The sequence below is a fragment of the Oncorhynchus clarkii genome, unplaced genomic scaffold, assembly GCF_045791955.1.
Source record: "Oncorhynchus clarkii lewisi isolate Uvic-CL-2024 unplaced genomic scaffold, UVic_Ocla_1.0 unplaced_contig_1070_pilon_pilon, whole genome shotgun sequence".
NCBI lineage: Eukaryota > Metazoa > Chordata > Actinopteri > Salmoniformes > Salmonidae > Oncorhynchus > Oncorhynchus clarkii.
The window spans coordinates 1-103392 of NW_027261022.1; the positions used below are offsets into that span (position 1 = coordinate 1).

At 44.2% G+C, this 103392-nt stretch overlaps 1 protein-coding gene, 207 non-coding genes and 12 pseudogenes across 208 annotated transcripts; 1 reads left to right on the forward strand and 219 right to left on the reverse strand.

The window, feature by feature from the left end:
* Positions 1 to 1081: 1081 nt before the first annotated feature.
* On the reverse strand, positions 1082 to 1198 carry LOC139403730 (5S ribosomal RNA; annotated as a pseudogene).
* A 177-nt stretch (positions 1199 to 1375) lies between these two features.
* On the reverse strand, positions 1376 to 1494 carry LOC139403586 (5S ribosomal RNA). Its single transcript, XR_011633575.1, has one exon. It is a non-coding gene; the product is annotated as a 5S ribosomal RNA (ribosomal RNA).
* Positions 1495 to 1671: 177 nt separating this feature from the next.
* Positions 1672 to 1790, reverse strand: LOC139403587 (5S ribosomal RNA). The gene has a single exon (XR_011633576.1). It is a non-coding gene; the product is annotated as a 5S ribosomal RNA (ribosomal RNA).
* Positions 1791 to 1967: 177 nt separating this feature from the next.
* LOC139403588 (5S ribosomal RNA) lies at positions 1968 to 2086 on the reverse strand. Its single transcript, XR_011633577.1, has one exon. It is a non-coding gene; the product is annotated as a 5S ribosomal RNA (ribosomal RNA).
* A 177-nt stretch (positions 2087 to 2263) lies between these two features.
* On the reverse strand, positions 2264 to 2382 carry LOC139403589 (5S ribosomal RNA). Its single transcript, XR_011633578.1, has one exon. It is a non-coding gene; the product is annotated as a 5S ribosomal RNA (ribosomal RNA).
* A 177-nt stretch (positions 2383 to 2559) lies between these two features.
* Positions 2560 to 2678, reverse strand: LOC139403590 (5S ribosomal RNA). Its single transcript, XR_011633579.1, has one exon. It is a non-coding gene; the product is annotated as a 5S ribosomal RNA (ribosomal RNA).
* A 177-nt stretch (positions 2679 to 2855) lies between these two features.
* On the reverse strand, positions 2856 to 2974 carry LOC139403591 (5S ribosomal RNA). Its single transcript, XR_011633580.1, has one exon. It is a non-coding gene; the product is annotated as a 5S ribosomal RNA (ribosomal RNA).
* A 177-nt stretch (positions 2975 to 3151) lies between these two features.
* Positions 3152 to 3270, reverse strand: LOC139403592 (5S ribosomal RNA). The gene has a single exon (XR_011633581.1). It is a non-coding gene; the product is annotated as a 5S ribosomal RNA (ribosomal RNA).
* Positions 3271 to 3447: 177 nt separating this feature from the next.
* On the reverse strand, positions 3448 to 3566 carry LOC139403593 (5S ribosomal RNA). Its single transcript, XR_011633582.1, has one exon. It is a non-coding gene; the product is annotated as a 5S ribosomal RNA (ribosomal RNA).
* Positions 3567 to 3744: 178 nt separating this feature from the next.
* Positions 3745 to 3863, reverse strand: LOC139403595 (5S ribosomal RNA). The gene has a single exon (XR_011633584.1). It is a non-coding gene; the product is annotated as a 5S ribosomal RNA (ribosomal RNA).
* Positions 3864 to 4040: 177 nt separating this feature from the next.
* Positions 4041 to 4159, reverse strand: LOC139403596 (5S ribosomal RNA). Its single transcript, XR_011633585.1, has one exon. It is a non-coding gene; the product is annotated as a 5S ribosomal RNA (ribosomal RNA).
* Positions 4160 to 4336: 177 nt separating this feature from the next.
* LOC139403597 (5S ribosomal RNA) lies at positions 4337 to 4455 on the reverse strand. The gene has a single exon (XR_011633586.1). It is a non-coding gene; the product is annotated as a 5S ribosomal RNA (ribosomal RNA).
* Positions 4456 to 4632: 177 nt separating this feature from the next.
* LOC139403598 (5S ribosomal RNA) lies at positions 4633 to 4751 on the reverse strand. Its single transcript, XR_011633587.1, has one exon. It is a non-coding gene; the product is annotated as a 5S ribosomal RNA (ribosomal RNA).
* Positions 4752 to 4928: 177 nt separating this feature from the next.
* Positions 4929 to 5047, reverse strand: LOC139403599 (5S ribosomal RNA). The gene has a single exon (XR_011633588.1). It is a non-coding gene; the product is annotated as a 5S ribosomal RNA (ribosomal RNA).
* A 177-nt stretch (positions 5048 to 5224) lies between these two features.
* LOC139403600 (5S ribosomal RNA) lies at positions 5225 to 5343 on the reverse strand. Its single transcript, XR_011633589.1, has one exon. It is a non-coding gene; the product is annotated as a 5S ribosomal RNA (ribosomal RNA).
* A 177-nt stretch (positions 5344 to 5520) lies between these two features.
* Positions 5521 to 5639, reverse strand: LOC139403601 (5S ribosomal RNA). Its single transcript, XR_011633590.1, has one exon. It is a non-coding gene; the product is annotated as a 5S ribosomal RNA (ribosomal RNA).
* Positions 5640 to 5816: 177 nt separating this feature from the next.
* LOC139403602 (5S ribosomal RNA) lies at positions 5817 to 5935 on the reverse strand. Its single transcript, XR_011633591.1, has one exon. It is a non-coding gene; the product is annotated as a 5S ribosomal RNA (ribosomal RNA).
* Positions 5936 to 6112: 177 nt separating this feature from the next.
* LOC139403603 (5S ribosomal RNA) lies at positions 6113 to 6231 on the reverse strand. Its single transcript, XR_011633592.1, has one exon. It is a non-coding gene; the product is annotated as a 5S ribosomal RNA (ribosomal RNA).
* A 177-nt stretch (positions 6232 to 6408) lies between these two features.
* LOC139403604 (5S ribosomal RNA) lies at positions 6409 to 6527 on the reverse strand. The gene has a single exon (XR_011633593.1). It is a non-coding gene; the product is annotated as a 5S ribosomal RNA (ribosomal RNA).
* Positions 6528 to 6704: 177 nt separating this feature from the next.
* Positions 6705 to 6823, reverse strand: LOC139403606 (5S ribosomal RNA). The gene has a single exon (XR_011633595.1). It is a non-coding gene; the product is annotated as a 5S ribosomal RNA (ribosomal RNA).
* Positions 6824 to 7000: 177 nt separating this feature from the next.
* On the reverse strand, positions 7001 to 7119 carry LOC139403607 (5S ribosomal RNA). The gene has a single exon (XR_011633596.1). It is a non-coding gene; the product is annotated as a 5S ribosomal RNA (ribosomal RNA).
* A 176-nt stretch (positions 7120 to 7295) lies between these two features.
* Positions 7296 to 7414, reverse strand: LOC139403608 (5S ribosomal RNA). The gene has a single exon (XR_011633597.1). It is a non-coding gene; the product is annotated as a 5S ribosomal RNA (ribosomal RNA).
* A 177-nt stretch (positions 7415 to 7591) lies between these two features.
* Positions 7592 to 7723, reverse strand: LOC139403733 (5S ribosomal RNA; annotated as a pseudogene).
* A 177-nt stretch (positions 7724 to 7900) lies between these two features.
* LOC139403609 (5S ribosomal RNA) lies at positions 7901 to 8019 on the reverse strand. The gene has a single exon (XR_011633598.1). It is a non-coding gene; the product is annotated as a 5S ribosomal RNA (ribosomal RNA).
* Positions 8020 to 8196: 177 nt separating this feature from the next.
* Positions 8197 to 8315, reverse strand: LOC139403610 (5S ribosomal RNA). Its single transcript, XR_011633599.1, has one exon. It is a non-coding gene; the product is annotated as a 5S ribosomal RNA (ribosomal RNA).
* Positions 8316 to 8492: 177 nt separating this feature from the next.
* Positions 8493 to 8611, reverse strand: LOC139403611 (5S ribosomal RNA). Its single transcript, XR_011633600.1, has one exon. It is a non-coding gene; the product is annotated as a 5S ribosomal RNA (ribosomal RNA).
* A 177-nt stretch (positions 8612 to 8788) lies between these two features.
* On the reverse strand, positions 8789 to 8907 carry LOC139403612 (5S ribosomal RNA). The gene has a single exon (XR_011633601.1). It is a non-coding gene; the product is annotated as a 5S ribosomal RNA (ribosomal RNA).
* Positions 8908 to 9084: 177 nt separating this feature from the next.
* On the reverse strand, positions 9085 to 9203 carry LOC139403613 (5S ribosomal RNA). Its single transcript, XR_011633602.1, has one exon. It is a non-coding gene; the product is annotated as a 5S ribosomal RNA (ribosomal RNA).
* Positions 9204 to 9380: 177 nt separating this feature from the next.
* LOC139403615 (5S ribosomal RNA) lies at positions 9381 to 9499 on the reverse strand. Its single transcript, XR_011633603.1, has one exon. It is a non-coding gene; the product is annotated as a 5S ribosomal RNA (ribosomal RNA).
* Positions 9500 to 9676: 177 nt separating this feature from the next.
* LOC139403616 (5S ribosomal RNA) lies at positions 9677 to 9795 on the reverse strand. The gene has a single exon (XR_011633604.1). It is a non-coding gene; the product is annotated as a 5S ribosomal RNA (ribosomal RNA).
* Positions 9796 to 9972: 177 nt separating this feature from the next.
* On the reverse strand, positions 9973 to 10091 carry LOC139403618 (5S ribosomal RNA). Its single transcript, XR_011633606.1, has one exon. It is a non-coding gene; the product is annotated as a 5S ribosomal RNA (ribosomal RNA).
* A 176-nt stretch (positions 10092 to 10267) lies between these two features.
* LOC139403619 (5S ribosomal RNA) lies at positions 10268 to 10386 on the reverse strand. Its single transcript, XR_011633607.1, has one exon. It is a non-coding gene; the product is annotated as a 5S ribosomal RNA (ribosomal RNA).
* A 177-nt stretch (positions 10387 to 10563) lies between these two features.
* On the reverse strand, positions 10564 to 10682 carry LOC139403718 (5S ribosomal RNA). The gene has a single exon (XR_011633701.1). It is a non-coding gene; the product is annotated as a 5S ribosomal RNA (ribosomal RNA).
* A 210-nt stretch (positions 10683 to 10892) lies between these two features.
* LOC139403620 (5S ribosomal RNA) lies at positions 10893 to 11011 on the reverse strand. The gene has a single exon (XR_011633608.1). It is a non-coding gene; the product is annotated as a 5S ribosomal RNA (ribosomal RNA).
* Positions 11012 to 11188: 177 nt separating this feature from the next.
* LOC139403621 (5S ribosomal RNA) lies at positions 11189 to 11307 on the reverse strand. The gene has a single exon (XR_011633609.1). It is a non-coding gene; the product is annotated as a 5S ribosomal RNA (ribosomal RNA).
* A 177-nt stretch (positions 11308 to 11484) lies between these two features.
* On the reverse strand, positions 11485 to 11603 carry LOC139403622 (5S ribosomal RNA). Its single transcript, XR_011633610.1, has one exon. It is a non-coding gene; the product is annotated as a 5S ribosomal RNA (ribosomal RNA).
* Positions 11604 to 11780: 177 nt separating this feature from the next.
* Positions 11781 to 11899, reverse strand: LOC139403623 (5S ribosomal RNA). The gene has a single exon (XR_011633611.1). It is a non-coding gene; the product is annotated as a 5S ribosomal RNA (ribosomal RNA).
* Positions 11900 to 12076: 177 nt separating this feature from the next.
* On the reverse strand, positions 12077 to 12195 carry LOC139403624 (5S ribosomal RNA). Its single transcript, XR_011633612.1, has one exon. It is a non-coding gene; the product is annotated as a 5S ribosomal RNA (ribosomal RNA).
* Positions 12196 to 12372: 177 nt separating this feature from the next.
* On the reverse strand, positions 12373 to 12491 carry LOC139403625 (5S ribosomal RNA). The gene has a single exon (XR_011633613.1). It is a non-coding gene; the product is annotated as a 5S ribosomal RNA (ribosomal RNA).
* A 177-nt stretch (positions 12492 to 12668) lies between these two features.
* LOC139403626 (5S ribosomal RNA) lies at positions 12669 to 12787 on the reverse strand. The gene has a single exon (XR_011633614.1). It is a non-coding gene; the product is annotated as a 5S ribosomal RNA (ribosomal RNA).
* Positions 12788 to 12964: 177 nt separating this feature from the next.
* On the reverse strand, positions 12965 to 13083 carry LOC139403627 (5S ribosomal RNA). The gene has a single exon (XR_011633615.1). It is a non-coding gene; the product is annotated as a 5S ribosomal RNA (ribosomal RNA).
* Positions 13084 to 13260: 177 nt separating this feature from the next.
* Positions 13261 to 13379, reverse strand: LOC139403629 (5S ribosomal RNA). The gene has a single exon (XR_011633617.1). It is a non-coding gene; the product is annotated as a 5S ribosomal RNA (ribosomal RNA).
* Positions 13380 to 13556: 177 nt separating this feature from the next.
* Positions 13557 to 13675, reverse strand: LOC139403631 (5S ribosomal RNA). The gene has a single exon (XR_011633618.1). It is a non-coding gene; the product is annotated as a 5S ribosomal RNA (ribosomal RNA).
* A 177-nt stretch (positions 13676 to 13852) lies between these two features.
* LOC139403632 (5S ribosomal RNA) lies at positions 13853 to 13971 on the reverse strand. The gene has a single exon (XR_011633619.1). It is a non-coding gene; the product is annotated as a 5S ribosomal RNA (ribosomal RNA).
* Positions 13972 to 14148: 177 nt separating this feature from the next.
* Positions 14149 to 14267, reverse strand: LOC139403633 (5S ribosomal RNA). Its single transcript, XR_011633620.1, has one exon. It is a non-coding gene; the product is annotated as a 5S ribosomal RNA (ribosomal RNA).
* A 183-nt stretch (positions 14268 to 14450) lies between these two features.
* On the reverse strand, positions 14451 to 14569 carry LOC139403634 (5S ribosomal RNA). The gene has a single exon (XR_011633621.1). It is a non-coding gene; the product is annotated as a 5S ribosomal RNA (ribosomal RNA).
* A 177-nt stretch (positions 14570 to 14746) lies between these two features.
* On the reverse strand, positions 14747 to 14865 carry LOC139403635 (5S ribosomal RNA). Its single transcript, XR_011633622.1, has one exon. It is a non-coding gene; the product is annotated as a 5S ribosomal RNA (ribosomal RNA).
* Positions 14866 to 15042: 177 nt separating this feature from the next.
* Positions 15043 to 15161, reverse strand: LOC139403636 (5S ribosomal RNA). The gene has a single exon (XR_011633623.1). It is a non-coding gene; the product is annotated as a 5S ribosomal RNA (ribosomal RNA).
* Positions 15162 to 15347: 186 nt separating this feature from the next.
* On the reverse strand, positions 15348 to 15466 carry LOC139403637 (5S ribosomal RNA). The gene has a single exon (XR_011633624.1). It is a non-coding gene; the product is annotated as a 5S ribosomal RNA (ribosomal RNA).
* Positions 15467 to 15643: 177 nt separating this feature from the next.
* On the reverse strand, positions 15644 to 15762 carry LOC139403638 (5S ribosomal RNA). The gene has a single exon (XR_011633625.1). It is a non-coding gene; the product is annotated as a 5S ribosomal RNA (ribosomal RNA).
* Positions 15763 to 15939: 177 nt separating this feature from the next.
* LOC139403543 (5S ribosomal RNA) lies at positions 15940 to 16058 on the reverse strand. The gene has a single exon (XR_011633533.1). It is a non-coding gene; the product is annotated as a 5S ribosomal RNA (ribosomal RNA).
* Positions 16059 to 16232: 174 nt separating this feature from the next.
* LOC139403639 (5S ribosomal RNA) lies at positions 16233 to 16351 on the reverse strand. The gene has a single exon (XR_011633626.1). It is a non-coding gene; the product is annotated as a 5S ribosomal RNA (ribosomal RNA).
* Positions 16352 to 16528: 177 nt separating this feature from the next.
* Positions 16529 to 16647, reverse strand: LOC139403641 (5S ribosomal RNA). The gene has a single exon (XR_011633628.1). It is a non-coding gene; the product is annotated as a 5S ribosomal RNA (ribosomal RNA).
* A 177-nt stretch (positions 16648 to 16824) lies between these two features.
* LOC139403642 (5S ribosomal RNA) lies at positions 16825 to 16943 on the reverse strand. The gene has a single exon (XR_011633629.1). It is a non-coding gene; the product is annotated as a 5S ribosomal RNA (ribosomal RNA).
* A 177-nt stretch (positions 16944 to 17120) lies between these two features.
* Positions 17121 to 17239, reverse strand: LOC139403643 (5S ribosomal RNA). Its single transcript, XR_011633630.1, has one exon. It is a non-coding gene; the product is annotated as a 5S ribosomal RNA (ribosomal RNA).
* A 177-nt stretch (positions 17240 to 17416) lies between these two features.
* LOC139403658 (5S ribosomal RNA) lies at positions 17417 to 17535 on the reverse strand. Its single transcript, XR_011633644.1, has one exon. It is a non-coding gene; the product is annotated as a 5S ribosomal RNA (ribosomal RNA).
* A 177-nt stretch (positions 17536 to 17712) lies between these two features.
* On the reverse strand, positions 17713 to 17831 carry LOC139403644 (5S ribosomal RNA). Its single transcript, XR_011633631.1, has one exon. It is a non-coding gene; the product is annotated as a 5S ribosomal RNA (ribosomal RNA).
* Positions 17832 to 18009: 178 nt separating this feature from the next.
* Positions 18010 to 18128, reverse strand: LOC139403645 (5S ribosomal RNA). The gene has a single exon (XR_011633632.1). It is a non-coding gene; the product is annotated as a 5S ribosomal RNA (ribosomal RNA).
* A 177-nt stretch (positions 18129 to 18305) lies between these two features.
* LOC139403647 (5S ribosomal RNA) lies at positions 18306 to 18424 on the reverse strand. The gene has a single exon (XR_011633633.1). It is a non-coding gene; the product is annotated as a 5S ribosomal RNA (ribosomal RNA).
* Positions 18425 to 18601: 177 nt separating this feature from the next.
* On the reverse strand, positions 18602 to 18721 carry LOC139403724 (5S ribosomal RNA; annotated as a pseudogene).
* Positions 18722 to 18898: 177 nt separating this feature from the next.
* Positions 18899 to 19017, reverse strand: LOC139403648 (5S ribosomal RNA). The gene has a single exon (XR_011633634.1). It is a non-coding gene; the product is annotated as a 5S ribosomal RNA (ribosomal RNA).
* A 176-nt stretch (positions 19018 to 19193) lies between these two features.
* LOC139403649 (5S ribosomal RNA) lies at positions 19194 to 19312 on the reverse strand. The gene has a single exon (XR_011633635.1). It is a non-coding gene; the product is annotated as a 5S ribosomal RNA (ribosomal RNA).
* A 177-nt stretch (positions 19313 to 19489) lies between these two features.
* On the reverse strand, positions 19490 to 19608 carry LOC139403737 (5S ribosomal RNA). The gene has a single exon (XR_011633709.1). It is a non-coding gene; the product is annotated as a 5S ribosomal RNA (ribosomal RNA).
* A 177-nt stretch (positions 19609 to 19785) lies between these two features.
* On the reverse strand, positions 19786 to 19904 carry LOC139403650 (5S ribosomal RNA). The gene has a single exon (XR_011633636.1). It is a non-coding gene; the product is annotated as a 5S ribosomal RNA (ribosomal RNA).
* Positions 19905 to 20081: 177 nt separating this feature from the next.
* Positions 20082 to 20200, reverse strand: LOC139403651 (5S ribosomal RNA). Its single transcript, XR_011633637.1, has one exon. It is a non-coding gene; the product is annotated as a 5S ribosomal RNA (ribosomal RNA).
* Positions 20201 to 20377: 177 nt separating this feature from the next.
* LOC139403653 (5S ribosomal RNA) lies at positions 20378 to 20496 on the reverse strand. Its single transcript, XR_011633639.1, has one exon. It is a non-coding gene; the product is annotated as a 5S ribosomal RNA (ribosomal RNA).
* A 177-nt stretch (positions 20497 to 20673) lies between these two features.
* Positions 20674 to 20792, reverse strand: LOC139403654 (5S ribosomal RNA). Its single transcript, XR_011633640.1, has one exon. It is a non-coding gene; the product is annotated as a 5S ribosomal RNA (ribosomal RNA).
* Positions 20793 to 20969: 177 nt separating this feature from the next.
* On the reverse strand, positions 20970 to 21088 carry LOC139403655 (5S ribosomal RNA). The gene has a single exon (XR_011633641.1). It is a non-coding gene; the product is annotated as a 5S ribosomal RNA (ribosomal RNA).
* Positions 21089 to 21265: 177 nt separating this feature from the next.
* On the reverse strand, positions 21266 to 21384 carry LOC139403656 (5S ribosomal RNA). The gene has a single exon (XR_011633642.1). It is a non-coding gene; the product is annotated as a 5S ribosomal RNA (ribosomal RNA).
* A 177-nt stretch (positions 21385 to 21561) lies between these two features.
* On the reverse strand, positions 21562 to 21680 carry LOC139403719 (5S ribosomal RNA). The gene has a single exon (XR_011633702.1). It is a non-coding gene; the product is annotated as a 5S ribosomal RNA (ribosomal RNA).
* Positions 21681 to 21857: 177 nt separating this feature from the next.
* Positions 21858 to 21976, reverse strand: LOC139403657 (5S ribosomal RNA). Its single transcript, XR_011633643.1, has one exon. It is a non-coding gene; the product is annotated as a 5S ribosomal RNA (ribosomal RNA).
* A 178-nt stretch (positions 21977 to 22154) lies between these two features.
* On the reverse strand, positions 22155 to 22273 carry LOC139403659 (5S ribosomal RNA). The gene has a single exon (XR_011633645.1). It is a non-coding gene; the product is annotated as a 5S ribosomal RNA (ribosomal RNA).
* A 177-nt stretch (positions 22274 to 22450) lies between these two features.
* LOC139403660 (5S ribosomal RNA) lies at positions 22451 to 22569 on the reverse strand. The gene has a single exon (XR_011633646.1). It is a non-coding gene; the product is annotated as a 5S ribosomal RNA (ribosomal RNA).
* Positions 22570 to 22746: 177 nt separating this feature from the next.
* On the reverse strand, positions 22747 to 22865 carry LOC139403661 (5S ribosomal RNA). The gene has a single exon (XR_011633647.1). It is a non-coding gene; the product is annotated as a 5S ribosomal RNA (ribosomal RNA).
* Positions 22866 to 23042: 177 nt separating this feature from the next.
* LOC139403662 (5S ribosomal RNA) lies at positions 23043 to 23161 on the reverse strand. Its single transcript, XR_011633648.1, has one exon. It is a non-coding gene; the product is annotated as a 5S ribosomal RNA (ribosomal RNA).
* Positions 23162 to 23338: 177 nt separating this feature from the next.
* Positions 23339 to 23457, reverse strand: LOC139403663 (5S ribosomal RNA). The gene has a single exon (XR_011633649.1). It is a non-coding gene; the product is annotated as a 5S ribosomal RNA (ribosomal RNA).
* A 177-nt stretch (positions 23458 to 23634) lies between these two features.
* Positions 23635 to 23759, reverse strand: LOC139403717 (5S ribosomal RNA; annotated as a pseudogene).
* Positions 23760 to 23936: 177 nt separating this feature from the next.
* On the reverse strand, positions 23937 to 24055 carry LOC139403665 (5S ribosomal RNA). Its single transcript, XR_011633651.1, has one exon. It is a non-coding gene; the product is annotated as a 5S ribosomal RNA (ribosomal RNA).
* A 177-nt stretch (positions 24056 to 24232) lies between these two features.
* LOC139403666 (5S ribosomal RNA) lies at positions 24233 to 24351 on the reverse strand. The gene has a single exon (XR_011633652.1). It is a non-coding gene; the product is annotated as a 5S ribosomal RNA (ribosomal RNA).
* Positions 24352 to 24528: 177 nt separating this feature from the next.
* Positions 24529 to 24647, reverse strand: LOC139403667 (5S ribosomal RNA). The gene has a single exon (XR_011633653.1). It is a non-coding gene; the product is annotated as a 5S ribosomal RNA (ribosomal RNA).
* A 177-nt stretch (positions 24648 to 24824) lies between these two features.
* Positions 24825 to 24943, reverse strand: LOC139403668 (5S ribosomal RNA). Its single transcript, XR_011633654.1, has one exon. It is a non-coding gene; the product is annotated as a 5S ribosomal RNA (ribosomal RNA).
* Positions 24944 to 25120: 177 nt separating this feature from the next.
* On the reverse strand, positions 25121 to 25239 carry LOC139403669 (5S ribosomal RNA). Its single transcript, XR_011633655.1, has one exon. It is a non-coding gene; the product is annotated as a 5S ribosomal RNA (ribosomal RNA).
* A 177-nt stretch (positions 25240 to 25416) lies between these two features.
* On the reverse strand, positions 25417 to 25535 carry LOC139403670 (5S ribosomal RNA). Its single transcript, XR_011633656.1, has one exon. It is a non-coding gene; the product is annotated as a 5S ribosomal RNA (ribosomal RNA).
* Positions 25536 to 25997: 462 nt separating this feature from the next.
* LOC139403671 (5S ribosomal RNA) lies at positions 25998 to 26116 on the reverse strand. Its single transcript, XR_011633657.1, has one exon. It is a non-coding gene; the product is annotated as a 5S ribosomal RNA (ribosomal RNA).
* A 177-nt stretch (positions 26117 to 26293) lies between these two features.
* Positions 26294 to 26412, reverse strand: LOC139403673 (5S ribosomal RNA). The gene has a single exon (XR_011633658.1). It is a non-coding gene; the product is annotated as a 5S ribosomal RNA (ribosomal RNA).
* Positions 26413 to 26589: 177 nt separating this feature from the next.
* Positions 26590 to 26727, reverse strand: LOC139403731 (5S ribosomal RNA; annotated as a pseudogene).
* A 177-nt stretch (positions 26728 to 26904) lies between these two features.
* On the reverse strand, positions 26905 to 27023 carry LOC139403674 (5S ribosomal RNA). Its single transcript, XR_011633659.1, has one exon. It is a non-coding gene; the product is annotated as a 5S ribosomal RNA (ribosomal RNA).
* A 177-nt stretch (positions 27024 to 27200) lies between these two features.
* LOC139403675 (5S ribosomal RNA) lies at positions 27201 to 27319 on the reverse strand. The gene has a single exon (XR_011633660.1). It is a non-coding gene; the product is annotated as a 5S ribosomal RNA (ribosomal RNA).
* Positions 27320 to 27579: 260 nt separating this feature from the next.
* Positions 27580 to 27698, reverse strand: LOC139403677 (5S ribosomal RNA). The gene has a single exon (XR_011633662.1). It is a non-coding gene; the product is annotated as a 5S ribosomal RNA (ribosomal RNA).
* Positions 27699 to 27875: 177 nt separating this feature from the next.
* LOC139403678 (5S ribosomal RNA) lies at positions 27876 to 27994 on the reverse strand. Its single transcript, XR_011633663.1, has one exon. It is a non-coding gene; the product is annotated as a 5S ribosomal RNA (ribosomal RNA).
* Positions 27995 to 28171: 177 nt separating this feature from the next.
* On the reverse strand, positions 28172 to 28290 carry LOC139403679 (5S ribosomal RNA). The gene has a single exon (XR_011633664.1). It is a non-coding gene; the product is annotated as a 5S ribosomal RNA (ribosomal RNA).
* A 177-nt stretch (positions 28291 to 28467) lies between these two features.
* On the reverse strand, positions 28468 to 28586 carry LOC139403716 (5S ribosomal RNA). Its single transcript, XR_011633700.1, has one exon. It is a non-coding gene; the product is annotated as a 5S ribosomal RNA (ribosomal RNA).
* A 259-nt stretch (positions 28587 to 28845) lies between these two features.
* Positions 28846 to 28964, reverse strand: LOC139403680 (5S ribosomal RNA). Its single transcript, XR_011633665.1, has one exon. It is a non-coding gene; the product is annotated as a 5S ribosomal RNA (ribosomal RNA).
* Positions 28965 to 29142: 178 nt separating this feature from the next.
* Positions 29143 to 29261, reverse strand: LOC139403681 (5S ribosomal RNA). The gene has a single exon (XR_011633666.1). It is a non-coding gene; the product is annotated as a 5S ribosomal RNA (ribosomal RNA).
* A 177-nt stretch (positions 29262 to 29438) lies between these two features.
* Positions 29439 to 29557, reverse strand: LOC139403682 (5S ribosomal RNA). The gene has a single exon (XR_011633667.1). It is a non-coding gene; the product is annotated as a 5S ribosomal RNA (ribosomal RNA).
* Positions 29558 to 29734: 177 nt separating this feature from the next.
* Positions 29735 to 29853, reverse strand: LOC139403683 (5S ribosomal RNA). The gene has a single exon (XR_011633668.1). It is a non-coding gene; the product is annotated as a 5S ribosomal RNA (ribosomal RNA).
* A 177-nt stretch (positions 29854 to 30030) lies between these two features.
* On the reverse strand, positions 30031 to 30149 carry LOC139403684 (5S ribosomal RNA). Its single transcript, XR_011633669.1, has one exon. It is a non-coding gene; the product is annotated as a 5S ribosomal RNA (ribosomal RNA).
* A 177-nt stretch (positions 30150 to 30326) lies between these two features.
* On the reverse strand, positions 30327 to 30445 carry LOC139403685 (5S ribosomal RNA). Its single transcript, XR_011633670.1, has one exon. It is a non-coding gene; the product is annotated as a 5S ribosomal RNA (ribosomal RNA).
* A 177-nt stretch (positions 30446 to 30622) lies between these two features.
* LOC139403749 (5S ribosomal RNA) lies at positions 30623 to 30741 on the reverse strand. The gene has a single exon (XR_011633720.1). It is a non-coding gene; the product is annotated as a 5S ribosomal RNA (ribosomal RNA).
* Positions 30742 to 30918: 177 nt separating this feature from the next.
* Positions 30919 to 31037, reverse strand: LOC139403760 (5S ribosomal RNA). The gene has a single exon (XR_011633731.1). It is a non-coding gene; the product is annotated as a 5S ribosomal RNA (ribosomal RNA).
* A 177-nt stretch (positions 31038 to 31214) lies between these two features.
* LOC139403549 (5S ribosomal RNA) lies at positions 31215 to 31333 on the reverse strand. Its single transcript, XR_011633539.1, has one exon. It is a non-coding gene; the product is annotated as a 5S ribosomal RNA (ribosomal RNA).
* Positions 31334 to 31509: 176 nt separating this feature from the next.
* Positions 31510 to 31628, reverse strand: LOC139403560 (5S ribosomal RNA). Its single transcript, XR_011633550.1, has one exon. It is a non-coding gene; the product is annotated as a 5S ribosomal RNA (ribosomal RNA).
* A 176-nt stretch (positions 31629 to 31804) lies between these two features.
* On the reverse strand, positions 31805 to 31923 carry LOC139403571 (5S ribosomal RNA). Its single transcript, XR_011633561.1, has one exon. It is a non-coding gene; the product is annotated as a 5S ribosomal RNA (ribosomal RNA).
* Positions 31924 to 32099: 176 nt separating this feature from the next.
* On the reverse strand, positions 32100 to 32218 carry LOC139403583 (5S ribosomal RNA). Its single transcript, XR_011633572.1, has one exon. It is a non-coding gene; the product is annotated as a 5S ribosomal RNA (ribosomal RNA).
* Positions 32219 to 32395: 177 nt separating this feature from the next.
* LOC139403594 (5S ribosomal RNA) lies at positions 32396 to 32514 on the reverse strand. Its single transcript, XR_011633583.1, has one exon. It is a non-coding gene; the product is annotated as a 5S ribosomal RNA (ribosomal RNA).
* Positions 32515 to 32691: 177 nt separating this feature from the next.
* LOC139403605 (5S ribosomal RNA) lies at positions 32692 to 32810 on the reverse strand. The gene has a single exon (XR_011633594.1). It is a non-coding gene; the product is annotated as a 5S ribosomal RNA (ribosomal RNA).
* A 177-nt stretch (positions 32811 to 32987) lies between these two features.
* On the reverse strand, positions 32988 to 33106 carry LOC139403617 (5S ribosomal RNA). The gene has a single exon (XR_011633605.1). It is a non-coding gene; the product is annotated as a 5S ribosomal RNA (ribosomal RNA).
* A 177-nt stretch (positions 33107 to 33283) lies between these two features.
* Positions 33284 to 33402, reverse strand: LOC139403628 (5S ribosomal RNA). Its single transcript, XR_011633616.1, has one exon. It is a non-coding gene; the product is annotated as a 5S ribosomal RNA (ribosomal RNA).
* Positions 33403 to 33578: 176 nt separating this feature from the next.
* Positions 33579 to 33697, reverse strand: LOC139403686 (5S ribosomal RNA). Its single transcript, XR_011633671.1, has one exon. It is a non-coding gene; the product is annotated as a 5S ribosomal RNA (ribosomal RNA).
* A 177-nt stretch (positions 33698 to 33874) lies between these two features.
* LOC139403640 (5S ribosomal RNA) lies at positions 33875 to 33993 on the reverse strand. Its single transcript, XR_011633627.1, has one exon. It is a non-coding gene; the product is annotated as a 5S ribosomal RNA (ribosomal RNA).
* A 177-nt stretch (positions 33994 to 34170) lies between these two features.
* On the reverse strand, positions 34171 to 34289 carry LOC139403652 (5S ribosomal RNA). The gene has a single exon (XR_011633638.1). It is a non-coding gene; the product is annotated as a 5S ribosomal RNA (ribosomal RNA).
* A 177-nt stretch (positions 34290 to 34466) lies between these two features.
* LOC139403664 (5S ribosomal RNA) lies at positions 34467 to 34585 on the reverse strand. The gene has a single exon (XR_011633650.1). It is a non-coding gene; the product is annotated as a 5S ribosomal RNA (ribosomal RNA).
* A 177-nt stretch (positions 34586 to 34762) lies between these two features.
* Positions 34763 to 34881, reverse strand: LOC139403676 (5S ribosomal RNA). Its single transcript, XR_011633661.1, has one exon. It is a non-coding gene; the product is annotated as a 5S ribosomal RNA (ribosomal RNA).
* A 177-nt stretch (positions 34882 to 35058) lies between these two features.
* LOC139403687 (5S ribosomal RNA) lies at positions 35059 to 35177 on the reverse strand. Its single transcript, XR_011633672.1, has one exon. It is a non-coding gene; the product is annotated as a 5S ribosomal RNA (ribosomal RNA).
* Positions 35178 to 35354: 177 nt separating this feature from the next.
* Positions 35355 to 35473, reverse strand: LOC139403698 (5S ribosomal RNA). Its single transcript, XR_011633683.1, has one exon. It is a non-coding gene; the product is annotated as a 5S ribosomal RNA (ribosomal RNA).
* Positions 35474 to 35650: 177 nt separating this feature from the next.
* LOC139403720 (5S ribosomal RNA) lies at positions 35651 to 35768 on the reverse strand. The gene has a single exon (XR_011633703.1). It is a non-coding gene; the product is annotated as a 5S ribosomal RNA (ribosomal RNA).
* A 178-nt stretch (positions 35769 to 35946) lies between these two features.
* LOC139403710 (5S ribosomal RNA) lies at positions 35947 to 36065 on the reverse strand. The gene has a single exon (XR_011633694.1). It is a non-coding gene; the product is annotated as a 5S ribosomal RNA (ribosomal RNA).
* Positions 36066 to 36242: 177 nt separating this feature from the next.
* Positions 36243 to 36361, reverse strand: LOC139403721 (5S ribosomal RNA). The gene has a single exon (XR_011633704.1). It is a non-coding gene; the product is annotated as a 5S ribosomal RNA (ribosomal RNA).
* A 177-nt stretch (positions 36362 to 36538) lies between these two features.
* Positions 36539 to 36657, reverse strand: LOC139403732 (5S ribosomal RNA). Its single transcript, XR_011633705.1, has one exon. It is a non-coding gene; the product is annotated as a 5S ribosomal RNA (ribosomal RNA).
* A 177-nt stretch (positions 36658 to 36834) lies between these two features.
* Positions 36835 to 36953, reverse strand: LOC139403734 (5S ribosomal RNA). Its single transcript, XR_011633706.1, has one exon. It is a non-coding gene; the product is annotated as a 5S ribosomal RNA (ribosomal RNA).
* Positions 36954 to 37130: 177 nt separating this feature from the next.
* LOC139403735 (5S ribosomal RNA) lies at positions 37131 to 37249 on the reverse strand. The gene has a single exon (XR_011633707.1). It is a non-coding gene; the product is annotated as a 5S ribosomal RNA (ribosomal RNA).
* Positions 37250 to 37426: 177 nt separating this feature from the next.
* Positions 37427 to 37545, reverse strand: LOC139403736 (5S ribosomal RNA). Its single transcript, XR_011633708.1, has one exon. It is a non-coding gene; the product is annotated as a 5S ribosomal RNA (ribosomal RNA).
* A 178-nt stretch (positions 37546 to 37723) lies between these two features.
* Positions 37724 to 37842, reverse strand: LOC139403738 (5S ribosomal RNA). The gene has a single exon (XR_011633710.1). It is a non-coding gene; the product is annotated as a 5S ribosomal RNA (ribosomal RNA).
* A 177-nt stretch (positions 37843 to 38019) lies between these two features.
* Positions 38020 to 38138, reverse strand: LOC139403740 (5S ribosomal RNA). Its single transcript, XR_011633711.1, has one exon. It is a non-coding gene; the product is annotated as a 5S ribosomal RNA (ribosomal RNA).
* Positions 38139 to 38315: 177 nt separating this feature from the next.
* Positions 38316 to 38434, reverse strand: LOC139403741 (5S ribosomal RNA). Its single transcript, XR_011633712.1, has one exon. It is a non-coding gene; the product is annotated as a 5S ribosomal RNA (ribosomal RNA).
* A 177-nt stretch (positions 38435 to 38611) lies between these two features.
* On the reverse strand, positions 38612 to 38730 carry LOC139403742 (5S ribosomal RNA). Its single transcript, XR_011633713.1, has one exon. It is a non-coding gene; the product is annotated as a 5S ribosomal RNA (ribosomal RNA).
* A 177-nt stretch (positions 38731 to 38907) lies between these two features.
* LOC139403743 (5S ribosomal RNA) lies at positions 38908 to 39026 on the reverse strand. The gene has a single exon (XR_011633714.1). It is a non-coding gene; the product is annotated as a 5S ribosomal RNA (ribosomal RNA).
* Positions 39027 to 39203: 177 nt separating this feature from the next.
* Positions 39204 to 39322, reverse strand: LOC139403744 (5S ribosomal RNA). The gene has a single exon (XR_011633715.1). It is a non-coding gene; the product is annotated as a 5S ribosomal RNA (ribosomal RNA).
* A 177-nt stretch (positions 39323 to 39499) lies between these two features.
* LOC139403745 (5S ribosomal RNA) lies at positions 39500 to 39618 on the reverse strand. The gene has a single exon (XR_011633716.1). It is a non-coding gene; the product is annotated as a 5S ribosomal RNA (ribosomal RNA).
* A 177-nt stretch (positions 39619 to 39795) lies between these two features.
* Positions 39796 to 39914, reverse strand: LOC139403746 (5S ribosomal RNA). Its single transcript, XR_011633717.1, has one exon. It is a non-coding gene; the product is annotated as a 5S ribosomal RNA (ribosomal RNA).
* Positions 39915 to 40091: 177 nt separating this feature from the next.
* Positions 40092 to 40210, reverse strand: LOC139403747 (5S ribosomal RNA). The gene has a single exon (XR_011633718.1). It is a non-coding gene; the product is annotated as a 5S ribosomal RNA (ribosomal RNA).
* A 177-nt stretch (positions 40211 to 40387) lies between these two features.
* Positions 40388 to 40506, reverse strand: LOC139403748 (5S ribosomal RNA). Its single transcript, XR_011633719.1, has one exon. It is a non-coding gene; the product is annotated as a 5S ribosomal RNA (ribosomal RNA).
* Positions 40507 to 40683: 177 nt separating this feature from the next.
* On the reverse strand, positions 40684 to 40802 carry LOC139403750 (5S ribosomal RNA). Its single transcript, XR_011633721.1, has one exon. It is a non-coding gene; the product is annotated as a 5S ribosomal RNA (ribosomal RNA).
* A 177-nt stretch (positions 40803 to 40979) lies between these two features.
* LOC139403751 (5S ribosomal RNA) lies at positions 40980 to 41098 on the reverse strand. The gene has a single exon (XR_011633722.1). It is a non-coding gene; the product is annotated as a 5S ribosomal RNA (ribosomal RNA).
* Positions 41099 to 41275: 177 nt separating this feature from the next.
* LOC139403752 (5S ribosomal RNA) lies at positions 41276 to 41394 on the reverse strand. The gene has a single exon (XR_011633723.1). It is a non-coding gene; the product is annotated as a 5S ribosomal RNA (ribosomal RNA).
* Positions 41395 to 41571: 177 nt separating this feature from the next.
* LOC139403753 (5S ribosomal RNA) lies at positions 41572 to 41690 on the reverse strand. The gene has a single exon (XR_011633724.1). It is a non-coding gene; the product is annotated as a 5S ribosomal RNA (ribosomal RNA).
* A 177-nt stretch (positions 41691 to 41867) lies between these two features.
* LOC139403754 (5S ribosomal RNA) lies at positions 41868 to 41986 on the reverse strand. Its single transcript, XR_011633725.1, has one exon. It is a non-coding gene; the product is annotated as a 5S ribosomal RNA (ribosomal RNA).
* Positions 41987 to 42163: 177 nt separating this feature from the next.
* LOC139403755 (5S ribosomal RNA) lies at positions 42164 to 42282 on the reverse strand. The gene has a single exon (XR_011633726.1). It is a non-coding gene; the product is annotated as a 5S ribosomal RNA (ribosomal RNA).
* Positions 42283 to 42459: 177 nt separating this feature from the next.
* On the reverse strand, positions 42460 to 42578 carry LOC139403714 (5S ribosomal RNA). The gene has a single exon (XR_011633698.1). It is a non-coding gene; the product is annotated as a 5S ribosomal RNA (ribosomal RNA).
* A 177-nt stretch (positions 42579 to 42755) lies between these two features.
* LOC139403756 (5S ribosomal RNA) lies at positions 42756 to 42874 on the reverse strand. Its single transcript, XR_011633727.1, has one exon. It is a non-coding gene; the product is annotated as a 5S ribosomal RNA (ribosomal RNA).
* A 177-nt stretch (positions 42875 to 43051) lies between these two features.
* LOC139403757 (5S ribosomal RNA) lies at positions 43052 to 43170 on the reverse strand. Its single transcript, XR_011633728.1, has one exon. It is a non-coding gene; the product is annotated as a 5S ribosomal RNA (ribosomal RNA).
* Positions 43171 to 43347: 177 nt separating this feature from the next.
* Positions 43348 to 43466, reverse strand: LOC139403758 (5S ribosomal RNA). Its single transcript, XR_011633729.1, has one exon. It is a non-coding gene; the product is annotated as a 5S ribosomal RNA (ribosomal RNA).
* A 177-nt stretch (positions 43467 to 43643) lies between these two features.
* On the reverse strand, positions 43644 to 43762 carry LOC139403759 (5S ribosomal RNA). The gene has a single exon (XR_011633730.1). It is a non-coding gene; the product is annotated as a 5S ribosomal RNA (ribosomal RNA).
* A 177-nt stretch (positions 43763 to 43939) lies between these two features.
* LOC139403761 (5S ribosomal RNA) lies at positions 43940 to 44058 on the reverse strand. The gene has a single exon (XR_011633732.1). It is a non-coding gene; the product is annotated as a 5S ribosomal RNA (ribosomal RNA).
* A 177-nt stretch (positions 44059 to 44235) lies between these two features.
* On the reverse strand, positions 44236 to 44354 carry LOC139403715 (5S ribosomal RNA). Its single transcript, XR_011633699.1, has one exon. It is a non-coding gene; the product is annotated as a 5S ribosomal RNA (ribosomal RNA).
* A 177-nt stretch (positions 44355 to 44531) lies between these two features.
* On the reverse strand, positions 44532 to 44650 carry LOC139403762 (5S ribosomal RNA). Its single transcript, XR_011633733.1, has one exon. It is a non-coding gene; the product is annotated as a 5S ribosomal RNA (ribosomal RNA).
* A 177-nt stretch (positions 44651 to 44827) lies between these two features.
* Positions 44828 to 44946, reverse strand: LOC139403763 (5S ribosomal RNA). Its single transcript, XR_011633734.1, has one exon. It is a non-coding gene; the product is annotated as a 5S ribosomal RNA (ribosomal RNA).
* Positions 44947 to 45123: 177 nt separating this feature from the next.
* Positions 45124 to 45242, reverse strand: LOC139403764 (5S ribosomal RNA). Its single transcript, XR_011633735.1, has one exon. It is a non-coding gene; the product is annotated as a 5S ribosomal RNA (ribosomal RNA).
* A 177-nt stretch (positions 45243 to 45419) lies between these two features.
* LOC139403766 (5S ribosomal RNA) lies at positions 45420 to 45538 on the reverse strand. Its single transcript, XR_011633736.1, has one exon. It is a non-coding gene; the product is annotated as a 5S ribosomal RNA (ribosomal RNA).
* A 177-nt stretch (positions 45539 to 45715) lies between these two features.
* On the reverse strand, positions 45716 to 45834 carry LOC139403544 (5S ribosomal RNA). The gene has a single exon (XR_011633534.1). It is a non-coding gene; the product is annotated as a 5S ribosomal RNA (ribosomal RNA).
* A 177-nt stretch (positions 45835 to 46011) lies between these two features.
* LOC139403545 (5S ribosomal RNA) lies at positions 46012 to 46130 on the reverse strand. The gene has a single exon (XR_011633535.1). It is a non-coding gene; the product is annotated as a 5S ribosomal RNA (ribosomal RNA).
* Positions 46131 to 46307: 177 nt separating this feature from the next.
* LOC139403546 (5S ribosomal RNA) lies at positions 46308 to 46426 on the reverse strand. Its single transcript, XR_011633536.1, has one exon. It is a non-coding gene; the product is annotated as a 5S ribosomal RNA (ribosomal RNA).
* Positions 46427 to 46603: 177 nt separating this feature from the next.
* On the reverse strand, positions 46604 to 46724 carry LOC139403723 (5S ribosomal RNA; annotated as a pseudogene).
* Positions 46725 to 46901: 177 nt separating this feature from the next.
* LOC139403547 (5S ribosomal RNA) lies at positions 46902 to 47020 on the reverse strand. The gene has a single exon (XR_011633537.1). It is a non-coding gene; the product is annotated as a 5S ribosomal RNA (ribosomal RNA).
* A 177-nt stretch (positions 47021 to 47197) lies between these two features.
* On the reverse strand, positions 47198 to 47316 carry LOC139403548 (5S ribosomal RNA). Its single transcript, XR_011633538.1, has one exon. It is a non-coding gene; the product is annotated as a 5S ribosomal RNA (ribosomal RNA).
* A 177-nt stretch (positions 47317 to 47493) lies between these two features.
* LOC139403550 (5S ribosomal RNA) lies at positions 47494 to 47612 on the reverse strand. The gene has a single exon (XR_011633540.1). It is a non-coding gene; the product is annotated as a 5S ribosomal RNA (ribosomal RNA).
* A 177-nt stretch (positions 47613 to 47789) lies between these two features.
* On the reverse strand, positions 47790 to 47908 carry LOC139403551 (5S ribosomal RNA). The gene has a single exon (XR_011633541.1). It is a non-coding gene; the product is annotated as a 5S ribosomal RNA (ribosomal RNA).
* A 177-nt stretch (positions 47909 to 48085) lies between these two features.
* Positions 48086 to 48204, reverse strand: LOC139403552 (5S ribosomal RNA). Its single transcript, XR_011633542.1, has one exon. It is a non-coding gene; the product is annotated as a 5S ribosomal RNA (ribosomal RNA).
* A 177-nt stretch (positions 48205 to 48381) lies between these two features.
* Positions 48382 to 48500, reverse strand: LOC139403553 (5S ribosomal RNA). The gene has a single exon (XR_011633543.1). It is a non-coding gene; the product is annotated as a 5S ribosomal RNA (ribosomal RNA).
* Positions 48501 to 48677: 177 nt separating this feature from the next.
* Positions 48678 to 48796, reverse strand: LOC139403554 (5S ribosomal RNA). Its single transcript, XR_011633544.1, has one exon. It is a non-coding gene; the product is annotated as a 5S ribosomal RNA (ribosomal RNA).
* A 177-nt stretch (positions 48797 to 48973) lies between these two features.
* Positions 48974 to 49092, reverse strand: LOC139403555 (5S ribosomal RNA). The gene has a single exon (XR_011633545.1). It is a non-coding gene; the product is annotated as a 5S ribosomal RNA (ribosomal RNA).
* Positions 49093 to 49269: 177 nt separating this feature from the next.
* LOC139403556 (5S ribosomal RNA) lies at positions 49270 to 49388 on the reverse strand. The gene has a single exon (XR_011633546.1). It is a non-coding gene; the product is annotated as a 5S ribosomal RNA (ribosomal RNA).
* Positions 49389 to 49565: 177 nt separating this feature from the next.
* On the reverse strand, positions 49566 to 49684 carry LOC139403557 (5S ribosomal RNA). Its single transcript, XR_011633547.1, has one exon. It is a non-coding gene; the product is annotated as a 5S ribosomal RNA (ribosomal RNA).
* A 177-nt stretch (positions 49685 to 49861) lies between these two features.
* On the reverse strand, positions 49862 to 49980 carry LOC139403558 (5S ribosomal RNA). The gene has a single exon (XR_011633548.1). It is a non-coding gene; the product is annotated as a 5S ribosomal RNA (ribosomal RNA).
* A 177-nt stretch (positions 49981 to 50157) lies between these two features.
* LOC139403559 (5S ribosomal RNA) lies at positions 50158 to 50276 on the reverse strand. Its single transcript, XR_011633549.1, has one exon. It is a non-coding gene; the product is annotated as a 5S ribosomal RNA (ribosomal RNA).
* Positions 50277 to 50453: 177 nt separating this feature from the next.
* On the reverse strand, positions 50454 to 50572 carry LOC139403561 (5S ribosomal RNA). Its single transcript, XR_011633551.1, has one exon. It is a non-coding gene; the product is annotated as a 5S ribosomal RNA (ribosomal RNA).
* A 177-nt stretch (positions 50573 to 50749) lies between these two features.
* On the reverse strand, positions 50750 to 50868 carry LOC139403562 (5S ribosomal RNA). Its single transcript, XR_011633552.1, has one exon. It is a non-coding gene; the product is annotated as a 5S ribosomal RNA (ribosomal RNA).
* Positions 50869 to 51045: 177 nt separating this feature from the next.
* On the reverse strand, positions 51046 to 51164 carry LOC139403563 (5S ribosomal RNA). The gene has a single exon (XR_011633553.1). It is a non-coding gene; the product is annotated as a 5S ribosomal RNA (ribosomal RNA).
* A 177-nt stretch (positions 51165 to 51341) lies between these two features.
* Positions 51342 to 51460, reverse strand: LOC139403564 (5S ribosomal RNA). Its single transcript, XR_011633554.1, has one exon. It is a non-coding gene; the product is annotated as a 5S ribosomal RNA (ribosomal RNA).
* A 177-nt stretch (positions 51461 to 51637) lies between these two features.
* Positions 51638 to 51771, reverse strand: LOC139403725 (5S ribosomal RNA; annotated as a pseudogene).
* A 177-nt stretch (positions 51772 to 51948) lies between these two features.
* LOC139403565 (5S ribosomal RNA) lies at positions 51949 to 52067 on the reverse strand. The gene has a single exon (XR_011633555.1). It is a non-coding gene; the product is annotated as a 5S ribosomal RNA (ribosomal RNA).
* A 175-nt stretch (positions 52068 to 52242) lies between these two features.
* Positions 52243 to 52361, reverse strand: LOC139403566 (5S ribosomal RNA). Its single transcript, XR_011633556.1, has one exon. It is a non-coding gene; the product is annotated as a 5S ribosomal RNA (ribosomal RNA).
* Positions 52362 to 52538: 177 nt separating this feature from the next.
* LOC139403567 (5S ribosomal RNA) lies at positions 52539 to 52657 on the reverse strand. Its single transcript, XR_011633557.1, has one exon. It is a non-coding gene; the product is annotated as a 5S ribosomal RNA (ribosomal RNA).
* A 177-nt stretch (positions 52658 to 52834) lies between these two features.
* LOC139403568 (5S ribosomal RNA) lies at positions 52835 to 52953 on the reverse strand. The gene has a single exon (XR_011633558.1). It is a non-coding gene; the product is annotated as a 5S ribosomal RNA (ribosomal RNA).
* Positions 52954 to 53130: 177 nt separating this feature from the next.
* LOC139403569 (5S ribosomal RNA) lies at positions 53131 to 53249 on the reverse strand. Its single transcript, XR_011633559.1, has one exon. It is a non-coding gene; the product is annotated as a 5S ribosomal RNA (ribosomal RNA).
* Positions 53250 to 53426: 177 nt separating this feature from the next.
* On the reverse strand, positions 53427 to 53545 carry LOC139403570 (5S ribosomal RNA). The gene has a single exon (XR_011633560.1). It is a non-coding gene; the product is annotated as a 5S ribosomal RNA (ribosomal RNA).
* A 177-nt stretch (positions 53546 to 53722) lies between these two features.
* On the reverse strand, positions 53723 to 53841 carry LOC139403572 (5S ribosomal RNA). Its single transcript, XR_011633562.1, has one exon. It is a non-coding gene; the product is annotated as a 5S ribosomal RNA (ribosomal RNA).
* Positions 53842 to 54018: 177 nt separating this feature from the next.
* On the reverse strand, positions 54019 to 54137 carry LOC139403573 (5S ribosomal RNA). Its single transcript, XR_011633563.1, has one exon. It is a non-coding gene; the product is annotated as a 5S ribosomal RNA (ribosomal RNA).
* A 177-nt stretch (positions 54138 to 54314) lies between these two features.
* LOC139403574 (5S ribosomal RNA) lies at positions 54315 to 54433 on the reverse strand. The gene has a single exon (XR_011633564.1). It is a non-coding gene; the product is annotated as a 5S ribosomal RNA (ribosomal RNA).
* Positions 54434 to 54610: 177 nt separating this feature from the next.
* LOC139403575 (5S ribosomal RNA) lies at positions 54611 to 54729 on the reverse strand. Its single transcript, XR_011633565.1, has one exon. It is a non-coding gene; the product is annotated as a 5S ribosomal RNA (ribosomal RNA).
* A 177-nt stretch (positions 54730 to 54906) lies between these two features.
* On the reverse strand, positions 54907 to 55025 carry LOC139403576 (5S ribosomal RNA). The gene has a single exon (XR_011633566.1). It is a non-coding gene; the product is annotated as a 5S ribosomal RNA (ribosomal RNA).
* A 177-nt stretch (positions 55026 to 55202) lies between these two features.
* LOC139403577 (5S ribosomal RNA) lies at positions 55203 to 55321 on the reverse strand. The gene has a single exon (XR_011633567.1). It is a non-coding gene; the product is annotated as a 5S ribosomal RNA (ribosomal RNA).
* A 177-nt stretch (positions 55322 to 55498) lies between these two features.
* On the reverse strand, positions 55499 to 55617 carry LOC139403579 (5S ribosomal RNA). Its single transcript, XR_011633568.1, has one exon. It is a non-coding gene; the product is annotated as a 5S ribosomal RNA (ribosomal RNA).
* A 177-nt stretch (positions 55618 to 55794) lies between these two features.
* On the reverse strand, positions 55795 to 55913 carry LOC139403580 (5S ribosomal RNA). The gene has a single exon (XR_011633569.1). It is a non-coding gene; the product is annotated as a 5S ribosomal RNA (ribosomal RNA).
* A 177-nt stretch (positions 55914 to 56090) lies between these two features.
* Positions 56091 to 56209, reverse strand: LOC139403581 (5S ribosomal RNA). The gene has a single exon (XR_011633570.1). It is a non-coding gene; the product is annotated as a 5S ribosomal RNA (ribosomal RNA).
* Positions 56210 to 56386: 177 nt separating this feature from the next.
* LOC139403582 (5S ribosomal RNA) lies at positions 56387 to 56505 on the reverse strand. The gene has a single exon (XR_011633571.1). It is a non-coding gene; the product is annotated as a 5S ribosomal RNA (ribosomal RNA).
* A 177-nt stretch (positions 56506 to 56682) lies between these two features.
* Positions 56683 to 56801, reverse strand: LOC139403584 (5S ribosomal RNA). The gene has a single exon (XR_011633573.1). It is a non-coding gene; the product is annotated as a 5S ribosomal RNA (ribosomal RNA).
* A 6378-nt stretch (positions 56802 to 63179) lies between these two features.
* On the reverse strand, positions 63180 to 63298 carry LOC139403726 (5S ribosomal RNA; annotated as a pseudogene).
* Positions 63299 to 63475: 177 nt separating this feature from the next.
* Positions 63476 to 63594, reverse strand: LOC139403688 (5S ribosomal RNA). Its single transcript, XR_011633673.1, has one exon. It is a non-coding gene; the product is annotated as a 5S ribosomal RNA (ribosomal RNA).
* Positions 63595 to 63770: 176 nt separating this feature from the next.
* On the reverse strand, positions 63771 to 63889 carry LOC139403689 (5S ribosomal RNA). Its single transcript, XR_011633674.1, has one exon. It is a non-coding gene; the product is annotated as a 5S ribosomal RNA (ribosomal RNA).
* Positions 63890 to 64066: 177 nt separating this feature from the next.
* Positions 64067 to 64185, reverse strand: LOC139403690 (5S ribosomal RNA). Its single transcript, XR_011633675.1, has one exon. It is a non-coding gene; the product is annotated as a 5S ribosomal RNA (ribosomal RNA).
* A 260-nt stretch (positions 64186 to 64445) lies between these two features.
* Positions 64446 to 64564, reverse strand: LOC139403585 (5S ribosomal RNA). Its single transcript, XR_011633574.1, has one exon. It is a non-coding gene; the product is annotated as a 5S ribosomal RNA (ribosomal RNA).
* A 177-nt stretch (positions 64565 to 64741) lies between these two features.
* Positions 64742 to 64860, reverse strand: LOC139403691 (5S ribosomal RNA). Its single transcript, XR_011633676.1, has one exon. It is a non-coding gene; the product is annotated as a 5S ribosomal RNA (ribosomal RNA).
* Positions 64861 to 65037: 177 nt separating this feature from the next.
* LOC139403692 (5S ribosomal RNA) lies at positions 65038 to 65156 on the reverse strand. Its single transcript, XR_011633677.1, has one exon. It is a non-coding gene; the product is annotated as a 5S ribosomal RNA (ribosomal RNA).
* A 177-nt stretch (positions 65157 to 65333) lies between these two features.
* Positions 65334 to 65452, reverse strand: LOC139403693 (5S ribosomal RNA). The gene has a single exon (XR_011633678.1). It is a non-coding gene; the product is annotated as a 5S ribosomal RNA (ribosomal RNA).
* A 177-nt stretch (positions 65453 to 65629) lies between these two features.
* Positions 65630 to 65748, reverse strand: LOC139403694 (5S ribosomal RNA). The gene has a single exon (XR_011633679.1). It is a non-coding gene; the product is annotated as a 5S ribosomal RNA (ribosomal RNA).
* Positions 65749 to 65925: 177 nt separating this feature from the next.
* Positions 65926 to 66044, reverse strand: LOC139403695 (5S ribosomal RNA). The gene has a single exon (XR_011633680.1). It is a non-coding gene; the product is annotated as a 5S ribosomal RNA (ribosomal RNA).
* Positions 66045 to 66242: 198 nt separating this feature from the next.
* Positions 66243 to 66361, reverse strand: LOC139403696 (5S ribosomal RNA). The gene has a single exon (XR_011633681.1). It is a non-coding gene; the product is annotated as a 5S ribosomal RNA (ribosomal RNA).
* A 177-nt stretch (positions 66362 to 66538) lies between these two features.
* On the reverse strand, positions 66539 to 66657 carry LOC139403697 (5S ribosomal RNA). The gene has a single exon (XR_011633682.1). It is a non-coding gene; the product is annotated as a 5S ribosomal RNA (ribosomal RNA).
* Positions 66658 to 66834: 177 nt separating this feature from the next.
* LOC139403699 (5S ribosomal RNA) lies at positions 66835 to 66953 on the reverse strand. The gene has a single exon (XR_011633684.1). It is a non-coding gene; the product is annotated as a 5S ribosomal RNA (ribosomal RNA).
* A 177-nt stretch (positions 66954 to 67130) lies between these two features.
* Positions 67131 to 67249, reverse strand: LOC139403700 (5S ribosomal RNA). Its single transcript, XR_011633685.1, has one exon. It is a non-coding gene; the product is annotated as a 5S ribosomal RNA (ribosomal RNA).
* A 177-nt stretch (positions 67250 to 67426) lies between these two features.
* Positions 67427 to 67545, reverse strand: LOC139403701 (5S ribosomal RNA). Its single transcript, XR_011633686.1, has one exon. It is a non-coding gene; the product is annotated as a 5S ribosomal RNA (ribosomal RNA).
* A 177-nt stretch (positions 67546 to 67722) lies between these two features.
* Positions 67723 to 67841, reverse strand: LOC139403702 (5S ribosomal RNA). The gene has a single exon (XR_011633687.1). It is a non-coding gene; the product is annotated as a 5S ribosomal RNA (ribosomal RNA).
* A 177-nt stretch (positions 67842 to 68018) lies between these two features.
* LOC139403704 (5S ribosomal RNA) lies at positions 68019 to 68137 on the reverse strand. Its single transcript, XR_011633688.1, has one exon. It is a non-coding gene; the product is annotated as a 5S ribosomal RNA (ribosomal RNA).
* A 260-nt stretch (positions 68138 to 68397) lies between these two features.
* LOC139403727 (5S ribosomal RNA) lies at positions 68398 to 68516 on the reverse strand (annotated as a pseudogene).
* A 177-nt stretch (positions 68517 to 68693) lies between these two features.
* LOC139403705 (5S ribosomal RNA) lies at positions 68694 to 68812 on the reverse strand. The gene has a single exon (XR_011633689.1). It is a non-coding gene; the product is annotated as a 5S ribosomal RNA (ribosomal RNA).
* A 177-nt stretch (positions 68813 to 68989) lies between these two features.
* LOC139403706 (5S ribosomal RNA) lies at positions 68990 to 69108 on the reverse strand. The gene has a single exon (XR_011633690.1). It is a non-coding gene; the product is annotated as a 5S ribosomal RNA (ribosomal RNA).
* Positions 69109 to 69285: 177 nt separating this feature from the next.
* On the reverse strand, positions 69286 to 69404 carry LOC139403707 (5S ribosomal RNA). The gene has a single exon (XR_011633691.1). It is a non-coding gene; the product is annotated as a 5S ribosomal RNA (ribosomal RNA).
* Positions 69405 to 69581: 177 nt separating this feature from the next.
* Positions 69582 to 69709, reverse strand: LOC139403729 (5S ribosomal RNA; annotated as a pseudogene).
* A 177-nt stretch (positions 69710 to 69886) lies between these two features.
* On the reverse strand, positions 69887 to 70005 carry LOC139403708 (5S ribosomal RNA). Its single transcript, XR_011633692.1, has one exon. It is a non-coding gene; the product is annotated as a 5S ribosomal RNA (ribosomal RNA).
* Positions 70006 to 70182: 177 nt separating this feature from the next.
* On the reverse strand, positions 70183 to 70301 carry LOC139403709 (5S ribosomal RNA). Its single transcript, XR_011633693.1, has one exon. It is a non-coding gene; the product is annotated as a 5S ribosomal RNA (ribosomal RNA).
* A 260-nt stretch (positions 70302 to 70561) lies between these two features.
* On the reverse strand, positions 70562 to 70680 carry LOC139403722 (5S ribosomal RNA; annotated as a pseudogene).
* A 177-nt stretch (positions 70681 to 70857) lies between these two features.
* Positions 70858 to 70976, reverse strand: LOC139403711 (5S ribosomal RNA). The gene has a single exon (XR_011633695.1). It is a non-coding gene; the product is annotated as a 5S ribosomal RNA (ribosomal RNA).
* Positions 70977 to 71153: 177 nt separating this feature from the next.
* LOC139403712 (5S ribosomal RNA) lies at positions 71154 to 71272 on the reverse strand. Its single transcript, XR_011633696.1, has one exon. It is a non-coding gene; the product is annotated as a 5S ribosomal RNA (ribosomal RNA).
* Positions 71273 to 71449: 177 nt separating this feature from the next.
* Positions 71450 to 71568, reverse strand: LOC139403713 (5S ribosomal RNA). The gene has a single exon (XR_011633697.1). It is a non-coding gene; the product is annotated as a 5S ribosomal RNA (ribosomal RNA).
* Positions 71569 to 71821: 253 nt separating this feature from the next.
* On the reverse strand, positions 71822 to 71940 carry LOC139403728 (5S ribosomal RNA; annotated as a pseudogene).
* A 5472-nt stretch (positions 71941 to 77412) lies between these two features.
* trnat-ugu (transfer RNA threonine (anticodon UGU)) lies at positions 77413 to 77484 on the reverse strand. The gene has a single exon. It is a non-coding gene; the product is annotated as a tRNA-Thr (tRNA).
* Positions 77485 to 78906: 1422 nt separating this feature from the next.
* On the reverse strand, positions 78907 to 78978 carry trnat-ugu (transfer RNA threonine (anticodon UGU)). The gene has a single exon. It is a non-coding gene; the product is annotated as a tRNA-Thr (tRNA).
* A 542-nt stretch (positions 78979 to 79520) lies between these two features.
* Positions 79521 to 79592, reverse strand: trnaa-ugc (transfer RNA alanine (anticodon UGC)). The gene has a single exon. It is a non-coding gene; the product is annotated as a tRNA-Ala (tRNA).
* An 8885-nt stretch (positions 79593 to 88477) lies between these two features.
* LOC139403542 (uncharacterized) lies at positions 88478 to 89831 on the forward strand. Its single transcript, XM_071146961.1, has 4 exons — positions 88478 to 88757; positions 88900 to 89378; positions 89487 to 89725; positions 89805 to 89831. Exons 1-4 carry the CDS (start codon positions 88687 to 88689, stop codon positions 89829 to 89831), a joined length of 816 nt encoding a protein of 271 aa, XP_071003062.1. The 5' UTR covers positions 88478 to 88686.
* Positions 89832 to 103392: the final 13561 nt, after the last annotated feature.

Consider the following 103392-nt stretch of genomic DNA (forward strand, 5'->3'; position numbering starts at 1 on the left):
CATTTGGCGTCCGAGAAAAACCCTAATTGGTGCTGAAAATCCACTATTTTCCATGCCTTCCTACGGGGTCCTTGAACGAGCTATCGGACAGAAACGTCGGGGTCCGTCTCTATGGGCCGAGCCGGTTTCAATGCACCTAGCCTTGCGTCTCTGAGACTTTTCTAAACGTCGTCATTTTCGTAATGGTCAAAATGAATTGAAGGTATTGCAAATGTACGAGGCTGTTTCTCGGTCCGAGAACCGTCTAGAGCCACATAACTCACCACGCACCATCGACCGGAGGTCTAGAACAGGTTTCTAAAGTTTCGGAACTCTAGGTCTGACGGTTCTTTTTTAGCTCCAACAAAGCTAACTATTGCAGCCACTGTCTGTCTCTACGCACCCCAATACGTCCCTCCATTCAAGTTGTGTTTTAGTGTGATTTTTTTTTCCTTTGATTTTTTTTGGGAAAAATGACTGATTTACAGTTCATGGGGGTTGCCTAATCACATATATGAAGTTTTGGACAGATCTGACTTTTTTAACCCTTCGAAACAGCCCCTGAGACACCATTTAAGGCACTTCCGGTTGGCACAGGAAGCTATAATTCACCACATATCCTCATTGGGGTATGCTTTTACAGAATCCTGAGTTTTAAGTCTTTACGTTAAGAACTGAGTTATTTACGGAGGGTTTAGTATGTGTGTGTTATTTCAGAAAATCATAGAAAATCACAGAAATCTCGCAGAGCTCCGCAGCACACTTTAAAAAGATTCGTATGAACACCCTGCAACTGGATCTGTAACCGTTGAAAAAAAAAAACGCCTATTTGTGACCATCACCAAGATGTCATTGTTCCGTTTCTCTTAAATGACGATAGATAAATGGCTGGTTCTTTTTTTATTGACACCGGAGGCTCCTTGACTTTGACCTGAAGTGGAAAAATAATTTGTCTATTTCCATTTAGGACCTTTAATCCCAGAAAAACGGCCATAACTCAAAAACCGTCGAGGCCTAGACGTATGTCAAAGCGAGGGCACATATTTCAGCCTTGTGGGAAAAAACGGACAAAGAGTTGAAATTCCACAAGGCAGTGACAAAAAGCTTACAGCACCTGGTATTCCCAGGCGGTCTCCCATCCGTACTAACCAAGCCCGACCCTGCTTAGCTTCCGAGATCGGACGAGATCAGGCGTACTCAGGCCGGTGTGGCCGTAAGCGAAAGCTAATCTCAAAAAGTGGATGAAATTGCATATACTGTAGCCATAATTTGTAGCACAGATTGTTGGATGAAATACAAACTAACCTTGCTTACTTATGTCAAAGCGAGGGCACATATTTCAGCCTTGTGGGAAAAAACGGACAAAGAGTTGAAATTCCACAAGGCAGTGACAAAAAGCTTACAGCACCTGGTATTCCCAGGCGGTCTCCCATCCAAGTACTAACCAAGCCCGACCCTGCTTAGCTTCCGAGATCGGACGAGATCAGGCGTACTCAGGCCGGTGTGGCCGTAAGCAAAAGCTAATCTCAAAAAGTGGATGAAATTGCATATACTGTAGCCATAATTTGTAGCACAGATTGTTGGATGAAATACAAACTAACCTTGCTTACTTATGTCAAAGCGAGGGCACATATTTCAGCCTTGTGGGAAAAAACGGACAAAGAGTTGAAATTCCACAAGGCAGTGACAAAAAGCTTACAGCACCTGGTATTCCCAGGCGGTCTCCCATCCAAGTACTAACCAAGCCCGACCCTGCTTAGCTTCCGAGATCGGACGAGATCAGGCGTACTCAGGCCGGTGTGGCCGTAAGCGAAAGCTAATCTCAAAAAGTGGATGAAATTGCATATACTGTAGCCATAATTTGTAGCACAGATTGTTGGATGAAATACAAACTAACCTTGCTTACTTATGTCAAAGCGAGGGCACATATTTCAGCCTTGTGGGAAAAAACGGACAAAGAGTTGAAATTCCACAAGGCAGTGACAAAAAGCTTACAGCACCTGGTATTCCCAGGCGGTCTCCCATCCAAGTACTAACCAAGCCCGACCCTGCTTAGCTTCCGAGATCGGACGAGATCAGGCGTACTCAGGCCGGTGTGGCCGTAAGCAAAAGCTAATCTCAAAAAGTGGATGAAATTGCATATACTGTAGCCATAATTTGTAGCACAGATTGTTGGATGAAATACAAACTAACCTTGCTTACTTATGTCAAAGCGAGGGCACATATTTCAGCCTTGTGGGAAAAAACGGACAAAGAGTTGAAATTCCACAAGGCAGTGACAAAAAGCTTACAGCACCTGGTATTCCCAGGCGGTCTCCCATCCAAGTACTAACCAAGCCCGACCCTGCTTAGCTTCCGAGATCGGACGAGATCAGGCGTACTCAGGCCGGTGTGGCCGTAAGCGAAAGCTAATCTCAAAAAGTGGATGAAATTGCATATACTGTAGCCATAATTTGTAGCACAGATTGTTGGATGAAATACAAACTAACCTTGCTTACTTATGTCAAAGCGAGGGCACATATTTCAGCCTTGTGGGAAAAAACGGACAAAGAGTTGAAATTCCACAAGGCAGTGACAAAAAGCTTACAGCACCTGGTATTCCCAGGCGGTCTCCCATCCAAGTACTAACCAAGCCCGACCCTGCTTAGCTTCCGAGATCGGACGAGATCAGGCGTACTCAGGCCGGTGTGGCCGTAAGCGAAAGCTAATCTCAAAAAGTGGATGAAATTGCATATACTGTAGCCATAATTTGTAGCACAGATTGTTGGATGAAATACAAACTAACCTTGCTTACTTATGTCAAAGCGAGGGCACATATTTCAGCCTTGTGGGAAAAAACGGACAAAGAGTTGAAATTCCACAAGGCAGTGACAAAAAGCTTACAGCACCTGGTATTCCCAGGCGGTCTCCCATCCAAGTACTAACCAAGCCCGACCCTGCTTAGCTTCCGAGATCGGACGAGATCAGGCGTACTCAGGCCGGTGTGGCCGTAAGCGAAAGCTAATCTCAAAAAGTGGATGAAATTGCATATACTGTAGCCATAATTTGTAGCACAGATTGTTGGATGAAATACAAACTAACCTTGCTTACTTATGTCAAAGCGAGGGCACATATTTCAGCCTTGTGGGAAAAAACGGACAAAGAGTTGAAATTCCACAAGGCAGTGACAAAAAGCTTACAGCACCTGGTATTCCCAGGCGGTCTCCCATCCAAGTACTAACCAAGCCCGACCCTGCTTAGCTTCCGAGATCGGACGAGATCAGGCGTACTCAGGCCGGTGTGGCCGTAAGCGAAAGCTAATCTCAAAAAGTGGATGAAATTGCATATACTGTAGCCATAATTTGTAGCACAGATTGTTGGATGAAATACAAACTAACCTTGCTTACTTATGTCAAAGCGAGGGCACATATTTCAGCCTTGTGGGAAAAAACGGACAAAGAGTTGAAATTCCACAAGGCAGTGACAAAAAGCTTACAGCACCTGGTATTCCCAGGCGGTCTCCCATCCAAGTACTAACCAAGCCCGACCCTGCTTAGCTTCCGAGATCGGACGAGATCAGGCGTACTCAGGCCGGTGTGGCCGTAAGCGAAAGCTAATCTCAAAAAGTGGATGAAATTGCATATACTGTAGCCATAAATTTGTAGCACAGATTGTTGGATGAAATACAAACTAACCTTGCTTACTTATGTCAAAGCGAGGGCACATATTTCAGCCTTGTGGGAAAAAACGGACAAAGAGTTGAAATTCCACAAGGCAGTGACAAAAAGCTTACAGCACCTGGTATTCCCAGGCGGTCTCCCATCCAAGTACTAACCAAGCCCGACCCTGCTTAGCTTCCGAGATCGGACGAGATCAGGCGTACTCAGGCCGGTGTGGCCGTAAGCGAAAGCTAATCTCAAAAAGTGGATGAAATTGCATATACTGTAGCCATAATTTGTAGCACAGATTGTTGGATGAAATACAAACTAACCTTGCTTACTTATGTCAAAGCGAGGGCACATATTTCAGCCTTGTGGGAAAAAACGGACAAAGAGTTGAAATTCCACAAGGCAGTGACAAAAAGCTTACAGCACCTGGTATTCCCAGGCGGTCTCCCATCCAAGTACTAACCAAGCCCGACCCTGCTTAGCTTCCGAGATCGGACGAGATCAGGCGTACTCAGGCCGGTGTGGCCGTAAGCAAAAGCTAATCTCAAAAAGTGGATGAAATTGCATATACTGTAGCCATAATTTGTAGCACAGATTGTTGGATGAAATACAAACTAACCTTGCTTACTTATGTCAAAGCGAGGGCACATATTTCAGCCTTGTGGGAAAAAACGGACAAAGAGTTGAAATTCCACAAGGCAGTGACAAAAAGCTTACAGCACCTGGTATTCCCAGGCGGTCTCCCATCCAAGTACTAACCAAGCCCGACCCTGCTTAGCTTCCGAGATCGGACGAGATCAGGCGTACTCAGGCCGGTGTGGCCGTAAGCGAAAGCTAATCTCAAAAAGTGGATGAAATTGCATATACTGTAGCCATAATTTGTAGCACAGATTGTTGGATGAAATACAAACTAACCTTGCTTACTTATGTCAAAGCGAGGGCACATATTTCAGCCTTGTGGGAAAAAACGGACAAAGAGTTGAAATTCCACAAGGCAGTGACAAAAAGCTTACAGCACCTGGTATTCCCAGGCGGTCTCCCATCCAAGTACTAACCAAGCCCGACCCTGCTTAGCTTCCGAGATCGGACGAGATCAGGCGTACTCAGGCCGGTGTGGCCGTAAGCGAAAGCTAATCTCAAAAAGTGGATGAAATTGCATATACTGTAGCCATAATTTGTAGCACAGATTGTTGGATGAAATACAAACTAACCTTGCTTACTTATGTCAAAGCGAGGGCACATATTTCAGCCTTGTGGGAAAAAACGGACAAAGAGTTGAAATTCCACAAGGCAGTGACAAAAAGCTTACAGCACCTGGTATTCCCAGGCGGTCTCCCATCCAAGTACTAACCAAGCCCGACCCTGCTTAGCTTCCGAGATCGGACGAGATCAGGCGTACTCAGGCCGGTGTGGCCGTAAGCGAAAGCTAATCTCAAAAAGTGGATGAAATTGCATATACTGTAGCCATAATTTGTAGCACAGATTGTTGGATGAAATACAAACTAACCTTGCTTACTTATGTCAAAGCGAGGGCACATATTTCAGCCTTGTGGGAAAAAACGGACAAAGAGTTGAAATTCCACAAGGCAGTGACAAAAAGCTTACAGCACCTGGTATTCCCAGGCGGTCTCCCATCCAAGTACTAACCAAGCCCGACCCTGCTTAGCTTCCGAGATCGGACGAGATCAGGCGTACTCAGGCCGGTGTGGCCGTAAGCGAAAGCTAATCTCAAAAAGTGGATGAAATTGCATATACTGTAGCCATAATTTGTAGCACAGATTGTTGGATGAAATACAAACTAACCTTGCTTACTTATGTCAAAGCGAGGGCACATATTTCAGCCTTGTGGGAAAAAACGGACAAAGAGTTGAAATTCCACAAGGCAGTGACAAAAAGCTTACAGCACCTGGTATTCCCAGGCGGTCTCCCATCCAAGTACTAACCAAGCCCGACCCTGCTTAGCTTCCGAGATCGGACGAGATCAGGCGTACTCAGGCCGGTGTGGCCGTAAGCGAAAGCTAATCTCAAAAAGTGGATGAAATTGCATATACTGTAGCCATAATTTGTAGCACAGATTGTTGGATGAAATACAAACTAACCTTGCTTACTTATGTCAAAGCGAGGGCACATATTTCAGCCTTGTGGGAAAAAACGGACAAAGAGTTGAAATTCCACAAGGCAGTGACAAAAAGCTTACAGCACCTGGTATTCCCAGGCGGTCTCCCATCCAAGTACTAACCAAGCCCGACCCTGCTTAGCTTCCGAGATCGGACGAGATCAGGCGTACTCAGGCCGGTGTGGCCGTAAGCGAAAGCTAATCTCAAAAAGTGGATGAAATTGCATATACTGTAGCCATAATTTGTAGCACAGATTGTTGGATGAAATACAAACTAACCTTGCTTACTTATGTCAAAGCGAGGGCACATATTTCAGCCTTGTGGGAAAAAACGGACAAAGAGTTGAAATTCCACAAGGCAGTGACAAAAAGCTTACAGCACCTGGTATTCCCAGGCGGTCTCCCATCCAAGTACTAACCAAGCCCGACCCTGCTTAGCTTCCGAGATCGGACGAGATCAGGCGTACTCAGGCCGGTGTGGCCGTAAGCAAAAGCTAATCTCAAAAAGTGGATGAAATTGCATATACTGTAGCCATAATTTGTAGCACAGATTGTTGGATGAAATACAAACTAACCTTGCTTACTTATGTCAAAGCGAGGGCACATATTTCAGCCTTGTGGGAAAAAACGGACAAAGAGTTGAAATTCCACAAGGCAGTGACAAAAAGCTTACAGCACCTGGTATTCCCAGGCGGTCTCCCATCCAAGTACTAACCAAGCCCGACCCTGCTTAGCTTCCGAGATCGGACGAGATCAGGCGTACTCAGGCCGGTGTGGCCGTAAGCGAAAGCTAATCTCAAAAAGTGGATGAAATTGCATATACTGTAGCCATAATTTGTAGCACAGATTGTTGGATGAAATACAAACTAACCTTGCTTACTTATGTCAAAGCGAGGGCACATATTTCAGCCTTGTGGGAAAAAACGGACAAAGAGTTGAAATTCCACAAGGCAGTGACAAAAAGCTTACAGCACCTGGTATTCCCAGGCGGTCTCCCATCCAAGTACTAACCAAGCCCGACCCTGCTTAGCTTCCGAGATCGGACGAGATCAGGCGTACTCAGGCCGGTGTGGCCGTAAGCGAAAGCTAATCTCAAAAAGTGGATGAAATTGCATATACTGTAGCCATAATTTGTAGCACAGATTGTTGGATGAAATACAAACTAACCTTGCTTACTTATGTCAAAGCGAGGGCACATATTTCAGCCTTGTGGGAAAAAACGGACAAAGAGTTGAAATTCCACAAGGCAGTGACAAAAAGCTTACAGCACCTGGTATTCCCAGGCGGTCTCCCATCCAAGTACTAACCAAGCCCGACCCTGCTTAGCTTCCGAGATCGGACGAGATCAGGCGTACTCAGGCCGGTGTGGCCGTAAGCAAAGCTAATCTCAAAAAGTGGATGAAATTGCATATACTGTAGCCATAATTTGTAGCACAGATTGTTGGATGAAATACAAACTAACCTTGCTTACTTATGTCAAAGCGAGGGCACATATTTCAGCCTTGTGGGAAAAAACGGACAAAGAGTTGAAATTCCACAAGGCAGTGACAAAAAGCTTACAGCACCTGGTATTCCCAGGCGGTCTCCCATCCAAGTACTAACCAAGCCCGACCCTGCTTAGCTTCCGAGATCGGACGAGATCAGGCGTACTCAGGCCGGTGTGGCCGTAAGCAAAAGCTAATCTCAAAAAGTGGATGAAATTGCATATACTGTAGCCATAATTTGTAGCACAGATTGTTGGATGAAATACAAACTAACCTTGCTTACTTATGTCAAAGCGAGGGCACATATTTCAGCCTTGTGGGAAAAAACGGACAAAGAGTTGAAATTCCACAAGGCAGTGACAAAAAGCTTACAGCACCTGGTATTCCCAGGCGGTCTCCCATCCAAGTCTCCCATCCAAGTACTAACCAAGCCCGACCCTGCTTAGCTTCCGAGATCGGACGAGATCAGGCGTACTCAGGCCGGTGTGGCCGTAAGCGAAAGCTAATCTCAAAAAGTGGATGAAATTGCATATACTGTAGCCATAATTTGTAGCACAGATTGTTGGATGAAATACAAACTAACCTTGCTTACTTATGTCAAAGCGAGGGCACATATTTCAGCCTTGTGGGAAAAAACGGACAAAGAGTTGAAATTCCACAAGGCAGTGACAAAAAGCTTACAGCACCTGGTATTCCCAGGCGGTCTCCCATCCAAGTACTAACCAAGCCCGACCCTGCTTAGCTTCCGAGATCGGACGAGATCAGGCGTACTCAGGCCGGTGTGGCCGTAAGCAAAAGCTAATCTCAAAAAGTGGATGAAATTGCATATACTGTAGCCATAATTTGTAGCACAGATTGTTGGATGAAATACAAACTAACCTTGCTTACTTATGTCAAAGCGAGGGCACATATTTCAGCCTTGTGGGAAAAAACGGACAAAGAGTTGAAATTCCACAAGGCAGTGACAAAAAGCTTACAGCACCTGGTATTCCCAGGCGGTCTCCCATCCAAGTACTAACCAAGCCCGACCCTGCTTAGCTTCCGAGATCGGACGAGATCAGGCGTACTCAGGCCGGTGTGGCCGTAAGCGAAAGCTAATCTCAAAAAGTGGATGAAATTGCATATACTGTAGCCATAATTTGTAGCACAGATTGTTGGATGAAATACAAACTAACCTTGCTTACTTATGTCAAAGCGAGGGCACATATTTCAGCCTTGTGGGAAAAAACGGACAAAGAGTTGAAATTCCACAAGGCAGTGACAAAAAGCTTACAGCACCTGGTATTCCCAGGCGGTCTCCCATCCAAGTACTAACCAAGCCCGACCCTGCTTAGCTTCCGAGATCGGACGAGATCAGGCGTACTCAGGCCGGTGTGGCCGTAAGCAAAAGCTAATCTCAAAAAGTGGATGAAATTGCATATACTGTAGCCATAATTTGTAGCACAGATTGTTGGATGAAATACAAACTAACCTTGCTTACTTATGTCAAAGCGAGGGCACATATTTCAGCCTTGTGGGAAAAAACGGACAAAGAGTTGAAATTCCACAAGGCAGTGACAAAAAGCTTACAGCACCTGGTATTCCCAGGCGGTCTCCCATCCAAGTACTAACCAAGCCCGACCCTGCTTAGCTTCCGAGATCGGACGAGATCAGGCGTACTCAGGCCGGTGTGGCCGTAAGCGAAAGCTAATCTCAAAAAGTGGATGAAATTGCATATACTGTAGCCATAATTTGTAGCACAGATTGTTGGATGAAATACAAACTAACCTTGCTTACTTATGTCAAAGCGAGGGCACATATTTCAGCCTTGTGGGAAAAAACGGACAAAGAGTTGAAATTCCACAAGGCAGTGACAAAAAGCTTACAGCACCTGGTATTCCCAGGCGGTCTCCCATCCAAGTACTAACCAAGCCCGACCCTGCTTAGCTTCCGAGATCGGACGAGATCAGGCGTACTCAGGCCGGTGTGGCCGTAAGCAAAAGCTAATCTCAAAAAGTGGATGAAATTGCATATACTGTAGCCATAATTTGTAGCACAGATTGTTGGATGAAATACAAACTAACCTTGCTTACTTATGTCAAAGCGAGGGCACATATTTCAGCCTTGTGGGAAAAAACGGACAAAGAGTTGAAATTCCACAAGGCAGTGACAAAAAGCTTACAGCACCTGGTATTCCCAGGCGGTCTCCCATCCAAGTACTAACCAAGCCCGACCCTGCTTAGCTTCCGAGATCGGACGAGATCAGGCGTACTCAGGCCGGTGTGGCCGTAAGCGAAAGCTAATCTCAAAAAGTGGATGAAATTGCATATACTGTAGCCATAATTTGTAGCACAGATTGTTGGATGAAATACAAACTAACCTTGCTTACTTATGTCAAAGCGAGGGCACATATTTCAGCCTTGTGGGAAAAAACGGACAAAGAGTTGAAATTCCACAAGGCAGTGACAAAAAGCTTACAGCACCTGGTATTCCCAGGCGGTCTCCCATCCAAGTACTAACCAAGCCCGACCCTGCTTAGCTTCCGAGATCGGACGAGATCAGGCGTACTCAGGCCGGTGTGGCCGTAAGCGAAAGCTAATCTCAAAAAGTGGATGAAATTGCATATACTGTAGCCATAATTTGTAGCACAGATTGTTGGATGAAATACAAACTAACCTTGCTTACTTATGTCAAAGCGAGGGCACATATTTCAGCCTTGTGGGAAAAAACGGACAAAGAGTTGAAATTCCACAAGGCAGTGACAAAAAGCTTACAGCACCTGGTATTCCCAGGCGGTCTCCCATCCAAGTACTAACCAAGCCCGACCCTGCTTAGCTTCCGAGATCGGACGAGATCAGGCGTACTCAGGCCGGTGTGGCCGTAAGCGAAAGCTAATCTCAAAAAGTGGATGAAATTGCATATACTTAGCCATAATTTGTAGCACAGATTGTTGGATGAAATACAAACTAACCTTGCTTACTTATGTCAAAGCGAGGGCACATATTTCAGCCTTGTGGGAAAAAACGGACAAAGAGTTGAAATTCCACAAGGCAGTGACAAAAAGCTTACAGCACCTGGTATTCCCAGGCGGTCTCCCATCCAAGTACTAACCAAGCCCGACCCTGCTTAGCTTCCGAGATCGGACGAGATCAGGCGTACTCAGGCCGGTGTGGCCGTAAGCGAAAGCTAATCTCAAAAAGTGGATGAAATTGCATATACTGTAGCCATAATTTGTAGCACAGATTGTTGGATGAAATACAAACTAACCTTGCTTACTTATGTCAAAGCGAGGGCACATATTTCAGCCTTGTGGGAAAAAACGGACAAAGAGTTGAAATTCCACAAGGCAGTGACAAAAAGCTTACAGCACCTGGTATTCCCAGGCGGTCTCCCATCCAAGTACTAACCAAGCCCGACCCTGCTTAGCTTCCGAGATCGGACGAGATCAGGCGTACTCAGGCCGGTGTGGCCGTAATCGAAAGGCGTACTCAGGCCGGTGTGGCCGTAAGCGAAAGCTAATCTCAAAAAGTGGATGAAATTGCATATACTGTAGCCATAATTTGTAGCACAGATTGTTGGATGAAATACAAACTAACCTTGCTTACTTATGTCAAAGCGAGGGCACATATTTCAGCCTTGTGGGAAAAAACGGACAAAGAGTTGAAATTCCACAAGGCAGTGACAAAAAGCTTACAGCACCTGGTATTCCCAGGCGGTCTCCCATCCAAGTACTAACCAAGCCCGACCCTGCTTAGCTTCCGAGATCGGACGAGATCAGGCGTACTCAGGCCGGTGTGGCCGTAAGCGAAAGCTAATCTCAAAAAGTGGATGAAATTGCATATACTGTAGCCATAATTTGTAGCACAGATTGTTGGATGAAATACAAACTAACCTTGCTTACTTATGTCAAAGCGAGGGCACATATTTCAGCCTTGTGGGAAAAAACGGACAAAGAGTTGAAATTCCACAAGGCAGTGACAAAAAGCTTACAGCACCTGGTATTCCCAGGCGGTCTCCCATCCAAGTACTAACCAAGCCCGACCCTGCTTAGCTTCCGAGATCGGACGAGATCAGGCGTACTCAGGCCGGTGTGGCCGTAAGCAAAAGCTAATCTCAAAAAGTGGATGAAATTGCATATACTGTAGCCATAATTTGTAGCACAGATTGTTGGATGAAATACAAACTAACCTTGCTTACTTATGTCAAAGCGAGGGCACATATTTCAGCCTTGTGGGAAAAAACGGACAAAGAGTTGAAATTCCACAAGGCAGTGACAAAAAGCTTACAGCACCTGGTATTCCCAGGCGGTCTCCCATCCAAGTACTAACCAAGCCCGACCCTGCTTAGCTTCCGAGATCGGACGAGATCAGGCGTACTCAGGCCGGTGTGGCCGTAAGCGAAAGCTAATCTCAAAAAGTGGATGAAATTGCATATACTGTAGCCATAATTTGTAGCACAGATTGTTGGATGAAATACAAACTAACCTTGCTTACTTATGTCAAAGCGAGGGCACATATTTCAGCCTTGTGGGAAAAAACGGACAAAGAGTTGAAATTCCACAAGGCAGTGACAAAAAGCTTACAGCACCTGGTATTCCCAGGCGGTCTCCCATCCAAGTACTAACCAAGCCCGACCCTGCTTAGCTTCCGAGATCGGACGAGATCAGGCGTACTCAGGCCGGTGTGGCCGTAAGCGAAAGCTAATCTCAAAAAGTGGATGAAATTGCATATACTGTAGCCATAATTTGTAGCACAGATTGTTGGATGAAATACAAACTAACCTTGCTTACTTATGTCAAAGCGAGGGCACATATTTCAGCCTTGTGGGAAAAAACGGACAAAGAGTTGAAATTCCACAAGGCAGTGACAAAAAGCTTACAGCACCTGGTATTCCCAGGCGGTCTCCCATCCAAGTACTAACCAAGCCCGACCCTGCTTAGCTTCCGAGATCGGACGAGATCAGGCGTACTCAGGCCGGTGTGGCCGTAAGCGAAAGCTAATCTCAAAAAGTGGATGAAATTGCATATACTGTAGCCATAATTTGTAGCACAGATTGTTGGATGAAATACAAACTAACCTTGCTTACTTATGTCAAAGCGAGGGCACATATTTCAGCCTTGTGGGAAAAAACGGACAAAGAGTTGAAATTCCACAAGGCAGTGACAAAAAGCTTACAGCACCTGGTATTCCCAGGCGGTCTCCCATCCAAGTACTAACCAAGCCCGACCCTGCTTAGCTTCCGAGATCGGACGAGATCAGGCGTACTCAGGCCGGTGTGGCCGTAAGCAAAAGCTAATCTCAAAAAGTGGATGAAATTGCATATACTGTAGCCATAATTTGTAGCACAGATTGTTGGATGAAATACAAACTAACCTTGCTTACTTATGTCAAAGCGAGGGCACATATTTCAGCCTTGTGGGAAAAAACGGACAAAGAGTTGAAATTCCACAAGGCAGTGACAAAAAGCTTACAGCACCTGGTATTCCCAGGCGGTCTCCCATCCAAGTACTAACCAAGCCCGACCCTGCTTAGCTTCCGAGATCGGACGAGATCAGGCGTACTCAGGCCGGTGTGGCCGTAAGCGAAAGCTAATCTCAAAAAGTGGATGAAATTGCATATACTGTAGCCATAATTTGTAGCACAGATTGTTGGATGAAATACAAACTAACCTTGCTTACTTATGTCAAAGCGAGGGCACATATTTCAGCCTTGTGGGAAAAAACGGACAAAGAGTTGAAATTCCACAAGGCAGTGACAAAAAGCTTACAGCACCTGGTATTCCCAGGCGGTCTCCCATCCAAGTACTAACCAAGCCCGACCCTGCTTAGCTTCCGAGATCGGACGAGATCAGGCGTACTCAGGCCGGTGTGGCCGTAAGCGAAAGCTAATCTCAAAAAGTGGATGAAATTGCATATACTGTAGCCATAATTTGTAGCACAGATTGTTGGATGAAATACAAACTAACCTTGCTTACTTATGTCAAAGCGAGGGCACATATTTCAGCCTTGTGGGAAAAAACGGACAAAGAGTTGAAATTCCACAAGGCAGTGACAAAAAGCTTACAGCACCTGGTATTCCCAGGCGGTCTCCCATCCAAGTACTAACCAAGCCCGACCCTGCTTAGCTTCCGAGATCGGACGAGATCAGGCGTACTCAGGCCGGTGTGGCCGTAAGCGAAAGCTAATCTCAAAAAGTGGATGAAATTGCATATACTGTAGCCATAATTTGTAGCACAGATTGTTGGATGAAATACAAACTAACCTTGCTTACTTATGTCAAAGCGAGGGCACATATTTCAGCCTTGTGGGAAAAAACGGACAAAGAGTTGAAATTCCACAAGGCAGTGACAAAAAGCTTACAGCACCTGGTATTCCCAGGCGGTCTCCCATCCAAGTACTAACCAAGCCCGACCCTGCTTAGCTTCCGAGATCGGACGAGATCAGGCGTACTCAGGCCGGTGTGGCCGTAAGCGAAAGCTAATCTCAAAAAGTGGATGAAATTGCATATACTGTAGCCATAATTTGTAGCACAGATTGTTGGATGAAATACAAACTAACCTTGCTTACTTATGTCAAAGCGAGGGCACATATTTCAGCCTTGTGGGAAAAAACGGACAAAGAGTTGAAATTCCACAAGGCAGTGACAAAAAGCTTACAGCACCTGGTATTCCCAGGCGGTCTCCCATCCAAGTACTAACCAAGCCCGACCCTGCTTAGCTTCCGAGATCGGACGAGATCAGGCGTACTCAGGCCGGTGTGGCCGTAAGCGAAAGCTAATCTCAAAAAGTGGATGAAATTGCATATACTGTAGCCATAATTTGTAGCACAGATTGTTGGATGAAATACAAACTAACCTTGCTTACTTATGTCAAAGCGAGGGCACATATTTCAGCCTTGTGGGAAAAAACGGACAAAGAGTTGAAATTCCACAAGGCAGTGACAAAAAGCTTACAGCACCTGGTATTCCCAGGCGGTCTCCCATCCAAGTACTAACCAAGCCCGACCCTGCTTAGCTTCCGAGATCGGACGAGATCAGGCGTACTCAGGCCGGTGTGGCCGTAAGCGTAAGCAAAAGCTAATCTCAAAAAGTGGATGAAATTGCATATACTGTAGCCATAATTTGTAGCACAGATTGTTGGATGAAATACAAACTAACCTTGCTTACTTATGTCAAAGCGAGGGCACATATTTCAGCCTTGTGGGAAAAAACGGACAAAGAGTTGAAATTCCACAAGGCAGTGACAAAAAGCTTACAGCACCTGGTATTCCCAGGCGGTCTCCCATCCAAGTACTAACCAAGCCCGACCCTGCTTAGCTTCCGAGATCGGACGAGATCAGGCGTACTCAGGCCGGTGTGGCCGTAAGCGAAAGCTAATCTCAAAAAGTGGATGAAATTGCATATACTGTAGCCATAATTTGTAGCACAGATTGTTGGATGAAATACAAACTAACCTTGCTTACTTATGTCAAAGCGAGGGCACATATTTCAGCCTTGTGGGAAAAAACGGACAAAGAGTTGAAATTCCACAAGGCAGTGACAAAAAGCTTACAGCACCTGGTATTCCCAGGCGGTCTCCCATCCAAGTACTAACCAAGCCCGACCCTGCTTAGCTTCCGAGATCGGACGAGATCAGGCGTACTCAGGCCGGTGTGGCCGTAAGCGAAAGCTAATCTCAAAAAGTGGATGAAATTGCATATACTGTAGCCATAATTTGTAGCACAGATTGTTGGATGAAATACAAACTAACCTTGCTTACTTATGTCAAAGCGAGGGCACATATTTCAGCCTTGTGGGAAAAAACGGACAAAGAGTTGAAATTCCACAAGGCAGTGACAAAAAGCTTACAGCACCTGGTATTCCCAGGCGGTCTCCCATCCAAGTACTAACCAAGCCCGACCCTGCTTAGCTTCCGAGATCGGACGAGATCAGGCGTACTCAGGCCGGTGTGGCCGTAAGCGAAAGCTAATCTCAAAAAGTGGATGAAGTGGATGAAATTGCATATACTGTAGCCATAATTTGTAGCACAGATTGTTGGATGAAATACAAACTAACCTTGCTTACTTATGTCAAAGCGAGGGCACATATTTCAGCCTTGTGGGAAAAAACGGACAAAGAGTTGAAATTCCACAAGGCAGTGACAAAAAGCTTACAGCACCTGGTATTCCCAGGCGGTCTCCCATCCAAGTACTAACCAAGCCCGACCCTGCTTAGCTTCCGAGATCGGACGAGATCAGGCGTACTCAGGCCGGTGTGGCCGTAAGCGAAAGCTAATCTCAAAAAGTGGATGAAATTGCATATACTGTAGCCATAATTTGTAGCACAGATTGTTGGATGAAATACAAACTAACCTTGCTTACTTATGTCAAAGCGAGGGCACATATTTCAGCCTTGTGGGAAAAAACGGACAAAGAGTTGAAATTCCACAAGGCAGTGACAAAAAGCTTACAGCACCTGGTATTCCCAGGCGGTCTCCCATCCAAGTACTAACCAAGCCCGACCCTGCTTAGCTTCCGAGATCGGACGAGATCAGGCGTACTCAGGCCGGTGTGGCCGTAAGCGAAAGCTAATCTCAAAAAGTGGATGAAATTGCATATACTGTAGCCATAATTTGTAGCACAGATTGTTGGATGAAATACAAACTAACCTTGCTTACTTATGTCAAAGCGAGGGCACATATTTCAGCCTTGTGGGAAAAAACGGACAAAGAGTTGAAATTCCACAAGGCAGTGACAAAAAGCTTACAGCACCTGGTATTCCCAGGCGGTCTCCCATCCAAGTACTAACCAGGCCCGACCCTGCTTAGCTTCCGAGATCGGACGAGATCAGGCGTACTCAGGCCGGTGTGGCCGTAAGCGAAAGCTAATCTCAAAAAGTGGATGAAATTGCATATACTGTAGCCATAATTTGTAGCACAGATTGTTGGATGAAATACAAACTAACCTTGCTTACTTATGTCAAAGCGAGGGCACATTCAGCCTTGTGGGAAAAAACGGACAAAGAGTTGAAATTCCACAAGGCAGTGACAAAAAGCTTACAGCACCTGGTATTCCCAGGCGGTCTCCCATCCAAGTACTAACCAAGCCCGACCCTGCTTAGCTTCCGAGATCGGACGAGATCAGGCGTACTCAGGCCGGTGTGGCCGTAAGCAAAAGCTAATCTCAAAAAGTGGATGAAATTGCATATACTGTAGCCATAATTTGTAGCACAGATTGTTGGATGAAATACAAACTAACCTTGCTTACTTATGTCAAAGCGAGGGCACATATTTCAGCCTTGTGGGAAAAAACGGACAAAGAGTTGAAATTCCACAAGGCAGTGACAAAAAGCTTACAGCACCTGGTATTCCCAGGCGGTCTCCCATCCAAGTACTAACCAAGCCCGACCCTGCTTAGCTTCCGAGATCGGACGAGATCAGGCGTACTCAGGCCGGTGTGGCCGTAAGCGAAAGCTAATCTCAAAAAGTGGATGAAATTGCATATACTGTAGCCATAATTTGTAGCACAGATTGTTGGATGAAATACAAACTAACCTTGCTTACTTATGTCAAAGCGAGGGCACATATTTCAGCCTTGTGGGAAAAAACGGACAAAGAGTTGAAATTCCACAAGGCAGTGACAAAAAGCTTACAGCACCTGGTATTCCCAGGCGGTCTCCCATCCAAGTACTAACCAAGCCCGACCCTGCTTAGCTTCCGAGATCGGACGAGATCAGGCGTACTCAGGCCGGTGTGGCCGTAAGCGAAAGCTAATCTCAAAAAGTGGATGAAATTGCATATACTGTAGCCATAATTTGTAGCACAGATTGTTGGATGAAATACAAACTAACCTTGCTTACTTATGTCAAAGCGAGGGCACATATTTCAGCCTTGTGGGAAAAAACGGACAAAGAGTTGAAATTCCACAAGGCAGTGACAAAAAGCTTACAGCACCTGGTATTCCCAGGCGGTCTCCCATCCAAGTACTAACCAAGCCCGACCCTGCTTAGCTTCCGAGATCGGACGAGATCAGGCGTACTCAGGCCGGTGTGGCCGTAAGCGAAAGCTAATCTCAAAAAGTGGATGAAATTGCATATACTGTAGCCATAATTTGTAGCACAGATTGTTGGATGAAATACAAACTAACCTTGCTTACTTATTTCAAAGCGAGGGCACATATTTCAGCCTTGTGGGAAAAAACGGACAAAGAGTTGAAATTCCACAAGGCAGTGACAAAAAGCTTACAGCACCTGGTATTCCCAGGCGGTCTCCCATCCAAGTACTAACCAGGCCCGACCCTGCTTAGCTTCCGAGATCGGACGAGATCAGGCGTACTCAGGCCGGTGTGGCCGTAAGCGAAAGCTAATCTCAAAAAGTGGATGAAATTGCATATACTGTAGCCATAATTTGTAGCACAGATTGTTGGATGAAATACAAACTAACCTTGCTTACTTATTTCAAAGCGAGGGCACATATTTCAGCCTTGTGGGAAAAAACGGACAAAGAGTTGAAATTCCACAAGGCAGTGACAAAAAGCTTACAGCACCTGGTATTCCCAGGCGGTCTCCCATCCAAGTACTAACCAAGCCCGACCCTGCTTAGCTTCCGAGATCGGACGAGATCAGGCGTACTCAGGCCGGTGTGGCCGTAAGCGAAAAGCTAATCTCAAAAAGTGGATGAAATTGCATATACTGTAGCCATAATTTGTAGCACAGATTGTTGGATGAAATACAAACTAACCTTGCTTACTTATGTCAAAGCGAGGGCACATATTTCAGCCTTGTGGGAAAAAACGGACAAAGAGTTGAAATTCCACAAGGCAGTGACAAAAAGCTTACAGCACCTGGTATTCCCAGGCGGTCTCCCATCCAAGTACTAACCAAGCCCGACCCTGCTTAGCTTCCGAGATCGGACGAGATCAGGCGTACTCAGGCCGGTGTGGCCGTAAGCGAAAGCTAATCTCAAAAAGTGGATGAAATTGCATATACTGTAGCCATAATTTGTAGCACAGATTGTTGGATGAAATACAAACTAACCTTGCTTACTTATGTCAAAGCGAGGGCACATATTTCAGCCTTGTGGGAAAAAACGGACAAAGAGTTGAAATTCCACAAGGCAGTGACAAAAAGCTTACAGCACCTGGTATTCCCAGGCGGTCTCCCATCCAAGTACTAACCAAGCCCGACCCTGCTTAGCTTCCGAGATCGGACGAGATCAGGCGTACTCAGGCCGGTGTGGCCGTAAGCGAAAGCTAATCTCAAAAAGTGGATGAAATTGCATATACTGTAGCCATAATTTGTAGCACAGATTGTTGGATGAAATACAAACTAACCTTGCTTACTTATGTCAAAGCGAGGGCACATATTTCAGCCTTGTGGGAAAAAACGGACAAAGAGTTGAAATTCCACAAGGCAGTGACAAAAAGCTTACAGCACCTGGTATTCCCAGGCGGTCTCCCATCCAAGTACTAACCAAGCCCGACCCTGCTTAGCTTCCCGAGATCGGACGAGATCAGGCGTACTCAGGCCGGTGTGGCCGTAAGCGAAAGCTAATCTCAAAAAGTGGATGAAATTGCATATACTGTAGCCATAATTTGTAGCACAGATTGTTGGATGAAATACAAACTAACCTTGCTTACTTATGTCAAAGCGAGGGCACATATTTCAGCCTTGTGGGAAAAAACGGACAAAGAGTTGAAATTCCACAAGGCAGTGACAAAAAGCTTACAGCACCTGGTATTCCCAGGCGGTCTCCCATCCAAGTACTAACCAAGCCCGACCCTGCTTAGCTTCCGAGATCGGACGAGATCAGGCGTACTCAGGCCGGTGTGGCCGTAAGCGAAAGCTAATCTCAAAAAGTGGATGAAATTGCATATACTGTAGCCATAATTTGTAGCACAGATTGTTGGATGAAATACAAACTAACCTTGCTTACTTATGTCAAAGCGAGGGCACATATTTCAGCCTTGTGGGAAAAAACGGACAAAGAGTTGAAATCCACAAGGCAGTGACAAAAAGCTTACAGCACCTGGTATTCCCAGGCGGTCTCCCATCCAAGTACTAACCAAGCCCGACCCTGCTTAGCTTCCGAGATCGGACGAGATCAGGCGTACTCAGGCCGGTGTGGCCGTAAGCGAAAGCTAATCTCAAAAAGTGGATGAAATTGCATATACTGTAGCCATAATTTGTAGCACAGATTGTTGGATGAAATACAAACTAACCTTGCTTACTTATGTCAAAGCGAGGGCACATATTTCAGCCTTGTGGGAAAAAACGGACAAAGAGTTGAAATTCCACAAGGCAGTGACAAAAAGCTTACAGCACCTGGTATTCCCAGGCGGTCTCCCATCCAAGTACTAACCAGGCCCGACCCTGCTTAGCTTCCGAGATCGGACGAGATCAGGCGTACTCAGGCCGGTGTGGCCGTAAGCGAAAGCTAATCTCAAAAAGTGGATGAAATTGCATATACTGTAGCCATAATTTGTAGCACAGATTGTTGGATGAAATACAAACTAACCTTGCTTACTTATGTCAAAGCGAGGGCACATATTTCAGCCTTGTGGGAAAAAACGGACAAAGAGTTGAAATTCCACAAGGCAGTGACAAAAAGCTTACAGCACCTGGTATTCCCAGGCGGTCTCCCATCCAAGTACTAACCAAGCCCGACCCTGCTTAGCTTCCGAGATCGGACGAGATCAGGCGTACTCAGGCCGGTGTGGCCGTAAGCGAAAGCTAATCTCAAAAAGTGGATGAAATTGCATATACTGTAGCCATAATTTGTAGCACAGATTGTTGGATGAAATACAAACTAACCTTGCTTACTTATGTCAAAGCGAGGGCACATATTTCAGCCTTGTGGGAAAAAACGGACAAAGAGTTGAAATTCCACAAGGCAGTGACAAAAAGCTTACAGCACCTGGTATTCCCAGGCGGTCTCCCATCCAAGTACTAACCAAGCCCGACCCTGCTTAGCTTCCGAGATCGGACGAGATCAGGCGTACTCAGGCCGGTGTGGCCGTAAGCGAAAGCTAATCTCAAAAAGTGGATGAAATTGCATATACTGTAGCCATAATTTGTAGCACAGATTGTTGGATGAAATACAAACTAACCTTGCTTACTTATGTCAAAGCGAGGGCACATATTTCAGCCTTGTGGGAAAAAACGGACAAAGAGTTGAAATTCCACAAGGCAGTGACAAAAAGCTTACAGCACCTGGTATTCCCAGGCGGTCTCCCATCCAAGTACTAACCAAGCCCGACCCTGCTTAGCTTCCGAGATCGGACGAGATCAGGCGTACTCAGGCCGGTGTGGCCGTAAGCGAAAGCTAATCTCAAAAAGTGGATGAAATTGCATATACTGTAGCCATAATTTGTAGCACAGATTGTTGGATGAAATACAAACTAACCTTGCTTACTTATGTCAAAGCGAGGGCACATATTTCAGCCTTGTGGGAAAAAACGGACAAAGAGTTGAAATTCCACAAGGCAGTGACAAAAAGCTTACAGCACCTGGTATTCCCAGGCGGTCTCCCATCCAAGTACTAACCAAGCCCGACCCTGCTTAGCTTCCGAGATCGGACGAGATCAGGCGTACTCAGGCCGGTGTGGCCGTAAGCGAAAGCTAATCTCAAAAAGTGGATGAAATTGCATATACTGTAGCCATAATTTGTAGCACAGATTGTTGGATGAAATACAAACTAACCTTGCTTACTTATGTCAAAGCGAGGGCACATATTTCAGCCTTGTGGGAAAAAACGGACAAAGAGTTGAAATTCCACAAGGCAGTGACAAAAAGCTTACAGCACCTGGTATTCCCAGGCGGTCTCCCATCCAAGTACTAACCAAGCCCGACCCTGCTTAGCTTCCGAGATCGGACGAGATCAGGCGTACTCAGGCCGGTGTGGCCGTAAGCGAAAGCTAATCTCAAAAAGTGGATGAAATTGCATATACTGTAGCCATAATTTGTAGCACAGATTGTTGGATGAAATACAAACTAACCTTGCTTACTTATGTCAAAGCGAGGGCACATATTTCAGCCTTGTGGGAAAAAACGGACAAAGAGTTGAAATTCCACAAGGCAGTGACAAAAAGCTTACAGCACCTGGTATTCCCAGGCGGTCTCCCATCCAAGTACTAACCAAGCCCGACCCTGCTTAGCTTCCGAGATCGGACGAGATCAGGCGTACTCAGGCCGGTGTGGCCGTAAGCGAAAGCTAATCTCAAAAAGTGGATGAAATTGCATATACTGTAGCCATAATTTGTAGCACAGATTGTTGGATGAAATACAAACTAACCTTGCTTACTTATGTCAAAGCGAGGGCACATATTTCAGCCTTGTGGGAAAAAACGGACAAAGAGTTGAAATTCCACAAGGCAGTGACAAAAAGCTTACAGCACCTGGTATTCCCAGGCGGTCTCCCATCCAAGTACTAACCAAGCCCGACCCTGCTTAGCTTCCGAGATCGGACGAGATCAGGCGTACTCAGGCCGGTGTGTCCGTAAGCGAAAGCTAATCTCAAAAAGTGGATGAAATTGCATATACTGTAGCCATAATTTGTAGCACAGATTGTTGGATGAAATACAAACTAACCTTGCTTACTTATGTCAAAGCGAGGGCACATATTTCAGCCTTGTGGGAAAAAACGGACAAAGAGTTGAAATTCCACAAGGCAGTGACAAAAAGCTTACAGCACCTGGTATTCCCAGGCGGTCTCCCATCCAAGTACTAACCAAGCCCGACCCTGCTTAGCTTCCGAGATCGGACGAGATCAGGCGTACTCAGGCCGGTGTGGCCGTAAGCGAAAAGCTAATCTCAAAAAGTGGATGAAATTGCATATACTGTAGCCATAATTTGTAGCACAGATTGTTGGATGAAATACAAACTAACCTTGCTTACTTATGTCAAAGCGAGGGCACATATTTCAGCCTTGTGGGAAAAAACGGACAAAGAGTTGAAATTCCACAAGGCAGTGACAAAAAGCTTACAGCACCTGGTATTCCCAGGCGGTCTCCCATCCAAGTACTAACCAAGCCCGACCCTGCTTAGCTTCCGAGATCGGACGAGATCAGGCGTACTCAGGCCGGTGTGGCCGTAAGCGAAAGCTAATCTCAAAAAGTGGATGAAATTGCATATACTGTAGCCATAATTTGTAGCACAGATTGTTGGATGAAATACAAACTAACCTTGCTTACTTATGTCAAAGCGAGGGCACATATTTCAGCCTTGTGGGAAAAAACGGACAAAGAGTTGAAATTCCACAAGGCAGTGACAAAAAGCTTACAGCACCTGGTATTCCCAGGCGGTCTCCCATCCAAGTACTAACCAAGCCCGACCCTGCTTAGCTTCCGAGATCGGACGAGATCAGGCGTACTCAGGCCGGTGTGGCCGTAAGCGAAAGCTAATCTCAAAAAGTGGATGAAATTGCATATACTGTAGCCATAATTTGTAGCACAGATTGTTGGATGAAATACAAACTAACCTTGCTTACTTATGTCAAAGCGAGGGCACATATTTCAGCCTTGTGGGAAAAAACGGACAAAGAGTTGAAATTCCACAAGGCAGTGACAAAAAGCTTACAGCACCTGGTATTCCCAGGCGGTCTCCCATCCAAGTACTAACCAAGCCCGACCCTGCTTAGCTTCCGAGATCGGACGAGATCAGGCGTACTCAGGCCGGTGTGGCCGTAAGCGAAAGCTAATCTCAAAAAGTGGATGAAATTGCATATACTGTAGCCATAATTTGTAGCACAGATTGTTGGATGAAATACAAACTAACCTTGCTTACTTATGTCAAAGCGAGGGCACATATTTCAGCCTTGTGGGAAAAAACGGACAAAGAGTTGAAATTCCACAAGGCAGTGACAAAAAGCTTACAGCACCTGGTATTCCCAGGCGGTCTCCCATCCAAGTACTAACCAAGCCCGACCCTGCTTAGCTTCCGAGATCGGACGAGATCAGGCGTACTCAGGCCGGTGTGGCCGTAAGCGAAAGCTAATCTCAAAAAGTGGATGAAATTGCATATACTGTAGCCATAATTTGTAGCACAGATTGTTGGATGAAATACAAACTAACCTTGCTTACTTATGTCAAAGCGAGGGCACATATTTCAGCCTTGTGGGAAAAAACGGACAAAGAGTTGAAATTCCACAAGGCAGTGACAAAAAGCTTACAGCACCTGGTATTCCCAGGCGGTCTCCCATCCAAGTACTAACCAAGCCCGACCCTGCTTAGCTTCCGAGATCGGACGAGATCAGGCGTACTCAGGCCGGTGTGGCCGTAAGCGAAAGCTAATCTCAAAAAGTGGATGAAATTGCATATACTGTAGCCATAATTTGTAGCACAGATTGTTGGATGAAATACAAACTAACCTTGCTTACTTATGTCAAAGCGAGGGCACATATTTCAGCCTTGTGGGAAAAAACGGACAAAGAGTTGAAATTCCACAAGGCAGTGACAAAAAGCTTACAGCACCTGGTATTCCCAGGCGGTCTCCCATCCAAGTACTAACCAAGCCCGAGCCCGACCCTGCTTAGCTTCCGAGATCGGACGAGATCAGGCGTACTCAGGCCGGTGTGGCCGTAAGCGAAAGCTAATCTCAAAAAGTGGATGAAATTGCATATACTGTAGCCATAATTTGTAGCACAGATTGTTGGATGAAATACAAACTAACCTTGCTTACTTATGTCAAAGCGAGGGCACATATTTCAGCCTTGTGGGAAAAAACGGACAAAGAGTTGAAATTCCACAAGGCAGTGACAAAAAGCTTACAGCACCTGGTATTCCCAGGCGGTCTCCCATCCAAGTACTAACCAAGCCCGACCCTGCTTAGCTTCCGAGATCGGACGAGATCAGGCGTACTCAGGCCGGTGTGGCCGTAAGCGAAAGCTAATCTCAAAAAGTGGATGAAATTGCATATACTGTAGCCATAATTTGTAGCACAGATTGTTGGATGAAATACAAACTAACCTTGCTTACTTATGTCAAAGCGAGGGCACATATTTCAGCCTTGTGGGAAAAAACGGACAAAGAGTTGAAATTCCACAAGGCAGTGACAAAAAGCTTACAGCACCTGGTATTCCCAGGCGGTCTCCCATCCAAGTACTAACCAAGCCCGACCCTGCTTAGCTTCCGAGATCGGACGAGATCAGGCGTACTCAGGCCGGTGTGGCCGTAAGCGAAAGCTAATCTCAAAAAGTGGATGAAATTGCATATACTGTAGCCATAATTTGTAGCACAGATTGTTGGATGAAATACAAACTAACCTTGCTTACTTATGTCAAAGCGAGGGCACATATTTCAGCCTTGTGGGAAAAAACGGACAAAGAGTTGAAATTCCACAAGGCAGTGACAAAAAGCTTACAGCACCTGGTATTCCCAGGCGGTCTCCCATCCAAGTACTAACCAAGCCCGACCCTGCTTAGCTTCCGAGATCGGACGAGATCAGGCGTACTCAGGCCGGTGTGGCCGTAAGCGAAAGCTAATCTCAAAAAGTGGATGAAATTGCATATACTGTAGCCATAATTTGTAGCACAGATTGTTGGATGAAATACAAACTAACCTTGCTTACTTATGTCAAAGCGAGGGCACATATTTCAGCCTTGTGGGAAAAAACGGACAAAGAGTTGAAATTCCACAAGGCAGTGACAAAAAGCTTACAGCACCTGGTATTCCCAGGCGGTCTCCCATCCAAGTACTAACCAAGCCCGACCCTGCTTAGCTTCCGAGATCGGACGAGATCAGGCGTACTCAGGCCGGTGTGGCCGTAAGCGAAAGCTAATCTCAAAAAGTGGATGAAATTGCATATACTGTAGCCATAATTTGTAGCACAGATTGTTGGATGAAATACAAACTAACCTTGCTTACTTATGTCAAAGCGAGGGCACATATTTCAGCCTTGTGGGAAAAAACGGACAAAGAGTTGAAATTCCACAAGGCAGTGACAAAAAGCTTACAGCACCTGGTATTCCCAGGCGGTCTCCCATCCAAGTACTAACCAAGCCCGACCCTGCTTAGCTTCCGAGATCGGACGAGATCAGGCGTACTCAGGCCGGTGTGGCCGTAAGCGAAAGCTAATCTCAAAAAGTGGATGAAATTGCATATACTGTAGCCATAATTTGTAGCACAGATTGTTGGATGAAATACAAACTAACCTTGCTTACTTATGTCAAAGCGAGGGCACATATTTCAGCCTTGTGGGAAAAAACGGACAAAGAGTTGAAATTCCACAAGGCAGTGACAAAAAGCTTACAGCACCTGGTATTCCCAGGCGGTCTCCCATCCAAGTACTAACCAAGCCCGACCCTGCTTAGCTTCCGAGATCGGACGAGATCAGGCGTACTCAGGCCGGTGTGGCCGTAAGCGAAAGCTAATCTCAAAAAGTGGATGAAATTGCATATACTGTAGCCATAATTTGTAGCACAGATTGTTGGATGAAATACAAACTAACCTTGCTTACTTATGTCAAAGCGAGGGCACATATTTCAGCCTTGTGGGAAAAAACGGACAAAGAGTTGAAATTCCACAAGGCAGTGACAAAAAGCTTACAGCACCTGGTATTCCCAGGCGGTCTCCCATCCAAGTCCGACCCTGCTTAGCTTCCGAGATCGGACGAGATCAGGCGTACTCAGGCCGGTGTGGCCGTAAGCGAAAGCTAATCTCAAAAAGTGGATGAAATTGCATATACTGTAGCCATAATTTGTAGCACAGATTGTTGGATGAAATACAAACTAACCTTGCTTACTTATGTCAAAGCGAGGGCACATATTTCAGCCTTGTGGGAAAAAACGGACAAAGAGTTGAAATTCCACAAGGCAGTGACAAAAAGCTTACAGCACCTGGTATTCCCAGGCGGTCTCCCATCCAAGTACTAACCAAGCCCGACCCTGCTTAGCTTCCGAGATCGGACGAGATCAGGCGTACTCAGGCCGGTGTGGCCGTAAGCGAAAGCTAATCTCAAAAAGTGGATGAAATTGCATATACTGTAGCCATAATTTGTAGCACAGATTGTTGGATGAAATACAAACTAACCTTGCTTACTTATGTCAAAGCGAGGGCACATATTTCAGCCTTGTGGGAAAAAACGGACAAAGAGTTGAAATTCCACAAGGCAGTGACAAAAAGCTTACAGCACCTGGTATTCCCAGGCGGTCTCCCATCCAAGTACTAACCAAGCCCGACCCTGCTTAGCTTCCGAGATCGGACGAGATCAGGCGTACTCAGGCCGGTGTGGCCGTAAGCGAAAGCTAATCTCAAAAAGTGGATGAAATTGCATATACTGTAGCCATAATTTGTAGCACAGATTGTTGGATGAAATACAAACTAACCTTGCTTACTTATGTCAAAGCGAGGGCACATATTTCAGCCTTGTGGGAAAAAACGGACAAAGAGTTGAAATTCCACAAGGCAGTGACAAAAAGCTTACAGCACCTGGTATTCCCAGGCGGTCTCCCATCCAAGTACTAACCAAGCCCGACCCTGCTTAGCTTCCGAGACCCTGCTTAGCTTCCGAGATCGGACGAGATCAGGCGTACTCAGGCCGGTGTGGCCGTAAGCGAAAGCTAATCTCAAAAAGTGGATGAAATTGCATATACTGTAGCCATAATTTGTAGCACAGATTGTTGGATGAAATACAAACTAACCTTGCTTACTTATGTCAAAGCGAGGGCACATATTTCAGCCTTGTGGGAAAAAACGGACAAAGAGTTGAAATTCCACAAGGCAGTGACAAAAAGCTTACAGCACCTGGTATTCCCAGGCGGTCTCCCATCCAAGTACTAACCAAGCCCGACCCTGCTTAGCTTCCGAGATCGGACGAGATCAGGCGTACTCAGGCCGGTGTGGCCGTAAGCAAAAGCTAATCTCAAAAAGTGGATGAAATTGCATATACTGTAGCCATAATTTGTAGCACAGATTGTTGGATGAAATACAAACTAACCTTGCTTACTTATGTCAAAGCGAGGGCACATATTTCAGCCTTGTGGGAAAAAACGGACAAAGAGTTGAAATTCCACAAGGCAGTGACAAAAAGCTTACAGCACCTGGTATTCCCAGGCGGTCTCCCATCCAAGTACTAACCAAGCCCGACCCTGCTTAGCTTCCGAGATCGGACGAGATCAGGCGTACTCAGGCCGGTGTGGCCGTAAGCAAGAAACTATCTCTTGGTGCACTATGTAAAGTCAAAGTGAGCCTGATTAACAGCTGTTGCATTTTCACCATTTAGATAAGCATCTTTGTGTCACTCAAAAAGTGGAAGAAATTGCATATACTGTAGCCATAATTTGTAGCACAGATTGTTGGATGAAATACAAACTAACCTTGCTTACTTATTTCAAAGCGAGGGCACATATTTCAGCCTTGTGGGAAAAAACGGACAAAGAGTTGAAATTCCACAAGGCAGTGACAAAAAGCTTACAGCACCTGGTATTCCCAGGCGGTCTCCCATCCAAGTACTAACCAAGCCCGACCCTGCTTAGCTTCCGAGATCGGACGAGATCAGGCGTACTCAGGCCGGTGTGGCCGTAAGCGAAAGCTAATCTCAAAAAGTGGATGAAATTGCATATACTGTAGCCATAATTTGTAGCACAGATTGTTGGATGAAATACAAACTAACCTTGCTTACTTATGTCAAAGCGAGGGCACATATTTCAGCCTTGTGGGAAAAAACGGACAAAGAGTTGAAATTCCACAAGGCAGTGACAAAAAGCTTACAGCACCTGGTATTCCCAGGCGGTCTCCCATCCAAGTACTAACCAAGCCCGACCCTGCTTAGCTTCCGAGATCGGACGAGATCAGGCGTACTCAGGCCGGTGTGGCCGTAAGCGAAAGCTAATCTCAAAAAGTGGATGAAATTGCATATACTGTAGCCATAATTTGTAGCACAGATTGTTGGATGAAATACAAACTAACCTTGCTTACTTATGTCAAAGCGAGGGCACATATTTCAGCCTTGTGGGAAAAAACGGACAAAGAGTTGAAATTCCACAAGGCAGTGACAAAAAGCTTACAGCACCTGGTATTCCCAGGCGGTCTCCCATCCAAGTACTAACCAAGCCCGACCCTGCTTAGCTTCCGAGATCGGACGAGATCAGGCGTACTCAGGCCGGTGTGGCCGTAAGCGAAAGCTAATCTCAAAAAGTGGATGAAATTGCATATACTGTAGCCATAATTTGTAGCACAGATTGTTGGATGAAATACAAACTAACCTTGCTTACTTATGTCAAAGCGAGGGCACATATTTCAGCCTTGTGGGAAAAAACGGACAAAGAGTTGAAATTCCACAAGGCAGTGACAAAAAGCTTACAGCACCTGGTATTCCCAGGCGGTCTCCCATCCAAGTACTAACCAAGCCCGACCCTGCTTAGCTTCCGAGATCGGACGAGATCAGGCGTACTCAGGCCGGTGTGGCCGTAAGTGAAACTATCTCTTGGGCACTATGTAAAGTCAAAGTGAGCCTGATTAACAGCTGTTGCATTTTCACCATTTAGAGCTATAAATCTTTGTGTCACTCAAAAAGTGGAAGAAATTGCATATACTGTAGCCATAATTTGTAGCACAGATTGTTGGATGAAATACAAACTAACCTTGCTTACTTATTTCAAAGCGAGGGCACATATTTCAGCCTTGTGGGAAAAAACGGACAAAGAGTTGAAATTCCACAAGGCAGTGACAAAAAGCTTACAGCACCTGGTATTCCCAGGCGGTCTCCCATCCAAGTACTAACCAAGCCCGACCCTGCTTAGCTTCCGAGATCGGACGAGATCAGGCGTACTCAGGCCGGTGTGGCCGTAAGCGAAAAGCTAATCTCAAAAAGTGGATGAAATTGCATATACTGTAGCCATAATTTGTAGCACAGATTGTTGGATGAAATACAAACTAACCTTGCTTACTTATGTCAAAGCGAGGGCACATATTTCAGCCTTGTGGGAAAAAACGGACAAAGAGTTGAAATTCCACAAGGCAGTGACAAAAAGCTTACAGCACCTGGTATTCCCAGGCGGTCTCCCATCCAAGTACTAACCAAGCCCGACCCTGCTTAGCTTCCGAGATCGGACGAGATCAGGCGTACTCAGGCCGGTGTGGCCGTAAGCGAAAGCTAATCTCAAAAAGTGGATGAAATTGCATATACTGTAGCCATAATTTGTAGCACAGATTGTTGGATGAAATACAAACTAACCTTGCTTACTTATGTCAAAGCGAGGGCACATATTTCAGCCTTGTGGGAAAAAACGGACAAAGAGTTGAAATTCCACAAGGCAGTGACAAAAAGCTTACAGCACCTGGTATTCCCAGGCGGTCTCCCATCCAAGTACTAACCAAGCCCGACCCTGCTTAGCTTCCGAGATCGGACGAGATCAGGCGTACTCAGGCCGGTGTGGCCGTAAGCGAAAGCTAATCTCAAAAAGTGGATGAAATTGCATATACTGTAGCCATAATTTGTAGCACAGATTGTTGGATGAAATACAAACTAACCTTGCTTACTTATGTCAAAGCGAGGGCACATATTTCAGCCTTGTGGGAAAAAACGGACAAAGAGTTGAAATTCCACAAGGCAGTGACAAAAAGCTTACAGCACCTGGTATTCCCAGGCGGTCTCCCATCCAAGTACTAACCAAGCCCGACCCTGCTTAGCTTCCGAGATCGGACGAGATCAGGCGTACTCAGGCCGGTGTGGCCGTAAGCGAAAGCTAATCTCAAAAAGTGGATGAAATTGCATATACTGTAGCCATAATTTGTAGCACAGATTGTTGGATGAAATACAAACTAACCTTGCTTACTTATGTCAAAGCGAGGGCACATATTTCAGCCTTGTGGGAAAAAACGGACAAAGAGTTGAAATTCCACAAGGCAGTGACAAAAAGCTTACAGCACCTGGTATTCCCAGGCGGTCTCCCATCCAAGTACTAACCAAGCCCGACCCTGCTTAGCTTCCGAGATCGGACGAGATCAGGCGTACTCAGGCCGGTGTGGCCGTAAGCGAAAGCTAATCTCAAAAAGTGGATGAAATTGCATATACTGTAGCCATAATTTGTAGCACAGATTGTTGGATGAAATACAAACTAACCTTGCTTACTTATGTCAAAGCGAGGGCACATATTTCAGCCTTGTGGGAAAAAACGGACAAAGAGTTGAAATTCCACAAGGCAGTGACAAAAAGCTTACAGCACCTGGTATTCCCAGGCGGTCTCCCATCCAAGTACTAACCAAGCCCGACCCTGCTTAGCTTCCGAGATCGGACGAGATCAGGCGTACTCAGGCCGGTGTGGCCGTAAGCGAAAGCTAATCTCAAAAAGTGGATGAAATTGCATATACTGTAGCCATAATTTGTAGCACAGATTGTTGGATGAAATACAAACTAACCTTGCTTACTTATGTCAAAGCGAGGGCACATATTTCAGCCTTGTGGGAAAAAACGGACAAAGAGTTGAAATTCCACAAGGCAGTGACAAAAAGCTTACAGCACCTGGTATTCCCAGGCGGTCTCCCATCCAAGTACTAACCAGGCCCGACCCTGCTTAGCTTCCGAGATCGGACGAGATCAGGCGTACTCAGGCCGGTGTGGCCGTAAGCGAAAGGCAATCTCAAAAAGTGGATGAAATTGCATATACTGTAGCCATAATTTGTAGCACAGATTGTTGGATGAAATACAAACTAACCTTGCTTACTTATTTCAAAGCGAGGGCACATATTTCAGCCTTGTGGGAAAAAACGGACAAAGAGTTGAAATTCCACAAGGCAGTGACAAAAAGCTTACAGCACCTGGTATTCCCAGGCGGTCTCCCATCCAAGTACTAACCAGGCCCGACCCTGCTTAGCTTCCGAGATCGGACGAGATCAGGCGTACTCAGGCCGGTGTGGCCGTAAGCGAAAGGCAATCTCAAAAAGTGGATGAAATTGCATATACTGTAGCCATAATTTGTAGCACAGATTGTTGGATGAAATACAAACTAACCTTGCTTACTTATTTCAAAGCGAGGGCACATATTTCAGCCTTGTGGGAAAAAACGGACAAAGAGTTGAAATTCCACAAGGCAGTGACAAAAAGCTTACAGCACCTGGTATTCCCAGGCGGTCTCCCATCCAAGTACTAACCAGGCCCGACCCTGCTTAGCTTCCGAGATCGGACGAGATCAGGCGTACTCAGGCCGGTGTGGCCGTAAGCGAAAGCAATCTCAAAAAGTGGATGAAATTGCATATACTGTAGCCATAATTTGTAGCACAGATTGTTGGATGAAATACAAACTAACCTTGCTTACTTATTTCAAAGCGAGGGCACATATTTCAGCCTTGTGGGAAAAAACGGACAAAGAGTTGAAATTCCACAAGGCAGTGACAAAAAGCTTACAGCACCTGGTATTCCCAGGCGGTCTCCCATCCAAGTACTAACCAGGCCCGACCCTGCTTAGCTTCCGAGATCGGACGAGATCAGGCGTACTCAGGCCGGTGTGGCCGTAAGCGAAAGCAATCTCAAAAAGTGGATGAAATTGCATATACTGTAGCCATAATTTGTAGCACAGATTGTTGGATGAAATACAAACTAACCTTGCTTACTTATTTCAAAGCGAGGGCACATATTTCAGCCTTGTGGGAAAAAACGGACAAAGAGTTGAAATTCCACAAGGCAGTGACAAAAAGCTTACAGCACCTGGTATTCCCAGGCGGTCTCCCATCCAAGTACTAACCAGGCCCGACCCTGCTTAGCTTCCGAGATCGGACGAGATCAGGCGTACTCAGGCCGGTGTGGCCGTAAGCGAAAGCAATCTCAAAAAGTGGATGAAATTGCATATACTGTAGCCATAATTTGTAGCACAGATTGTTGGATGAAATACAAACTAACCTTGCTTACTTATTTCAAAGCGAGGGCACATATTTCAGCCTTGTGGGAAAAAACGGACAAAGAGTTGAAATTCCACAAGGCAGTGACAAAAAGCTTACAGCACCTGGTATTCCCAGGCGGTCTCCCATCCAAGTACTAACCAGGCCCGACCCTGCTTAGCTTCCGAGATCGGACGAGATCAGGCGTACTCAGGCCGGTGTGGCCGTAAGCGAAAGCTAATCTCAAAAAGTGGATGAAATTGCATATACTGTAGCCATAATTTGTAGCACAGATTGTTGGATGAAATACAAACTAACCTTGCTTACTTATGTCAAAGCGAGGGCACATATTTCAGCCTTGTGGGAAAAAACGGACAAAGAGTTGAAATTCCACAAGGCAGTGACAAAAAGCTTACAGCACCTGGTATTCCCAGGCGGTCTCCCATCCAAGTACTAACCAGGCCCGACCCTGCTTAGCTTCCGAGATCGGACGAGATCAGGCGTACTCAGGCCGGTGTGGCCGTAAGCGAAAGCTAATCTCAAAAAGTGGATGAAATTGCATATACTGTAGCCATAATTTGTAGCACAGATTGTTGGATGAAATACAAACTAACCTTGCTTACTTATTTCAAAGCGAGGGCACATATTTCAGCCTTGTGGGAAAAAACGGACAAAGAGTTGAAATTCCACAAGGCAGTGACAAAAAGCTTACAGCACCTGGTATTCCCAGGCGGTCTCCCATCCAAGTACTAACCAGGCCCGACCCTGCTTAGCTTCCGAGATCGGACGAGATCAGGCGTACTCAGGCCGGTGTGGCCGTAAGCGAAAGCTAATCTCAAAAAGTGGATGAAATTGCATATACTGTAGCCATAATTTGTAGCACAGATTGTTGGATGAAATACAAACTAACCTTGCTTACTTATTTCAAAGCGAGGGCACATATTTCAGCCTTGTGGGAAAAAACGGACAAAGAGTTGAAATTCCACAAGGCAGTGACAAAAAGCTTACAGCACCTGGTATTCCCAGGCGGTCTCCCATCCAAGTACTAACCAGGCCCGACCCTGCTTAGCTTCCGAGATCGGACGAGATCAGGCGTACTCAGGCCGGTGTGGCCGTAAGCGAAAGCTAATCTCAAAAAGTGGATGAAATTGCATATACTGTAGCCATAATTTGTAGCACAGATTGTTGGATGAAATACAAACTAACCTTGCTTACTTATTTCAAAGCGAGGGCACATATTTCAGCCTTGTGGGAAAAAACGGACAAAGAGTTGAAATTCCACAAGGCAGTGACAAAAAGCTTACAGCACCTGGTATTCCCAGGCGGTCTCCCATCCAAGTACTAACCAGGCCCGACCCTGCTTAGCTTCCGAGATCGGACGAGATCAGGCGTACTCAGGCCGGTGTGGCCGTAAGCGAAAGCAATCTCAAAAAGTGGATGAAATTGCATATACTGTAGCCATAATTTGTAGCACAGATTGTTGGATGAAATACAAACTAACCTTGCTTACTTATGTCAAAGCGAGGGCACATATTTCAGCCTTGTGGGAAAAAACGGACAAAGAGTTGAAATTCCACAAGGCAGTGACAAAAAGCTTACAGCACCTGGTATTCCCAGGCGGTCTCCCATCCAAGTACTAACCAAGCCCGACCCTGCTTAGCTTCCGAGATCGGACGAGATCAGGCGTACTCAGGCCGGTGTGGCCGTAAGCGAAAGCTAATCTCAAAAAGTGGATGAAATTGCATATACTGTAGCCATAATTTGTAGCACAGATTGTTGGATGAAATACAAACTAACCTTGCTTACTTATTTCAAAGCGAGGGCACATATTTCAGCCTTGTGGGAAAAAACGGACAAAGAGTTGAAATTCCACAAGGCAGTGACAAAAAGCTTACAGCACCTGGTATTCCCAGGCGGTCTCCCATCCAAGTACTAACCAGGCCCGACCCTGCTTAGCTTCCGAGATCGGACGAGATCAGGCGTACTCAGGCCGGTGTGGCCGTAAGCGAAAGCCAATCTCAAAAAGTGGATGAAATTGCATATACTGTAGCCATAATTTGTAGCACAGATTGTTGGATGAAATACAAACTAACCTTGCTTACTTATTTCAAAGCGAGGGCACATATTTCAGCCTTGTGGGAAAAAACGGACAAAGAGTTGAAATTCCACAAGGCAGTGACAAAAAGCTTACAGCACCTGGTATTCCCAGGCGGTCTCCCATCCAAGTACTAACCAGGCCCGACCCTGCTTAGCTTCCGAGATCGGACGAGATCAGGCGTACTCAGGCCGGTGTGGCCGTAAGCGAAAGCCAATCTCAAAAAGTGGATGAAATTGCATATACTGTAGCCATAATTTGTAGCACAGATTGTTGGATGAAATACAAACTAACCTTGCTTACTTATTTCAAAGCGAGGGCACATATTTCAGCCTTGTGGGAAAAAACGGACAAAGAGTTGAAATTCCACAAGGCAGTGACAAAAAGCTTACAGCACCTGGTATTCCCAGGCGGTCTCCCATCCAAGTACTAACCAGGCCCGACCCTGCTTAGCTTCCGAGATCGGACGAGATCAGGCGTACTCAGGCCGGTGTGGCCGTAAGCGAAAGCCAATCTCAAAAAGTGGATGAAATTGCATATACTGTAGCCATAATTTGTAGCACAGATTGTTGGATGAAATACAAACTAACCTTGCTTACTTATTTCAAAGCGAGGGCACATATTTCAGCCTTGTGGGAAAAAACGGACAAAGAGTTGAAATTCCACAAGGCAGTGACAAAAAGCTTACAGCACCTGGTATTCCCAGGCGGTCTCCCATCCAAGTACTAACCAGGCCCGACCCTGCTTAGCTTCCGAGATCGGACGAGATCAGGCGTACTCAGGCCGGTGTGGCCGTAAGCGAAAGCCAATCTCAAAAAGTGGATGAAATTGCATATACTGTAGCCATAATTTGTAGCACAGATTGTTGGATGAAATACAAACTAACCTTGCTTACTTATTTCAAAGCGAGGGCACATATTTCAGCCTTGTGGGAAAAAACGGACAAAGAGTTGAAATTCCACAAGGCAGTGACAAAAAGCTTACAGCACCTGGTATTCCCAGGCGGTCTCCCATCCAAGTACTAACCAGGCCCGACCCTGCTTAGCTTCCGAGATCGGACGAGATCAGGCGTACTCAGGCCGGTGTGGCCGTAAGCGAAAGCCAATCTCAAAAAGTGGATGAAATTGCATATACTGTAGCCATAATTTGTAGCACAGATTGTTGGATGAAATACAAACTAACCTTGCTTACTTATGTCAAAGCGAGGGCACATATTTCAGCCTTGTGGGAAAAAACGGACAAAGAGTTGAAATTCCACAAGGCAGTGACAAAAAGCTTACAGCACCTGGTATTCCCAGGCGGTCTCCCATCCAAGTACTAACCAGGCCCGACCCTGCTTAGCTTCCGAGATCGGACGAGATCAGGCGTACTCAGGCCGGTGTGGCCGTAAGCGAAAGCTAATCTCAAAAAGTGGATGAAATTGCATATACTGTAGCCATAATTTGTAGCACAGATTGTTGGATGAAATACAAACTAACCTTGCTTACTTATTTCAAAGCGAGGGCACATATTTCAGCCTTGTGGGAAAAAACGGACAAAGAGTTGAAATTCCACAAGGCAGTGACAAAAAGCTTACAGCACCTGGTATTCCCAGGCGGCTCCCATCCAAGTACTAACCAGGCCCGACCCTGCTTAGCTTCCGAGATCGGACGAGATCAGGCGTACTCAGGCCGGTGTGGCCGTAAGCGAAAGCCTAATCTCAAAAAGTGGATGAAATTGCATATACTGTAGCCATAATTTGTAGCACAGATTGTTGGATGAAATACAAACTAACCTTGCTTACTTATGTCAAAGCGAGGGCACATATTTCAGCCTTGTGGGAAAAAACGGACAAAGAGTTGAAATTCCACAAGGCAGTGACAAAAAGCTTACAGCACCTGGTATTCCCAGGCGGTCTCCCATCCAAGTACTAACCAGGCCCGACCCTGCTTAGCTTCCGAGATCGGACGAGATCAGGCGTACTCAGGCCGGTGTGGCCGTAAGCGAAAGCCAATCTCAAAAAGTGGATGAAATTGCATATACTGTAGCCATAATTTGTAGCACAGATTGTTGGATGAAATACAAACTAACCTTGCTTACTTATTTCAAAGCGAGGGCACATATTTCAGCCTTGTGGGAAAAAACGGACAAAGAGTTGAAATTCCACAAGGCAGTGACAAAAAGCTTACAGCACCTGGTATTCCCAGGCGGTCTCCCATCCAAGTACTAACCAGGCCCGACCCTGCTTAGCTTCCGAGATCGGACGAGATCAGGCGTACTCAGGCCGGTGTGGCCGTAAGCGAAAGCCAATCTCAAAAAGTGGATGAAATTGCATATACTGTAGCCATAATTTGTAGCACAGATTGTTGGATGAAATACAAACTAACCTTGCTTACTTATTTCAAAGCGAGGGCACATATTTCAGCCTTGTGGGAAAAAACGGACAAAGAGTTGAAATTCCACAAGGCAGTGACAAAAAGCTTACAGCACCTGGTATTCCCAGGCGGTCTCCCATCCAAGTACTAACCAGGCCCGACCCTGCTTAGCTTCCGAGATCGGACGAGATCAGGCGTACTCAGGCCGGTGTGGCCGTAAGCGAAAGCCAATCTCAAAAAGTGGATGAAATTGCATATACTGTAGCCATAATTTGTAGCACAGATTGTTGGATGAAATACAAACTAACCTTGCTTACTTATTTCAAAGCGAGGGCACATATTTCAGCCTTGTGGGAAAAAACGGACAAAGAGTTGAAATTCCACAAGGCAGTGACAAAAAGCTTACAGCACCTGGTATTCCCAGGCGGTCTCCCATCCAAGTACTAACCAGGCCCGACCCTGCTTAGCTTCCGAGATCGGACGAGATCAGGCGTACTCAGGCCGGTGTGGCCGTAAGCGAAAGCCAATCTCAAAAAGTGGATGAAATTGCATATACTGTAGCCATAATTTGTAGCACAGATTGTTGGATGAAATACAAACTAACCTTGCTTACTTATTTCAAAGCGAGGGCACATATTTCAGCCTTGTGGGAAAAAACGGACAAAGAGTTGAAATTCCACAAGGCAGTGACAAAAAGCTTACAGCACCTGGTATTCCCAGGCGGTCTCCCATCCAAGTACTAACCAGGCCCGACCCTGCTTAGCTTCCGAGATCGGACGAGATCAGGCGTACTCAGGCCGGTGTGGCCGTAAGCGAAAGCCAATCTCAAAAAGTGGATGAAATTGCATATACTGTAGCCATAATTTGTAGCACAGATTGTTGGATGAAATACAAACTAACCTTGCTTACTTATTTCAAAGCGAGGGCACATATTTCAGCCTTGTGGGAAAAAACGGACAAAGAGTTGAAATTCCACAAGGCAGTGACAAAAAGCTTACAGCACCTGGTATTCCCAGGCGGTCTCCCATCCAAGTACTAACCAGGCCCGACCCTGCTTAGCTTCCGAGATCGGACGAGATCAGGCGTACTCAGGCCGGTGTGGCCGTAAGCGAAAGCCTAATCTCAAAAAGTGGATGAAATTGCATATACTGTAGCCATAATTTGTAGCACAGATTGTTGGATGAAATACAAACTAACCTTGCTTACTTATTTCAAAGCGAGGGCACATATTTCAGCCTTGTGGGAAAAAACGGACAAAGAGTTGAAATTCCACAAGGCAGTGACAAAAAGCTTACAGCACCTGGTATTCCCAGGCGGTCTCCCATCCAAGTACTAACCAGGCCCGACCCTGCTTAGCTTCCGAGATCGGACGAGATCAGGCGTACTCAGGCCGGTGTGGCCGTAAGCGAAAGCCAATCTCAAAAAGTGGATGAAATTGCATATACTGTAGCCATAATTTGTAGCACAGATTGTTGGATGAAATACAAACTAACCTTGCTTACTTATTTCAAAGCGAGGGCACATATTTCAGCCTTGTGGGAAAAAACGGACAAAGAGTTGAAATTCCACAAGGCAGTGACAAAAAGCTTACAGCACCTGGTATTCCCAGGCGGTCTCCCATCCAAGTACTAACCAGGCCCGACCCTGCTTAGCTTCCGAGATCGGACGAGATCAGGCGTACTCAGGCCGGTGTGGCCGTAAGCGAAAGCCAATCTCAAAAAGTGGATGAAATTGCATATACTGTAGCCATAATTTGTAGCACAGATTGTTGGATGAAATACAAACTAACCTTGCTTACTTATTTCAAAGCGAGGGCACATATTTCAGCCTTGTGGGAAAAAACGGACAAAGAGTTGAAATTCCACAAGGCAGTGACAAAAAGCTTACAGCACCTGGTATTCCCAGGCGGTCTCCCATCCAAGTACTAACCAGGCCCGACCCTGCTTAGCTTCCGAGATCGGACGAGATCAGGCGTACTCAGGCCGGTGTGGCCGTAAGCGAAAGCCAATCTCAAAAAGTGGATGAAATTGCATATACTGTAGCCATAATTTGTAGCACAGATTGTTGGATGAAATACAAACTAACCTTGCTTACTTATTTCAAAGCGAGGGCACATATTTCAGCCTTGTGGGAAAAAACGGACAAAGAGTTGAAATTCCACAAGGCAGTGACAAAAAGCTTACAGCACCTGGTATTCCCAGGCGGTCTCCCATCCAAGTACTAACCAGGCCCGACCCTGCTTAGCTTCCGAGATCGGACGAGATCAGGCGTACTCAGGCCGGTGTGGCCGTAAGCGAAAGCCAATCTCAAAAAGTGGATGAAATTGCATATACTGTAGCCATAATTTGTAGCACAGATTGTTGGATGAAATACAAACTAACCTTGCTTACTTATTTCAAAGCGAGGGCACATATTTCAGCCTTGTGGGAAAAAACGGACAAAGAGTTGAAATTCCACAAGGCAGTGACAAAAAGCTTACAGCACCTGGTATTCCCAGGCGGTCTCCCATCCAAGTACTAACCAGGCCCGACCCTGCTTAGCTTCCGAGATCGGACGAGATCAGGCGTACTCAGGCCGGTGTGGCCGTAAGCGAAAGCCAATCTCAAAAAGTGGATGAAATTGCATATACTGTAGCCATAATTTGTAGCACAGATTGTTGGATGAAATACAAACTAACCTTGCTTACTTATTTCAAAGCGAGGGCACATATTTCAGCCTTGTGGGAAAAAACGGACAAAGAGTTGAAATTCCACAAGGCAGTGACAAAAAGCTTACAGCACCTGGTATTCCCAGGCGGTCTCCCATCCAAGTACTAACCAGGCCCGACCCTGCTTAGCTTCCGAGATCGGACGAGATCAGGCGTACTCAGGCCGGTGTGGCCGTAAGCGAAAGCCAATCTCAAAAAGTGGATGAAATTGCATATACTGTAGCCATAATTTGTAGCACAGATTGTTGGATGAAATACAAACTAACCTTGCTTACTTATTTCAAAGCGAGGGCACATATTTCAGCCTTGTGGGAAAAAACGGACAAAGAGTTGAAATTCCACAAGGCAGTGACAAAAAGCTTACAGCACCTGGTATTCCCAGGCGGTCTCCCATCCAAGTACTAACCAGGCCCGACCCTGCTTAGCTTCCGAGATCGGACGAGATCAGGCGTACTCAGGCCGGTGTGGCCGTAAGCGAAAGCCAATCTCAAAAAGTGGATGAAATTGCATATACTGTAGCCATAATTTGTAGCACAGATTGTTGGATGAAATACAAACTAACCTTGCTTACTTATTTCAAAGCGAGGGCACATATTTCAGCCTTGTGGGAAAAAACGGACAAAGAGTTGAAATTCCACAAGGCAGTGACAAAAAGCTTACAGCACCTGGTATTCCCAGGCGGTCTCCCATCCAAGTACTAACCAGGCCCGACCCTGCTTAGCTTCCGAGATCGGACGAGATCAGGCGTACTCAGGCCGGTGTGGCCGTAAGCGAAAGCCAATCTCAAAAAGTGGATGAAATTGCATATACTGTAGCCATAATTTGTAGCACAGATTGTTGGATGAAATACAAACTAACCTTGCTTACTTATTTCAAAGCGAGGGCACATATTTCAGCCTTGTGGGAAAAAACGGACAAAGAGTTGAAATTCCACAAGGCAGTGACAAAAAGCTTACAGCACCTGGTATTCCCAGGCGGTCTCCCATCCAAGTACTAACCAGGCCCGACCCTGCTTAGCTTCCGAGATCGGACGAGATCAGGCGTACTCAGGCCGGTGTGGCCGTAAGCGAAAGCCAATCTCAAAAAGTGGATGAAATTGCATATACTGTAGCCATAATTTGTAGCACAGATTGTTGGATGAAATACAAACTAACCTTGCTTACTTATTTCAAAGCGAGGGCACATATTTCAGCCTTGTGGGAAAAAACGGACAAAGAGTTGAAATTCCACAAGGCAGTGACAAAAAGCTTACAGCACCTGGTATTCCCAGGCGGTCTCCCATCCAAGTACTAACCAGGCCCGACCCTGCTTAGCTTCCGAGATCGGACGAGATCAGGCGTACTCAGGCCGGTGTGGCCGTAAGCGAAAGCCAATCTCAAAAAGTGGATGAAATTGCATATACTGTAGCCATAATTTGTAGCACAGATTGTTGGATGAAATACAAACTAACCTTGCTTACTTATTTCAAAGCGAGGGCACATATTTCAGCCTTGTGGGAAAAAACGGACAAAGAGTTGAAATTCCACAAGGCAGTGACAAAAAGCTTACAGCACCTGGTATTCCCAGGCGGTCTCCCATCCAAGTACTAACCAGGCCCGACCCTGCTTAGCTTCCGAGATCGGACGAGATCAGGCGTACTCAGGCCGGTGTGGCCGTAAGCGAAAGCCAATCTCAAAAAGTGGATGAAATTGCATATACTGTAGCCATAATTTGTAGCACAGATTGTTGGATGAAATACAAACTAACCTTGCTTACTTATTTCAAAGCGAGGGCACATATTTCAGCCTTGTGGGAAAAAACGGACAAAGAGTTGAAATTCCACAAGGCAGTGACAAAAAGCTTACAGCACCTGGTATTCCCAGGCGGTCTCCCATCCAAGTACTAACCAGGCCCGACCCTGCTTAGCTTCCGAGATCGGACGAGATCAGGCGTACTCAGGCCGGTGTGGCCGTAAGCGAAAGCCAATCTCAAAAAGTGGATGAAATTGCATATACTGTAGCCATAATTTGTAGCACAGATTGTTGGATGAAATACAAACTAACCTTGCTTACTTATTTCAAAGCGAGGGCACATATTTCAGCCTTGTGGGAAAAAACGGACAAAGAGTTGAAATTCCACAAGGCAGTGACAAAAAGCTTACAGCACCTGGTATTCCCAGGCGGTCTCCCATCCAAGTACTAACCAGGCCCGACCCTGCTTAGCTTCCGAGATCGGACGAGATCAGGCGTACTCAGGCCGGTGTGGCCGTAAGCGAAAGCCAATCTCAAAAAGTGGATGAAATTGCATATACTGTAGCCATAATTTGTAGCACAGATTGTTGGATGAAATACAAACTAACCTTGCTTACTTATTTCAAAGCGAGGGCACATATTTCAGCCTTGTGGGAAAAAACGGACAAAGAGTTGAAATTCCACAAGGCAGTGACAAAAAGCTTACAGCACCTGGTATTCCCAGGCGGTCTCCCATCCAAGTACTAACCAGGCCCGACCCTGCTTAGCTTCCGAGATCGGACGAGATCAGGCGTACTCAGGCCGGTGTGGCCGTAAGCGAAAGCCAATCTCAAAAAGTGGATGAAATTGCATATACTGTAGCCATAATTTGTAGCACAGATTGTTGGATGAAATACAAACTAACCTTGCTTACTTATTTCAAAGCGAGGGCACATATTTCAGCCTTGTGGGAAAAAACGGACAAAGAGTTGAAATTCCACAAGGCAGTGACAAAAAGCTTACAGCACCTGGTATTCCCAGGCGGTCTCCCATCCAAGTACTAACCAGGCCCGACCCTGCTTAGCTTCCGAGATCGGACGAGATCAGGCGTACTCAGGCCGGTGTGGCCGTAAGCGAAAGCCAATCTCAAAAAGTGGATGAAATTGCATATACTGTAGCCATAATTTGTAGCACAGATTGTTGGATGAAATACAAACTAACCTTGCTTACTTATTTCAAAGCGAGGGCACATATTTCAGCCTTGTGGGAAAAAACGGACAAAGAGTTGAAATTCCACAAGGCAGTGACAAAAAGCTTACAGCACCTGGTATTCCCAGGCGGTCTCCCATCCAAGTACTAACCAGGCCCGACCCTGCTTAGCTTCCGAGATCGGACGAGATCAGGCGTACTCAGGCCGGTGTGGCCGTAAGCGAAAGCCAATCTCAAAAAGTGGATGAAATTGCATATACTGTAGCCATAATTTGTAGCACAGATTGTTGGATGAAATACAAACTAACCTTGCTTACTTATTTCAAAGCGAGGGCACATATTTCAGCCTTGTGGGAAAAAACGGACAAAGAGTTGAAATTCCACAAGGCAGTGACAAAAAGCGTACAGCACCTGGTATTCCCAGGCGGTCTCCCATCCAAGTACTAACCAGGCCCGACCCTGCTTAGCTTCCGAGATCGGACGAGATCAGGCGTACTCAGGCCGGTGTGGCCGTAAGCGAAAGCCAATCTCAAAAAGTGGATGAAATTGCATATACTGTAGCCATAATTTGTAGCACAGATTGTTGGATGAAATACAAACTAACCTTGCTTACTTATTTCAAAGCGAGGGCACATATTTCAGCCTTGTGGGAAAAAACGGACAAAGAGTTGAAATTCCACAAGGCAGTGACAAAAAGCTTACAGCACCTGGTATTCCCAGGCGGTCTCCCATCCAAGTACTAACCAGGCCCGACCCTGCTTAGCTTCCGAGATCGGACGAGATCAGGCGTACTCAGGCCGGTGTGGCCGTAAGCGAAAGCCAATCTCAAAAAGTGGATGAAATTGCATATACTGTAGCCATAATTTGTAGCACAGATTGTTGGATGAAATACAAACTAACCTTGCTTACTTATTTCAAAGCGAGGGCACATATTTCAGCCTTGTGGGAAAAAACGGACAAAGAGTTGAAATTCCACAAGGCAGTGACAAAAAGCTTACAGCACCTGGTATTCCCAGGCGGTCTCCCATCCAAGTACTAACCAGGCCCGACCCTGCTTAGCTTCCGAGATCGGACGAGATCAGGCGTACTCAGGCCGGTGTGGCCGTAAGCGAAAGCCAATCTCAAAAAGTGGATGAAATTGCATATACTGTAGCCATAATTTGTAGCACAGATTGTTGGATGAAATACAAACTAACCTTGCTTACTTATTTCAAAGCGAGGGCACATATTTCAGCCTTGTGGGAAAAAACGGACAAAGAGTTGAAATTCCACAAGGCAGTGACAAAAAGCTTACAGCACCTGGTATTCCCAGGCGGTCTCCCATCCAAGTACTAACCAGGCCCGACCCTGCTTAGCTTCCGAGATCGGACGAGATCAGGCGTACTCAGGCCGGTGTGGCCGTAAGCGAAAGCCAATCTCAAAAAGTGGATGAAATTGCATATACTGTAGCCATAATTTGTAGCACAGATTGTTGGATGAAATACAAACTAACCTTGCTTACTTATTTCAAAGCGAGGGCACATATTTCAGCCTTGTGGGAAAAAACGGACAAAGAGTTGAAATTCCACAAGGCAGTGACAAAAAGCTTACAGCACCTGGTATTCCCAGGCGGTCTCCCATCCAAGTACTAACCAGGCCCGACCCTGCTTAGCTTCCGAGATCGGACGAGATCAGGCGTACTCAGGCCGGTGTGGCCGTAAGCGAAAGCCAATCTCAAAAAGTGGATGAAATTGCATATACTGTAGCCATAATTTGTAGCACAGATTGTTGGATGAAATACAAACTAACCTTGCTTACTTATTTCAAAGCGAGGGCACATATTTCAGCCTTGTGGGAAAAAACGGACAAAGAGTTGAAATTCCACAAGGCAGTGACAAAAAGCTTACAGCACCTGGTATTCCCAGGCGGTCTCCCATCCAAGTACTAACCAGGCCCGACCCTGCTTAGCTTCCGAGATCGGACGAGATCAGGCGTACTCAGGCCGGTGTGGCCGTAAGCGAAAGCCAATCTCAAAAAGTGGATGAAATTGCATATACTGTAGCCATAATTTGTAGCACAGATTGTTGGATGAAATACAAACTAACCTTGCTTACTTATTTCAAAGCGAGGGCACATATTTCAGCCTTGTGGGAAAAAACGGACAAAGAGTTGAAATTCCACAAGGCAGTGACAAAAAGCGTACAGCACCTGGTATTCCCAGGCGGTCTCCCATCCAAGTACTAACCAGGCCCGACCCTGCTTAGCTTCCGAGATCGGACGAGATCAGGCGTACTCAGGCCGGTGTGGCCGTAAGCAAAAGCCAATCTCAAAAAGTGGATGAAATTGCATATACTGTAGCCATAATTTGTAGCACAGATTGTTGGATGAAATACAAACTAACCTTGCTTACTTATTTCAAAGCGAGGGCACATATTTCAGCCTTGTGGGAAAAAACGGACAAAGAGTTGAAATTCCACAAGGCAGTGACAAAAAGCTTACAGCACCTGGTATTCCCAGGCGGTCTCCCATCCAAGTACTAACCAGGCCCGACCCTGCTTAGCTTCCGAGATCGGACGAGATCAGGCGTACTCAGGCCGGTGTGGCCGTAAGCGAAAGCCAATCTCAAAAAGTGGATGAAATTGCATATACTGTAGCCATAATTTGTAGCACAGATTGTTGGATGAAATACAAACTAACCTTGCTTACTTATTTCAAAGCGAGGGCACATATTTCAGCCTTGTGGGAAAAAACGGACAAAGAGTTGAAATTCCACAAGGCAGTGACAAAAAGCTTACAGCACCTGGTATTCCCAGGCGGTCTCCCATCCAAGTACTAACCAGGCCCGACCCTGCTTAGCTTCCGAGATCGGACGAGATCAGGCGTACTCAGGCCGGTGTGGCCGTAAGCGAAAGCCAATCTCAAAAAGTGGATGAAATTGCATATACTGTAGCCATAATTTGTAGCACAGATTGTTGGATGAAATACAAACTAACCTTGCTTACTTATTTCAAAGCGAGGGCACATATTTCAGCCTTGTGGGAAAAAACGGACAAAGAGTTGAAATTCCACAAGGCAGTGACAAAAAGCTTACAGCACCTGGTATTCCCAGGCGGTCTCCCATCCAAGTACTAACCAGGCCCGACCCTGCTTAGCTTCCGAGATCGGACGAGATCAGGCGTACTCAGGCCGGTGTGGCCGTAAGCGAAAGCCAATCTCAAAAAGTGGATGAAATTGCATATACTGTAGCCATAATTTGTAGCACAGATTGTTGGATGAAATACAAACTAACCTTGCTTACTTATTTCAAAGAGAGGGCACATATTTCAGCCTTGTGGGAAAAAACGGACAAAGAGTTGAAATTCCACAAGGCAGTGACAAAAAGCTTACAGCACCTGGTATTCCCAGGCGGTCTCCCATCCAAGTACTAACCAGGCCCGACCCTGCTTAGCTTCCGAGATCGGACGAGATCAGGCGTACTCAGGCCGGTGTGGCCGTAAGCGAAAGCCAATCTCAAAAAGTGGATGAAATTGCATATACTGTAGCCATAATTTGTAGCACAGATTGTTGGATGAAATACAAACTAACCTTGCTTACTTATTTCAAAGCGAGGGCACATATTTCAGCCTTGTGGGAAAAAACGGACAAAGAGTTGAAATTCCACAAGGCAGTGACAAAAAGCTTACAGCACCTGGTATTCCCAGGCGGTCTCCCATCCAAGTACTAACCAGGCCCGACCCTGCTTAGCTTCCGAGATCGGACGAGATCAGGCGTACTCAGGCCGGTGTGGCCGTAAGCGAAAGCCAATCTCAAAAAGTGGATGAAATTGCATATACTGTAGCCATAATTTGTAGCACAGATTGTTGGATGAAATACAAACTAACCTTGCTTACTTATTTCAAAGAGAGGGCACATATTTCAGCCTTGTGGGAAAAAACGGACAAAGAGTTGAAATTCCACAAGGCAGTGACAAAAAGCTTACAGCACCTGGTATTCCCAGGCGGTCTCCCATCCAAGTACTAACCAGGCCCGACCCTGCTTAGCTTCCGAGATCGGACGAGATCAGGCGTACTCAGGCCGGTGTGGCCGTAAGCGAAAGCCAATCTCAAAAAGTGGATGAAATTGCATATACTGTAGCCATAATTTGTAGCACAGATTGTTGGATGAAATACAAACTAACCTTGCTTACTTATTTCAAAGAGAGGGCACATATTTCAGCCTTGTGGGAAAAAACGGACAAAGAGTTGAAATTCCACAAGGCAGTGACAAAAAGCTTACAGCACCTGGTATTCCCAGGCGGTCTCCCATCCAAGTACTAACCAGGCCCGACCCTGCTTAGCTTCCGAGATCGGACGAGATCAGGCGTACTCAGGCCGGTGTGGCCGTAAGCGAAAGCCAATCTCAAAAAGTGGATGAAATTGCATATACTGTAGCCATAATTTGTAGCACAGATTGTTGGATGAAATACAAACTAACCTTGCTTACTTATTTCAAAGAGAGGGCACATATTTCAGCCTTGTGGGAAAAAACGGACAAAGAGTTGAAATTCCACAAGGCAGTGACAAAAAGCTTACAGCACCTGGTATTCCCAGGCGGTCTCCCATCCAAGTACTAACCAGGCCCGACCCTGCTTAGCTTCCGAGATATCGGACGAGATCAGGCGTACTCAGGCCGGTGTGGCCGTAAGCGAAAGCCAATCTCAAAAAGTGGATGAAATTGCATATACTGTAGCCATAATTTGTAGCACAGATTGTTGGATGAAATACAAACTAACCTTGCTTACTTATTTCAAAGAGAGGGCACATATTTCAGCCTTGTGGGAAAAAACGGACAAAGAGTTGAAATTCCACAAGGCAGTGACAAAAAGCTTACAGCACCTGGTATTCCCAGGCGGTCTCCCATCCAAGTACTAACCAGGCCCGACCCTGCTTAGCTTCCGAGATCGGACGAGATCAGGCGTACTCAGGCCGGTGTGGCCGTAAGCGAAAGCCAATCTCAAAAAGTGGATGAAATTGCATATACTGTAGCCATAATTTGTAGCACAGATTGTTGGATGAAATACAAACTAACCTTGCTTACTTATTTCAAAGAGAGGGCACATATTTCAGCCTTGTGGGAAAAAACGGACAAAGAGTTGAAATTCCACAAGGCAGTGACAAAAAGCTTACAGCACCTGGTATTCCCAGGCGGTCTCCCATCCAAGTACTAACCAGGCCCGACCCTGCTTAGCTTCCGAGATCGGACGAGATCAGGCGTACTCAGGCCGGTGTGGCCGTAAGCGAAAGCCAATCTCAAAAAGTGGATGAAATTGCATATACTGTAGCCATAATTTGTAGCACAGATTGTTGGATGAAATACAAACTAACCTTGCTTACTTATTTCAAAGAGAGGGCACATATTTCAGCCTTGTGGGAAAAAACGGACAAAGAGTTGAAATTCCACAAGGCAGTGACAAAAAGCTTACAGCACCTGGTATTCCCAGGCGGTCTCCCATCCAAGTACTAACCAGGCCCGACCCTGCTTAGCTTCCGAGATCGGACGAGATCAGGCGTACTCAGGCCGGTGTGGCCGTAAGCGAAAGCCAATCTCAAAAAGTGGATGAAATTGCATATACTGTAGCCATAATTTGTAGCACAGATTGTTGGATGAAATACAAACTAACCTTGCTTACTTATTTCAAAGAGAGGGCACATATTTCAGCCTTGTGGGAAAAAACGGACAAAGAGTTGAAATTCCACAAGGCAGTGACAAAAAGCTTACAGCACCTGGTATTCCCAGGCGGTCTCCCATCCAAGTACTAACCAGGCCCGACCCTGCTTAGCTTCCGAGATCGGACGAGATCAGGCGTACTCAGGCCGGTGTGGCCGTAAGCGAAAGCCAATCTCAAAAAGTGGATGAAATTGCATATACTGTAGCCATAATTTGTAGCACAGATTGTTGGATGAAATACAAACTAACCTTGCTTACTTATTTCAAAGAGAGGGCACATATTTCAGCCTTGTGGGAAAAAACGGACAAAGAGTTGAAATTCCACAAGGCAGTGACAAAAAGCTTACAGCACCTGGTATTCCCAGGCGGTCTCCCATCCAAGTACTAACCAGGCCCGACCCTGCTTAGCTTCCGAGATCGGACGAGATCAGGCGTACTCAGGCCGGTGTGGCCGTAAGCGAAAGCCAATCTCAAAAAGTGGATGAAATTGCATATACTGTAGCCATAATTTGTAGCACAGATTGTTGGATGAAATACAAACTAACCTTGCTTACTTATTTCAAAGAGAGGGCACATATTTCAGCCTTGTGGGAAAAAACGGACAAAGAGTTGAAATTCCACAAGGCAGTGACAAAAAGCTTACAGCACCTGGTATTCCCAGGCGGTCTCCCATCCAAGTACTAACCAGGCCCGACCCTGCTTAGCTTCCGAGATCGGACGAGATCAGGCGTACTCAGGCCGGTGTGGCCGTAAGCGAAAGCCAATCTCAAAAAGTGGATGAAATTGCATATACTGTAGCCATAATTTGTAGCACAGATTGTTGGATGAAATACAAACTAACCTTGCTTACTTATTTCAAAGAGAGGGCACATATTTCAGCCTTGTGGGAAAAAACGGACAAAGAGTTGAAATTCCACAAGGCAGTGACAAAAAGCTTACAGCACCTGGTATTCCCAGGCGGTCTCCCATCCAAGTACTAACCAGGCCCGACCCTGCTTAGCTTCCGAGATCGGACGAGATCAGGCGTACTCAGGCCGGTGTGGCCGTAAGCGAAAGCCAATCTCAAAAAGTGGATGAAATTGCATATACTGTAGCCATAATTTGTAGCACAGATTGTTGGATGAAATACAAACTAACCTTGCTTACTTATTTCAAAGAGAGGGCACATATTTCAGCCTTGTGGGAAAAAACGGACAAAGAGTTGAAATTCCACAAGGCAGTGACAAAAAGCTTACAGCACCTGGTATTCCCAGGCGGTCTCCCATCCAAGTACTAACCAGGCCCGACCCTGCTTAGCTTCCGAGATCGGACGAGATCAGGCGTACTCAGGCCGGTGTGGCCGTAAGCGAAAGCCAATCTCAAAAAGTGGATGAAATTGCATATACTGTAGCCATAATTTGTAGCACAGATTGTTGGATGAAATACAAACTAACCTTGCTTACTTATTTCAAAGAGAGGGCACATATTTCAGCCTTGTGGGAAAAAACGGACAAAGAGTTGAAATTCCACAAGGCAGTGACAAAAAGCTTACAGCACCTGGTATTCCCAGGCGGTCTCCCATCCAAGTACTAACCAGGCCCGACCCTGCTTAGCTTCCGAGATCGGACGAGATCAGGCGTACTCAGGCCGGTGTGGCCGTAAGCGAAAGCCAATCTCAAAAAGTGGATGAAATTGCATATACTGTAGCCATAATTTGTAGCACAGATTGTTGGATGAAATACAAACTAACCTTGCTTACTTATTTCAAAGAGAGGGCACATATTTCAGCCTTGTGGGAAAAAACGGACAAAGAGTTGAAATTCCACAAGGCAGTGACAAAAAGCTTACAGCACCTGGTATTCCCAGGCGGTCTCCCATCCAAGTACTAACCAGGCCCGACCCTGCTTAGCTTCCGAGATCGGACGAGATCAGGCGTACTCAGGCCGGTGTGGCCGTAAGCGAAAGCCAATCTCAAAAAGTGGATGAAATTGCATATACTGTAGCCATAATTTGTAGCACAGATTGTTGGATGAAATACAAACTAACCTTGCTTACTTATTTCAAAGAGAGGGCACATATTTCAGCCTTGTGGGAAAAAACGGACAAAGAGTTGAAATTCCACAAGGCAGTGACAAAAAGCTTACAGCACCTGGTATTCCCAGGCGGTCTCCCATCCAAGTACTAACCAGGCCCGACCCTGCTTAGCTTCCGAGATCGGACGAGATCAGGCGTACTCAGGCCGGTGTGGCCGTAAGCGAAAGCCAATCTCAAAAAGTGGATGAAATTGCATATACTGTAGCCATAATTTGTAGCACAGATTGTTGGATGAAATACAAACTAACCTTGCTTACTTATTTCAAAGAGAGGGCACATATTTCAGCCTTGTGGGAAAAAACGGACAAAGAGTTGAAATTCCACAAGGCAGTGACAAAAAGCTTACAGCACCTGGTATTCCCAGGCGGTCTCCCATCCAAGTACTAACCAGGCCCGACCCTGCTTAGCTTCCGAGATCGGACGAGATCAGGCGTACTCAGGCCGGTGTGGCCGTAAGCGAAAGCCAATCTCAAAAAGTGGATGAAATTGCATATACTGTAGCCATAATTTGTAGCACAGATTGTTGGATGAAATACAAACTAACCTTGCTTACTTATTTCAAAGAGAGGGCACATATTTCAGCCTTGTGGGAAAAAACGGACAAAGAGTTGAAATTCCACAAGGCAGTGACAAAAAGCTTACAGCACCTGGTATTCCCAGGCGGTCTCCCATCCAAGTACTAACCAGGCCCGACCCTGCTTAGCTTCCGAGATCGGACGAGATCAGGCGTACTCAGGCCGGTGTGGCCGTAAGCGAAAGCCAATCTCAAAAAGTGGATGAAATTGCATATACTGTAGCCATAATTTGTAGCACAGATTGTTGGATGAAATACAAACTAACCTTGCTTACTTATTTCAAAGAGAGGGCACATATTTCAGCCTTGTGGGAAAAAACGGACAAAGAGTTGAAATTCCACAAGGCAGTGACAAAAAGCTTACAGCACCTGGTATTCCCAGGCGGTCTCCCATCCAAGTACTAACCAGGCCCGACCCTGCTTAGCTTCCGAGATCGGACGAGATCAGGCGTACTCAGGCCGGTGTGGCCGTAAGCGAAAGCCAATCTCAAAAAGTGGATGAAATTGCATATACTGTAGCCATAATTTGTAGCACAGATTGTTGGATGAAATACAAACTAACCTTGCTTACTTATTTCAAAGAGAGGGCACATATTTCAGCCTTGTGGGAAAAAACGGACAAAGAGTTGAAATTCCACAAGGCAGTGACAAAAAGCTTACAGCACCTGGTATTCCCAGGCGGTCTCCCATCCAAGTACTAACCAGGCCCGACCCTGCTTAGCTTCCGAGATCGGACGAGATCAGGCGTACTCAGGCCGGTGTGGCCGTAAGCGAAAGCCAATCTCAAAAAGTGGATGAAATTGCATATACTGTAGCCATAATTTGTAGCACAGATTGTTGGATGAAATACAAACTAACCTTGCTTACTTATTTCAAAGAGAGGGCACATATTTCAGCCTTGTGGGAAAAAACGGACAAAGAGTTGAAATTCCACAAGGCAGTGACAAAAAGCTTACAGCACCTGGTATTCCCAGGCGGTCTCCCATCCAAGTACTAACCAGGCCCGACCCTGCTTAGCTTCCGAGATCGGACGAGATCAGGCGTACTCAGGCCGGTGTGGCCGTAAGCGAAAGCCAATCTCAAAAAGTGGATGAAATTGCATATACTGTAGCCATAATTTGTAGCACAGATTGTTGGATGAAATACAAACTAACCTTGCTTACTTATTTCAAAGAGAGGGCACATATTTCAGCCTTGTGGGAAAAAACGGACAAAGAGTTGAAATTCCACAAGGCAGTGACAAAAAGCTTACAGCACCTGGTATTCCCAGGCGGTCTCCCATCCAAGTACTAACCAGGCCCGACCCTGCTTAGCCCGACCCTGCTTAGCTTCCGAGATCGGACGAGATCAGGCGTACTCAGGCCGGTGTGGCCGTAAGCGAAAGCCAATCTCAAAAAGTGGATGAAATTGCATATACTGTAGCCATAATTTGTAGCACAGATTGTTGGATGAAATACAAACTAACCTTGCTTACTTATTTCAAAGAGAGGGCACATATTTCAGCCTTGTGGGAAAAAACGGACAAAGAGTTGAAATTCCACAAGGCAGTGACAAAAAGCTTACAGCACCTGGTATTCCCAGGCGGTCTCCCATCCAAGTACTAACCAGGCCCGACCCTGCTTAGCTTCCGAGATCGGACGAGATCAGGCGTACTCAGGCCGGTGTGGCCGTAAGCGAAAGCCAATCTCAAAAAGTGGATGAAATTGCATATACTGTAGCCATAATTTGTAGCACAGATTGTTGGATGAAATACAAACTAACCTTGCTTACTTATTTCAAAGAGAGGGCACATATTTCAGCCTTGGGAAAAAACGGACAAAGAGTTGAAATTCCACAAGGCAGTGACAAAAAGCTTACAGCACCTGGTATTCCCAGGCGGTCTCCCATCCAAGTACTAACCAGGCCCGACCCTGCTTAGCTTCCGAGATCGGACGAGATCAGGCGTACTCAGGCCGGTGTGGCCGTAAGCGAAAGCCAATCTCAAAAAGTGGATGAAATTGCATATACTGTAGCCATAATTTGTAGCACAGATTGTTGGATGAAATACAAACTAACCTTGCTTACTTATTTCAAAGAGAGGGCACATATTTCAGCCTTGTGGGAAAAAACGGACAAAGAGTTGAAATTCCACAAGGCAGTGACAAAAAGCTTACAGCACCTGGTATTCCCAGGCGGTCTCCCATCCAAGTACTAACCAGGCCCGACCCTGCTTAGCTTCCGAGATCGGACGAGATCAGGCGTACTCAGGCCGGTGTGGCCGTAAGCGAAAGCCAATCTCAAAAAGTGGATGAAATTGCATATACTGTAGCCATAATTTGTAGCACAGATTGTTGGATGAAATACAAACTAACCTTGCTTACTTATTTCAAAGAGAGGGCACATATTTCAGCCTTGTGGGAAAAAACGGACAAAGAGTTGAAATTCCACAAGGCAGTGACAAAAAGCTTACAGCACCTGGTATTCCCAGGCGGTCTCCCATCCAAGTACTAACCAGGCCCGACCCTGCTTAGCTTCCGAGATCGGACGAGATCAGGCGTACTCAGGCCGGTGTGGCCGTAAGCGAAAGCCAATCTCAAAAAGTGGATGAAATTGCATATACTGTAGCCATAATTTGTAGCACAGATTGTTGGATGAAATACAAACTAACCTTGCTTACTTATTTCAAAGAGAGGGCACATATTTCAGCCTTGTGGGAAAAAACGGACAAAGAGTTGAAATTCCACAAGGCAGTGACAAAAAGCTTACAGCACCTGGTATTCCCAGGCGGTCTCCCATCCAAGTACTAACCAGGCCCGACCCTGCTTAGCTTCCGAGATCGGACGAGATCAGGCGTACTCAGGCCGGTGTGGCCGTAAGCGAAAGCCAATCTCAAAAAGTGGATGAAATTGCATATACTGTAGCCATAATTTGTAGCACAGATTGTTGGATGAAATACAAACTAACCTTGCTTACTTATTTCAAAGAGAGGGCACATATTTCAGCCTTGTGGGAAAAAACGGACAAAGAGTTGAAATTCCACAAGGCAGTGACAAAAAGCTTACAGCACCTGGTATTCCCAGGCGGTCTCCCATCCAAGTACTAACCAGGCCCGACCCTGCTTAGCTTCCGAGATCGGACGAGATCAGGCGTACTCAGGCCGGTGTGGCCGTAAGCGAAAGCCAATCTCAAAAAGTGGATGAAATTGCATATACTGTAGCCATAATTTGTAGCACAGATTGTTGGATGAAATACAAACTAACCTTGCTTACTTATTTCAAAGCGAGGGCACATATTTCAGCCTTGTGGGAAAAAACGGACAAAGAGTTGAAATTCCACAAGGCAGTGACAAAAAGCTTACAGCACCTGGTATTCCCAGGCGGTCTCCCATCCAAGTACTAACCAGGCCCGACCCTGCTTAGCTTCCGAGATCGGACGAGATCAGGCGTACTCAGGCCGGTGTGGCCGTAAGCGAAAGCCAATCTCAAAAAGTGGATGAAATTGCATATACTGTAGCCATAATTTGTAGCACAGATTGTTGGATGAAATACAAACTAACCTTGCTTACTTATTTCAAAGCGAGGGCACATATTTCAGCCTTGTGGGAAAAAACGGACAAAGAGTTGAAATTCCACAAGGCAGTGACAAAAAGCTTACAGCACCTGGTATTCCCAGGCGGTCTCCCATCCAAGTACTAACCAGGCCCGACCCTGCTTAGCTTCCGAGATCGGACGAGATCAGGCGTACTCAGGCCGGTGTGGCCGTAAGCGAAAGCCAATCTCAAAAAGTGGATGAAATTGCATATACTGTAGCCATAATTTGTAGCACAGATTGTTGGATGAAATACAAACTAACCTTGCTTACTTATTTCAAAGCGAGGGCACATATTTCAGCCTTGTGGGAAAAAACGGACAAAGAGTTGAAATTCCACAAGGCAGTGACAAAAAGCTTACAGCACCTGGTATTCCCAGGCGGTCTCCCATCCAAGTACTAACCAGGCCCGACCCTGCTTAGCTTCCGAGATCGGACGAGATCAGGCGTACTCAGGCCGGTGTGGCCGTAAGCGAAAGCCAATCTCAAAAAGTGGATGAAATTGCATATACTGTAGCCATAATTTGTAGCACAGATTGTTGGATGAAATACAAACTAACCTTGCTTACTTATTTCAAAGCGAGGGCACATATTTCAGCCTTGTGGGAAAAAACGGACAAAGAGTTGAAATTCCACAAGGCAGTGACAAAAAGCTTACAGCACCTGGTATTCCCAGGCGGTCTCCCATCCAAGTACTAACCAGGCCCGACCCTGCTTAGCTTCCGAGATCGGACGAGATCAGGCGTACTCAGGCCGGTGTGGCCGTAAGCGAAAGCCAATCTCAAAAAGTGGATGAAATTGCATATACTGTAGCCATAATTTGTAGCACAGATTGTTGGATGAAATACAAACTAACCTTGCTTACTTATTTCAAAGCGAGGGCACATATTTCAGCCTTGTGGGAAAAAACGGACAAAGAGTTGAAATTCCACAAGGCAGTGACAAAAAGCTTACAGCACCTGGTATTCCCAGGCGGTCTCCCATCCAAGTACTAACCAGGCCCGACCCTGCTTAGCTTCCGAGATCGGACGAGATCAGGCGTACTCAGGCCGGTGTGGCCGTAAGCGAAAGCCAATCTCAAAAAGTGGATGAAATTGCATATACTGTAGCCATAATTTGTAGCACAGATTGTTGGATGAAATACAAACTAACCTTGCTTACTTATTTCAAAGAGAGGGCACATATTTCAGCCTTGTGGGAAAAAACGGACAAAGAGTTGAAATTCCACAAGGCAGTGACAAAAAGCTTACAGCACCTGGTATTCCCAGGCGGTCTCCCATCCAAGTACTAACCAGGCCCGACCCTGCTTAGCTTCCGAGATCGGACGAGATCAGGCGTACTCAGGCCGGTGTGGCCGTAAGCGAAAGCCAATCTCAAAAAGTGGATGAAATTGCATATACTGTAGCCATAATTTGTAGCACAGATTGTTGGATGAAATACAAACTAACCTTGCTTACTTATTTCAAAGCGAGGGCACATATTTCAGCCTTGTGGGAAAAAACGGACAAAGAGTTGAAATTCCACAAGGCAGTGACAAAAAGCTTACAGCACCTGGTATTCCCAGGCGGTCTCCCATCCAAGTACTAACCAGGCCCGACCCTGCTTAGCTTCCGAGATCGGACGAGATCAGGCGTACTCAGGCCGGTGTGGCCGTAAGCGAAAGCCAATCTCAAAAAGTGGATGAAATTGCATATACTGTAGCCATAATTTGTAGCACAGATTGTTGGATGAAATACAAACTAACCTTGCTTACTTATTTCAAAGCGAGGGCACATATTTCAGCCTTGTGGGAAAAAACGGACAAAGAGTTGAAATTCCACAAGGCAGTGACAAAAAGCTTACAGCACCTGGTATTCCCAGGCGGTCTCCCATCCAAGTACTAACCAGGCCCGACCCTGCTTAGCTTCCGAGATCGGACGAGATCAGGCGTACTCAGGCCGGTGTGGCCGTAAGCGAAAGCCAATCTCAAAAAGTGGATGAAATTGCATATACTGTAGCCATAATTTGTAGCACAGATTGTTGGATGAAATACAAACTAACCTTGCTTACTTATTTCAAAGCGAGGGCACATATTTCAGCCTTGTGGGAAAAAACGGACAAAGAGTTGAAATTCCACAAGGCAGTGACAAAAAGCTTACAGCACCTGGTATTCCCAGGCGGTCTCCCATCCAAGTACTAACCAGGCCCGACCCTGCTTAGCTTCCGAGATCGGACGAGATCAGGCGTACTCAGGCCGGTGTGGCCGTAAGCGAAAGCCAATCTCAAAAAGTGGATGAAATTGCATATACTGTAGCCATAATTTGTAGCACAGATTGTTGGATGAAATACAAACTAACCTTGCTTACTTATTTCAAAGCGAGGGCACATATTTCAGCCTTGTGGGAAAAAACGGACAAAGAGTTGAAATTCCACAAGGCAGTGACAAAAAGCTTACAGCACCTGGTATTCCCAGGCGGTCTCCCATCCAAGTACTAACCAGGCCCGACCCTGCTTAGCTTCCGAGATCGGACGAGATCAGGCGTACTCAGGCCGGTGTGGCCGTAAGCGAAAGCCAATCTCAAAAAGTGGATGAAATTGCATATACTGTAGCCATAATTTGTAGCACAGATTGTTGGATGAAATACAAACTAACCTTGCTTACTTATTTCAAAGCGAGGGCACATATTTCAGCCTTGTGGGAAAAAACGGACAAAGAGTTGAAATTCCACAAGGCAGTGACAAAAAGCTTACAGCACCTGGTATTCCCAGGCGGTCTCCCATCCAAGTACTAACCAGGCCCGACCCTGCTTAGCTTCCGAGATCGGACGAGATCAGGCGTACTCAGGCCGGTGTGGCCGTAAGCGAAAGCTAATCTCAAAAAGTGGATGAAATTGCATATACTGTAGCCATAATTTGTAGCACAGATTGTTGGATGAAATACAAACTAACCTTGCTTACTTATGTCAAAGCGAGGGCACATATTTCAGCCTTGTGGGAAAAAACGGACAAAGAGTTGAAATTCCACAAGGCAGTGACAAAAAGCTTACAGCACCTGGTATTCCCAGGCGGTCTCCCATCCAAGTACTAACCAGGCCCGACCCTGCTTAGCTTCCGAGATCGGACGAGATCAGGCGTACTTTTTTTTTTTTTTTTTATTATAAAAAAAGTTTCAATTACAATATTTTATAAAATGTACACTACACAAAAAAACAACTAACATAGGCAGGTGAACAATTCACCCCCTATCAAATCAAAGAACTCAAAAAACTAAAATACAACAAAAACTAATAAAAACATAACATTAAATTCTAATCTCACAAAACAGGCATGTTGAAATCAACTCACCGAACAACTATAAAAACCAAAAGGAAATTAACATACCAATACATTTCAAAAATGATAAGTAATTCTTCCTCCATCCACCCTTGAAATCAACCCACTCCCCTCCACAAAAGCTTCATCAAAACATTCCCTTCCATAACAATGAAACATATCTATATGCTTCTTAAACAATACTACAAAAATATCCCACACCCTTACCCTCTTCCCCTCAAAAAAAGCAAAATTCCTCCTACAAAAAATAGCATACCTCACAAAACTCAAAACAACATTTAACAAAACAACATTAACACCCTCACATTTACCAGCCATGCCAAATAACACCAATTCATTCCACACATATTTTTTCAAGATATCACCCTTCCAGTTTCTATGTATCATTCCCTTTACCTTACAAAATACATCTTTTAACTCCTCACATTCCACAAACAAATGTATTAAATTTTCTGGTAACTCACCACATAGATCACATTCTCTTTTTATTTCCCTATTGATTTGATGTAACACCACCTTTGTATATATACGATTATGCCTTATTTTAAAATCGTTACTTTCACATTCCATACTATTATATTTTACATTTAAAGTTTTCCATATCTTTTTTACATCCAAAGTTGGAAAAATTCCTTTCCAAACTTTCTCCGCAGCTGGCCTTTTCACATTTTTCTCTACCATTATTTTATAGAATTTTTTCACTGGGATACTAGATAACTGAGCCTTCTCCTTACTGTTACCAATAAATAAATTAGGAAAGACAAATAAATCTTCTCTAACAACTTCACTATTTATTAAATCTACCCATGTGCTTGGTATACTTTCTTTTATCTTCTCGTACATATTCTTCACTGTTCCCCTACCCACCTCTACATCCCATTCATGGATAGTGTCAAAAATAGCTTCTTCAGGAAAAAAACCTGGAATTACCTCATATGTGTAGTCTTTTATCTGTCTAAGACCTGCACTCATGAATACTTCACTATATAACACCTTTTCTTTGTACTTAATTTTCTCATTCAGAAAAACAGGGTGATTCATAATTAGGTCAATATGCCCACACTCATAATACACATTAGGCAACAACTCTGCCCATGCATTTAGCACTTCTTTATAAAAATCTGGTACCTTTCCACACATTTTCCTTCTAAGATCCATCAACAAACCATTATCTTCACATCCACCAATCTCATCTAAATAGACTTTGAAAAAATGTTTCCAGCCATAATCTAAACTGTCATATAAATATTTCTTTACTGTTTTTATCCTAATCGCTTTTCTTTTACTGTCAAAATCTACAAGTTTTAAACCTCCATCATCATAGTCCGCTATCAATGTTTTCTGCGCAATTCTAACACCTTTACCATCCCATATAAAGTTAGACACCACATTATTCAATTCATTTATAACCCACTCTGGCATGTCTAGAACTCCCAAAATATACACAAGTTTAGATGATACCAAAGCATTTACAACAATTACTTTACCTTTTAACTTTAATTTTCTATTTTTCCAGAAATTCAAAGTTAGCTTGATTTTATTGAGGATCCCCGTCCAAGTTATATCCCTTGCCTCTTTCTCCTTTACACCAATATTTACTCCCAGCACCTTCATAAAATCCTTAGCTACCTTAAATGGAATCTCACACTTATTTGCATCAATATCCCCAAAAAACATAATTTCTGTCTTCTCTATATTAACTTCAGCCCCTGATGCCTTACAGTAGATATCTATGATTTGCATAATGCTTTCAATGCTACCTACATCCTTCACAGTAAAAGTAGTGTCATCAGCGTACTGATGTATAACACTGACACCACCACCTGGGATTCCAACACCCCTCACCTCTTTGTCTCCAAGTATCAAAACAGCTAAAGGTTCCGTAGAAACACTGTACAATAGAGCTGACAAAGGACAACCCTGCCTTACTGACCTCTCTATAGGGAATGTATCTGTTAACACTCCGTTACATTTAACACAACTTTTTGCTCCACTATACAACAAGTTAATCCAAGATACAAATTTTGGCCCAAAACCAAACCTCTCCAAAGTCTGTAGCAGAAAACTATGTTCCACTTTATCAAAAGCTTTCTTAAAATCTAAACTTAAAACTATACCACCTTCATTTTTCATATGATTAACAACATCTCTAATTGTACAAATTATATCTGCAACATCTCTTCCAGGTATTCCGTAGGCTTGTGTTGATGTAATAATACTCCCAATCACCTTTTTCATCCTATTAGCTAAAACTTTAGTCAGTATTTTATAATCTGAATTTAGAAGACTAATAGGCCTATAATTTTCTAACTTTAACCTACTGCCTCTATTTTTAAATAAGATGGTTAACATACCAATTGACATAGACTCAGGGATTTCCTTATTCTCTTCCATATACTGAAAAACCTTCAATAAAATGGGTGCCAAAATATCCACAAAAACTTTATAGAATTCATTTGTTAAACCATCCAAACCTGGACTTTTATTTCCTTGAGTGTTCTCAATTGCTTCCTTGATTTCTATAATTGAAATATTTTCATCACACATCCTTCTATCTGTCTGAGATACTTTGGCACTGATTTTCTCCAACACTTTTTCAACACACACTTTATCTACATCATTCTTTTTATAAAGATTTCTGTAAAAGGATTCAACTGAATCTACGATGTCCACAAAATCATTTACCTTTACACCTTTTTCATTTTCCAATTCCACAATATAACTCTTAAATTGCTTTCGTTTTTCAAGCCCCAGAAAAAAGGAAGTACATTTCTCTCCCTCCAAAGCATACTGTGCCTTACTCCTAACAATAGCACCTAAACATTTCTTTTTTTCATAAAACCCTAGCTCTGCATGGATTTTCAAATAGTTCACTACATCATAGTCTGGATCAGCATCGGCCTTTTCAAGTTCCTGCAACATCCTATTTCTAAGCATTTTTTCTTTCAACTTATCGACACGGTTACGATTTTTGGAGTACCTAATACTCCTGTTTTTTACCTTAACTTTCACTTCTTCCCACCATAAACACACATTCTCTTTTAACAGTACATTAGACATTTCACCTTCGATACATTCAACAATTTCCTTTATATAACTTTCCTCCTTTAACAGACTGGCATTTAAACACCAGACACCTCCCCCTCTCATCTCCACAGCAAAACCTATCTGAAATGACATTACTGCATGATCACTGTATGCTGTAAAGTTATATGACATCTTCTGAACCTGCTGTATCACATCTTCTTTTACTAAACATAAATCAATTCTGCTTTGTTTTAGTTCATTTAACACCACCTGCCTTCTCGAAAACACTCTTCTATTTAAATTTTCAGCCCTCCATATATCTACAAGATTCTCATTTTTCATTAATTCCCATAAAGCATTTCTAGACGAATCATGTCTGAAGCTATCACATCTCGAGACATCCATTCTAGTGCACTTCACGTTAAAATCTCCTACCAGTATACAATTTTCTGAACACAGTGATCTTAGGTTATTAAACATATCTCTCCTTTCCGATTCAATATTCGAAGCATAAACATTAATTAAACGAAAAATGACATTTTGCACTTCAAACTCAATAACAATAAGTCTGCCCTGATTATCTGCATATACTTGCTTGACATTTTGAACCACATCATTTTTTACCAGAATAGCAACTCCACATGTTTTTTCACTTCCGTGACTACAAAATATTAGCTCAGACCATTTGCTCTTAATCTCTAACATTTTGGAGTCTGTCCAATTAGTCTCTTGAAAACACCACATGTCAGCTTTTACAGACACCAAAACCTGCTCCAATTTGTTCATATTTCTCAGACTGTTCCCATTTAGTGATGCAACTTTAACCATTGTTAATGTATGCAGAAATATAGTCAAAAACAAACACGTCATTTCAAAATAGACTTTTTCTTTTTACCAGATCCCATCACCTCCCTAGCTTTCGTCAATGATCTCTTATTTCTAGCAAACAACTGAAAATCCTCACTATCTATTTCTTCTTCCGACTCATGACTTGGACTTATGAGAGGAGCAACATTCAAACCTTTTGTAAAATGCTCTTTAACCGTGCCATCAACTCCAGTGGACCCAGCCCTCTCCTTGGTGTTATTTTCACACAGGCTTAAAGCAGGTTCAGGCACCTGAGAAGCACCTTGCACCATCTCTACCTGTGTATCTAATTCACCAATCCTGTGCTGCTGCTCCACCGTGTCAGCAGCAGAGACCAAGACTGCATCTCGAGTACTGCCAGAAGGAATTACATACTCTCCAAGCACATCTATAGCTGTCTCTGCAATCTCCTGCGACACACTTTCCATATCACTCTCTTCCCCTCTCTCCATAGCCACACTCTCGTCATCTTCTTCAGTAATGAGGTCCATTGTTTGCAGAAATAAGACATCATTCCCCTTCTTACATTTACATCTGTCCTTAGGTCTGTCACACCTTCTACACATATCACCAATGTTCGAACATTCCCTGGCATAATGCCCTTGTTCACCACATTTATGACATATAAATTCTGGACATTCTTTAAGTATGTGTCCCGGTTGAATACATAGTCTACATACCTTAACTTGGTTATCGTGGATCACTCGGAAATATTCAAATCCCTCTACTGTATTGAACTTTGTTGAGTAAGGCAATGATTGCACACTGTCCGTAAACTTCACTTTACAAAATCTCGTCCCATCCACAATGTCCGTTCCTGGCCACATCCTCCTCTTGATTGGTGTTATCGCATTCACTTTCCATCCTTGTAATTTCTCATGTATTTCATCGTCCGTAATATATGCCGGCAAGTTCAAAAAGGACACCACAAGTTCATCGTTCCCCAGTTCTTTCGCCATGACTTGACAGCTCTTTATTTTTAGCCCGTCTATTAGTCTTTCTTTTCCCTTCTCATGTGACATGGTTATTTCGTACTTATTTCTGTCTTTCGTTCTACATCCCAAAATCGTTCCGCATACTTCTTTGATTCCTCTCAGCAATTCCATCGTTGTTATTTTTTCTTCACCAATAACTTCCACATTCACCGTCAGTTCTTTCTCATATTTTCTTCTCCTCAACTCTTCATTCGACGCTCTTTTTTCTCCGTTGTCCATTCTCGTTGTTGTCGTTATTCTTGATGTCGAAGCCATTGAATCCATCCGGTTATTTTACGTATAATCCCCCAAACAGCTCACGCCGTTGGGGGATAAAAACGCAAATATTTACAATAAACTACACTCCCAACACAAACTTCCTAAACTTAAAGTATATGAACAACCAAAACCGAAAACTATTTTTTTTCCTCTCCAAACAATTCAAACACCTGCTGCTCACTCACTTCCTGAAACTACCAAAAAGGGGCGTACTCAGGCCGGTGTGGCCGTAAGCGAGAAACTATCTCTTGGTGCACTATGTAAAGTCAAAGTGAGCCTGATTAACAGCTGTTGCATTTTCACCATTTAGATAAGCATCTTTGTGTCACTCAAAAAGTGGAAGAAATTGCATATTATTTTTTATTTTTTTTTTGGAAAAATAATTTTTATTTTCATTTCCATTGAAATTTAGTGCATAACGTTGCATCAGTATTACCGTAGAATATCAAAACTCCTAAAAAAAGTGCTGTTCTCAAAAGCAGTATTATTGGCCTATATTCAAGATTAACATGCCTCTACCAATCTCCAAAAACAACACAAACAATTCTATATATACAAATATATACATATGCCAAAATGCACTCTTGCAGGCTTAGATATTTCTGTAGCCATAAGTTATAACTGTAGCCATAATTTGTAGCACAGATTGTTGGATGAAATACAAACTAACCTTGCTTACTTATTTCAAAGCGAGGGCACATATTTCAGCCTTGTGGGAAAAAACGGACAAAGAGTTGAAATTCCACAAGGCAGTGACAAAAAGCTTACAGCACCTGGTATTCCTAGGCGGTCTCCCATCCAAGTACTAACCATACCCGACCCTGCTTAGCTTCCGAGATCGGACGAGATCAGGCGTACTCAGGCCGGTGTGGCCGTAAGCGAAAGCTAATCTCAAAAAGTGGATGAAATTGCATATACTGTAGCCATAATTTGTAGCACAGATTGTTGGATGAAATACAAACTAACCTTGCTTACTTATGTCAAAGCGAGGGCACATATTTCAGCCTTGTGGGAAAAAACGGACAAAGAGTTGAAATTCCACAAGGCAGTGACAAAAAGCTTACAGCACCTGGTATTCCCAGGCGGTCTCCCATCCAAGTACTAACCAAGCCCGACCCTGCTTAGCTTCCGAGATCGGACGAGATCAGGCGTACTCAGGCCGGTGTGGCCGTAAGCGAAGCTAATCTCAAAAAGTGGATGAAATTGCATATACTGTAGCCATAATTTGTAGCACAGATTGTTGGATGAAATACAAACTAACCTTGCTTACTTATGTCAAAGCGAGGGCACATATTTCAGCCTTGTGGGAAAAAACGGACAAAGAGTTGAAATTCCACAAGGCAGTGACAAAAAGCTTACAGCACCTGGTATTCCCAGGCGGTCTCCCATCCAAGTACTAACCAAGCCCGACCCTGCTTAGCTTCCGAGATCGGACGAGATCAGGCGTACTCAGGCCGGTGTGGCCGTAAGCAAAAGCTAATCTCAAAAAGTGGATGAAATTGCATATACTGTAGCCATAATTTGTAGCACAGATTGTTGGATGAAATACAAACTAACCTTGCTTACTTATGTCAAAGCGAGGGCACATATTTCAGCCTTGTGGGAAAAAACGGACAAAGAGTTGAAATTCCACAAGGCAGTGACAAAAAGCTTACAGCACCTGGTATTCCCAGGCGGTCTCCCATCCAAGTACTAACCAAGCCCGACCCTGCTTAGCTTCCGAGATCGGACGAGATCAGGCGTACTCAGGCCGGTGTGGCCGTAAGCAAGAAACTATCTCTTGGTGCACTATGTAAAGTCAAAGTGAGCCTGATTAACAGCTGTTGCATTTTCACCATTTAGATAAGCATCTTTGTGTCACTCAAAAAGTGGAAGAAATTGCATATACTGTAGCCATAATTTGTAGCACAGATTGTTGGATGAAATACAAACTAACCTTGCTTACTTATTTCAAAGCGAGGGCACATATTTCAGCCTTGTGGGAAAAAACGGACAAAGAGTTGAAATTCCACAAGGCAGTGACAAAAAGCTTACAGCACCTGGTATTCCCAGGCGGTCTCCCATCCAAGTACTAACCAGGCCCGACCCTGCTTAGCTTCCGAGATCGGACGAGATCAGGCGTACTCAGGCCGGTGTGGCCGTAAGCGAAAGCTAATCTCAAAAAGTGGATGAAATTGCATATACTGTAGCCATAATTTGTAGCACAGATTGTTGGATGAAATACAAACTAACCTTGCTTACTTATGTCAAAGCGAGGGCACATATTTCAGCCTTGTGGGAAAAAACGGACAAAGAGTTGAAATTCCACAAGGCAGTGACAAAAAGCTTACAGCACCTGGTATTCCCAGGCGGTCTCCCATCCAAGTACTAACCAAGCCCGACCCTGCTTAGCTTCCGAGATCGGACGAGATCAGGCGTACTCAGGCCGGTGTGGCCGTAAGCAAAAGCTAATCTCAAAAAGTGGATGAAATTGCATATACTGTAGCCATAATTTGTAGCACAGATTGTTGGATGAAATACAAACTAACCTTGCTTACTTATGTCAAAGCGAGGGCACATATTTCAGCCTTGTGGGAAAAAACGGACAAAGAGTTGAAATTCCACAAGGCAGTGACAAAAAGCTTACAGCACCTGGTATTCCCAGGCGGTCTCCCATCCAAGTACTAACCAAGCCCGACCCTGCTTAGCTTCCGAGATCGGACGAGATCAGGCGTACTCAGGCCGGTGTGGCCGTAAGCGAAAGCTAATCTCAAAAAGTGGATGAAATTGCATATACTGTAGCCATAATTTGTAGCACAGATTGTTGGATGAAATACAAACTAACCTTGCTTACTTATGTCAAAGCGAGGGCACATATTTCAGCCTTGTGGGAAAAAACGGACAAAGAGTTGAAATTCCACAAGGCAGTGACAAAAAGCTTACAGCACCTGGTATTCCCAGGCGGTCTCCCATCCAAGTACTAACCAAGCCCGACCCTGCTTAGCTTCCGAGATCGGACGAGATCAGGCGTACTCAGGCCGGTGTGGCCGTAAGCGAAAGCTAATCTCAAAAAGTGGATGAAATTGCATATACTGTAGCCATAATTTGTAGCACAGATTGTTGGATGAAATACAAACTAACCTTGCTTACTTATGTCAAAGCGAGGGCACATATTTCAGCCTTGTGGGAAAAAACGGACAAAGAGTTGAAATTCCACAAGGCAGTGACAAAAAGCTTACAGCACCTGGTATTCCCAGGCGGTCTCCCATCCAAGTACTAACCAAGCCCGACCCTGCTTAGCTTCCGAGATCGGACGAGATCAGGCGTACTCAGGCCGGTGTGGCCGTAAGCGAAAGCTAATCTCAAAAAGTGGATGAAATTGCATATACTGTAGCCATAATTTGTAGCACAGATTGTTGGATGAAATACAAACTAACCTTGCTTACTTATGTCAAAGCGAGGGCACATATTTCAGCCTTGTGGGAAAAAACGGACAAAGAGTTGAAATTCCACAAGGCAGTGACAAAAAGCTTACAGCACCTGGTATTCCCAGGCGGTCTCCCATCCAAGTACTAACCAAGCCCGACCCTGCTTAGCTTCCGAGATCGGACGAGATCAGGCGTACTCAGGCCGGTGTGGCCGTAAGCAAAAGCTAATCTCAAAAAGTGGATGAAATTGCATATACTGTAGCCATAATTGTAGCACAGATTGTTGGATGAAATAGCACAGATTGTTGGATGAAATACAAACTAACCTTGCTTACTTATGTCAAAGCGAGGGCACATATTTCAGCCTTGTGGGAAAAAACGGACAAAGAGTTGAAATTCCACAAGGCAGTGACAAAAAGCTTACAGCACCTGGTATTCCCAGGCGGTCTCCCATCCAAGTACTAACCAAGCCCGACCCTGCTTAGCTTCCGAGATCGGACGAGATCAGGCGTACTCAGGCCGGTGTGGCCGTAAGCGAAAGCTAATCTCAAAAAGTGGATGAAATTGCATATACTGTAGCCATAATTTGTAGCACAGATTGTTGGATGAAATACAAACTAACCTTGCTTACTTATGTCAAAGCGAGGGCACATATTTCAGCCTTGTGGGAAAAAACGGACAAAGAGTTGAAATTCCACAAGGCAGTGACAAAAAGCTTACAGCACCTGGTATTCCCAGGCGGTCTCCCATCCAAGTACTAACCAAGCCCGACCCTGCTTAGCTTCCGAGATCGGACGAGATCAGGCGTACTCAGGCCGGTGTGGCCGTAAGCAAAAGCTAATCTCAAAAAGTGGATGAAATTGCATATACTGTAGCCATAATTTGTAGCACAGATTGTTGGATGAAATACAAACTAACCTTGCTTACTTATGTCAAAGCGAGGGCACATATTTCAGCCTTGTGGGAAAAAACGGACAAAGAGTTGAAATTCCACAAGGCAGTGACAAAAAGCTTACAGCACCTGGTATTCCCAGGCGGTCTCCCATCCAAGTACTAACCAAGCCCGACCCTGCTTAGCTTCCGAGATCGGACGAGATCAGGCGTACTCAGGCCGGTGTGGCCGTAAGCAAAAGCTAATCTCAAAAAGTGGATGAAATTGCATATACTGTAGCCATAATTTGTAGCACAGATTGTTGGATGAAATACAAACTAACCTTGCTTACTTATGTCAAAGCGAGGGCACATATTTCAGCCTTGTGGGAAAAAACGGACAAAGAGTTGAAATTCCACAAGGCAGTGACAAAAAGCTTACAGCACCTGGTATTCCCAGGCGGTCTCCCATCCAAGTACTAACCAAGCCCGACCCTGCTTAGCTTCCGAGATCGGACGAGATCAGGCGTACTCAGGCCGGTGTGGCCGTAAGCGAAAGCTAATCTCAAAAAGTGGATGAAATTGCATATACTGTAGCCATAATTTGTAGCACAGATTGTTGGATGAAATACAAACTAACCTTGCTTACTTATGTCAAAGCGAGGGCACATATTTCAGCCTTGTGGGAAAAAACGGACAAAGAGTTGAAATTCCACAAGGCAGTGACAAAAAGCTTACAGCACCTGGTATTCCCAGGCGGTCTCCCATCCAAGTACTAACCAAGCCCGACCCTGCTTAGCTTCCGAGATCGGACGAGATCAGGCGTACTCAGGCCGGTGTGGCCGTAAGCGAAAGCTAATCTCAAAAAGTGGATGAAATTGCATATACTGTAGCCATAATTTGTAGCACAGATTGTTGGATGAAATACAAACTAACCTTGCTTACTTATGTCAAAGCGAGGGCACATATTTCAGCCTTGTGGGAAAAAACGGACAAAGAGTTGAAATTCCACAAGGCAGTGACAAAAAGCTTACAGCACCTGGTATTCCCAGGCGGTCTCCCATCCAAGTACTAACCAAGCCCGACCCTGCTTAGCTTCCGAGATCGGACGAGATCAGGCGTACTCAGGCCGGTGTGGCCGTAAGCAAAAGCTAATCTCAAAAAGTGGATGAAATTGCATATACTGTAGCCATAATTTGTAGCACAGATTGTTGGATGAAATACAAACTAACCTTGCTTACTTATGTCAAAGCGAGGGCACATATTTCAGCCTTGTGGGAAAAAACGGACAAAGAGTTGAAATTCCACAAGGCAGTGACAAAAAGCTTACAGCACCTGGTATTCCCAGGCGGTCTCCCATCCAAGTACTAACCAAGCCCGACCCTGCTTAGCTTCCGAGATCGGACGAGATCAGGCGTACTCAGGCCGGTGTGGCCGTAAGCAAGAAACTATCTCTTGGTGCACTATGTAAAGTCAAAGTGAGCCTGATTAACAGCTGTTGCATTTTCACCATTTAGATAAGCATCTTTGTGTCACTCAAAAAGTGGAAGAAATTGCATATACTGTAGCCATAATTTGTAGCACAGATTGTTGGATGAAATACAAACTAACCTTGCTTACTTATTTCAAAGCGAGGGCACATATTTCAGCCTTGTGGGAAAAAACGGACAAAGAGTTGAAATTCCACAAGGCAGTGACAAAAAGCTTACAGCACCTGGTATTCCTAGGCGGTCTCCCATCCAAGTACTAACCATACCCGACCCTGCTTAGCTTCCGAGATCGGACGAGATCAGGCGTACTCAGGCCGGTGTGGCCGTAAGCAAAAGCTAATCTCAAAAAGTGGATGAAATTGCATATACTGTAGCCATAATTTGTAGCACAGATTGTTGGATGAAATACAAACTAACCTTGCTTACTTATGTCAAAGCGAGGGCACATATTTCAGCCTTGTGGGAAAAAACGGACAAAGAGTTGAAATTCCACAAGGCAGTGACAAAAAGCTTACAGCACCTGGTATTCCCAGGCGGTCTCCCATCCAAGTACTAACCAAGCCCGACCCTGCTTAGCTTCCGAGATCGGACGAGATCAGGCGTACTCAGGCCGGTGTGGCCGTAAGCGAAAGCTAATCTCAAAAAGTGGATGAAATTGCATATACTGTAGCCATAATTTGTAGCACAGATTGTTGGATGAAATACAAACTAACCTTGCTTACTTATGTCAAAGCGAGGGCACATATTTCAGCCTTGTGGGAAAAAACGGACAAAGAGTTGAAATTCCACAAGGCAGTGACAAAAAGCTTACAGCACCTGGTATTCCCAGGCGGTCTCCCATCCAAGTACTAACCAAGCCCGACCCTGCTTAGCTTCCGAGATCGGACGAGATCAGGCGTACTCAGGCCGGTGTGGCCGTAAGCGAAAGCTAATCTCAAAAAGTGGATGAAATTGCATATACTGTAGCCATAATTTGTAGCACAGATTGTTGGATGAAATACAAACTAACCTTGCTTACTTATGTCAAAGCGAGGGCACATATTTCAGCCTTGTGGGAAAAAACGGACAAAGAGTTGAAATTCCACAAGGCAGTGACAAAAAGCTTACAGCACCTGGTATTCCCAGGCGGTCTCCCATCCAAGTACTAACCAAGCCCGACCCTGCTTAGCTTCCGAGATCGGACGAGATCAGGCGTACTCAGGCCGGTGTGGCCGTAAGCGAAAGCTAATCTCAAAAAGTGGATGAAATTGCATATACTGTAGCCATAATTTGTAGCACAGATTGTTGGATGAAATACAAACTAACCTTGCTTACTTATGTCAAAGCGAGGGCACATATTTCAGCCTTGTGGGAAAAAACGGACAAAGAGTTGAAATTCCACAAGGCAGTGACAAAAAGCTTACAGCACCTGGTATTCCCAGGCGGTCTCCCATCCAAGTACTAACCAAGCCCGACCCTGCTTACCCTGCTTAGCTTCCGAGATCGGACGAGATCAGGCGTACTCAGGCCGGTGTGGCCGTAAGCAAAAGCTAATCTCAAAAAGTGGATGAAATTGCATATACTGTAGCCATAATTTGTAGCACAGATTGTTGGATGAAATACAAACTAACCTTGCTTACTTATGTCAAAGCGAGGGCACATATTTCAGCCTTGTGGGAAAAAACGGACAAAGAGTTGAAATTCCACAAGGCAGTGACAAAAAGCTTACAGCACCTGGTATTCCCAGGCGGTCTCCCATCCAAGTACTAACCAAGCCCGACCCTGCTTAGCTTCCGAGATCGGACGAGATCAGGCGTACTCAGGCCGGTGTGGCCGTAAGCGAAAGCTAATCTCAAAAAGTGGATGAAATTGCATATACTGTAGCCATAATTTGTAGCACAGATTGTTGGATGAAATACAAACTAACCTTGCTTACTTATGTCAAAGCGAGGGCACATATTTCAGCCTTGTGGGAAAAAACGGACAAAGAGTTGAAATTCCACAAGGCAGTGACAAAAAGCTTACAGCACCTGGTATTCCCAGGCGGTCTCCCATCCAAGTACTAACCAAGCCCGACCCTGCTTAGCTTCCGAGATCGGACGAGATCAGGCGTACTCAGGCCGGTGTGGCCGTAAGCAAGAAACTATCTCTTGGTGCACTATGTAAAGTCAAAGTGAGCCTGATTAACAGCTGTTGCATTTTCACCATTTAGATAAGCATCTTTGTGTCACTCAAAAAGTGGAAGAAATTGCATATACTGTAGCCATAATTTGTAGCACAGATTGTTGGATGAAATACAAACTAACCTTGCTTACTTATTTCAAAGCGAGGGCACATATTTCAGCCTTGTGGGAAAAAACGGACAAAGAGTTGAAATTCCACAAGGCAGTGACAAAAAGCTTACAGCACCTGGTATTCCCAGGCGGTCTCCCATCCAAGTACTAACCATACCCGACCCTGCTTAGCTTCCGAGATCGGACGAGATCAGGCGTACTCAGGCCGGTGTGGCCGTAAGCAAAAGCTAATCTCAAAAAGTGGATGAAATTGCATATACTGTAGCCATAATTTGTAGCACAGATTGTTGGATGAAATACAAACTAACCTTGCTTACTTATGTCAAAGCGAGGGCACATATTTCAGCCTTGTGGGAAAAAACGGACAAAGAGTTGAAATTCCACAAGGCAGTGACAAAAAGCTTACAGCACCTGGTATTCCCAGGCGGTCTCCCATCCAAGTACTAACCAAGCCCGACCCTGCTTAGCTTCCGAGATCGGACGAGATCAGGCGTACTCAGGCCGGTGTGGCCGTAAGCGAAAGCTAATCTCAAAAAGTGGATGAAATTGCATATACTGTAGCCATAATTTGTAGCACAGATTGTTGGATGAAATACAAACTAACCTTGCTTACTTATGTCAAAGCGAGGGCACATATTTCAGCCTTGTGGGAAAAAACGGACAAAGAGTTGAAATTCCACAAGGCAGTGACAAAAAGCTTACAGCACCTGGTATTCCCAGGCGGTCTCCCATCCAAGTACTAACCAAGCCCGACCCTGCTTAGCTTCCGAGATCGGACGAGATCAGGCGTACTCAGGCCGGTGTGGCCGTAAGCGAAAGCTAATCTCAAAAAGTGGATGAAATTGCATATACTGTAGCCATAATTTGTAGCACAGATTGTTGGATGAAATACAAACTAACCTTGCTTACTTATGTCAAAGCGAGGGCACATATTTCAGCCTTGTGGGAAAAAACGGACAAAGAGTTGAAATTCCACAAGGCAGTGACAAAAAGCTTACAGCACCTGGTATTCCCAGGCGGTCTCCCATCCAAGTACTAACCAAGCCCGACCCTGCTTAGCTTCCGAGATCGGACGAGATCAGGCGTACTCAGGCCGGTGTGGCCGTAAGCAAGAAACTATCTCTTGGTGCACTATGTAAAGTCAAAGTGAGCCTGATTAACAGCTTTTCACCATTTAGATAAGCATCTTTGTGTCACTCAAAAAGTGGAAGAAATTGCATATACTGTAGCCATAATTTGTAGCACAGATTGTTGGATGAAATACAAACTAACCTTGCTTACTTATTTCAAAGCGAGGGCACATATTTCAGCCTTGTGGGAAAAAACGGACAAAGAGTTGAAATTCCACAAGGCAGTGACAAAAAGCTTACAGCACCTGGTATTCCTAGGCGGTCTCCCATCCAAGTACTAACCATACCCGACCCTGCTTAGCTTCCGAGATCGGACGAGATCAGGCGTACTCAGGCCGGTGTGGCCGTAAGCAAAAGCTAATCTCAAAAAGTGGATGAAATTGCATATACTGTAGCCATAATTTGTAGCACAGATTGTTGGATGAAATACAAACTAACCTTGCTTACTTATGTCAAAGCGAGGGCACATATTTCAGCCTTGTGGGAAAAAACGGACAAAGAGTTGAAATTCCACAAGGCAGTGACAAAAACCTTACATCCTGACAGGACGAGCAGGAGTGGAGGTAATGGGATCAATAGAAACCTCTACCCCCTTCTCAGTCAGATAGATGGAACATTTCAGCTTGCACAAGAGATCTCTCCCAAGGAGGTTGATTGGGCAATTTGGACAGTATAGGAACTGATGCCTCAGGTTTGATTGGCCCCATGTAAAGAGCAACGGAACGGTTTTGTTTTGTGCTTCGGGTGCCCCAGATACCCCCACCACCTGTATTGATTCCGAAGAGAGTGGTTGACGGGTTCTTATAGTACGTACATCCAGTATCTACCAGGAATTCGTGGGTCACTCCTTCCACCTCACACATCACGGTGGGTTCTGTGTGAAGGGGAAAAACCTGACCCTCCCTCCCGTCCGGTGGTGGTGGGCATCTTCAGGACCAAGGGGCATAGTCGTGCGACATGCCCTGGAACGGAGGTGGTGGTTGCTGATTTGGGTCTGGAGTAGGGTGGTTGTATGCAGGTTGAAGGGGAACACGTGGTTGATACATCATTGGGCGGACTCCTCTTCCTCTTGGTGAGTATCCTCTTCCCCTGTTTGCCATCCAGTGGTTTTGGGCCGCTGTCATTGGATATGGGCATTGTCGAGCCATATGTCCACCCTGCTTACAGTTATAACAGCTCGCCCATGGTGCAGTGTGACGTAGTTGCTGTCCCCCCGGCAACTGATAGCCTTGTGTAGGTGGTAGATAGTGTGGAGGTGGCGCCATGAGATGGGGCGTCTCCCGGTGTTGAAGAGGCAGGGAAATTCCCTGTGTGGGGGGGTGTTGTTTCTGTATCATTTGGGAAACAGTTTTCTCAATGATTTGTGTGATATCAGGAGGTTCCTCCGACATCATCTGTTTCTTGGGTTTCTCCCCCTTTTGGGCTTCTTTTATCTGAAGTTTCAGAAGTTGTACCTGTAGGGACTGAACTTGTGTATCCGCTCCACCCTTTTCCTTGTTAAATTGGGTGATGTGGTGATGCACATGGGAGTTAAACTGAGCTAACGGTAGCGCCATCAGCCCCACTGTGCCCCTTAGTTTTATACAGACTTCATTCTGGGTTCCGTTCACCACCATTTCCTTCCACATGCTGAGTGTGGTAGCAGTGTGATCATATGGGTCTTCATGAACGGTTCTCCATGTTGTCTTTGCTCTATCCAGGTAGGCTGCTGGTTGTTCCCCTGGATTGATGGTGAACGATGACAGGGTTGAGTGGTTTCGTTCGGTAGGGTATGCTCTTCTCAACTCAGCCCATAACTGAGTTCGGAATCGTTCTAGACCTAGTGCAGCTGGGCCCGTGGCCAGATCTGCGTCTCTTATGAGAGCCATCATGGTAGTATGGTCTGTAGCTCTGGCCAACAGGGCCTTCATGTCTCCCAGACAGAGGCGTAGGCCAGAGGTAAGAGTCTGTAGTTGGAGGAGCCATACAGAGGCACCCCCATGCAGACTGGGCAACTGTTCCATTAAAGTGGTGAGGTCTGTCATTTTCCAGGGTTGGTACTCTTCGTATTCTCCACCAGGAGTGGGCCTTAACGGCATTTGGAAACCTGTCCTTTCAGTCTCTCCATGTAGGGGATCCCAGTCCGCTCTGGATGAGACTCCCCTGCTTCTTAGTTCTGAGAGCCTTACGGACTGTCTGACAGGTTCGATCAGGTCCGTCACTTTTCCTAGCATCACCCCTTCCACATGGAATGTGCCCCCTCCTTGTTTCGCTTCATCTATCATAGTTCTGGCTTTGGCTAGTGAGTTCCGGGTGTCCCGATCCATTTCCTCCTCATCCAGTCCAGATTTATTTTCGCTTTCATCGTCTTTACTGGGGTGTTCTCTTGATGAAGCCCTGACGGAACATTTTCCTTGTGACACCCACGACCCTTGATCATCTTCTTTACCTCTGCGTCCGTACCACTCTGTGTTCGGAGTGGAGGAGAACTGAATAAGATCGTGGCCTTCTCTCTTTAGGAGGCCCGTTTGTGATTCACCTTCCCTTCCTTGTGGGTGGTTCAGCAGGGACCCACCTGGGCCTTGTAGTGCTGTGGGGCTTGAGCAATCGGGCCTTTCTTCACAGACGAGGTGGCCTTCTTGAATCCCCACAGTCATGTTCCCTTTTAGCTGTCCTCCCTGCACCATGAAGACCGGGGCCTGTATTGCTGCTGGTGTGGTGTGGGTTTTAAATGGGTTGTATGCAAATGGATTTTGTGAATAGGGAGGTGGCACTTCAATCTTCTCTTCCTGTGGCAGTGGCGGGTATAGAGAGAGCGGGGCCGATGGGGTGGTCACGGTGGGCGGTGGTGTGTTGTGGTCGTTGTTTGTGCCTTCTCTGACGTCATCTGAGGCCCCAGCCAGCACCCCCATCATATCAGGTTTCTTTTGTGGGCGTGTCCTTTTTGTCTCCTCTATTGCCCATGTCCCTATTCTCAGCTCCGCCTCCGCTCTCTCTCTCTCCTTCGTTCCTTCCTTCTTGAGAAAATGGCTGCTATTTTTTTTTTCCTCACTCTCTCTCCCGTGCCTGACTGCCTCCTCTAATTCTCTTTCCATAGTGCTGAGTTGTTCCCTGGATGGGGCAACTCCACTAATGTAACCTGCCTGGGTCCATCTTAGCCTAATTTCCCCCCATATCTTCTTTATTGTTTTATATTCCTGTTTTCCTCCCGCCCTTTCCTGTATTTTCTGATCTAAATATTCATTGAATTTGAGTTTGGGAACGGTAGTTGAAGCCATATTGTCGATTCACTGTGTCTGGGTCCGATAAAAATAATGTAAAACAATTAAAAAATTAACAATAATAAAAAAAATTTTTTTTTTTTTTTTAAATAAAAAATAAAAATAAAAATAATAATATAAAATAAAATAAAACAATTAAACGTGCTAACACGACATTGCGCTATGGCCCTCAGCAACTATGTGCACTTAGCCCGTCACTTGGTCGAAACCAGCGATGTATCCCTGGTGCCCACACAGACTTATCTCTCGTGATTCACCCTCGTGCACACAGAGCTTTGTAAAATTACTGGACTATAATATCGAAAAGGGATATTCGCGAGATAATCATGCGTCTAGGGTATTTTACTGGAGTAATTTTACAGGTTCACACATTTCTACTGCCTGGCGAAATGTTAGTGTCCCAAACGCCTACTTTTGGGTCAATGTCAATGCATTCAGATGCCTTCTATAATATTTGGCAAAATAATTCTAGGCAACCCCAACAGCACAAAGAGAACAGAAACCAATTCGTTACACGGCACGGCGGCCGCACAGCCCCGCCCAAACTTTTGACTCGGCGGTCAAATTTAGAGCCGGTGGTCAGTATCCCTCGGTCTCATGGAACGGTGAATCAGTGACATTAATCTGGAGAGATCAGGTTTAATTCCTTCACTCCTAGTCCAATTATTTAGCTTGTTAACTGTTGCTCCTAGTGGGATGCTACTCCACTAGTTACAGTCTTAAATATACGTCTCGATCAATTAACAAAACATTTCATCATCTCATTCATATTTCATTTCACTGAGTTATCGAATCCCTCACCGTAACACCTAAACGATTGCCAAATCGAAAATTGCCAGCCTATTTGGACCCGATTAAAACAGTGCATCACATTCCATCAAATTCTGTTATCAAATCCTTCACCGTAACACCTAGTCGATTTACATATCCACTACTGTCCAGCCTATTTGGATTAAATTTTAAACAATATATCACATCATATCACATTCTGTCCTCCAATTCCTCACCACGACACCCAGTAATTTTATTATTGTTGCAGGACTATTTGAATCAGATTTGAACAATATATTTACACAGATATCATTATGCAAATGCCTTTGGTTATCGGAACAATTTTCATAAATTTAACGGCAATTCATACTCACGCACTCAGTACTTCTGACCATAATTTGGATATTGATTATACTATAATATGCAGAATTCGATTAAACTGGTTCTGCTTACCTTATAATGTCGAGCTCTTTGGTCAGTTTCCTGAGGCGAGTTGAATCCCCGATGGCTCCTGTAGACAGGTCGCCCGTCCTTCTAGAATCTGTCGTCAACTTGTCTTTTCTCTCATCAAATCTATGGACCGAATTCATGGATTTCAACCATCCTCTGCTACCATTTTGTTAATGAATTAATTATAGGAGAAACAAGACCAAGATGAGACTCTGGACAAGGCGGATACGGTATATTTGAGGCACTTTAATCTAGCATAGTAATATTTGGCAAACGTGCAGCACGGCTCTTATCGTCCACTCTTAGGGAGGTTTCGGAAAAAGAGGGCGTAACACATATTTGGGCAGTACATTTATACATTGAAATGACGTAGGTAGATTCTAGTAGTCCTGGCTCCTGGTTGGTTGTTCGTAGGTGATAGACAGTCCTCTCCAGCCTGTTGTCAGTATCCCATTGGTTCTTGACAGAGTTCTTTGTCTTTGTAGCCCATCCCAAAGGGTTTGGAGCAGTGTATATTCATGGGTTATCAGTGTGTTTAACAACAGTCCGTGAATGCGTCATTACATGTTTTAATATGTTATTACAACATGAGTAAAATGAAAATGTCTGCAAGTATTCAGAGGGGTTTGAATACCTGCTAAATACAGCGACTAAGTCGCTAAGTTGGCAACACTGAAAGTTAGTGAGGGAAATATGTCTCCAGCTTCAGCGATTTTTGCAATTCGTTCCAGTCATTGTCAGCAGAGAACTGGAAGGAAAGGAGGCCAAAGGAGGTGTTGGCTTTGGGGATGACCAGTGAGATATACCTGCTGGAGCGCGTGCTACGGGTGGGTGTTGTTATCGTGACCAGTGAGCTGAGATAAGGCGGAGCTTTACCTAGCATAGACTAAAAAGATGACCTGGAACCAGTGGGTCTGGCGACGAATATGTAGCGAGGGCCAGCCGACTAGAGCATACAGGTCGTAGTGGCCTGTATGCTCTAGTCGGCTGGCCCTCGCTACAATTCAATACAAAGCTTCCATAAACGTCGAACAAGGCTTGAACCCAGGATTGAACCCATGTGCTTCAGTTTACAAAAACAGATGACTTAGCACATCTATTTCCTTCTTAAAATGTCAACATTCTGGAAAGTAGAGTTGTGCAAAAGCTAATTTCACAACTAAATATACTCATCAGAGAATTTGGGGATTAACTTTAGAGCGCATGCATTTCAAGTATTAGCTCTACCGTAGAGGCACATCCCCTTACTATATCATAGCAGGGTTGCCATTTTAAGGAAACTTTTTTTTCTTCAAAGTCCTCCAGTGAAAGAACCTTCCCATGGTACCAGCTATTTTTCAGTAAGGCACAGATGGGATTTGAACCCATGATCTTCGGTTTACAAGACCGACGCCTTACCGCTTGGCCACCATGCCACTCTATACTGCAAGATATTTATCAACATTCTGGAAAGTAGTAGTTGTGTAATGTGAATTTGGCACACAAATAACATCTCTGTTTCCTGTGAGAATTTTAACATTCTGAAAAGTAGGAGTTGTGTAATGTGAATTTGGCACACAAATACTCAGTGGAGAACCTTGGGATTGAACCAAGGACCTCATACTAAAATAGCATGCACTCCCCCTCTGAGCTTCGATCCCATTTTATTTGCAGATAAAATGCAATATTAATACAATGTACTTTTTATATACACCACTCCATTGAAGCTACAATGAAATGATAGCAGCAATTCTAAATACAAGCAAGTATGGACAGTCATCTAACCCATGAACTTCAGTTTTTGAAAATGATGCAATTGAAGTTGGCAACCATGCCACTTCTGTTCCATAAATGTACGAACAGGGATTGAACACATGTTCTTCAGATTACAAGAGCAAATTATTTAGCACATCTCTGTATCCTGCTGAGAATTTCAACATTCTGGAAAGTAGGAGATGGGCCATTGCAAAAATTTTGGCTGTCCTAAAAGTCGCTAAAAGTTGCTAAATGATGTCATCACCTAATTTGCATAATTGTCAATGTGCATGTAATTGTGATGGACACTGTAGGAGTGAGGAATAACATTGTGGAAGAGACAAAAGGTGAGTAAAATTAAAATGTCTGCAAGTATTCAGAGGGGTTTGAATACCTGCTAAATACAGCGACTAAGTCGCTAAGTTGGCAACACTGAAAGTTAGTGAGGGAAATATGTCTCCAGCTTCAGCGATTTTTGCAATTCGTTCCAGTCATTGTCAGCAGAGAACTGGAAGGAAAGGAGGCCAAAGGAGGTGTTGGCTTTGGGGATGACCAGTGAGATATACCTGCTGGAGCGCGTGCTACGGGTGGGTGTTGTTATCGTGACCAGTGAGCTGAGATAAGGCGGAGCTTTACCTAGCATAGACTAAAAAGATGACCTGGAACCAGTGGGTCTGGCGACGAATATGTAGCGAGGGCCAGCCGACTAGAGCATACAGGTCGTAGTGGCCTGTATGCTCTAGTCGGCTGGCCCTCGCTACAATTCAATACAAAGCTTCCATAAACGTCGAACAAGGCTTGAACCCAGGATTGAACCCATGTGCTTCAGTTTACAAAAACAGATGACTTAGCACATCTATTTCCTTCTTAAAATGTCAACATTCTGGAAAGTAGAGTTGTGCAAAAGCTAATTTCACAACTAAATATACTCATCAGAGAATTTGGGGATTAACTTCAGAGCGCATGCATTTCAAGTATTAGCTCTACCGTAGAGGCACATCCCCTTACTATATAATAGCAGGGTTGCCATTTTGAGGAAACTTTTTTTTCTTCAAAGTCCTCCAGTGAAAGAACCTTCCCATGGTACCAGCTATCTTTCAGTAAGGCACAGATGGGATTTGAACCCATGATCTTCGGTTTACAAGACCGACGCCTTACCGCTTGGCCACCATGCCACTCTATACTGCAAGATATTTATCAACATTCTGGAAAGTAGTAGTTGTGTAATGTGAATTTGGCACACAAATAACATCTCTGTTTCCTGTGAGAATTTTAACATTCTGAAAAGTAGGAGTTGTGTAATGTGAATTTGGCACACAAATACTCAGTGGAGAACCTTGGGATTGAACCAAGGACCTCACACTAAAATAGCATGCACTCCCCCTCTGAGCTTCGATCCCATTTTATTTGCAGATAAAATGCAATATTAATACAATGTACTTTTTATATACACCACTCCATTGAAGCTACAATGAAATGATAGCAGCAATTCTAAATACAAGCAAGTATGGACAGTCATCTAACCCATGAACTTCAGTTTTTGAAAATGATGCAATTGAAGTTGGCAACCATGCCACTTCTCTTCCATAAATGTACGAACAGGGATTGAACACATGTTCTTCAGATTACAAGAGCAAATTATTTAGCACATCTCTGTTTCCTGCTGAGAATTTCAACATTCTGGAAAGTAGGAGATGGGCCATTGCAAAAATTTTAATGGAGAAGCTGGGGATTGAACCCACGACCTCATACATGCAAAGCATGCGCTCTACCACTGAGCTACATCCCCTTTCTGGGAAATAATTTTTTTTTTTTTTTTTTTTTTTTAATTTCACCTATAATTAACCAGGTAAGCTAGTTGAGAACAAGTTTTCATATTCAACTGCGACCTGGCCAAGATAAAGCAAAGCAGCGCAACACAAACAACAACACAGAGTTACAGATGGAATAAACAAGCGTACAGTCAATAACACAATAGAAGAAAGTCTATATACAGTGCGTGCGAAAGGAGGTAAGGCAATAAATAGGCCATAGTAGCGAAGTATTTACAATTTAGCAAATTAACACTGGAGTGAGAGATGAGCAGTTGATGATGTATCTGAATGAGGAAAGCTAGTGATTTTTAACAAGTACAAGGATACTCTTTCCTTCAATCTTGCGATGCCGAATCAGACATAATATTTCTCAGGTCTTGGGAAATTGCATAACATGTACGAATTAGCTGAGCTAATGAAATTAAACAACCCTATTTGACATCATACAGACTTTGCTAAGCAACAGTAGACATCAAAGTTGTCCGAATGAACCTGTCCGAATGAGGAAAGCTAGTGATATTTAACAAGTAAGAAGAGACCTTTTCCCTCAATCTTGCGATGCAGAATCAGACACGATAATTCTCAGGCCTTGAAATATTAGATTATTAAAGATTAATAACACTGTCTTAGCATTTCAAAGCAACAAGAACAATGCCTTATTTCGGGAAATTGCAAACATGTCCATATTAGCAGATTTAATTAAATTAAACGACCACGAAAATGCCTCAAAACCTACATTTTCTGTTTCGAAGTAAGATGCCTTATCCACGAGGCAACACCTTCTACTCCATATTCTCCGATATGACATCAAACAGACGTTGCTTAGCAACAACAGACATCAAAATTGTGAACCTATCCGAATGAGGAAAGCTAGTGATATTTTACAAGTAGGAAAAGACTATGTCCCTCAATCTTGCTGTGCCGAATCAGACATAATATTTCTCAGGTCTTGCAGTCTTAGATTATTAAAGTTGAAGAACAATGTCCAAGCTTTTCAAAGCAACAAGACCAATGCCTTATTTCGGGAAATTGCAAACATGTTCAAATAAGCTGAGCTAATGAAATTAAACAACCAAGACAGGAATCGAACCCTCAATCTTCTGATTTGTAGTCAGACTCCTTATCCATTAGGCCACGCAGTCTATGTGATACAACCCTATTTGACATTATACAGACTTTGCTATGCAACCATAGACATCAAAATTGTGAACCTGTCCGAATGAGGAAAGCTAGTGATATTTAACAAGTAAGAAGAGACCTTTTCCCTCAATCTTGCGATGCAGAATCAGACACAATAATCCTCAGGCCTTGCAATATTAGATTATTAAAGATTAATAACAGTGTCTTAGCATTTCAAAGCAACAAGACCAATGGCTTATTTAGGGAAATTGCAAACATGTACAAATTAGCTGAGCTAATGAAATTAAACGACCCTATTTGACATCATACAGACTTTGCTATGCAACCATAGACATAAAAATTGTGAACCTGTCCGAATGAGGAAAGCTAGTGATATTTAACAAGTAAGAAGAGACCTTTTCCCTCAATCTTGCGATGCAGAATCAGACACAAAAATTCTCAGGCCTTGCATTCTTAGATTATTAAAGTTAAATAACAATGTCCAAGCAACAAGACTTATTTCGGTATATTGCAAACATGTTCAAATTAGCTGAGCTAATAAAATTAGACTACCACTAAGGGAGTCGAACCCTCAATCTTCTGATTCGAGGTCAAACGCCTTATCAACAACAGACATCAAAGTTGTGAACCTGTCCGAACGAGGAAAGCTAATGATATTTAACAAGTACAAAGATACTCTTTCCTTCAATTTGTGGTGCAGATTCAGACATAATAATTCTCAGGCCTTGCAGTCTTAGATTATTAAAGTTGAATAACAATGTCTTAGCTTTTCAAAGCAACAAGAACAATGCCTTATTTCGGGAAATTGCAAACATGTCCATATTAGCTGATTTAATTAAATTAAACGACCACGAAAATGCCTCAAAATCTCCATTTTCTGTTTCGAAGTTAGACGCCTTATCCACGAGGTACACCTTCTACTCCATATTCTCCGATATGACATCAAACAGACAAAGCCAAAGCAGAGCATAAAGAAAGAACAACTACTAATGCTGAAACCCTGGATCGAATCAGGGTCCTTGAGATCTTCAGTCAAACGCTCTCCCAACTGAGTTATTTCTGCAAATCACTACACTTAATTCTTTGGCACCCTTGACGATATACACGCATGTGACTCATAATTTTGACACTCAAAATGTACCTCATGACCAGTACGGAGATCTAACCCACGAAATTGGCGTTATTAGCACCACTCTCTAACCAACTGTGCCAACCGGCCGCTGGCTATGGAACACAATTGTTGAGATGCACCGAGCTTCTGCAAGTGCTGGCTCGTAAAATAACAAGTCCACCAACAGCATAGCCTGACAAGACTGGACACAAACCTACTGGCTGGGGAATTAGCTCAAATGGTAGAGGGCTCGCTTAGAATGCGATGAGGTAGTGGGATCGATGCCCACAAAGCTGTTGGCAGTTTCCTTGAATTCCCCATTAGACCGTAGCTTGCTCGGTCTGAGCTCAGCGACTATGAAAAAAGTATGCCCATAATGAAGCCTAGCCCTAAATTGCAGGTGCTTTTGGGTGACAATGGGAGAACAGTTAGGGTTAGAAGCCCAATTCGCCCTCATGAACATTCCTGATGTCCTCCCCATCTGTGCAAGGCTAACCGTGACCGTGTGGCATTAACCCTTAATAGTTAAAATAAGGTGTTTACATCAAACAGTTTTGAATGACTTCTCTCCCCATAGGAATACATTGCCTGCTCCCCTAAATTCAACCTGAAGCCGATGTGGGTTATGAATGTCTTATGAACCTGTCTTCGATGACAATCCATCAGGCCACTATGAGGTCTACCTGGTCTACCCAACCATCAGTTTGTGATAAATTGTACATTCAACCCTGTGTAAATCGGTCAGTTCTTCACGTAAACACTGAAAACTCAGGATTCTGTAAAAGCATACCCCAATCAGGATATGTGTTTACTTACATGGTGTTACTTACATGGCCATAAAATGGTGTCATAGTGGCTGTTTCCACTTGGTTAAAAAGGTCAGATATTTTCTAAACGTCATATGTGTGATTAGGTAACCCCATGAACTGTAAATCAGTAATTTATCCCATAAAATGTCCAAGAAAAACTCACACACACACACACAGCTAGGACGGAGGGACACAGTGTGGTGCGTAGAGACAGACAGAGCCTACAATAGTTACCTTTGTCCGAACTAAAACCGTCAGACCTAGAGTTCTGAAACGTTAGAAACCTGTTCTAGAGCTCAAGTCGATAGTGCACGGTGAGTTATGTGGCTCTAGAAGGATCTCGGACCTAGAAACAGCCTCGTACATTTGTAATAACTTCAATTCATTTGGACCATTATGAAAATGACGACATTTAGAAAAAATAGATTTTCAGCACCAATTAAGGTCGTTGCTCGGGCACCGAATGACCTATCGAGCCGCACCTCGGGATTCGGGGTCGCCTCACATAGGCTTACACATAATGTTAGAACTGGACCCGCAGCTAGAATGTAACTACGTGTTTTACGTTTTTATTATGTTTTAAACTGAAGGCGCTGTGAATTTTGGGCCTGCTCTGAAATATGTGATAGTTGGCTTCTAAACGAGTTGGAAAAAGTGGGTTTGGTGTCAGATGGTATCAGTTTGGTGTCAGAATGACATCTAATTGACTGATGGACACTGACTTGCTAGTTGACTTTTGTACATTTGCAATATGTTTAAACAGTGAGGGACCATCACCAAAATGACACTCTGAAATCAACACAAAAAATGTCATCACCATAGTCTCCAGACCGTGCCGAGTTCAACGAGACGCCCCGCTTGACCGTAGCTCGCTCTGAGTAAAGCAACCTTGAAAAAAGCAGGCTCAAAATTAAGCCTGGCCCTAAATTTCAGGGGCTTTTGGGGGACAGCGGCGGAACCGTTAGGTTTAGAAGGACAATTCAACCACAGGAATGTTCCTATGGTCCTCCCAATCTGTGCAAGCATATCCTTAACCCTGTGGCATTAACCCTTAAGAGTAAAAACAGGGTTTTTTAATCTTACAAATAGCAATGACATCTCTCTCCATAGGATTACATTGCCTGCTCCCCTAAATTCAACCTGAAGCCTATGTGGGTTAATAATGCCTTATGAACCTGTCTTCGTTGACAATCCATCAAGCCACAATGAGGTCAACCTGTGTCGATTCTAAGCTTCCTGGAGCAACCGGAAGTGGTTAAAAATCACCCTAAAAGGGTTTTGCCATACCCAACATGCAGTTTGTGAGAAATTGTGCATTCAACCCTGTGTAAATCCTTCAGTTCTTAACGTAAAGACTTTAAACTCAGGATTCTGTAAAAGCATACCCTAATGAGGATATGTGTTTACTTTAAGCATCCTGTGCCAACCATAACCTTTAATTGGGGTCAAAGTGTCTGTTTCGAAGGGTTAAAAAGGTCAGATCTTTTCAAAACTTCATATGTGTGATTAGGCAACCCTCATGAACTGTAAATCAGTCATTTTTCCCAACAGATGTCAAAGAAAAGCTCTCTCACACACACACACACACACACAGAAAGGATGGAGTGACAAAGTGCGGTGCTTAAAGACACACAGAGCCTTCAATGGCATTACCATAATCTCTAGGCTGTGCCGAGTACAAGGAGATGCCCAACTTGACCGTAGCTCGCTCGGTCTAGTCGCAGCGACCGTGAAAAAAGTAGGCCCAAAATGAAGCCTGGCCCTAAATTTAATTTGCTTTTGGGTGACAGTGAGAGAATCGTTAGGGTGAGAAGCACAATTCGACCTCAGGTACATTCCTGAGGTCCTCCCGATCTGTGCAAGCCTAACCTTGACCGTGTGACATCAAACAGTGTGCATTGACTTCTCTCCCTGTAGGAATACATTGCCTGCACCCCTAAATTCAACCTGAAGCCTTTGTAGGTTATTAATACCTTATGAACCTGACTTTGATAACAATCCATAACAAACCAACCAAAATAATTTATTCTCAAACTAGTTACGAAAAAATAGACTTATTTTTAAATCGTTTATCTTTGTTGTTCCATAAAAAGTATCTGTGAGGGGAAAAATTGTGTATATACGCTAACATCCAAGCTAAAATTGCCTGCTTATGGAATTTGGCCCACTTTACTGAGATTTTATCAATATCAAAATTACACTGAAGCAAAAATTTTAAACCACCAACAGAGTCAAATAAATACTTAGGGAAGAAATTCCAAATACTGTTATGCTTCTTAACATACTTCAGAATCCAATGTATTTGAAAAGTATTATTTAGAGTATTGAAATTGTAATGGGTGCATGTTGGTGGCAGGGAAGTCAGGCGCAGGAGAACGAACTTGGTATAAACAGAGTCGTTTAATAAGTGCTCACAAAAAACTCCAAAACCAAAATAAAAAAAATGAGTACAAAACCCCTCACGCACCAACACATAACTAGCACAAACATACAATCAAATAATCTCCGACAAGGACATGAGGGGAAACAGAGGGTTAAATACACAACATGTAATTGATGGGATTGGTCCCAGGTGTGAAGGTAGACAAAACCAACGGATCAGTGATGGCTAGAAGGTCGGTGACGTTGACTGCCGAACACCGCCAGAATAAGGAGAGGGACCGACTTCGGCGGAAGTCGTGACAGAAATCTAAAACCTCAAGACCTCCTTGTTCTCGGGTTTTAGTGAGAATATATTTTCGTAGATAGTGAGGCTTGTTCCTCCCAAAAAAATGTAAAGAATCTTATCTAAGGCCTTTACAATTTTAGGGGGTAAGTCAAGTGATAATGAGACTTAAACCGATCTGGATAACCCTTCAGCTTTGGATAATAAAACCCGACCATATAACGAAATATCTCTCATCAACCAGAGGTTCAATTTCTTCTTTGTTTTCTCAATTGAGTTAAAGTTCAATTCACTCCTTTGTTTTTCATCCTCGCATATAACAATTTCAATATAAGTAACCTTATCTTTAAGTGGGATACCATATAATTCCTGTAAAACACAATCCTTTAGTGGAAATAAGACTGACTTATTGATATTAATTTTCAAACCTGAAACTAAGGTAAAGTCTTCAATACAAGAAACTGCTTTAGAAACCTCATTCCTGTCTCTTTAAAATATGGTGGTATCATCAGCCAGTTGACATAGTTTAAATTCCATGCCAATTGCTGAAACACCTTGAAAATTCCCTTTCTTGATATGAAGAGCCATAATCTGAGTAACCAATAAAATACTAAATGGACTAATTGGGCAGCCCTGCCTAATGCCACGGCCAATATCAAATCTTTGGGATGTCCTGTGAGCTAATTTTACAGAGCTAGTACAACCACTATATAAAGTCATGTATTGTTTTGAACATAAACTCATGTTCTACAGTGTCAAAAGCTTTTAAAAAATCAACAAACATAAGAAAACTATCAAGGATGAGGTCATTATAGTCAATCATATCTAGGATCTAAGATCAACCTGATGTTATTACTAATGTGTCGACCATGCATAAAACCAGATTCTTCATCAATTATATGATGCAAGCCTTGTTTCAACCTCTCAGCAAATAATTTCCAATCATTATTCAACAGGCTAATGGGTCTCCAGATGTCTATATAAAGAGTATCCTTATTAAGTTTGGGAATCAAAGTAATTACACCTTGCTTTAAGAAAGCCGGTAACTCCCCATTTCCAATTGATTTGTGAAACATAGCCAGAATGAAAGGAATCAATTTATCATTGAATCCTTATAAAACTCGCTTATTAAACCTCCATTTCCAGGGGACCTATAGTCCTTAAGGCTTTTAATACAGTCTTTTATCCCAATTTCAGATAACTCATCATCACAAAAATCCCTGAAATCATTATCCATCTTCTTAGCAATGTTTGCAACACGTCATGCTCTATCAACTGAGCTGCGAAGGAGCGCGTCAACGTCACTAGAATGATGACAAGCCATTTTAACGGAATCATAGAATTCCAAACTCATTTCTATGGCAACACAATTTTCAATTTTGTAAACAATCATTTTCGAACGTGTGTTGCCAAGAGACATCTATCCGACGTTCTATGGAACGTTTTCTGTGCGAAAACAACAACTTCAGTTTGCTGATTGACAACAAACTTGTTTGATTTTCGAGACCTGAGAACAATCGACTGGAAAATGCCTGGGTGCTTTTCAAGACTGGCGTAGAGAGTGCGTGGACATCGGCGGCCTACTGCGTCGACAGGTTGTTCAAATTCATTTGTGGCTTGTTTTTCTTGTCTTTTTCTGTTTTGCAGGGTTTGTGATCGTCAACAGGTGGACAGCGACAGCGACTTCGAAGAGGGTATGTGGAATTTACAACTCTTCTTTTACTACATTTAACAATGTCATTATAATTTGCGAAATGTTGTGTATTTCTATCATTCAGACTTGGCAAAAATGCTAGTGCTAGAGATGATGTAGCTAGCTAGCTTGCTAGCTAACATTGACTCTAGTAAATGTTGCTAAGCAATCAACTTTTGCTACCTAGCTAGCTAGTATTAGCAATCTTGCTACGTTCTATGTCCTAACAATAGTTTATTTTATATTCCAATGTTCCTCATTTTAGAAACAACTGTCCTGGATGAGGTCCAGTTGGATGTGCCATTGGATGATGTGCCAGATGTTCCACAACTGCCAGTCCTCCTTGATGTCCAGAATGCTGCTATCATCCTTGAGGATGTGCCAGATGTGCAGACTATCCTTGAGGTACACTTTTCTGAAAGTTTGGGGTTTTATGTTTGAAAAATATCCCAGATATTCAAGTTTTGTCTCTTTAACATGAAACACATCTCTTGTCTGCTTTCTGCTTTAGGAGGCCACTGGCAATTGGCAGTTGATTCCGATTAGGTTCAGCCCCCTGTACTGTGGGCCTGTTGTGATCAGGGTAAGAGACCCCCCCCCCCCCACCCACACACACACACAGTCACATCACGCTTACAATGTTTACTGTTTCCAACATGAATGTATTGTAATGTGCAGAACAATGCCGGTCCGGTGGTTAAAGCTTGGAGAACTTTCCAGTTCATCAGCCCCATCATCACCTACATGCGTGGGGGATCCCAGGTATGTGTCATTGAAACTAGCTAATCCTAATCTACATTGTCAGTCATTTGATCTTGGTGGATATGTGTCACAGCAATTGCTGGAGTGGTTTTGTTGATGTTGTCTTGTTGTTTATCTCAACAGCAGGTGGTGGTGAGGATGCACCACGTGAGTAGGGTGAGAGGCCTGGAGACTCAACTGGTGTGGGCCATCTCCAAGGAGACAGCCTGGCTTAGTCTAGAGGGCATGCCCTACTGTGCCACCAAAGTGCAGTCCATCACTTGGATCCAGGTAAGACGTAAATACTACTGAAATAGTATTAGATTTTTCTTCACTTATTCCATTTGGCCTTAATATGTATTCTCTCTCTGTCAGCGTGTGGCTGGCAGGGTGACCCACTATGCGTCTCACCTCCGCCATGAGACGTCTGTGGACGTGACGCTTGGCTGCTACCAGGTAAATAAACAATTTCCTATGTATTTCCTATGCTGCTCCAGAGTCAAGGCCAGGTCCCTCCCCATGTCACCACGGAGCACATGAGCAACTGGCTGGTGTCTCAGGGCAAAAAATCCCTTAGGGAGAGGTGAGTACCATGTCAGCACTCACCTTCACTGCCATTCCCTGCCACCAGCAGCACTCCAGGAGGTGTGGATAAAATAAACAACAGAAAAATCAGAAGCCAGGAAAGTTTAAGTGTTTTATTTGAAGGGTGTGGAAGGAAACCCTGGAGGAGGGAAACGACCTCGCTCGGCTGGTAAGAGAATGAGAGTTAGAGACACTACAAGTTAGTGAGCTCTTTACTAGCCTTTCAACAACAAGTTAGCACAGCAGAATAGACCTGTTGTGAAATTACACTAATGGGACTTCCTGTTTCATACTGCAGGCCTGGGAAGTAAACACTTGCCTAAAAATGATGGACATAGAGCACGAGGCTTTCTGCAAGCTCCGCCGCTCCATGCACCCCAACTCGCCAGCTGACATGTGAGTTCCATGTACTGCCCTGCATATGACTTGATCCATTTATCTACACATCTGGAACTACGCAGAAACAGACTAAGACAGTGTTCTCTGTGAGCACATTGCACATCGTTTAGCATTGTCTTCTCCTTTTTGTTGATTTCAGCGATCCTAAGGTCCACAGCATCGTGGAGAGAGCTGTGAGGAGCATTCTGGGCGAGCAGTCCAATGAGCCCAGTAGCAACCTGCTCAGCCCATCTCAGGTGGTGGTGGAGGTGGTGCCCAGGCTCCTCCTGGCCCTGTGGCTTCAGGAAGACCATTCAGAGCACACAATCCTAATAGGTGGGATGGCCGTGGGCATGGTGGCGGCCGTAGTGGAGAAGCTCTCCTGCATGTTAAAGGACCCTTCCCTTCACATCCCTTTCTCCCGGGCTGCTGCTTTTGACTCTGTGCGGTCGATCCTCGGGAGAATCAGTCAGTCTTTCTCCACGGATGACCTCCAGAGCCCTTTTTATATGAGCTCTGTCTGTGCCTTTGTGGCGGACGAGGTGCAGAGCTGCTTCCAGCCCCCTGCAGCCACCCTACCAGTCCCCCCTGTCCTCGGGGTGGCCGTTTCAACCACACTACCAGCTGACATCCAAGCAGGTGAGTAGCACTGATAGAGAGCACTCTGACAGATGCATGTTCTGATGACCACTTGGTTCCTTGTAGTAGTAGAGCTCATCAGGAATGTTGTTGTCACCCATAACACAGACCCGGCTTCTTCCCACCTCGAGGTTGTAGACATCACCCCTAACACAGAGGCAGATCAGGCTTCTTTCCACCTGGAGGTTTTGGACATCACCCGTAAGACAGAGGCAGACCCGGCATCTTCCCACCTGGAGGTTGAGGACATCACCACTAACACAGAGGCAGACCCGGCATCTTCCCACCTGGAGGTTGTGGACATCACCAGTAACACAGAGGCAGATCAGGCTTCTTCCCACCTGGAGGTTGTGGACATCACCAGTAACACAGAGGCAGACCCGGCTTCTTCCCATCTGAATGTTGTGGACATCACCTCTAACACAGAGGCAGATCCGGCTTCTTCCCACCTGAATGTTGTGGACATCGCCTCTAATACAGAGGCAAACCTGGCTTCTTCCCACCTGAATGAATTCCCATCCCAATTGTGGACATAACCCCTAATACAGAGGCAGAGCCCATCTCTTCCCTCTTGGAGGTTGTGGACGTCACACCTGAAGAAAGGACTCTCACGATGGCCGTCTCCGCCACTCTGTCCGCTGACATCCAAGCAGGTGAGTAACACTTAGAGAGCACTCTGACAGGTGCCGTTTGTCATGACATCTTAGCAGAACCTTTCAACTGGCCAGTGTTAAGAAGCTACGGTTTGCATTTGTTTACATCCTGATCCTCTTTTTTCCCTTTCCAGAGGATGTTGCTGTGGTCATCCCGGATGTCACCCCACACGTCACCAAGGATGTGACACTGGATGTTCCATGCAGAGCTAGGAAAGGGGCAGTCCGGTGATTATTTTGCAGGCTTTGGAGGGCAGTGTGCTGCTGCGCCTGCCACAAGGAAGAGGAGGAACAATATTAATTATTCATCAGACCTTCAGAAATGGGTTGAACCATAGACCATTAAATTATTAAATTATAATTGGACTCAATTCTGCTTTTCTTCTGTTTACTACTTCATTTCAGAACATTTCTATAAACTTTCACTTTGCAAGTGTGGAGTAGGTTATGTAAATAAGTGGAAAACATCCCAATTTAATGCTTTTAATAATTAACTTGTACATTTAAAAACAAAGGTATTATTTGACAACAAAAAAACAGAGGGCACTTGAGGTGCAACCAAAAATTTTAATCATCATAGAAAAGGAAAAAGCCCAACTCTTGCTCACTATAAAAAATGCATTGTTTTATTCAAAGGTTAAAAGATTAACGTTTCGGCCCTGTCTATGATGATATACAAGTTGTGTTTGCCCAGTAAAAGGGTGACCCAGACTCACCCTGGTTCTTGAGGGTTGAAGACAGTGAAAAATTATCATTAAGTATCACAACACTGCTGCTCATTCATATTCAAACGCACTTCAGAGTACGGACACAAACATGGATGCCCCCCACACACAATGAACTTACCTGTACATATCAGAATCATACATTCGACAGACACCTCTTCCCCCACATGTATTGATCACCCACCTCAAACATGTTGAGTCAATTCCAGATGCTGGAATGGTGCTGGAATGCAGGTGCAGTAGGGCCTAATATGTAATGATGTGATAGCATGTGTACCCCATATCCTGTGTTTGTGTTGATGTTTTTTTTTTATTGAACTTATCTTTAAACAGGGTTTAAGAGTCACACTGAGATGAAACATTTATTTTACAAGAGTACCCTGTAAAAGTTGAAGTCATATTGAACAACTACCAGAGACAACCTTCTCTACATAGGAATTGCATACCATATATTTTCCATACATCAAAATAATACTTTATTGTCAATCAGCAATTACTAACTTAGAGAAGGCCTCAACAAGGCCCCAGTTAATGGTTGAAAATAACTTATGCCTTTCAAGCATTGATCAATGACACTCTTAGGGATTTGTTGGATCGGTTCGTCTTTGTTTACCTCGACGACATCCTGATCTTCTCCAAAAACCATTCCCTGTCCCACCTCACTCAAGCAGGTTTTTGCAGGAATCCCGAGACTGACAGGGCATTCATAGAGCTCAAGGGACGTTTCACCTCCGAACCCATGCTCATTCATCCTGATACTACTCGTCCCTTTGTGGTAGAGGTGGACGCCTCGGACACCGGAGATGGTGCGGTACTTTCACAGTGGAAAGAGGAGGACAAGGAACTGCTCCTTTCTCTCTAAACGGTTCTCGCCAGCGGAATGCAACTACAATATAGACAATATATATAAATATATAATACCGGGAGCTCTTGGCAGTTAAGTGGGCCTTTGAGGGGTGGAGACACTGGTTGGAACCACTGCTTCAACTTCTGGTCTCTTCTCTGCACCTGGGTCCAACCTTACCACGTCACAGTTATAGCATCTCTTTATCCCTTCTCTTAACATGTATGGCCCCAAAACATAATCAAGCAGCTGACCAATTACGCAAGGATCCTACAGCCATGAGGAAACAGCCCATAGCAATGAGCCTGGGCAGCTTCGCCCCAAAATGGCTGACCACAGCCAGGAACAGCAGGTTACCTGCAAGAAACCACAACACTACAGTAGCAAGGAATCTCAAATTATAAACGCTGGGTTTTTTTTTACTATAAATGGCATATCAGTTTGGATACTAGGCTACAACTGGGACAACATTTCGTTTTGCAGGGGGGTGTATATGTAAGGGGCTTAATACAGTTGTATTCCAGCCACTAGGGGGTACTCTGGTGAAGCCCATTTGAAATAAAGAAATATAGTTGAAGTGAATTGGGAAGAGTAAGAATGAAAAACTAAAGAAAGACTGTAAACGGCTGTTACCTGTGCTAACATGATTTAAAGTAAACCGTACTTTTCGCGTTGTAGTTTATATGATAAGCTCATTGGAAGGGTAACATATACAGGATGTACATAAATGGGCATAAACACGTGACACAGAAAATACAAATATTGACATTTAGGAAATCAAAATGCATCTAAATATAGTTTGTTCTGTCTATGAAAAACATTTTTTTTTAATTGTTAAAAAAAATAATATATGTATAAAATATACTTGTCTGTACAGTAAGTTAATGTTGGAAATCCAAAAAGCACAAAAATATGTTTTTGTAAAGTTTAAAATAAAATATATGTGTATAATACACTGCTCAAAAAAATAAAGGGAACACTTAAACAACACAATGTAACTCCAAGTCAATCACCCTTCTGTGAAATCAATCTGTCCACTTAGGAAACAACACTGATTGACAATAAATTTCACATGCTGTTGTGCAAATGGAATAGACAACAGGTGGAAATTATAGGCATTTAGCAAGACACCCCCAATAAAGGAGTGGTTCTGCAGGTGGGGACCACAGACCACTTCTCAGTTCCTATGCTTCCTGGCTGATGTTTTGGTCACTTTTGAATGCTGGCGGTGCTTTCACTCTAGTGGTAGCATGAGACGGAGTCTACAACCCACACAAGTGGCTCAGGTAGTGCAGCTCATCCAGGATGGCACATCAATGCGAGATGTGGCAAGAAGGTTTGCTGTGTCTGTCAGCGTAGTGTCCAGAGCATGGAGGCGTTACCAGGAGACAGGCCAGTACATCAGGAGACGTGGAGGCCGTAGGAGGGCAACAACCCAGCAGCAGGACCGCTACCTCCGCCTTTGTGCAAGGAGGAGCACAGCCAGAGCCCTGCAAAATGACCACCAGCAGGCCACAAATGTGCATGCGTCTGCTCAAACGGTCAGAAACAGACTCCATGAGGGGGGTATGACGTCCACAGCTTACAGCCCAACACCGTGCAGTATGTTTGGCATTTGCAAGAGAACACCAAGATTGGCAAATTCGCCACTGGCGCCCTGTGCTCTTCACAGATGAAAGCAGGTTCACACTGAGCACATGTGACAGACGTGACAGTCTGGAGACGCCGTGGAGAACGTTCTGCTGCCTGCAACATCCTCCAGCATGACCGGTTTGGCGGTGGGTCAGTCATGGTGTGGGGTGGCATTTCTTTGGGGGGCCGCACAGCCCTCCATGTGCTCGCCAGTGGTAGCCTGACTGCCATTAGGTACCGAGATGAGATCCTCAGACCCCTTGTGAGACCATATGCTGGTGTGGTTGGCCCTGGGTTCCTCCTAATGCAAGACAATGCTAGACCTCATGTGGCTGGAGTGTGTCAGCAGTTCCTGCAAGAGGAAGGCATTGATGCTATGGACTGGCCCACCCGTTCCCCAGACCTGAATCCAATTGAGCACATCTGGGACATCATGTCTCGCTCCATCCACCACAGACTGTCCAGGAGTTGGCGGATGCTTTAGTCCAGGTCTGGGAGGAGATCCCTCAGGAGACCATCCACCATCTCATCAGGAGCATGCCCAGGCGTTGTAGGGAGGTCATACAGGCACGTGGAGGCCACACACACTACTGAGCCTCATTTTGACTTGTTTTAAGGACATTACATCAAAGTTGGATCAGCCTGTAGTGTGGTTTTCCACTTTAATTTTGAGTGTGACTCCAAATCCAGACCTCCATGGGTTGATACATTTGATTTCCATTGATAATGTTTCTGTGATTTTGTTGTCAGCACATTCAACTATGTAAAGAAAAAAGTATTTAATAAGAATATTTCATTCATTCAGATCTAGGATGTGTTATTTTAGTGTTTCCTTTATTTTTTTGAGCAGTGTATATACTTTTCTGTAACGTAAAGCAATGCAGAAGCAATAAGCATTGTAAATGATGATATAACACATCAAATTAATGTGAACATGAGGACACAAAGGAGAGATTCATTAAAAGATCATCTTTTAACACATTTTTAATGCTGAAGTTTTTTAATGCTGAAAAAATCTATGTATTGCAAATCCAATCTGGGCAAATGGCCTGTTGGACAAAAATAAAAATTAGATAACATCCTTGCTACTTCAGTCATTTGCTATGTTAAAGTAAAATCTCATTTAATGATGAATGGATACAATTTGGAAGGATTTTCCAGAGTCATACCTCAGTAGGGTAGAGTGTCAGGTGGTACAACCATTGGTGCCATGAGGTCAAAGTGTGAAGGAGGGAGCAAGCCAGAGAGCTGTCTAGGAAGCAGTCCAGGCCCACGGCTTTGAGGCTTTGAGTTGGTCCCATCATTGTAATGCATTGTAGGGTATCTGCTGCCCCATAGACCTGCTGGTAGTGGGAAAGGTGTTAGCAGGAGACCACCAGGGACATCTATGATCGGCTGACACGGTCTTGGTTAAACCACATGTATTCTAAAGCAATATTCACTTGCTTTCATAGAGTAAGGATTCACTCCTTTGGGGACACTGCCAGTGATCTCCTGATATCCATATGTCCCCATTCGTGGAGGTGGTTGTACACACTTGTTCTGCAAAACACATCAACACATTTTCCAAATTGTTAGTAATATTATCACAGTTGAAATACAATGGTTGTTCACTGTTTTTAATTTCATTGAATTTAAGTGTGTACCTCAGCCTTGGGCTCAGTTTTGTTAACCCATCTGTGCAGAGTTGGATCCCAGACAATCTGAGGAAGAAGATATTAGCAATGTGAAGCAAGCCACAATTTTTTAGATTTGAATCCTCTCAATTGTCTCTACATAGAATATAGTGTTAATAACCAGTTCCTTACAGATCTGTCTTTGTCCTCAGGTAGATGAACCTCCTTCTTATTAACTCTTCCACTCACAAAGACCCAGCTGAGCCAGCCTCCACTGTTATTGTGAACAGCAGGGGTCTCGGGCTCAGCCACCGGCTGGCTGCCAGTCTGGCACTGAGGGTTGGCCTCGGAGTGTTCCGGCTTGGTGATGGACATCATAGCAGGATGCTCAACATATCTAAGTCGGACATCTGTAATAAGTGGGAGAAGTCAGGCCACTCTGCTCATGTCACCACACAGAACAATTACTAGCTGACAGGCAGGAACGTCTCGCTCTGATACTCTGTTACAACCCAATCTTAACCTACACGCAGTCACAGGGATTACTGGGAGGTTACTCCAGGACTCTGCCATCGCATTGTTTTGGTTGCAAAATCAACAATTCCCTGCATATTATGTGAGGGCTTACAAATGTGACCAATCGCCAAACTATTTCTGCATAAAATAGTCACATCATCACTCTATCACAATGGTAATTTCTTTACTAATTAGGTACGTTTAAGTGACATCTTCCCTTGGAATAGAAATCCACAGGTGGAGTACACGCTCCACCATCCCATTTCCACAGTGGTGCCACCATGGGGATGATGGGAGGTGGTTGTGGATGATAGTTTCCATTCTTCACAGGGACACTGGCTGTGAGGAGGATCCCCTCCCTGTGTGCAGGGACGCTAGCCATGAGGAGGATCAACTCCTTCGTTCAGGGATGAGGCCTGATGCTCGGAGGATCTCCTTCCTCTGTACAGCAACATCAGCTGCTGTGATGATCTGCAGGTATAAAATAGAGCATATAGTCATTCCCTAAAAAATCAACCACTTGGAATCTATAGCATCATTGACACATAGTACACTGAGTGTATTAAACATTATTAAGAACACCTTCTCTTTCTGTGACACAGACTAATCAGGTGAAAGCTATAATCCCTTATTGATGTTAATTGTTAAATCTTCTTCTCAGTGTAGATGAAGGGGAGGAGACAGGTTAAAGATGGACTTTTAGACAATTGAGACATGGATTGTGTATGTGTGTCATTCAGAGGGTGAATGGGCAAGACCAAACATTTAAGTCCCTTTGAACAGAGTATGGTAGTAGGTGCCAGAAGCTGTTGGGTTTTTCAGCTCAACAGTTTTCCCTGAGTATCAACAATGGTCCACCACCAAGGGGGGGACCTCAAAAGGAAGGTGTTCTTAATGTTTTGTTCACTCAGTGTAGATCATTCCCTAGCATATACTTGCATGTGTATGTGTACTGATACTGTAAATACACAAATTATATTAATGTTATCTACAATATATTATAATACCGTAAGCCTCCCTGCTGCAGGGGCATTTCCTCCTACACTTTTGAGCTGATTTTCTTCACTTTAGCAATATTTTGTATCTTTGTTCATTTTTAAATTTATTGTGTTTGGAATGGCACTGTTACTACAGGAGATGATGCTATCATAATGTATTTGATGTAAGTATGTAGGATAATTACCCATAACGCTCACTGACTGAACATTCAAAATTACCATAGCAATTATTGACGCATTCACAGGTCATCGGAAACTTGAAACCTCAGAGTTAAAATGAATGTAAGTTATTGGCGTAGAGCTTCCTAATGGTTGATTCTAATACTTCACAAGCGGGAAACTTTCCATGACGAGTTAGTGAGTCAGAAATGTCAAAATGTCCTAGTTCGACTTGAAGTGCCTTCTATGATGTAGGATAGGTCAGTAACCAAATTATTTTACTGTGCCAAGTCGCACAGACTTTTATGGTCACACAAGTTGCCACCGGTGGATTCAAAATGAGTAGCCTAACAATTATTTACATGGCCCCATTTGCAACCAAATAATTTTCTGTGAGAAATCAATAATAGTTGCACTCATAGGGTAACAGTCAGCAATTGACAGTGAGCAATGAGCAAGATAAGCATAGACGGCAAGTTGACAATAGCTTATTATTAGTGTAAAGTAATTGTAGTTCTATGGTTGCAGTCCTCAAAGATTGAATTGCATTGAATTTAATTAATCAGATCCAATGATTTACTGCCCTTAGGGCGGGGTACCGCTTGTCATCATTATTATAATCACCATCTCAATCATTATCACCATACCATCATAGACTTATTCTTCTGTATCTGAGACTCATCTGACACTACCTTAGACATGGCAGTCTGCAACTCAATACACTGCCCCTGCATGGTGTTCAGCGTCCCCTGCATGTGGTTAATCGAATGCTCACTCAAAAGTCACATTTTTGATGAAAGCGTCTGCTTTCAAATCTCTGACTTTCACACATATTTACAATCTCGCAATGTTTCTTTCTGGCGCTTTCACATTTGCGGGATTTTGTGAAGTAAATGATGCGCAGGAGAGCTCCATGAAATCAGTGACATGGTCAAGATGGCGACATGAGAGGGTGGAACATTTCTAGCTGAGGAACAATTTTGGGGTTTTCTCACAAAGTTTATAGTTTTAGACTGCAGTTGCAATTTGTTATTTTCACAAAAATGATATCTAACCATACAATGAATAATTTTGTAATTATTCAAGCCATTGACATATTTTTGACGATTTCCAACGAACAAGCTAGCTATCGAAATGTTTCAGCATGTGCCGTTAAGTTAGCCTGCTAACGTCTTCATAGCTAGTAGCATGTAATCAGGACATGACCAAACTTTTGCTGAGATAATGGATGTTGAAACTTCCAAGGAGAAAAGAGGCATTGTTGAAACTCACTCATATGCTTGCAGTGTAAAAAAGGGGGGTGAATGCAATTCATACCCGAATACCCAAACCAAGGAGCAACTTCCAAAGAAGCTGAGAAGTGAACCATCAATGAGCCAGCTTCAGGACAACATCGTCCGCATCCTCACGGCTAAAATCAAAGAGAGTACAGATAACATCATGAATTTGGTGTAAAAGAACACTGTCAGTATTGTTAACCTGAAGAAATCGATTGATTTCAGTGCTGAGGAAGTAAAAACTCTGAAGTAGCAGAACGCAACATTGAACATTCAGGTTGCAAAGCAGGAGAAGAAACTCACTGAAATGGAGTCAAAAGGTAAACGAGAATGACCGGTCGGAGATGGAATCTTCAAATTTATGGAATAGCAGAAAAATCTAACGAGAACATCAAAGCAAGAGTGAAGGACATTTGCAGGGCAATAGGAGGAGCGAAATGTTGTTGCAGGTTCTCTGGATGTAGTGCACCGCCTGGGTAGGCTGAGAGATGGGGGAAAACAAACTTTTTTTATATATATATTTATTTTATGGCAGGGAAATTCGCACTGACACTTAATGTTAGCTTGATGGCTATTAGTTTTTACCAATTTATGGTACAATGTTATGTGCAATTGCATAAATATATATATATATAGAATTTAGGTCACCCACTTGTGTGGTGCAAAGGACTGTTTTTATTTGCAACTAGTAAGAACTTTTCTTTTTGTGAGACCCTGGTTCATGTGAACGTATACAAGTTTAATATTCTTCATCTAGTCACTGTGATAGTAAATGTCCATTTCTGTTTTTTCTATTAATGCTAGGCGAATTGTAATATTTTTAAGAGACAGGAATGAGGTTTCTAAAGCAGTTTCCTGACTTTTCCTTAGTTTCGGGTTTGAAAATGAATATCAGTAAGTCAGTCTTATTTCCATTCAAGGATTGTGTTTTACAGGAAGTATTTGGTATCCCAATTAAAGATAAGGTTACTTATATTGAAATTGTTATATGCAAGGATGAAAAACAAAGGAGTGAATTGAACTTTAACTAATTGAACCTGGTTGATGAGAGATATTTCGTTATACGGTCGAGTATTATTATCCAAAGCTGAAGGGTTATCCAGATTGGTTTATGTCTCGTTGTCACTTGACTTACCCCCTAAAATTGTAAAGGACTTAGATAAGATTATTTATAGTTTTATTTGATGTGATATCCACAAAAATGATGTGGATATATTGAAGCAACATCTCAATACATCAGTCAGGAAGTTAAGGCTTGGTCGCAAGTGGGTATTCCAAATGGACAATAACCCCAAGTATACTTCCAAAGTTGTGGCAAAATGACTTAAGGACAACAAAGTCAAGGTATTGGAGTGGCCATCACAAAGCCCTGACTTCAATCCTATAGAAAATGTGTGGGCAGAACTGAAAAAACGTGTGCGAGCAAGGAGGCCTACAAACCTGACTCAGTTACACCAGCTCTGTCAGGAGGAATGGGCCAAAATTCAGTAAACTTATTGTGGGAAGCTTGTGGAAGACCAACCGAAACGTTTGACCCAAGTTAAACAATTTAAAGGCAATGCTACCAAATACTAATTGAGTGTATGTAAACTTCTGACCCACTGGGAACGTGATGAAAGAAATAAAAGCTGAAATAAATAATTATCTCTAGTATTATTCTGACATTTCACATTCTTAAAATAAAGTGATGATTCTAACTGACCTAAAACAGGGATTTTTTACTAGGATTAAATATCAGGAATTGTGAAACACTGAGTTTAAATGTATTTGGCTAAGGTGTATGTAAACATCAGACTTCAACTGTACCTAGAAGTGCACACTATTCTTATAATTTTTTAATGTATGTATATAGTCAACTATAGTCAACTATACAACTTCTACTACTACTACTACTACACTTTATATCATCCAATAACATATAATGAAAAACACTCAACATGAAGAATTAATGCAATTATGTTAATTTCAAATATTTATTTTTAAATATAGATTAGGTGCTCTTCTTTTTATAGCAGGAAGTAAAGGGACTGGACAAGGCTTTGCCTATAGCTGAAAACATCCTGGAAATGAGCGAACGCTATCTCGTGTATCTCGTGTCCATCAGTTCTCACCATGTCAACATCCTCCAACATGGAGCCCACGATGGAACGAGTCAAGAGGCCTTTCTCTGAGGTGATCATCCTCTCTGACATAGACACTCTCCTCTGGATTGTCATCAGAGTCTGACTAATTAAGGCTTTGGAATAATTTACCATGCTGGTCTGGCTGCCTTCATGTTCATTGTAAGTCATTTGTGTAGAAGTAGCTGTTCTGCATATGGATGCGGCATGTTTGGGGGCCTCAACCACATTGTCTAGGAGGACCGGTTGTTGCTGGGCAAAAAAATCCTTGACCTTGATGAACAGATTGTTGAACAGGTTAACAGTGCCTGGCCAAATGATCTTTCCTTTCACATTGGCCCCGTTGTGAACACTGACAGGAAGGGTTGAAGCTGACAGTGATCTCTCTAACTGGCCAGACACTGAAGCATCAGACATTTTAGTCATCTGGGTGAAGCTATTAAGGTCTTTAGTGATGCTTATGACAATGTTGGATGCTGCAGAATTGGTGTGCAGAAAAGAGGTGAACAAAGATGGAGTTACACTCTTCTGAAGGATTTTGACATCTCTATCATCACCTTCATTACTGGACTCTGCACAAATGTCTGCACTTCTACCATCAAGGCTGGTATTTACAATGCCAATCAACCCTGATTGAAGGATCCCACCAGCCATATGTGAGGCTTTAGTTTGAAACTCCTCAGTACATAGTTTGTCAAAGGCTGTGGATTTAAGACTTCTAGAGGATGCCTCTTCCTCATCATTGTTGATCTCACCATGCAAATTGTCCTGTGTATTGACAGCATAGTCATCAACAGATAAATATGATTTGGAGGCGGCAAGGACGTCAATCTGAGAAACAACATCATCCAAAAGCTTGGACAGGTCTTCTGTATCTCCTTTTAGGCTAGAGAAGCATTCCTCCATGGATTCCTCAGAGTGATACACAGTGAGGATCTGACTAATGACCTCCTTGGTACCGGCTTGAAGGTCCGCTTGGATTTCAAGAGAATCACTATTACAAGTCACCTGAGAATCTAAACTTTCACTAGGAGCCTGTTTGAGAGTCTCATCATGTATTGGTGTAACACCATCGATGACCTTTACAGAGTCTTGGCAGGGAGTGAGAAACCGCCTCAGCATTTCTCGAAATCTATGATATATAATACGAGCAGCAGAAAGGGTGCTCACTTTTGAAATCTTGACATTTTCAGATTCATGTGCCTGCATGGACCGAACAATAGTCTCCACATCTGTTTCAAAAGTGTCCAGTAATTTAGATGCTTCAGAGTCTCCCAGTAAGCTGTTTGTAAAGGGGTTGACAGATCTCAGAGCTTCACTCACTGCCTTTCTAGCCTTTGTCTGAAAAGACACACTGGAGAGTTTCTTCATATTTATAACTGGAAGACTCCGGGTAGATTCACTGTTGGTGGTGCTGTCCTGCAGACCAAGTGGAAAAGTGAGATGGGAGAGACATTGTTCACTGTCTAACAACTCAGATGGTGAGGGGGAACAAGAACTGGTGAAATCATTCAAGTCAGACATGATGCCATCCACAAATAGAATGGCCTCCAGAGACTCTTCAGAATCACACTCTCCAACAGAAGATGAGAACGTCCCCATCACCTCAGTCTTATACAAGACTAGAACCTGGCTGGCAATCGCTTTTGTGGTGTCAAGGAGGACTTGGTCTTGCAAATACTTTTTGAGAGCCAAGAGAGGTTTTGAGGTCTCACTTTGTCCTTTTTGTTCATTCATAGATGAGGGGGTTATTAAAAGTGGTTTACAAGAAATGGAGTCCGATGTGTCAGCCTCACCATTACTGGAATGACCGATGTCTAGGCACAAAGTTGGAGCCATTGTACTTGCGAGATACCCTTTTTCTGGACAGGTAAGAATCCTCTTCAGCGTATTTTTCATGTCGTAGTAACAGCCAACAGTGTAAGACCAGATCTTACTCTGATGGTTTTCAAGAAGGATCTGCTCACTCTGTGCAGGAGAGCAGGATGCCCTGATAGACTGGGTAAGATTGTCCATGTCTGAAACAAAGGTACTTACCAACTCAGAGGCCTCAGGGTCAATCATAAGGTCTCTGATCTCACCTATCCGAGGAGTTGGACTAGATGATGTAGTGCCAGAACAACATGATGTACAACCCCTGAATCTTTTAACAATCTCCCGGATCGATTCAGTGGCCTTGGTCTGAAACTCCCCAGTGAGTAGTCTGTCCATACTTTGTGTTGACAGACGAAGACTAGATTTGGCACCTTTGATATTGAGGTTGCTCTCTCCTTGTTTTAGCATCTCCTCAGGACTTTTACAAGCTTCAAGCATCTTCATATGGTCAGCAACAACACAAAGCAGTTCCCTCTTGTCGGGATCGTTTTCCTCCTTATTGCTGAAGTTCAAAACAGTGCCACTGAGGGCTGTCATCACCTGTCCTGTTAAATGTGTCATATCCACATCAACACCATCCTCTCTGAGAACAACAATCTGCTCAACACTCTTCCCATTAATATACATCTGAAGTATGTTGGAAACGCCAGACACCATCTCCTCAACAACCTTGGTTCTGGAGACACCACCACTGGCAAAAATAACAGGGGACATTCGGCCAGAGATGGGAGTTTGGATGGCCACAGAGATTATGGAATTGACCTTCTTTGACACTTCTCCAACAATAACCCGGGATAGACTTTGAGTGTCTACCTGGTCCTCTCTTTGGATACAGAGGACATTGTTCAGCGACTCTTTGAAGGAATCCTGGACACCAGTGAGGAGACTGTCCTCAGTAATCCCCAAAAAGTCCCTGAGTGGCTCAGATGATATAGACTCACCATCTCCCTGAGTATTTGGCAACACTGTCTGAGACCTTTGAGAATACAAAGCAAACATTACAGCATTCCATATTCAATAGTAGACACGGTAGTGACATTAATACATAATTCAGTAATCAATTAAATTGGTCATTAAGGGTAAACTCTTACACAGATAACAAAACATATCTTCACAAAATGGGTTATGAATAGTTAGGTGAAACCGGTTTCTTTAGGAATGACTGAAGATACCCGTTACGAGAAGAGCTTGATTTTGCCGTGCAGACCTTGAGGATTTGCTGCTGCCTCTCTTGCGAACCTTCAGGTTTGTGCTAGAGGATCTCTCTGATTCTGTCAGAGACTTGCCGGATACTGGAGACACATGGCTGTATGTCCGTACAAAACGGAAAATTGCAGGGATGATGACCTTCAGGATGGCCTCAGATACAAACCGCACAATCTCCAGGCACATCTCTGCAAGCAGTGCCCTCATCACATGTAGGACCGAAACAGTGTAGGTAGATTACTCATAGCCGGGCTCTGAAACCAAGCTCCTCGAAGAGATACCAACCATCTTACATATGTTCATGAGAATCATGAAAGTGGCATACATTGGAAATCATGAAAAGCAGTAGGCTACTAAAAAGCTATTTGAATGTAACTGTTTGTGATAGTGTGG

Coding starts and splice junctions, on each gene's coding strand:
- LOC139403542 (XM_071146961.1), top strand. CDS start 88,687: ATGATGGACATAGAGCACGAGGCTTTCTGCAAGCTCCGCCGCTCCATG. Junction 88,758..88,899: donor CCCAACTCGCCAGCTGACAT/GTGAGTTCCATG, acceptor TGTTGATTTCAG/CGATCCTAAGGTCCACAGCA. Junction 89,726..89,804: donor AGGCTTCTTCCCACCTGGAG/GTTGTGGACATC, acceptor CCTCTAACACAG/AGGCAGATCCGGCTTCTTCC.